Source organism: Manihot esculenta, chromosome 10 (assembly GCF_001659605.2).
Source record: "Manihot esculenta cultivar AM560-2 chromosome 10, M.esculenta_v8, whole genome shotgun sequence".
Taxonomy (NCBI): domain Eukaryota; kingdom Viridiplantae; phylum Streptophyta; class Magnoliopsida; order Malpighiales; family Euphorbiaceae; genus Manihot; species Manihot esculenta.
In genome coordinates, this window is record NC_035170.2 from 8,056,479 (window position 1) to 8,200,657 (window position 144,179).

The 144,179-nt window shown below is 35.1% G+C and overlaps 7 protein-coding genes and 1 long non-coding RNA gene across 13 annotated transcripts; 2 read left to right on the top strand and 6 right to left on the bottom strand.

Annotated features, from left to right (window-relative positions):
• Positions 1–282: 282 nt before the first annotated feature.
• On the bottom strand, positions 283–3,610 carry LOC110623867 (40S ribosomal protein S17-3). Its single transcript, XM_021768876.2, has 3 exons — positions 3,452–3,610; positions 2,001–2,449; positions 283–706 (listed from the first exon to the last, which is right to left on the bottom strand). The coding sequence occupies exon 2, from the start codon at positions 2,428–2,430 to the stop codon at positions 2,002–2,004; it is 429 nt and encodes a 142-aa protein (XP_021624568.1). The 5' UTR covers positions 2,431–2,449; positions 3,452–3,610; the 3' UTR covers positions 283–706; position 2,001.
• Positions 3,611–23,265: 19,655 nt separating this feature from the next.
• Positions 23,266–37,247, top strand: LOC110625311 (3-hydroxyisobutyryl-CoA hydrolase 1). 2 transcript variants are annotated; one of them, XM_021770927.2, is made up of 15 exons: positions 23,266–23,445; positions 24,077–24,157; positions 24,266–24,334; positions 24,517–24,580; positions 25,202–25,281; positions 25,352–25,435; positions 25,728–25,812; positions 26,445–26,530; positions 27,010–27,131; positions 27,643–27,703; positions 27,864–27,962; positions 34,112–34,213; positions 34,631–34,672; positions 34,785–34,964; positions 37,082–37,247. In XM_021770927.2, the coding sequence occupies exons 1-14, from the start codon at positions 23,395–23,397 to the stop codon at positions 34,920–34,922; spliced, it is 1,164 nt and encodes a 387-aa protein (XP_021626619.1). In that variant the 5' UTR covers positions 23,266–23,394; the 3' UTR covers positions 34,923–34,964; positions 37,082–37,247. The 2 variants fall into 2 exon arrangements, with proteins under 2 accessions (XP_021626619.1, XP_021626618.1); XM_021770926.2 differs by lacking the exon at positions 37,082–37,247 and having other exon boundaries at positions 34,785–35,272.
• A 7,750-nt stretch (positions 37,248–44,997) lies between these two features.
• Positions 44,998–51,514, bottom strand: LOC110625312 (7-methylguanosine phosphate-specific 5'-nucleotidase A). 2 transcript variants are annotated; one of them, XM_021770928.2, is made up of 9 exons: positions 51,267–51,513; positions 51,126–51,186; positions 50,901–51,033; positions 50,640–50,763; positions 49,856–49,912; positions 49,639–49,735; positions 46,944–47,151; positions 45,726–45,786; positions 44,998–45,487 (listed from the first exon to the last, which is right to left on the bottom strand). In XM_021770928.2, the coding sequence occupies exons 1-9, from the start codon at positions 51,474–51,476 to the stop codon at positions 45,422–45,424; spliced, it is 1,017 nt and encodes a 338-aa protein (XP_021626620.1). In that variant the 5' UTR covers positions 51,477–51,513; the 3' UTR covers positions 44,998–45,421. The 2 variants fall into 2 exon arrangements, with proteins under 2 accessions (XP_021626620.1, XP_043817173.1); XM_043961238.1 differs by having other exon boundaries at positions 45,376–45,506; positions 51,267–51,514.
• Positions 51,515–57,528: 6,014 nt separating this feature from the next.
• LOC110624572 lies at positions 57,529–61,663 on the bottom strand. Its single transcript, XM_021769770.2, has 4 exons — positions 60,914–61,663; positions 59,607–59,759; positions 58,840–59,511; positions 57,529–58,715 (listed from the first exon to the last, which is right to left on the bottom strand). Exons 1-4 carry the CDS (start codon positions 61,262–61,264, stop codon positions 57,642–57,644), a joined length of 2,250 nt encoding a protein of 749 aa, XP_021625462.1. The 5' UTR covers positions 61,265–61,663; the 3' UTR covers positions 57,529–57,641.
• An 8,290-nt stretch (positions 61,664–69,953) lies between these two features.
• LOC110624038 (mitochondrial acidic protein MAM33) lies at positions 69,954–73,638 on the bottom strand. The gene is made up of 3 exons (XM_021769090.2): positions 73,159–73,638; positions 72,466–72,800; positions 69,954–70,388 (listed from the first exon to the last, which is right to left on the bottom strand). The coding sequence occupies exons 1-3, from the start codon at positions 73,606–73,608 to the stop codon at positions 70,208–70,210; spliced, it is 966 nt and encodes a 321-aa protein (XP_021624782.1). The 5' UTR covers positions 73,609–73,638; the 3' UTR covers positions 69,954–70,207.
• Positions 73,639–93,294: 19,656 nt separating this feature from the next.
• Positions 93,295–93,824, top strand: LOC122724894. Its single transcript, XR_006352288.1, has 2 exons — positions 93,295–93,496; positions 93,626–93,824. It is a non-coding gene; the product is annotated as an uncharacterized LOC122724894 (long non-coding RNA).
• Positions 93,825–98,619: 4,795 nt separating this feature from the next.
• LOC110624036 (nuclear pore complex protein NUP1) lies at positions 98,620–107,912 on the bottom strand. Of its 3 annotated transcripts, none has more exons than XM_043960822.1 (9): positions 107,483–107,912; positions 106,967–107,013; positions 105,965–106,080; positions 105,402–105,585; positions 104,884–105,204; positions 104,711–104,803; positions 103,953–104,621; positions 103,274–103,821; positions 98,620–100,718 (listed from the first exon to the last, which is right to left on the bottom strand). In XM_043960822.1, exons 1-9 carry the CDS (start codon positions 107,766–107,768, stop codon positions 99,065–99,067), a joined length of 3,918 nt encoding a protein of 1,305 aa, XP_043816757.1. In that variant the 5' UTR covers positions 107,769–107,912; the 3' UTR covers positions 98,620–99,064. The 3 variants fall into 3 exon arrangements, with proteins under 3 accessions (XP_043816757.1, XP_043816759.1, XP_043816758.1); XM_043960824.1 differs by having other exon boundaries at positions 104,884–105,186; positions 107,483–107,911; XM_043960823.1 differs by having other exon boundaries at positions 104,884–105,186; positions 105,390–105,585; positions 107,483–107,911.
• Positions 107,913–123,727: 15,815 nt separating this feature from the next.
• LOC110624593 (type I inositol polyphosphate 5-phosphatase 10) lies at positions 123,728–126,166 on the bottom strand. 2 transcript variants are annotated; one of them, XM_021769795.2, is made up of 7 exons: positions 125,923–126,166; positions 125,718–125,822; positions 124,979–125,522; positions 124,695–124,888; positions 124,474–124,582; positions 124,173–124,321; positions 123,728–124,096 (listed from the first exon to the last, which is right to left on the bottom strand). In XM_021769795.2, exons 1-7 carry the CDS (start codon positions 125,946–125,948, stop codon positions 123,895–123,897), a joined length of 1,329 nt encoding a protein of 442 aa, XP_021625487.1. In that variant the 5' UTR covers positions 125,949–126,166; the 3' UTR covers positions 123,728–123,894. The 2 variants fall into 2 exon arrangements, with proteins under 2 accessions (XP_021625487.1, XP_021625488.1); XM_021769796.2 differs by having other exon boundaries at positions 124,979–125,475; positions 125,923–125,943.
• Positions 126,167–144,179: the final 18,013 nt, after the last annotated feature.

Consider the following 144,179-nt stretch of genomic DNA (forward strand, 5'->3'; position numbering starts at 1 on the left):
ATGATACTTTTACTTTATTTTAGTTATGTGTCTAAACCCAATTTCAAACAATTATTTATCTGTACACAAATGGAATTTCTGAATATACATAGTTTTTCTGTTGAGTTTGACACCTTATAAAGAAAAGATCACTAGATTACTAACATGCATTTGGGTTCATTTATAGTCAATTTACCTTAAAATTATTACTATTTAGTCATTTTCACGTCAATGCAATAATCAACCCTTAAACATGCTACCACATCTATAACATATCTAGTTTATTTTTGTATTACCGAGTGATTTTAACTAGCTGATTAAGTCTGATTTCCATCATCTTTAGGTGAGAAAAACAAGTTAATCATTCCAAGAAAAGGGAGGAGAGGAAAACCTAACTATTACACTCATCATACAACTAAAAGACTAGAGAGGGCAAAAAAAAAAAAAAAATTTACAACCCTTTAGAAGTTAATGGAAATAAAATTAACTACCTTAAACTATTACAAGATCCAGAGCCCAAATGCCCTATGCCAAAGGGCCTTAAAATTCGAGCTTTCGGACCACCAAAGGGCTTGGACTAATTCATAGGTTTTATATGCGTCAAGGCTTGGCTCAAATTCTCTCTAAATGAAGCAAAATCAGGTGTACCAAGGCTATCCAATTTGACCAAGGGAAGAGGGAGAGCAATTCGACCATACTTGCCTTGTTTCCTTCTTTGTTGCAATCACTATTCATATAAAATTATTTTAAAAGCAAAAAACATAAAATAGTGAAAATAAATGCATAAAATAAAGAAAATTAGCAGAAAATATGGATCCTAAAAGGGAAATAAGTTAACATAGAAACCCTAATTTAAAAAAGGAAAGAAAATCCCTTCCTTTCTAAAATAGAATTTTAGCCAAACATGAAATAGGAAGCCTAACCGCCGCTTTCAATATGTTAAAACACTAAAACAATAGGTTAATATACTAAAAAAAATCAAAACACAAAAATAAAAAGACATAAACATTAAGAACAATCGTACTGCCACCATTAAGAACAATCAAAACACAAATTACAAGGAACATGGAGAGATGTTCATATGCTATATTTTATTGATTTAAAAGAACTTTACCTTGGTTTGATAAAAGAAAACAAAAAGTATAAGAATAAGAGAAGGAAGAAGCAAGAAGACTTGCTATGAGAGTGGGGGACGAAAAGGGAAAATGTTGGGAGAGTATTTTTCACTACTAAAGAAAGAAAGAGACATGACTAGGGTTGTATGTGAAAGTCGGTGGAAATGGAAAATAAATTAAGAAAAATATAAATTGATTGATTTTTTCTCTGAAAATCCAAGAAAAATAAAGAGGAAGTAAAATAAGTTTTATTTTCCTTCTGATTTGGAGAGTAAATATCAAAGTTAGAGGAATAATGAGCTTTATATCAAAATTCCAAAATTACTCTTTGAAGTTCTTACTTTTTCTTTTTAACATATAGGATAGAATTGTAAACGATATAACCATAAATTAACTATAATTTTCTTTCCTCCTGTTATTTCTCCATCTTCTTAAATAAGGTAAAATAACTCTATTTTTATTCCTTTCTCATTTATTTTCTTTCTATCCAAACAAAACCAAAAAAATAACAAAGAGAATATTTTTATTTTCTACTATTGATTTTCCTTCCCCTCTAAAATTCTTCCCAAACATAGTGTAAAGCAATAAATGGTAACGTATCAATGATCAATCAAATCACCATTTATTGCACACCAACAAACAATATCCATGAGAGTCAGTCGTTAAATATAAGACAGAATGGAGAAAATAATTGGACAATGGCAGGAAAGGCCTTAGGTGTCTGCATCACATCAACCCCAGTGTCATCCTTTAACTTCAATGTCAACTAAAAATATCCAATTTAAACTCTCTAATAATGATCCATTTAGGATAATTTCACAGACAAGCACATTAAAACGCATAAAGAACTACTAACAAAATGACATCTAAGTTCTCATATCTGAACATCCTGTAAAGCTCAATTACCTCAGAACCTCCTAGGTGCACCAGCTGGACCCCTACCAAAGACTTGAGGAGGAACCAATGGCTGAGGCTCAAATTCAACAAGCCCCGGAATATCAGACATACCAAGAGCAGCAAGCATGTCAATTGTCTCCTTATCAACCTTAATCTCATCAATCTTAATGGCAGACTCTTCCGGCACAAAGTCCATGCGACGCTCACGCTCTTCCTCTTGAAGTTTCAAAGAGATACCACGAACAGAACCCTTTTGAATACGCTTCATAAGGTGGGTGGAAAATCCAGCAATCTTATTACGAAGCCGCTTTGAGGGGATGATAGCAACCTCTTCCAAGATTTTCTTGTTGGTGTGGAAGTCCAAGGTCATTTTAGAGTAGTACCTCTCAATGACCTGGCGAGAGGACTTCTTCACAGTCTTGGTGCGAACACGACCCATCTTCAACAGTAAGTTGTTTCTGCAATCAAAGAGAAAGAAGTTATAATCAAACTAACATATTACTACTGAGTTGACTGCTAATTCCACAACTTGAATGTTTGAACAATTAATAAAAGAACAATTTAAGACTACATCTCAACCCAACTACAAGTTAACAAACTCAACTAAGCATTAACCTCAAATAGTTGGGATAGGTATATGTATATGTTTACTATGTTCTACCAGGTTTATGAATATATCATCAAAAAGATACAGGCCCACTAGAAACTAATATATGTGGAGCATGCCTAATTCAGAAATGAGCTTAAGCAGCGAAAGCTTAAAAAGTCAAACTAAAGTAAGCTATATAATTCCATAAAAGCAGGGCATGTTGGTTAATTGAGAAGCAAACTGTTTTACCTTTTCAAATTAACTGGGAAAAACCAAGTGACATGGGAAACTCTGTTCTTCAGATGACAAAAAATAGTAATATCAACTATAACATTTAAATCCTTTCCAGGATAAAGTCAACCACACTTAATCTGAACGCCTTCAAAATTGGGGGGAAAAAAGGGTTTCTCAAATACTTATTTCATTCTTATAATTTCCCAGTCAAACAACAAATCAATTATAACATGAAAATAACTTATCACTTTCGCAATTAAACTAATTCACAGTAAAATGGTGGAAAATAAATAAAAGCATTTCAAATTCATAAATACATTAAAGCTGAAGATCAAAAGAAAATTCAAAACATAGAAATATTTCTTAGAAGCTAAAAACACCAACTATAATACCAAAAAGGAACTCTGAATGAAAGAGAAGAAAAACTTGAAAATAAAAAATCTTTGCTACCTTTTTCCCGCATTTTCTCGGAAAACAAAAGAGGATCATCGAACGTGTCAAACCCAAATCTGGGATTTCATTCATTTCAATTCTTTATATGCTAATCAGATAATCAAATTCTCTAATAGAAAATGTTCAACTATCATATATCGCAACAAAACATAGGTACAAGTGCCCGTCTAGAGAACGAACGCACCTTGAAAAAGCGCAGCGCAAAGCTATGCAATGGAGAGATGACCGCGGAAGCTAGAGCTGAAAGAAGAAGCAAAAAAGCGGCCTGATTAGGTTACCTGAGGAGCTAAGAGAGGATATTATTCAGTGCATAAATAACTGTGGCCAAAAGGTCTAATAAACCCCTTAACTTTTCATTGAAGTTCAAATAAATCAATTTTAAATTTTTAGTTAAATAAATATAATCTTTTTCATTTGAATTCATATTAGTCCTTATATAATAAAATATTATTTATTAATTTTAAAATATGATTTTCTTTAATTTTTAAATATCAAACTTATTTACTGTATTTAATAAAAATAAAAACTGAAAATTAAAAAGAAAAAGAAAAATCAAAAACAAAAAATAACCCATCAAAACCCAAAAATTCAAACCTAAATTGCACCAAAGTTCAAGCACAATTCTCAAATACCAACAATCATTTATAATTGAATTGAGTAAACAAGTATTTTAAGAATTATTTTTTAAAAAAATTAATGAAATAACAACTTGAAATATCAAAACCCTAAAATTCTTGATGTCCCTAACTCTATAATCTCAACCTCTATCTTTTACTCTATCTCCCGCGTTTTGTATTTTTTTTTTCTTAATTTCAGCTAGGGCTGAGCAGTATTCGGTTCAAATCGAAAAAATCGATCGAATCGAATTAATTTCAAAATTCGGTTCGTTAAATTTTTAATTTTAAAAATTTTAGTTATTTTGGTTCGGTTCGATTTTGATTAGAAAAAAATCAAAAAAATCGAACCGAATCGATTAGTGATAATAATATGTTATTTTCAATAGTATTGAGAAATTAAATTATATTAAGATTAAAATATTTTAATTAAATTTTAAAATATTAAAAATAAAGTGTAAAAAATAAAAAAAATATTAAAAATCGAAACTGATCAAACTGAACCGAATCGAACCGAATCAGACCGGTTTGATTCGATTCGGTTTCTGACCAAATTTGGTTCAATTCGATTTTCATAAATACTAAAATTTCAGTTTTCGGTTTATTCAGTTCGGTTCAGTTCAAAACTGAACCGACCGAATGCTCACCCCTAATTTCAGCAATCTACTTCTAATTTTAAATCACTCATCACCGGTCGCCAGTTGCAATTTCTCTCTCCCAACTATTACACCTGTAATGACCCGGAAACTGGACCGCTACCGGCGCTAGGATCCAGATCGGCTTAAGGCCGCCGGGACCCGTAGCAAGCCAAACATTCATCCTGTATACCTGTTTAATCCCATACATGATCAACAATTACATAAGAATTTAAAACTTTCTCAATTAATCATTCATTCATTCATTCTTACTTTCATTCATTCTTTCATATATTCATTCCCTTACCAAGCTTAACCTGTGCATGCACAAATCATAACATAAAACCCCTCATTGGAGTCCTCATCAAATACTCCAATGGGGCAACATACCATACATTAAGCTTGGTTTACAATAATCATCATTAAACATTTAAGATCATGTACTAGAAAGGGATTAACACATGCTATGGTCAAGCACAACTCTAAACTTCCATAAACATCCTTACATTACATTTCTATACTATACTTTTACATTACATCATATTCATATCCACACTTATCTATTACATAAAATATAACTCTACTCCTGCTGACCTCTTGGTCTACCCTGTACCTGCAAACCTGGGGGTTAAGGGAGAGGGGTGAGCTATAAAGCCCAGTGAGCAGAATAGTAAAACATTCAATTTAATGAAATACAACACAGCACAAACAAATTACATCAAGGATGGTTTTGTCACCAATAGTCCTCAACATACCCAATAGTGCCAGGGGCGTAGAATGGGCCTCGACCTGGTCTTTCTCTTAGCATAACATACATGACATAACATTCCTATAATGCCAGGAGCGTAGAATGGGTCTCGACCTGGTCTTTCTCTTAACATAGTGTCAGGGGCGTAGAATGGGCCTCGACCTGGACTTCCATACCATACCATATCATATCACATTATATCATACGAGGACTAAAGGATCATCCAACACCCATCCACATCATCATCATATTATGCAATGCAACATATTCGTGAATTCTAATGCAGGCACTCTAGTATATCTCATGGCATTCATGATGCATGAATCATGCTAAGAACTGATTTATTTACTTTAAAGCATAAAGAGTTATTCCACTCATCTTAGGCTAACTCAAATGACTCTGGAGCAGCTATCTCACTGCTGAGGTCCGCAGTTCCTCGGGTCCGAACCTACACAGGTGGACTCAAATGAGGGACCAAACATCCATGAACATGACTCTAAGATACTCCCCAAAAACCCCCTAAAACACCTTAAAACAATCATAGAAATCATGCAAAGGAGGGCTGAACAGGGCACTTTCGGCGGCAGGTTCGGCGGCCGACAGTCCCTCCAGAGACGAAAGTCATGCACCTTCGGCGGCACTTTCGGCGGCCAAAGGTTTCCTCCAGAGATGAAACTCATGCATGTTCGGCGGCACCTTCGGTGGCCGAAGCTCCCTTCCAGAGCCGAAAGTCCACTTTCGGGGGCAGGGTTCGGCAGCCGATACATGCTACCACAGGCTCTTTCGGCCGCCGAACCTGAGTTCTTCCCAAAGGGCAGAAACTCAGCCTTTCACATGCATAAACGCCTCCCAACTCATTCAATCAAGCATTTTCCTATTCTACAACATGCATACTCAAGCATACAAGCTCCTAGGGGTTTCAAACTATCCTAAACCCCAACTACAACACATCAAACATGCATAACCAACATACATTGCTCATAAACACACCTTTAACCAAAAACTCAACATAAACCTACACATGCATTTCTACCCCATAAATCTTTATAAAGCTTACTTAAAACATGAAATGAACTATGGATCTACTCTTACCTCTTGAAGAACGAGAGGAGAGGCGATCCAACTCGGAGATGGGGAGAAATCCGCTCTTAGGTCTCCAAGTTTCCAAAACTTGCTCTTTTTGTTCAAATATCTTCAAATCAACATAAAGCTTGTTAAAACATGAAAGATCGGAGGAAAATCATCAAAAACGAATCATGGGAGAGCAAGAACTCACCGTGGTCGAAAATGGGAAGAAAACTCGTCCGTTTTGGCCATGGGGTCTTTTTATAGGGGCTGCCAGACCACCTTTCGGCAGCCTAAGGTGCCTCCAAATCTCATGCAAGTTCGGCGGCCGAACATGAGGTTCGGCGGCCGAACCTTTGAAACTTTCGGAAGCCTAACTTGCCCCCTTAAACCATCCAATGTTCGGCGGCCGAACTTGAGGTTCGGCGGCCGAACCTGGAAATGCCTCCATGGTCTTTTCCTTTCAAAACTCATTTTCCTTCTTACTTAAAATCATCAAATACATTAAAACATTTTATAAAAACATGATTTTACCCTTCTAGAGGTTTCCGACATCCGAGATTCCACCGGACGGTAGGAATTCCGATACCGGAGTCTAGCTGGGTATTACATTCTCCCCCCCTTAAGAACATTCGTCCCCGAATGTTCACCAAACAAACATAGCATGGCATAAAACATAAACATTTACATAAAACATATAACACTTACTTTAAAAGAAATGAGGATATTGCTAGAGCATGGACTCCCGTGTCTCCCAGGTACACTCCTCAATGTTGTGGTGATTCCAAAGGACTTTCACCATTGGGATCTCCTTGTTTCTCAACTTTCTGATCTGAGTGTCAAGAATCCGTACTGACTGCTCAACATAAGTGAGATCCTCTTGGATCTCCATATCAGGCTCACTAAGAACCTTACCAGGATCTGACACAAACTTTCGTAGCATAGAAACATGGAAAACCGGATGGATTCTCTCCATTGAAGTAGGTAAATCTAGCTTATACGATACATTCCCGATCTTTTGCAAGATCTCAAAGGGCCCAATGTACCGTGGAGCTAGCTTACCTTTCTTCCTAAACCGAATCACCCCTTTCATTGGAGACACCTTGAGCAATACCAAATCCCCCTCCTGAAACTCCACTAGCCTTCTGCGGACATCTGCATAACTCTTTTGCCTGCTTGCAGCAGTCTTGATCCTTTCTCTGATTATGGGCACCACTCTGCTGGTGATCTTTACAAGCTCAGGCCCTGCCAAGGCCCTTTCCCCAACTTCTTCCCAGCAAACAGGTGACCTGCACTTCCTTCCATACAAAGCTTCATATGGAGCCATCCCTATGCTAGCATGATGGCTGTTATTGTAGGCAAACTCCACCAAGGTAAATGTTGCCTCCAAGAACCGCCAAAATCCAGCACACACATTCTGAGCATATCCTCTATTGTTTGGATGGTCCTCTCTGATTGTCCGTCCGTCTGTGGATGGAAAGCAGTGCTAAAATCCAACCTGATACCCATAGCATTCTGCAGACTCCGCCAAAACCTGGAGGTGAACTGGGGCCCTCTATCAGACACTATTGAAACAGGAACCCCATGCAACCTGACAACCTCATCAACATACACCTGCGCCAACTTGTCCACAGAGTAGTTACTCCTGACAGGAATGAAGTGAGCAGATTTGGTTAGTCTGTCCACAATCACCCATATGAAGTCTAATCTGTTGGACGCTGCCGGTAACCCCACCACAAAATCCATAGCTATGTTCTCCCATTTCCACTCTGGAATAGGTAGTGGGTTAAGCATTCCAGCCGGCTTCTGATGTTCCAGTTTCACCCTCTGACATATTTCGCAGGCCGACACAAACTGTGCCACTTCTCTCTTCATAGCTGGCCACCAATACACTCTCTTCAGATTTTGATACATTTTGGTGGCTCCAGGGTGAACACTGTGTCTAGCATTATGAGCTTCCCTCATAATGTCTCCCTTCAGTCCCACGTCATCTGGTACACACAATCTATTCCCATAGCGGAGGATCCCCTTACTGTCAAATCTGAACTCTTCGTTCTTGCCTGACTGAACAGTCCTGACAATCTTCACCAACTCTGGGTCCTCGTGCTGTTTCTGAGCCACCTGCTCCAGAAACATGGGTGCCACTCTCATCTGGGCTATCAAAGTACTTGTACCAGACAACTCCAACTGTAGACCTTCATTGATGAGCTCGAAGAACTCCCTCACTACTGGCCTCCTCTCTGCTAAAATATGGGACAAACTGCCAAGTGATTTCCGGCTTAAGGCGTCTGCCACTACATTCGCCTTACCCGGATAGTACTGAATCTTGCAATCATAGTCACTGAGCAGTTCTACCCATCTTCTCTGCCTCAAATTCAGCTCTCTCTGACTCAGGATGTACTGCAGGCTTTTATGATCTGTGAAGATCTCACATTTTACCCCATAAAGGTAGTGCCTCCACATCTTGAGTGCAAAGATTACTGCTGCCATCTCTAGGTCATGCGTAGGGTAATTCAACTCGTGCTTCTCCAGTTTTCTAGAAGCATAAGCAATCACCCTTTCATTCTGCATTAGCACACAACCTAGTCCCACATGGGACGCATCACAATACACTGCAAAGTCTTCATTACTCGCTGGCAGAGCTAACACCGGTGCTGAAGTCAACCTCTTCTTTAGCTCCTCAAAGCTCTCCTCACATTGGTCAGTCCACACAAACCTCTGGTTCTTCTTAGTCAATCTGGTCATGGGAGCTGCAATCTTAGAGAAGTCCTGTACGAACCTCCTGTAGTAACCTGCCAAACCCAAGAAGCTCTTAATCTCTGTCACTGTAGTGGGTCTAGGCCAGTTAGCTACAGCTTCTGTAATACCTGGCTAGACTCCGATATCGAAATTCCTACCGTCCGGCGGAATCTCGGATATTGGAGACCTCTAGAAGGGTAAAACCATGTTTTCATAAAATGTTTTGATGTATTTTATGGTTTTAAATGAAAATAAATCCAAGTTTTGAGTGGAGAGGGCTTTGGAGACTTTGCCAGGTTCGGCCGCCGAAAGTCATGTTCGGCCGCCGAACGTGAGGAGGTTTTGGGAGCACTTTAGGCCTCCGAAAGCCTTGTTTGAATCAGCCAAGGTTCGGCCGTCGAACCTCATGTTCGGCTGCCGAACTTGCATGCGCTGTGGGGGCACGTTAGGCCGCCGAAAGGTGGTAAGGACAGCCCTATAAAAGGACCCCATGGCCGAAACGGACAAGCTTTTCTTCCCGTTTTCGGCCAAGGTGAGTTCTCCACCGCCCCTCCTCTGTTTTGAGCTTCTCCCTTCGAGTTTTCATGTTTTTCTTATGAGTTTTCATCTTATTTTGAAGATTTTCGAGTTTAAAGCGAGTTTTGGAGCTTTGAGGTTCAAGAACTCAAATCTCTCCCATCTCCGAGCTAGGGTCGTTTTCCTCTCGATCTACAAGAGGTAAGGGCCGATCTCGAGCTCACTACATGTTTTTAACAAGTTCTAAGTTGATTATTGAAGAAGAAATGCATGAGTAGGATTTTATGAGTTTTTGGATTTATGTTGGATTATGGGCAATGTATGTTGGATTTGTGTTGTTTGATGTGTTGTAGATGGGGTTTAAGATAGTTTGAAGCCCCTAGGAGCTTGTATGCTTGAGTATGTGTGTTGTAGAATAGGATTATGCATGTTTGTAAGGTTTGGGAGGCATTGGAGGTAAGAGGAGCCAAGTTTCTGCCCTTTGGCAGAAACCAGGTTCGGCAGCCGAAGGACTTTCGGCCGCCGAACATGGCTGGGGAGGCAAGCCTTTCGGCTGCCTAAGCCTGCCCCCGAAAAGAGACTTTCGTCTCTGTCTGGGACTTTCGGCCGCCGAAGGTGCCGCCGAACCTGCCCTGTTCAGCCTTCCTTTGCATGTTTTTGCATGATTGTTTTGAGGTGTTTTAGGGGGTTTTTGGGGGATGTTTTTAGAGTTATGTTCTAGTTGTTTGGTCCCTCATTTGAGTCCGCCTGTGTAGGTTCAGACCCGAGGAACCGAGGACCCCAGCAGTGAGTTAGCTGCATCAGTCTTTGTCAGAGCTAGCTGAGGTGAGTAGAATAAACCTTTACGATTTAAAGCAAATAAATTATAAAGTTTTTAGCATGTTCATGCATCATGAATGCCATGTGATGAATTAGGTTGTTTGCATTAGAATTCACGAATATGTTGCATTGCATTTATGATGTTGATGTGGATTGGTTATTGGATGATCCTTTAGTCCTCATATGGTATGATGATGTTACGGCATGATATGGTATGGAAGTCCAGGTTGTACCCATTCTACGTCCCTGGCACTATGTAAGAGAAAGTCTAGGTTGTACCCATTCTACGTCCCTGGCACATTGGAATGTTATGATATGTTATGTTAAGAGAAAGACCAGTTGTACCTATTCTACGTCCCAGCACTTTGGAATGTAGAGGACTATTGGTGACAATACCATCCGAGATGTGATTTATTGTGATGTGTTGCATTACATGATGGCATGAGAATTTAAATGTTGTTTTTCATTATTCTGCTCACTGGGCTCTAGTAGCTCACCCATTTTCCCTAATCCCCCAGGATTGCAGGTACGGGCTAGACAGAGAAGTCAAGAAGAGTAAAGTCATGTGTTTGTAATAGATAGGAAGTGGACATGATAAATTGTAAGATGATGTAAAGTTGAATAGTCATGTTATGTATAATGATATTGAGGATTAGGAGTTGTGCTTGACTCTATGGGTATTGTTATCCCCTTTTATTACATGATCTCCGATGTTTTACGATGTATATGTGAACCAACTCAACGCATGTTATGTCGCCCATTGGGGTTTTGATGAGATCCCACAGAGGGGTCAATGTTTACAGTATGTTTATGTTCAGTGCATGCAGGTTGAGTTTGGTGTATGAGAGAATGTATGAAAGAAAAGTTTTAATTTTTCTATGTATATTGTTGATCATGTATGGGATTAACAGGTTTTCAGGTTATGTCAGGCTTGCTACGGGTCCCGGCGGCCTTAAGCCGATCTGGATCCTAGCGCCGGTAACGGTCCGATTTTCGGGTCGTTACAGAATGGTATCAGAGCCCTAGGTTCATATGGTCGAACCTAGAGTGTCGGGCTCATAAAAGTTATAGAAGGTCAAGCACAATAGGAAGATCATGTCCACTAGGATAGGATGTGGAGTCCTGTCTTGCATGATGATGTGAAATGCCATGATTATATACATGTGCATTAATGCTATGATATGAATGATATGTATGTGATGCGGGTTCATGTGTACCCACATGAACCATATGATGCTAATGTTTATGTGATGTGCATTGTTTTTCAGAAAACAGGATGAGGGGAACTCGTCGATCAGCAAGATTGACTGGAGTACCACCTGAGGATGAGGGCACGAGCGCCCGTCCTCCTGCATTGCCTAGGGCAATGTCTTGTAGATCAAGCAGAGAAAGAGTGTCAAGGGACCCTAGAAGGTCTTTTGATGCTAGTAGAAGGGGGACAGATAGAGGAGGAATTTCTTTAGATGTGAGGGAGGTTATGGAAGAGGATCAGAGGAGGGATGGGAATCTGGATGTCAGCATGTCGGAAGAAGGGACAGGGGAGTCTCAGGGAGGCGCTCAGGCCTCGGGGTATGGTTTTCCACCCCATTATCCACCCTTCTCACAGGGTTCAGGGTATCCGATGGGAGGCACATCGGATTACTCCAGCTTTAACCCCTACCCTACCTACATGCCTTATCCACCTTTCTATCCACCTCACCCCCAGTACCCAGCTTATCCACCCTCACCCTTTTATCCTCACCCGGCAAACCCCACCTCGGGGAATGCTGCACCCCCACCTCCACCACCTACAGAACCAGCAGCCCCAGTTACTCAACCCTCTAGACCTAGCTCAGCCAGTGGGAGTAAGGTCAAGATGACCGATTACATGAAACTGGGTGCTCCTCAGTATGAAAAGGGGGATGACCCATTTGTGTATCTTGAAAGGGTTAAGGTGATCACAGATGAGATTGGGGCTGATGACAGTAGAGCCATTCAGATGGTTGGGTTCACGCTTAAGTGCAAGAAGGCACGAGAGTGGTTCAAGAATTATGTGAACCCGAGAGTAGACAGCATGTCTTGGGAGGAGTTTGCGAACGAGTTTGCAGGATGGGCTTTCCCAGATAGCTCAAGGGAGCTGAAGATGATCGAGTTTGAGCAGTTGAGGCAGACCGATGATATGAGTGTAGAGGAGTTCACAGACAGATTCTTGGAGCTATTGCCATTTGCAGGGCAAAATCTTGACTCAGACCAGAAAAGGTCAAGGAGGTATATCATGAAACTCCACTCCAGATATTCCTCCTTGATCCAGTCAGCAGATAGGGAGAGCTTCCATGCCATAGTGGATATGGCCCGAAAAATGGAGGCCAGTGCCGTCGTTCAGGGAACAGTCAGACAGTCAGTGGCACAGCCTTCTGGTTCCAAGACCCCAGGCTCTTCTTCTCTGAGTGCAGCAGCTTCAGGTAGCAGAAAGTGGAGTAACACCACTAGGAAGCCCAAGAAGAACAAGTTTTGGAACAAGGTCAAATCCAGTCTGGGACTAGGGAGTGGCTCGAGCTCTGGTGCGGATAAGTTTACAGTATGTTTATGTTCAGTGCATGCAGGTTGAGTTTGGTGTATGAGAGAATGTATGAAAGAAAAGTTTTAATTTTTCTATGTATATTGTTGATCATGTATGGGATTAACAGGTTTTCAAGTTATGTCAGGCTTACTACGGGTCCCGGCGGCCTTAAGCCGATCTGGATCCTAGCGCCGGTAGCGGTCTGATTTTCGGGTCGTTACAGCTTCCACTTTCTTGGGGTCTACCTCGATTCCATTTTCTGACACCACATGCCCCAAGAATGAAATGCTCCTCAGCCAGAACTCACATTTGGAGAACTTGGCATACAAGCCATGTTCCCTCAAGGTCTGCAGAACTAACCTCAGATGATGGGCATGCTCCTCTGCATTCCTGGAGTACACTAAGATATCATCTATGAAGACAATAACGAAGTGATCCAGGTATTGACTGAAAACTTTGTTCATGAGATCCATGAATGCTGCAGGGGTATTGTTCAACCCGAACGGCATCACAAGGAACTCATAGTGCCCATATCTGGTCCTGAATGCTGTCTTCGGCACATCCTCTTCTCTTATCCTCAGCTGATGATACCCCGATCTCATATCTATTTTGAAGAAACAACCTGCTCCTGCTAGCTGGTCGAATAGATCGTCGATCCTTGGCAAAGGGTATTTATTCTTGGTAGTGACTTTGTTCAACTGCCTGTAGTCGATACAAAGTCTGAGGAATCCATCCTTCTTTTTCACAAATAACACTAGAGCACCCCAAGGTGAGGTACTCGGTCGGATGAAGCCTCTATCTACCAACTCTTGCAATTGCTTTTTAAGCTCATTCAATTCTGCTGGTGCCATCCTGTAGGGAGGGATAGAGATCGGTCTAGTTCCAGGCATCAACTCAATTTCGAACTCTATCTCCCTAGCAGGTGGTAAGCCTGGCAGCTCGTTTGGAAAAACGTCTAAGAACTCATTGACCACGGGCACTGAGGCGGGCTCTCTAACATGACTATCCAGCTCCCTCACATGAGCTAAAAAACCCTGACAACCCCTCCTGAGCAACCTACGAGCCTGAAGGGCTGATATCAAACCTCTAGGTGTACTCCCCCTGTCTCCTCTGAAGACAACCTCTGACCCATCCTGACATCTGAACTTGACTACCTTGTCTCTGCAGTCCAAGGTAGCACCATGGGTAGATAGCCAATCCATCCCTAGAATGACGTCAAAATCTGTCAAATCTAGAACCACAAGGTCGGCGGATAGGCATCTCCCCTCAACAAAAACTGGACTATACTGGCAGACTGACTCTGCCACAGACGGGTCACACTTGGGTCCACTGACCCATAGGGGACACTCTAACCCAGAGACCATCAATCCCAACCTCTCGACGGCCCTCGGAACAATGAAAGAATGCGATGCACCAGGGTCCATTAAGGCATAAACATCTGAGCAACCAATGATGAGATTACCTGCCACCACGGTGTTCGATGCATTTGCCTCCTGCTGTGTCATTGTGAAGATCCATGCTGGGGCTGATGGACTTTCACCTCTGAAACTCGCTGAAGAAGAGGCTGCCCCTCTCCCTCTGCCACTGCCACTGGCCTGAGTCGCGGCTGGAGCTGCTGGCTGAGCCACACTACCAGAAGCTGTCTGCTGAGACTGTGCCATAAAAGCTACTCTAGGACACTCCCGAGCCATGTGTCCCTCCTGCCCACATCTGAAGCAGGCTGTCGTCCCAACCAGACATACACCCATGTGCGGCTTCCCACACTTCCTACATACTGCATTATCTGCACCTGAGCTCGAGCCACTTCCCAATCCCAGACCTGACTTGATCTTGCTCCAGAACTTGTTCTTCTTAGACTTGGCCTTACCCCACTTTTTACTGCCTGAAGCTGCTGCACTCAGAGAAGATGGGTCTAACCTTCCTCCACCTGGGGTCTTGGAACCAGAAGGCTGTGCTACTGACTGCTTAACTTTCCCTTCGATGATTGCACTAGCCTCCATCCTTCGAGCCATATCCACAATGGCATGGAAACTCTCCCTCTCTGCTGACTGAATCAAGGAGGAATACATGGAATGGAGCCTCATGATATACCTCCTTGACTTCTTCTGATCTGTATCCAGATTTTGCCCAGCAAACGGCAACAGCTCCAAGAACCTTTCTGTATACTCATCTACACTCATCTCATCTGACTGCCTTAACTGCTCAAATTCTATCATCTTCAACTCCCTCGAACTGTCAGGGAAAGCCCATCCTGCAAACTCATTTGCAAACTCCTCCTAAGACAGGCTGTCCAATCTCGGGTTCACATAGTTCTTGAACCACTCACGGGCCTTCTTGCATTTTAGTGTGAACCCAGCCATCTGAATGGCTCTACTGTCATCAGCTCCTATCTCATCTGTAATCGTTTTGACCCTCTCAAGATACACAAACGGGTCATCACCGGTTTCATACTGGAGAGCACCCAGCTTCATGTAGTCGGTCATCTTGACCTTGCTCCCTCCAGATGAGCTAGGTTTAGGCATTTAGGTTTCTGGGACAGTAGGTGCTGCTGGTGGTGGAGGAGGTGCAGCATCCCCTGGGGTAGGGTTTGCTGTACCTGGGTAGAAGGACGGGGGTGGATACATGTATGGTGGGTAGAAAGGTGGGTATGGCATGTGGGAGTGGTAAGGGTTAAAGCTGGGGTAATCCGATGTACCTCCCATCAAATACTCGGGATTCTGAGAAAAGGGTGGGTACTGGGGTGGCTGAACAAATTCCGAGGCCTGAATGCCTCCTTGGGACTCTCCCATACCCTCTTCCGACATACTCACTCCAAGACTGCCATCCCTCCTCTAATCTACATCCATATCATCCCCCATATCCTCTGACATTCCTCCCTGAACTGTTCCCCTTACTGATCTACTTCTGTTCAGATCCAAAGACCTTCTAGGGTCTCTCACTGCTCTTTCCCTGCTAGACCTGCTAGACATTGCCCTTGGCAATGCAGGGGGACGGGCACTCATGCCCTCATCCTCCTGTGGTACTCCAGTCAATCGTGCAGATTGACGAGTTCCTCTCATCCTGTTTACTGAAAAACAGCACACATAGTAACACATTAGCATCAAATGGTTCATGTGAAAACACATGAACCCGCATCACATACATCACATACATAGCATATCATTAATGCACATGCATAATATCATGGCATTTCACATCATTAATCAAGACAGGACTCCACATCCTATCCTAGTGGACATGATCTTCCTATTGTGCTTGACCTTCTATAACCTCTATGAGCCCGACACTTTCTAGGTCCGACCATATGAACCTAGGGCTCTGATACCAATCTGTAACGACCCGGAAATCGGACCGCTACCGGCGCTAGGATCCAAATCGGCTTAAGGCCGCCGGGACCCGTAGCAAGCCAAACATTCATCCTGTATACCTGTTTAATCCCATACATGATCAACAATTACATAAGAATTTAAAACTTTCTCAATTAATCATTCATTCATTCATTCTTACTTTCATTTATTCTTTCACACATTCATTCCCTTACCAAGCTTAACATGTGCATGCACAAACCATAACATAAAACCCCTCATTGGAGTCCTCATCAAATACTCCAATGGGGCAACATACCATACATTAAGCTTGGTTTACAATAATCATCATTAAACATTTAAGATCATGTACTAGAAAGGGATTAACACATGCTATGGTCAAGCACAACTCTAAACTTCCATAAACATCCTTACATTACATTTCTATACTATACTTTTACATTACATCATATTCATGTCCACACTTATCTATTACATAAAACATAACTCTACTCCTGCTGACCTCCTAGTCTACCCTGTACCTGCAAACCTGGGGGTTAAGGGAGAGGGGTGAGCTATAAAGCCCAGTGAGCAGAATAGTAAAACATTCAATTTAAATTTCATGCTTTTATGAAATGCAACACAGCATAAACAAATCACATCAAGGATGATTTTGTCACCAATAGTCCTCAACATACCCAATAGTGCCAGGGGCGTAGAATGGGCCTCGACCTGGTCTTTCTCTTAGCATAACATACATGACATAACATTTCTATAATGGCAGGAGCGTAGAATAGGCCTCGACCTGGTCTTTCTCTTAACATAGTGTCAGGGGCGTAGAATGGGCCTCGACCTGGACTTCCATACCATACCATTTCATATCACATCATATCATACGAGGATTAAAGGATCATCAACACCCATCCACATCATATGCAATGCAACATATTCGTGAATTCTAATGCAGGCACCCTAGTATATCTCATGGCATTCATGATGCATGAATCATGCTAAGAACTGATTTATTTACTTTAAAGCATAAAGAGTTATTCCACTCACCTTAGGCTAACTCAAATGACTCTGGAGCAGCTATCTCACTGCTGAGGTCCGCAGTTCCTCGGGTCCGAACCTACACAGGTGGACTCAAATGAGGGACCAAACATCCATGAACATGACTCTAAGATACTCCCCAAAAACCCCCTAAAACACCTTAAAACAATCATAGAAATCATGCAAAGGAGGGCTGAACAGGGCACTTTCGGCGGTAGGTTCGGCGGCCGAAAGTCCCTCCAGAGACGAAAGTCATGCACCTTCGGCGGCACTTTCGGCGGCCGAAGGTTCCCTCCAGAGACGAAACTCATGCATGTTCGGCGGCACCTTTGGCGGCCGAAACTCCCTTCCAGAGCCGAAAGTCCACTTTCGGGGGCAGGGTTCGGCAGCCGATACATGCTACCACAGGCAGGTTCGGCGGCCGAAAGAGCCTTCGGCTGCCGAACCTGAGTTCTTCCCAAAGGGCAGAAACTCAGCCTTTCACATGCATAAACGCCTCCCAACTCATTCAATCAAGCATTTTCCTATTCTACAACATGCATACTCAAGCATACAAGCTCCTAGGGGTTTCAAACTATCCTAAACCCCAACTACAACACATCAAACATGCATAACCAACATACATTGCTCATAAACACACCTTTAACCAAAAACTCAACATAAACCTACACATGCATTTCTACCCCATAAATCTTCATAAAGCTTACTTAAAACATGAAATGAACTATGGATCTACTCTTACCTCTTGAAGAACGAGAGGAGAGGCGATCCAACTCGGAGATGGGGAGAAATCCGCTCTTAGGTCTCCAAGTTTCCAAAACTTGCTCTTTTTGTTCAAATATCTTCAAATCAACATAAAGCTTGTTAAAACATGAAAGATCGGAGGAAAATCATAAAAAATGAACCATGGGAGAGCAGGAACTCACCGTGGTCGAAAATGGGGAGAAAACTCGCCCGTTTCGGCCATGGGGTCCTTTTATAGGGGCTGCCAGACCACCTTTCGGCAGCCTAAGGTGCCTCCAAATCTCATGCAAGTTTGGCGGCCGAACCTTTGAAACTTTCGGAAGCCTAACTTGCTCCCCTAAACCATCCAATGTTCGGCAGCCGAACTTGAGGTTCGGCGGCCGAACCTGGAAATGCCTCCATGGTCTTTTCCTTTCAAAACTCATTTTCCTTCTTACTTAAAATCATCAAATACATTAAAACATTTTATAAAAACATGATTTTACCCTTCTAGAGGTTTCCGACATCCGAGATTCCACCGGACGGTAGGAATTCCGATACCGGAGTCTAGCCGGGTATTACAACACCAATGAACCCAAACCAGTTTTCCACTTTCGTTAGATCATTCACCCCACTATTATTGCCAAGCTTTGCCTTGTCTTCGAATTCTTAGGTTGCGCCATCGACAAACTCAAAGACTTTGCCTCTTTCCGCATCGAGATCTCCATCGACAGGTATACGGAGGAGATGATAAAAGATTTTTAGACTTTCAAAAGCCTCTGCACACTCTTGTTCTCCATTCAAACTTAACTTTGTCTTCCCTGAAAAATGGGAGAAACGTTTTGGCCCAATATGATATGAATCGACTTAGGGCAGTGACTCGCCCATTTAACCTCTGTACTTTATTAATGGTTTTGGGTGCTTCCAAGTTTTGGATAGCACTGATCTTTTAAAGATTCACCTCTATGTCTCTTTCTGAGATGATATACCCTAGAAACTTCCTAGTCTTTACTCTAAAGATACACTTTTCAAAATTCAGCTTTATACCTGCCTTATCTAAGATGTCAAAGACTTTTCGGCTATCTTTTGAGTGGTCTTCCGATGATCGGCTCTTTACCACTATGTCTTCCACATAAACTTTGATGGTTGATCCCACCATGTCTTTAAAGATTCCTGACACCAACCTTTGGTACGTCGTCTCCGTGTTTTTTAAACCAAAAGGCATTACCTTGTAGCAGTAAACTCCTTTGTCTGTTATGAATGTGGTCTTTTCTACATTCTTGGTATCATCATGATTTGGTGGTATCCTTAAATAGTATCAAGTTTGCTAACCTGTGGAAGAAAACCACTACATGACCCAAGGTCGAGTCTACTAACCTGTCGATGAACGGTAATAGGTAATGATCTTTTGGACATATTTTATTCAGGTCAGTGAAATTCACGCACATCCTCCATTTTTCATTAGCTTTTTTTTACTAGAACTGCATTGGCCAAATATGTGAGATATTGGACTTCTTTTATCAATCCTACACTCAAAAACTTATCAACCTCTTCTTTGATCACCTGTTGCCTCTCTGGTATAAACTTTCTTTTCTTTTATTGGACTGGTTTGACGGTATTGTCAATAAATAACTTATGGGTAATGAGAGTCGGATCTATACCTGTTACATCTTTTTGAGGCAATACGAAAGTGGTTACTCAGTTCTTTAGCAACTCTACTAGACGAGTCTTTATTTCACCGATTAACGCAATACCAAGTCGTACCTTTTGCTTCTTACCTATTTGGATCTCCTCTACCGAGTCTACCAGTTCTAGCTTTACGTGAGATTCCGGCTTCTCCAGCAAGTCTATGGGCATGGTTTCATTCCTGAGACTTTTTGCTAGATGTCCGTAACCTTCTTTGGCCAACCTCGGATTGCTCTAAATCACTGCTACTCCCCATGGAACTGAAAGCTTAAGATACATAGCACCCATGTTAATAATGATACTGTGGTAGTTAAGGACTGGATAGCCGAGTATCACATTGTATACAAATGGGATATCTACTACTGTGAACTCTGCATACAACTCTCGCCTATATTTTTCATCGCCCAGTACTAGGGGGAGGTTAATTGTAACGACCCGAAAATCGGACCGCTACCGGCGCTAGGATCCAGATCGGCTTAAGGCCGCCAGGACCCGTAGCAAGCCTAACATACATCCTGTACAACTGGTATAATCCCAAACATGATCAAACATAAACATAAAAACTGTAAAACATAAAATTTGTAAACTTTTTCTTTCTTTCATACACCAAGCTTAACCCGTGCATGCACAAACTCATAATCATAAACTCCAACACTAGAGTTCTCATCATCAACTCTAATGGGGCAACATAAAAGAAGCTTGGTTTTCCTGTCTCATCAAAGACATACATAAGGACCATATACAAGAGAAAACTCGCCCATTTCCGATCTGAGGGCTCTTTATAGGTGGCCTGTTGAACCACCTTCGGCAGCCTAACGTGCCCCCTAAACTCATGCATGTTCGGCGGCCGAACTTGAGGTTCGGCGACCGAACCTTGGTTCACTCAAACAAGGCTTTCGGAGGCCAAAGGCACTCCCGAAACCTTTCCATGTTCGGCGGCCGAACTTCACTTTCGGCGGCCGAACCTGGCAAATGCCTCCTTGGTCTTTTCTTTTCAAAACTCAAATCTTTTTCATTTAAAACCATGAAATCAGTAAAAATATTTTAGAAAACACCTTTTAACCTACAAGAAGACTCTGGCATCATCAAAATCCCAGATTCCAAAGGAGATTCCGCCGGGAGGTAGGGATTTCGATGCCGGAATCTAGCCGGGTATTACATTAATGATACCCAGCATGCCACGATCTTATCTCTTAATCCTGCTAAATGATAGAAAACTCTGACAAGACTATTTTTATCCAATCCTAACTTGTTAAAAATACTTAAGATGAGAATATTAACAGAACTACCTATATCCACCAATACTCGTCTTACCTCGTACCTGTTCAGGAGGATCTTAATGACTAACGGGTTATTTTGAAAGAATCTAATTGCTTTTGTCAGCAGAACCATACCTTACCTTACCTATTGCTTAGGCCATAGTTCTTAATCAACTGAAAGCATTTCTTCTGCTATGCACTTATTTTTTCCTTCACCTTTATCAAGTCCTCCCGTAATGGCATGTACGATTCTGGTAATTTCAAGAGATAGTAAGGAGAGATTCCTTTTTTAAGGAGAAAAAGAACAAGAGACCGGTTTTAACCCAAATGAACGGAGAGAATCCAATGGATTTTCTAGCAACGGAACAAAATAATGTTGCAAAAATTAGATTGATGACGTGGTCAGAATAGAGTTATGCTGTGATTGGTTAGAACTTACAAGGGAGAGAACCTGAGGTGGTGGTGGGTGCCTACAACAACCACTTTGATGCTCAAGTCAGTATCTTAAATAAGAGAATGAATTTAATAAACTGTTTAGAGTTTTTGTATTAGAGAATAACGTACATTTACCTTTGTGATCCTTCTCCTTTTATACTGTAAGAGGGTGGGAATAAATATGACATTTTTCGATAATCTGGCTGCTTGATATGGGATATCGCCAGCTAACAGGTTGGTAATCTCATAATTACATGTGTAAGAAGGATATGCTGGGTTTGGTTTGACAACGGTAACTTTATGTATAAACTTGCTCTATTGAAGAAAGAGTGGAACTCTAAGGATGAACCGGGCGTTAAAGCGTCTTGATCTTTCTTTTCTCGGAATGGATTGCGTTTCCCACTTATAAGATATACTTGCGGATTGTCTTTATTTTTAATTGATAATTCATGACTTATTTTGCATGATGGTTATATAGCATCATAAAATAAAATTAATATAATTAAATAATGATTTACAATAATATATTATATTTTGTTAAACTTAATAGAGCATAAAAATTAATACTTCAAATTACTAATGAAAATAATAATATAATTTAAATAAAGTCAAATTCTTATACAAATCTAATCATTATTTTTGTATTTTGATTATATTTATTATAAGATCATGAAATATTTAATCAACATAATAATTAATAAATTAAAAAATAAATTATATTTTAATCTCTAAATTTTAACCTAATTAATAGGTTAATTTCTTTATTTTTAAAATAAAAATACTTAAATCTCACCATAATCAGTTCGTACGAATGGGAGGTAATATCATTCATTATTTTGTTAGTCAATAGGTTAAAAAGAGAATAAATATTTCAAATGCCTAAAATATCCTCATAAGCGTTTAAATTCTTGCTAATTTGAATAAAGCATTTTATATTATATAAACTATACTTTAGTTTCTGAGTTTTGATGTAATTAATATATTAGTCCTTATATTTTGAAAATTGAATTATTAAATCCTTTATATTCAGTTCATCCAAAATTACGATACTTTCATCAATTATAAATATTAGTTTAAAATTAGTGGGTAGTCAAACTTTTGAAAGTATAATTTTTTTTCTAAAGTATCTTTTGTAAAAATCTATAATTTATTTAAAAGTTATTCAGTACTATTTAAAAATTACTGAAATTATATGTATTTTTTTGAAAATTTTGAAATTAGAAGTGGCGAAATATTTTAATAAATAAAAATTAAAAATAAAAAGTATTAAAAATTAGTTGATTATGATAATATGAATAAAAATTAATAAGACGTAAGTATTTTTATAAATAAAAAATAAAGAATTTTTAAATCTTAATAGAGCAGGTAAAATGGATGAAATCTTAACTTTTTAATATTTTTAATTTAAAAAGGGATAATAAAAATATTTTCATATTTTTAATTATAAAAAATGAATGAGAAAATTAAAATTTAAACAGACTGATTATAAAAAAATTTAAATATTTTATTTTAAAAATATAGAAATTAATTTATTAATTATATTAAAATTTAAAAATTAATATATAATTTATTTATTTTAAATAATAATAAAAATATTTTTACATTTTCTATTTGGACGAATTGATTATAAATTTATTTAAGTGTTTAATTTTAAAAATATTAAAATTAATTTATTAATTATATTAAAATTTAAGATTAAAATATAATTTATTTTAAATTAAAATATAAATCGATTAATAATAAATTTAAAATATTATTTATGTATTTAAATTAAAATTATTATTAGTAACGTGCTTTTGCACGGACATTTTCTTAGTAGTAATATATTACGCAAACCAAGAACATCCAAAAGTGCTTCTAAAAAAAATAAAAAAATAAAAAAAATAAAAAAGGAACAGCCAGAAGTGCCAAATAGAACTCAAGTCGAGGACGGAAGTCTCTGTTCTTAGTTATATTCTGCTTGCTGCTTGTCTAATAATCAAAGCTAAAAATCAATGGCTTCTCTTACCTCAGCCTCGGCCAAAGTGAAAACACAGCATGAGCTGGTCTGTTCTGCCTCAGCCTTTATTTTCTTTTTCTCTTCGTATTCGATTTTTCGATTATATTTATCCTAATTTGGGAGTTAGTTATGAGAAAACTTTTTCTTTTTGTCTATTACACAGAGAGATAATGGTGAGATTTAATTTAATTTAACTTTTTTGTCATTGGAAATTTCTGTAAAAAATTAATGATGTAATTGAATTTATTGACATTTTGTTATTATATCTATGAATTATTTCTGGGTCCAATGGAATTCATAGATATACTACAAATAGTATTGCACAGTTGATTGCTCGTTGAACCCTGTGAATTGTGTGAAAATGAGATTAAATTTGAGAGTCTTATGAAGCTTCATGAGTGATCAGTACACGAATATCTCATATTTGCGTGCTTTGATTGGGGTTATGTACGTCGCCTTACCCTGTTTTACCGGAAGTCTCATAAAGCATTCTTGATGATAAAAAAAGTGAACGAAATATTGAATTGGGTCCAATAACTTTATTTTTTTCAATTTGAAATCCAATATTTGAATTGATGTTCTTTCAGTTATTCCTATTAATTATTTATTGTTCCTAAAGTTTTCATTTCAATTTGAGTTCCATTGTTCGATTAATTTTTAATTATTTATTCTAACAGGTTCTGGTGGAAGAGAACTTGTCTGCAAGAACTTTAATATTAAACAGACCTAAACAGTTGAATGCCCTGTCATATCAAATGGTATTCAACCAATTTTTGTTCTCTCTTTTTAATGCTTTTTTCCTATGATTTTATGTTCATATAATACAAATGGCAGTGTAGTAACCCATTCATGTTATTGTCTTCTAGATTTCTCGGCTAATGGAGCTTTTCCTTGCCTATGAGGAGGATCCTAATGTTAAGTTGCTTGTTCTCAAGGTCCTGATTTATCACTTCATTTCGGAAGTTGATGATTCATATATTAAAATAAAATAAAATCCAATATCATCGTCTTCCTTGAAATATGCATATTGTTCAACTCTCTTTACATTGCTAAGGTACATTTGCAAATGCTAGTTGTAAGATAAATTTATTGAACATCACTGGTTATTTCCATGTAGGGAAATGGTAGAGCATTTTGCGCAGGTGGTGATGTTTCTGCTGTGGTTCTTGATATCCGCAAAGGTGGCTATACTTTTTCTTTTCTTTTATCTACCGTTGAATCCCACATCGGTTATGGAAAGGGGTAACGTGCCCCTTATATGGGGCATAGACACTCCTCCCCCTTGAGCTAGCTTTTGGGATGAGTTAGGCCTGGCCCAAATTTAACATGGTATCAGAGCTACCCATCCGATGTTGGGCGCTCCATAAATGTGCCACGCACCAGTAAAAATTCTGGGCGTGAGGGGGTGTGTTGAATCCTACATCGGTTATGGAAAGGGGTAACGTGCCCCTTATATGGGCCATAGAAACTCCTCCCCCTTAAGCTAGCTTTTGAGGTGAATTAGGCCTAGCCCAAATTTAACATCTACTATCATTATTAATTATTAATCCTTCAACTTTAGAACACTGATCATCCATAACTTTCCTTTAGATGGAATATGCTTCATATTGCAGGTTATATTTGGATAGAGAGTTCTGAAATCTAAAATTTCTTTAATTTCTTAGTAAAAATTTTGCCATTGCAAAGTTAGATTTATGTGTATTTGAATTACACTTCTTAGTAGGCATTTCAACTTCATGCTTGTACTATTTCAAAATGAACTTTTGAGAATTTGAATAATTCCATTCCATTGCATGCATCAGGTAACTGGAGGTTAGGTGCTCAGTTCTTTGCGAAGGAATTCATTTTAAACTATGTGATAGCAACATACACTAAACCCCAGGTAGTTAATTCTATCATTTATGTTTACACTTTTCATTAACTTCTTAATACATTCTCTAATTCTCTTGAAGGTTTCTATTCTTAATGGAATTGTCATGGGAGGTGGTGCTGGTGCTTCAGTGCATGGAAGATTTCGTGTTGCAACTGAGAATTCGGTAGTTTTCTCTCTTTGGTCCAGAATAGAGAATGTCTCTTACTCCTCTTAGAAGTGAATTTTTGTGACTAACATCTTGATGATCTCAATATTTTCTATGTTGGTGAATTTGCAATGAGTTATTTTCATATTTGTGCTCATTACAACCTGACACCTTTTGTTTATTTAATGATATTAATATCTTGGTGAAGCTGAAAGTTATATGTTGCATGTCTTCCACTGTCTTACTGTTTCTAGTTTCCTTTAGCAACCTTTATTTTCCTTTAGCAACCTTTACATGAGACATTTCGCAGGTCTTTGCAATGCCTGAAACAGCTCTAGGACTCTTTCCTGACATAGGTGCCTCTTATTTCTTGTCAAGACTTCCACGATTCTTTGGTAATACGACTTATATCCTCAATTATTCTTACAGATTCCCCTACTTGATATTTAAAATGAAAATTTTGAATTTTGAATTTCTTGAAAATCAAGATTAAATCCCTTTTCTTCAATTAGTTTGTGGGGTTTGGGTTCAGTCCTTTTTGTGCTTCATGGAAATGTTGAAGCCTGTACTTGCCTGTAACTTGATTCTTAAGATATGGTGTGGTAGTAGAAACAAATAACAACTGAAGTAATATTTGTTTTAGAAAATAATAAAAACTAAAAGTAGTTGCAAATTTTAAACTAAATATTAACTAAGGGAATGCATCATGTATTGAAGGATAATAAGAACCAAGAGAAAATTGAACTTTATCTACAAGAAAGCACCAAATGTTTTTTATAATATTTTCTTTCTTTTCGCATTTTGGCCAATTTCTATGTTTACGTTTTCTTTTGGCATGTTCTATGATGTTCATGTTTTACTTTTTGCTGGATACTGAAAGCCAATAATTTTGTTTTACCTTATTTTTGAGTCAATAACCAATAATAGCTGGCAAAGTGCTGCATTCAGTTTTTCTTGGTTTATTGGAAAATTGTAAAAATTGGAACTCATTTATACATACGATATGATCCTACATTTTCTTTGGCAGGAGAGTATGTTGGACTTACCGGTGCACGGTTGGATGGCGCTGAAATGCTTGCGTGTGGTCTTGCAACTCACTTTGTTCCATCAGCGGTATATCTTTCACATGAGAATTTGAAATTATGTTCACAGGGAAGGTTTAGAAGTTACTACGGTTAAGAAAGTATGTTTTTATTGGCATGTAGGGACTTGCCATCAATGGTCTATATTAATATTATGGTAATGCATTAAGCTGCCTAAGTTTTAGTCTATCTGATGTTCTGACTTTATTTTTCCCCGTGTACTGGAGGAGCTGCTTATGGGAAGTTTATCGATGTAGGTTTAATCTTTATGATAAGTGTGGTTAAAATTTTTGATGTCTAATTATGATGACATGAAACTTCTGATTTTAGAAATAGGCTGAGTTCATTTTAGAAGGTTATATTTAAATGAAATTTAAGATTAAACCTGAGATTTCTTGGATTTATAGGATAAGTTGAAATACATCCGTAGTTGAAATAAGATGGAGCATGGAGGTATTGGTTATTGTTTTTTTTTTCTTTTTCCTTAGATATGTTTTACTTGATTGGCAGAAATTGTCTTTGTTAGAAGAAGCATTACACAAAGTAGATTCAAGTGATCCAGCCAACATTTCATCTATCATTGATGAATACTCTGAGCAACCATATTTGAAAGAACAAAGTGCCTATCAACGGTGAGTTTTGAACTTAACATTCACAATTCTAGCCTGGTCTTTATAAGAAAGACTGAGTCTCTGCTTCAATGTAGTCCATGGACCTTTCTTTTATTTTTCCCTCTTCTTAAGTAGTCAGTAATCTATAGACTTGCATTAGAAGGGCTTGTGCAAGTTTGGTTATCGTTCACAACTTTAAATAGTAGAACTCTGCAGTCCAGCAATTAGCCTTGCTATATTTTGAGATTCTGATCCATAATATTATGCAATCTCTTTTATTGATATCTAAAACCTTAGAATTGCACCAGGTACATGAGTTCGTATCAGTTTTTTCCCTGCAATTATCATACTCTTTCATTTCTCCTAAGAAAATTTCATTCAAATGACACACTGTTCTTTTCTTTTCCTCTTTGCAAGGTCCATCAAATAATTCAAAGCATTCCCATGTGCATGCTCAAAGGAAATTAAACATATTATATTTTCAAAAATGATTCCTCAGCTCTTCATTTTCTGGTGTTTTACTTGGTTTCAGATTGGATATTATTGATAGATGTTTCTCTCGAAGAACAGTGGAAGAGATTTTGTCTGCCCTTGTAAGCTACTGATCTTGATTTGGAGAAAAAAGGGTTTAGAATCAATTATCTTCATAATTCTTCCAATGAATGCTTCTTATGGCATTAGTGGATTGCTTGCTTTTTCCACTTTGGTAAGTTGTGTGGAGTCATAAAAATGATTTACTGTGATATTATGCAGGAGAGAGAGGCCATGAATAAGCCAGATGCTTGGATATCTACCACTATTCAGTCACTGAAGAAGGCTTCTCCAACAAGTCTTAAGATATCTCTTAGATCGGTATTAAAGCATTTTTCTCCTAGTGTTCCTCAAAAAAAGAAAAAATGAAGAAGAAATTAAGAACTTGACAGCTTAATTTATTTTGAATCGTTTGAATAAGACCAGTAGTAGTTTGAATTCCTTAAAACCTCGAAGGCATCTTGCTTTGACTTCAGCACCATATAAGAACCCCAAGGTTACTTTAGTTATTTTTGCAAACCAGGAGTCATCATTTTCATAAACTTGCCCTTCTTTTTAAAATAAAATTGATTATGATGTCCTAAGGATCTTCAACCTTTTCACTTATGCTTCTGAGAGATGAGTTGTAGTTATGTAGTTTGTCAAAGGATAAGAAAGTGATTTTTCTTTTGAAGAAAAGAGTTGTAGTTATTCGATCTATAAAATTAGGGAAAGATGAGAAATAGATAAAGTTTTTCAAGTGCATGTCATTATATATTTACCACACCTGATTACTAATAGTTTTGGGGACATCGAATAAAAATATTTGATTAACTACTTTTCTTTTGTAATTATTATTATTATTATTTAAAATTTTTGTCCATGACAAGATCTAGAGCTCCTGAACTTTGCTTTTTTAAACAATAAGTTCTGAGATTTGAGTCCTCAAGTTTCAAAATAAGAAACTTAATACCTTTTAATTTGGATAAGCCTACTTTGACCTTTGTAAGTTTTATGACTCTGTTGGTGTTAAAGTTGGACTGGGCCGAACTCACCCAAATTCAAAGGGAGGAATGGCTGAGACCCTTATAAGGGGTATATTATCCGTATTCTAAATCGATGTGAGATTCAATACAACCTCACGTCCACATTGGAGCGTGAAATATTTACGGGAAGTCCAACATAGCCTTTGATACCATGTTAAATTTGGATCGGCCCTAATTCACTATAAAAGTTAGCTCAAAGGGAGGAGTGCCTAACACCCTTGTAAAGGGCACGTTACCCCTGTCCCAAATCCAAACCGATGTGGATTCAACAGTTGCTATATATGTATAGGAGGATAAGGAGAAGAATAATCAAGAAGTAGCTTTGGAGAGAAAGTTGGTGACTAGATGGAGTTGTTAGAGCAGCAATTCTGCTCTTATGTAGTTTTTTTAAAGAATTGAGTTAGGTGCAATCATTCAGCTAACTTTCTAAGGAGTTGTCAACTTATTCAAAGATCTCTTAATGAAATAATGCCTCTCTTCCTCTATCCTTCTCTTGTTTTGAGTTTGTCTCTATTTTCTCTCTCTAGCTTCTCTTCTTTCGTGGATTTTCTAATTTTTGCTAGGGTTTTAATGCCTTAACATTTGGTGTCAAATCTTGATTATGTGTGGGATTGAGTTGTTGCTTGGTTTTTGGGAGATGAAATGGCAACTAAATTTATAGTTGCTAGACTAGCAGTTGTGTTGTTATGTAGTTTTTGGAAGAAGTGAGTTAGGTGCAATTGTTCAGTTGACAATTTCTAAGGAGTTGCCAACTCATTCAAAGATCTCTTAATGAAATAATGCCCTCTCTTCCTCTCTTTTCTTCTCTTATTATGAGTTTGTCTCTATTTTCTCTCTCTAGTTTCTCTTCTTCTATAAATCTTCTAATTTTTGCTAGGGTTTCAATTCCTTAATGTTTGGTGTCAAAGCTTGATTATGTGTGGGATTGAGTTATTTCTTGGTTCTTGGAGTCGAAATGGCAACTAGATCTATGGTTATTAGATCTGTGATGGTGAGGGTTGCACAATTGGAAGAACAATTGAGATGACTTCAAGATTGTGGTCAGAAAAATGCTGAGAAATTCAATGAACAGTTGAGTCTTGTGGAGGAAGGTTACAGAAGTCCTCCAAGGAAAATGAGGCACTAAGGGAGGATATGAGAGCCATTATGGGTCTGTTGATAGGTAAAGGGAAAGGAGTTAGTTTTAGTAAAGGTGAATAAGCTGCTAGATTTGGGTATGCAAGCAAGGGAATTGAAAACTGGCGGTTATTGCCTACTCATCCCTTTTCCAGGGATCAAATACTTCTAGTAATTCTTCTAATACTGATACTCCTAATCAAACGCGGCCTAAAGTTGAATTAGTGACTTTTATTGAGAAAGAGCCTAGGACATGTTTAGAAAATGTATCAGATATTTTGAGGTCCATAAGGTGCCTATGGATCACAAAATTTCGATTACAAGCCTGTTTTTGTTAGATAACGGATAGACCAACATTCTTCAATAGAGTATAAATATTGAAGAAGCCTATTTGGTATAGCATTAGCAGATTATATTTTATTAGCGACAAACAAATTGTATTTATCCAATAGTTTCTTATTAGATTTCAATTATGTTATCTTAGTATTTTCATATCTAATGATTGCTTGTTTTCGACTTCCACCTCAATTAGAAATACTATGATTATATACACCTCTACTATATCTTTTCTCTTTATTCAATAGAGGAAGTTGATTAATTACAAACACATTTGAGATTTAACTCTCTTGCATTAATGAGTCTGAGGTGTCAATAGCTTCTTTTCTGTCCGTCGTCTTGTGATACGATCCGTGACCGAGGCCGGGAGCATAATAAATTAGTATTAGAGTCGATCATCATGGTTGATCCAACAAATTTTGAAGAGAATCTAAGTCCTTTCTTGTAACAATTTGAGGCCTGTCTCAATGACTTCGCTTGACAAATTTTTAAGCTAGTTCGAACCTTCAATAAGGGGCGAATCAGAACTAAGAACAAGTAGCATCTAGCAAAATTTTGATCAACAAGCTAATAAATGGAAAAGGATGTGTGGTGCTCTGACATGCCACACTCGACTTTTCCTTATTTGATGGCACAAATGACTTGAGATCTACAAGAGTGGGGGTAGCATATCATGCTTTAAAAGAACATGATTTAGTTCTATGATTTCCAAACTGCTTATTCTACCTTTGCGCTTGAAGACAAGCTCCTTCTCTAAAAAAGAAGTGATGTTATGGATAATGGATAGACCAAAATCCATTCTTCTATAGAGTCTAAATATTAAGAAGTCTATTGGCTATAGCAGATTTTGTTTTATTAGTAACAAACATATTGTATTTATCTAGCAGTTTCTTATTAGATTTATATTATCTTGTCTTAGTAGTTTGTTATCTGATGATTGCTTACATTAGATTTTTATTTTAATTAGAAATACTATGATTTAATGAATCTTTACTATATCTTTCTCTTTATTCAATAAGGTAGACAAATTAATTATAAACACATTCTTCGCTTTATTCAATAAAGCAGACAAATTAATTATAAACACATTTAAGATTTTCATTAACGAGTTTGAGGTGTTAAGAGCTCCTCCAACGAGTTCCTTCCTTGTTTCTTGTCCCGTGACACGATCCATGACCCAGGATTATAACGCCATCATATTAGGCTTTATCTCTAAAGCTTTTGGTCTGTTAAGTTTTAGGAAAAAAGAGGAAAAAGAAAGAGGGGAAGAGAGTAAAGTACATAAAGGCTACAAAGGCTACATCTTCTATTCACTTATGTTTTACATAATATATGATACATGTCATGTTTAGATTGAAAAGTTACAAGATATAGATCCATAAGTTAAGGTATAAAGTAAGGAAAAGACTATTCCAATCATGGAGAAACTATGCTAAATTAAAGAGTAATATTCTCCTTAAATTAAGAAAGCTTCATCAATTCTAACACTCTTCCTGATGAGATCTTTATGAAGTTATGAAATCAAGATCGCATTTCTTTATTATTTTTTTTAATTTTTAAATAAACAACTATTTTAAAGATGGGAGCCATCTTTGGCTACGACATTTTGGCTGTGACCTCGCACCTTCTTAGTGCTCTTGCATAGGTCGGCAGTGAGACTTGAAGCTTCATGAAAAGGTCTGGAATAGCTTTGGGTGGTGTTTTCGTTTTAAACAAAGAGACTAAAAGGTGGAGAGAAGTCTTCTCAGTTCTGTATTTTCAGACTATGGTTTGGTGTTGCTTTGAGGAATATAAGAAAATTGGGAAAGAGAAATTTCAGAGAAGTGACTCACTACCTTGGCTCTAATTTATGAAGAATGGGAATTTGGAAAAGAATAGCTTGGGACTCAAACCCATAGCTTTAGACTTGAGAAATCAAAAGGAGAAAGTAAGCTATAGGACTCAAACCCTCAGCTGAAATGAAGAAGGAAGGGCTGGGAGAAAGATTCTTCAAGCCAGAATGTTTAAATGCCAGAAATATTATAATTAAACACAACACCCAGAAAATTCCCAACAGATTTGCATTAGAAGAAGAAGGAAAGTAAATTGGGACTTCAAAGCCAACTCTAGAACTGTAAAGAAAAAAGGCAGATTTTGTAGTTGGGAAGAAAGAAAAGGAGGCCCCAGAATTTTGAAGTTTGGGTACCATGTTAAGTTTTAGGGAAAAAGAGAATAGGAAGAAAGAGGGGAAGGAAGATCACAAATGCTACAAAGTCTACATCTTTCATTCACTTATTCATTTTACATAAGACACGATACATATTTATACTGAAAAGCTACAGGATATAAATCCATAAGTTAAGGCATAAAATAAGGAGATTACTTAAATATGGAGAGTTGGAGACATCTATTCCTAAATTAAAGAGAATTCTTCTCTTTAAATTAAGAAAATCTCATCAATTCTAATATGACCAAGGAGTCAAAAGTTTATCAGTTTATGAGAAGGAATTGCTGGCAATCTCTGTTGCTGTTTCCAAATGGAGTTGCCATTTGGAGCAAGGTCAGTTTTAATTAAAATTTATCTTGCTTGGGGCAGAGGTTGCATGCTAACTTGCAGCAGAAGAGATTTCTAATCTGCTGGGGCTTGATTGTTGAGTTTTATGTAGGAAAGTAGTGGAAAAACATAGCAGATGTCTTGTCAAGAAGGCCTAACAGAGCAGAAGGTTCTTCATATGCTTTACAGCTTTCCAGTCTTCTATTACCCCAACTTGGGTGAGTAATTGGACTAGCTGGATGAAAAGACTTTGCACTCATATTTCTTTCGTTGGACCAGAATGCTTCACTTGGTTAAAAGTTGAATTTTGTTATGCTATTGTATAAACAGAAGCTTTTTGTGGGATGCACTACTTGTTTGAGACAGAAGTTTTTGGAATTATGTCATTTCTCCATTGGGAAGCCATTCTAGTATCCATGTCACTTATTTGAGGTTAAAACAATCTCTGAGGTTAAAACAACATTTGATTTTGAAAGGTTATGCAGTATATCAATAGTTAAACTTGTGTTAGGTGTAAAGGAGAACACTGTTCCTCTCCTGTGCCATTGTTGCCTTGGCCCATTACTAAGCATGACAGTATGTCTTTATGGATTTTGTAGAGCATTTGCAAATGTCTGCAGGTAAAGGTACTATTTGGTGGTAATATGTAAATTCACCGGGTACAGGAGAAAGAGGTTTAGAAGAAGAATAATTGAGAAGTAGTTTGCAAGGAAAAATTGTGATTGGAGAGGGTTGTTAGAGTTTATGTAGTTTCTGAAGAAGTGAGCTAGTTAGGGGCAGTTATTCAGCTGGCAATGTATAAGGAGTCCAAGACTCTTATGAAATCATTTAAAGATCTCTCAATGAAATAATCTCTCTTCCTCTCTATTCTTCTCCTATTCCTAGTCTCTCTCTATTTTCTCTCTAATTTCTCTTTTCTAAATTTTCTAATTTCTCAGTTACGGTTTCAATACCTTAACCTTTTAAAGAGATAATAAGGTGATGCACAAAAGATTTGATCTAGGGCAGATTTTATATCAGATGGCAAGTCTTAGTATTCTTCTGTGAACTTACGGGATTGTCACCCACTAGACATTCACCGAAATTGAAATTATAGTTAACTTGATATCTCAGTTTCAGAAACTCATTTTTGTTATATCTCCTCTCTTTCAATCCTCACCTTTAATTCTGTGTTCTGTTATTTTTTGCTTGATTTTGCATGTATTTGTTTTGTTTCTTGATCTGGATGGACTGTGCAACAAGGCTTAATAAGTACGAGGTATAAATTATTCCAAAAAAATACCATTTAACTGAAATGAATGTTAAAATTTAAGCTTATATGAAAAAGGCCCATAAATTATTTTCTGATCTTTATGATTAAATACAGAATTGCATATCTTCTCATTGATTTGCTCAACTGGAGCTGCTCCTCTGTTATTTGTTGCAAACTAAAAGTTGATCTCTCTCTTCTCTGGTTCCAGATAAGAGAAGGAAGGCTCCAGGGTGTTGGACAATGCCTTGTTCGTGAGTACAGAATGGTTTGTCATGTTATGCAGGGAAAACTTAGCAAGGATTTCCTTGAGGTTTTCAGATGAGCCAAATCTACTTTTATTTATGGATTAATTACTAAAAAACCTCTTGAGGTCTGACTTAAATAACACTTTGGTCCTGGCTGTTTTAAAATTATCAATTTCATGAAACAATATTTCAGGGGCTGAAGTACAAAAAATTTGTAATCTTTAAAGACTAAACTAAAATATAATTTAAATCAAGCTATAAAGTTTAGTGGACAAGTTCATAATAAGCCTCAGTTTTCTGAAATTACCAGCTTAATCATGAAAAAATCTCAAGGACAAGAATGCTAATTTTTGAAAAAGCATGGACCAAAGTGTATTTTAACCAAACCTCAAGTTATTGTTGTTGTTGTTGTTTGTTTTGTTGTTTGAAAGCAACCCCTTATTTTTGTTAATTATTTTTTAAGCCTCACCTTTCTTATGCAGGGTTGCAGAGCTATACTGATAGACAAGGATAAGAACCCAAAGGTAACGGGAATTTTCTTTCTTTATCCCTACATCTTGTGTAACTAATGGACTACAATAAGATTCCATGATAGACTTCCTTTCCAATTTTCTCTGAATTCCTTTGTTTATTCAGTGGGACCCCCCTAAATTGGAGTTCATCAGCAACAGTATGGTTGAGCAGTACTTTTCCAAAATAGATGACGAGGAATGGGAAGATCTACAGCTTCCTGCTCGTTTCCACCTGCCTGGATATGCTGCTGCGAAGCTTTAAACATCACTTTGCACCGAACCACATTATTTGGAGATTTTAAAGGTAATGCCTACATAGTTGTCCTAACTTCATAAGGAGGGATGAGATAAAATTCTCGTCCTTTCACCCCTTGGTTTAAATTTGTTGAAGATGATTATTATGTCTTGTGGATAAACTTTGAAATAAGTTGAAATCTTATAGCAATTGGGTTTGTTTAATTAATTAATTAAGCATTTTAGTATGTTTAATTAATTAATTAATAAGTTGAAACCTTGTTGCTAAATGAACCATATTATTATGCCAGTTGAGGGGTAGTTATCATTGGTATAGAAGCAATAAATTGGAGAAAGCCATTTGGTGCTCTTGGATCAGGTTTGGTTCAAACCGAATTGAAAAAATAAAAATTTAAATTTTTTAAAATTATAAAAAGTGAACTGAAACGATTAAATGTGGTATTTCAATTTGATTCAGATCAGTTATTTGATTTTTTTTTTCCCCTCCCTAATTGAACAGATCTGAGATGCATATCAGATTTACAAAAATTCTTCCACAATTTTTAAAAAAAATTCATTTAGCAACAAGCAAGCTAAGAATTTGCAAAATCTCAACTTACAAACTAGGAATGCAAGATTTATTATTCTTGTTATAATCCCTTTAAAATCTAGAAAATTACAAAACATAGCTACAAATGAGCTAAAAAAATTACAAACTTAACAACAGTTCATATTTATGAATCACAAAACATTTTAAAAATCTTGATTGTTTGAATATTTCAAGCACTCTTAAAAATAGAGACTCAAAATAAGCGAGAGAGGAGAGTTGAGTGAGCCTTTAAAAATAGATGATCTTGAGACGAGGCTAGTGAGAGGGGATCTTAAGACGAGGCTAGTGAGAGGGGTGAGGATGACTATGAGCGCGAGCGAAAGAGGGATATCGTGACAAATGCCTGTGAAAGAGGGATATCGTGACGAATGCGTGTGAGAATGAGCAACGAAAGAGAGAGTGAAGTTGGTAAGAGTCGATATCGAGAATCGCAATTGGTACGTGTAGATGTGTCGATAGTAATAGGAGAAAAAAGGGGAAGAAAATAAATAGAAGGGGTAGTCAATCGAGAGGAAATGAAGAGAAGAAAGTTAGGGTTTGATGCCTTTGAGTTATAAATTTATAGTATCCTTTTCAAGGATTTGAATCTTCTCAACTAAAATAGGCAGCTAAAATTTAATTATCATCAAATTAAAATTAAAAAAAATATATACATGTGGATCAAACATAGGACCTTCAAAAGTCGTGAATACTGAATTACCATCAGGTTATGAATATTGGATTACCACCGAGTTATATGATTAATAATTACAAAGGTTGTAATTCGATCGGTTATTTTAATTTGAATCGATTTTAAATTGAATTATGCGATTTTAATTTGAACCGTAATAGAAAATGGTAAGTTGATGGATCTTGACTGAGATTTTATTTTGAAACATTGGATAATGGCATTGGAGCATTTATTTAATATATTAGGTATTTGGTATAATATAAGGTTAATTATTATCATCTCCTTGCATTTTGATGCCTATTTTTTAGAAATTCTATTAAAATATCAACGCATTTAGTTAAATTCTTTAATATTTCAATACTTCTATTTAAGAAGACATTAACAAATTTGTTTTAACATTTATTAGAGATATTATAAATAGTATAGATAGTGAAAATTGAAGGGAATAAAAAAATTCAAATGTTTATGAGATTTTATATTTATATTCTAATTTAAAATTTAAAATAATAAAATTAATTTTTTTTATATTTATCTTAATTTTAACTATTTATTTTAATTAATTTTAGTTCACATATCATGCTATATAAAATTATGTTTTAAAAAATTTATTGAGTAAAAAAATTAAAACATTTACATCAATTGATATTTATAGCTAAAATTTTAAATTTTAGATAATAAAATTAAATTTATTTCATTTTGTTTCAATTATAACTAAAATAACTAAATTAAATCTGAAAAATTATTGGCAAATTATAATATAGTCTTTAAAATTTTATTTAATTAATAAAATATTTATTAAAGTATATATTTTTATCTTTTTTATTAATTCTATTATTTACTCACCATTCTCAATTTATTAATACGAGAAATTGTGCTACTTGCCTGTTGCCATATTTCTATGATTTAGGAACTCAATTGAAAGATGGAAGACCAAAACCAAAAGGGGATTCGCACCATCAACTTGAATAAGATCGCAAACTGAAAGCCGAACATTTGGAGCTTAATTTTTACATTTGCTTTTATTTTTCTAATGAACTTGATTAATAAGATGAGCTCTTCTTTTACTTATTTAATAATTGATTTTGATAATAATTGATTTTAATGGACATGTGCATACTATTCATAATCATTTTAAAATATTTTCAATTGACACATTAAATATAAGAAATATTAATATGGGTACGCCAATCCAAAAACAGATAAAACTGATAAATAATTTCACTGTGCAAGAAAAAAGAAAGTTCACACCATTATCAACAAAGTACCAAGAAGTCTTCACCTGTTCTTACAAATATATGCCTGAGATTGACAGAGACATAGTTGAGCATCAAATTCCTACTCGCCCTGAAGATACTAATAGAAAGGACGGAGCCATTATAAGACAATTTACTTTAGCTGGGGGCAACAACATAAAAGATATCATGAGAGGATACTATTGTTGTGCATTATAAAAAAACAAGTTGAGTAGATTATGGAAGAGTTAAATGCTAGAAATTGTGGTCATCACATGAATGGAAGAGTAATTATAGAGAAAATCCTAAGATTGAAGTATTTTTAATATACCATAGAAGCAGATTGTGCCCAGTTTGTCAAAAGATGCCAGTGCCAGATCTTGATAAGCTACACAGTATGTCTTCACCTTGGCCTTTTGCTATGTGGAGAATTGATATTATTGGAAGGATCACTCCAACTGCATCTAATGGCATAAGTTCATTATAGTGGCTATCGATTACTTCTTCAAGTAGGTAGAGACTGAGTCTTACAAGACAGTAGGGGCAAAGCAGATATCTAATTTTATCAAGAAGAATATAATATGTCGATATGGAGTACCATATGAGATAGTCTTTGATAATGGCATGCAACTCAAAGGTGAATTTCAGGATCTGATTAATGAATACTATATTCAGCACCATAATTTCTCTCCTTATAGACCACAGACTAATGGGGTGATCGAAGCAGCCAATAAGAACATCAAGACTATTCTCAAAAAAACAGTGGAAACCTACAAAGATTAGCTAGAATTTAGAGCTCAATTGCATACCCTTTAATCCATCCACATGAATCGATTACGGTAAGATCTATCACTTACGATCAAAATCTTTTATCTTCAAATTTCCCTTAAATTGCCGAAAATATGAGACTAAAATTTTCCTCATAGGCTAGATGAAATGAGTTGAAGAGTTAATAATTAACTCTCACAACAATGGAGAGAAAAATAAATGAGAACAATAAGAAGAGGAAGTAGAAGATGAGTGGAGCTCTCAAATTTTAGTGGAAAGGTAAAAAGAAGAAGTCTACCTTTCTTTCTCACCTCTCTTGTAACATCCCTTATCCATATATTTAATTAGCTAAGCGGGAGATATCATTTTCTATGGTGGTTCTCTTATTTTTTTTAATTAATATAATGTAATTCAGGATATTTTCTTTACTAAAATTTCGACAAAGTCTCTTTTGTAATATAAACTTAATTCCATCCCTGAATAATAAAATTATACTTCAATAAAACTCCAACCTTAACCTCTTTACTTTTTTAAAAATTCTCAATACAATTCAAGCACTTTAAATATCCTTTTCATCAAATCTCAACACAACACCTCATATCAAATAACTATATAGTTACACTAAAATAAAATTCTTCTCATGTAATATTCATTACGATCCGTATATTTATTATAAATATGTTATAACTATACAAAATTTCAAAATATACCCAAAAGTGGCTTAATGTAACTCTTTAATTGATGCAGATCTGTTACACTGCTATCTTTATCTACAACCTGTGCGAGGAAAAAAAAAATTTTACATGCTAAGCATAATACTTAGTGGTGCTTAATTTTTCTTAAATAAAACATTTAAGTAAAATTTAATTGACAATTATAAATTAAATAAATACCAATAAATTATGTAACAAATAATTTGATATAATTTTCGATCATATAATTATTTTAATTGGTCATATTTTAATTCCATAACTAGTTTACACCATAAAAATAGTTTTGTTTTCTCTTAATACCTTTTTTTTATTACATTTTGACCCCTATAAATTTAAATGGAACTATTAAATTAGTTATAAAAACTATATTTGTAGGATATAAAATTTCAAATAACTATATGACTCAAAAGCCGAATCTATAACTGTAGTAGTGTGATATATGAGCCGTACTTGTAGAACACCTTGTTATATCTTTAAAATCAATATAACTGTAATATAGTACTGCTAAATATATATTTGACATGCTACACCCTTAAATTAACTCACAATTCTCACCAAATTCACTAAATTCATATATTAATTATTATTATAATATTGGAATACGAGAATAATTATTCAATATTATGTAGCTTTAAAATATTCAATTTAAATTTTGTTATATTATAATTACAATCCAAAATTTTTATCTCTTCATAATAAAATTTCACAACCTTTGAAATTAACTTTCATTCAATTCCATATTTAAACCAATAATCAAAATATTTCTTATTTATAGATAACTACAAATAATATTCCTTAACAATGTAAGAGTCACTTTAATTTCTTATAATCTTTTCATATCATGTAAATTTATTACTTTAGCACAACTATAAAATTGGAAATTCACTATTTAATTCTTAATTTAAATTAACTAACTTTTCTTATTCATCTAATTCAATATCTTTTCCTTTTTATCATATCCACACCAAACCTCTCTCTCTTTTCTTTTTCTTTCCCATCTTAATTTTACAATTAAACTATTAGCTCCTCCAATATTTTAGTTATGTTCACTCAAGTCCTTGTAAAACTTGTAATATGTGAAATATCTTCTTTAATCTTTATAATTTTCAACAACTTACACTTTCATCCAAATTCTCAATACTAACAATTTAAATTATACAAGCTTATTTTCAATTTAACCCTTAATAAATTAATATTTAATCCAATACAAAATTTCATTTTTAGTCTAAATAGGCTTCCTTTGACCCTAATTTAACTCAATTTACAACATTTAACATGTATGAAGCAATATTTCCTTTTTAGTTCAATCTTAATTTTGAGCAAACTTTATTTCTCTATTCTTCATTTCCTTTTCCTTTAGAATTTCCTCTCTTCTTTTCAACTTCTTCTTCATAAAATATAAGTAAATAAATCATATTGATTCAATATTCTCCAAATATTCATATAAAAATGATAAAAAATATTCTTATATAAAAAACTCTTAAGATACCTTTAAAATCTCTACACTTGGTTACTATTCACACTACTTTCTTCCTTAATTCCCTCTTTAGTTCTCTCATTTTCTTGGATTTGGGGCTAGCAAAAGGGACTTGGGTGGGTGGAGAATTGCTTTTAGGTGAAAAATGGATAAGAGTTGATGTAGAAAGAAGAAGATGGAGAAGAATTTCTCCTCTTGGTTCGGCCATGAATGAAGTTAAAGAAGATAATGGCTTTTTCTTCTTTTTTCTTTTCTAGAATTATTTGCTAATTTGGATAGCCAAGATTTAGCGATGTGCAATTTAATCCAAGGCCATTATTAAATCTTAATAAAAAAAATTTTATTTTACTCTTTTACCCAATATTTCCTCTAATTGGACATTAGCCCCACAATCTTTCCATATTTAGAAAAATTTTCCCACTTCTTCAATCACTTGATTAAGTCCACCCATGCAAATTTTGACCAAAGTCAAACTGTGGTAGATTTCATTTTAATTTCAATCTTTTTCAATAATACCAAATAAGTCCATAGATTGATTTTTCATTTGAGTTTTTCACCATTCTAATGAACTTATTTTTATTCCAGATTAATTATTTGAACGTAATTTGAATAGTATTATTCACAAGTAGAAAAAGTATTGAGCGCTTTTTGGATAGTACTATTCACTTTCCGAGAATTACACTATTCATAATTGAAATTTTTAGGCTATTATATCTCTCCCTTTATGTAGAGATGGGTGATTGGGTGGTAGTTAGGGATTTAATTCCCTAACCCTTAATTCTCTCAAATAATTCTTAAATAATTTTCTATATATCACGTATATGTATTAATTCTTTAATTTAATTAATTAATTAAATTAATTTCTAATTATTCAATCAATTACTTAATCATTTAATCATAATTAATTAAATTCATCTTCATAGTTTTCTATACTTGCTCAAGTATGTTTGTAAACATTGACTAAAGAATGCCATGAAGAATGAATTCTAGATGCCATGAAATGCAAATGTATGAGTGCAAGCTCCAAGTCTTAAACAAAAGTCTTCGATCTTCCATTTTGACTGTCAGGTATCTGTTCCTCTGTTGACATTAAGGATCTATTTTGAAAAAAAAAAAAAGAACTACTTTGCCTCCTGCAAATGCCAATCTTTTCAATGTTTTCTTTTTTCCCTTTATTTTTCTCTTTTTCTTTTCCTCTTTCTTTCTCGTTTCCATACTTTTCTTTTTGGAGATAAGGATCATGCTCACAAAGTAGATACATATAAGAAGATTTTCTAAACTCATTACTTCAATCACTTTGATCAATCTTTCGAACTATATAAATAAGATGAAGTTATTCGACGACTCTCTATACCTTATCCCTTTCTCTTGCAAATTCATATTTATTATTTTTTCTTTAACTTTTTCCTAAGCTGCCCTTTACAAGTTTTTAACTTACTTAGCTCCCCCACTCCCCCTTTTTTTCTTTTTCTTTTCTTGCTTTCTTTTTTTTTTCTTTCTTCTATTTTTGTAGCTTTACTTCTCTCTCTTTTTTTTTTTTTTTTTTTTTTTTTTTTTTTTTTCTGAACTGCCCTTTGTGGGTTTTCAACTCAGCAAGTTTTTGTTTTTTCTTTTCTTTTATTCCTTTTTATTGCAAGAGAAGTGAACAATATTGGTGGTTTCCAACCTAAGTACTTTCTTTGGTCTATGATTTGTGACTTAATATGCTTCAATAAAGAATAGAAAATATAGATCCATTTCTGCTTAGTCATAAGATGTCTCCTTTACGAACAAATACAAACATTAATAACCAAATGAAACGCCACTATTCTCATTAATTTAGATATACCATTATATACTTTTGGATTTCATCTTATTCTAACTTAACTTTCAAAGTCTGATAGAACGCATAACACGTCGAATAACCCTTTTAGGTTTTCTATCTAAATCTTCTCTTACTCTTCTTTTATCTAGACTGCCTTATGTGGGTTTTCGGTCTAGCAAAATTATTTATTTGTTTTCTTATTATTCTTTTTTATCCCTAACTTTTTCCTAGGCCTTAATGGACTATCTCTCCAACATGATACTTTCAATTTACCCAAATGAATTGATTCTTTGAAGCTATCCTCGTCCATGTTCACTATTCTTAAAAATTCTGTTGTGTAGGATCTGTTGCATCCTACGAGGTTTGCCTTTACTATGTTTGGATCTAACGAATTAAGTCCATTTTGACATGTTATTTTGACTCATTGCCATGCACTATAATAGCAAAATCCTCGGGAACGTTGCCCCCAAGCCACAGTGGGCCCATTGGCCATATTCCATCTTGTTTTAGACCTTAGAAGCAGTTATTCTTTATTAGATGTAGACTAAGTCCATCTTAATGAGTAGGATTTTCTTCTTCTTTCTTATCTTTTCTTTTTTTTTTTCATCTTCTTTTTCTTTTCTCAATTGATTTTTTTTAATCTTTTTTTCCCTTTTTTGCCTTTTGGTTTTGCTTTATTGGGAAAGTTTTTTTCTCTTTTTTTTTCTCTCCTTTTTTTTTCGCCTTTTAGACTTTTACATCTATTTTCAAGTTGGACTTTGCTCCTTTACTTGATAGGTAGCATTCTTGGATCTGTAGGCTTTTTGTTGTGGATAGTGACTCCATCCATGTTAAATATATCTTGTTGAGATCAAGAGAATGCTTTGAGTGCCTTAGTATATTCCAATATCATGAGCTTTTCTCTCTCTTTCAAGCTAAAATTTTAACCAAGCTTTATTCCTTAGAGCTCTTTGGTGTACCTAACCAAATAAAGATAGAATTCAATGCGTTAAAAAAATAGAATCAAATGACTATGAATGGTATGCATTTGACCATTAAGATGGAAATCAAATAGGAAAAGAAGATTCTTCCACTAATGGCTGCATCAGATACACTAGACTTATTCAAAGGCAATGCTCCCCAAATTTATTATGCATGTCCATCTTCATCTTCTTAGGACTCAACATCTTTATGTGGGCCTTTGTTTTGGATCATCTAGTTTCTTTGCATCAATCAGGTCTCAGATCTCATGATAAAGGCACCTACACTTGTTAGTGTCCTGACTAGAAATTTAATGGAACTCATAAAATAATTCTTTCTTGAAATTCTTAAGCAATAGATTAGGCAGTGGAGTATCCATCAAAGGTTAAAGCAGCCCTTTGTTTCTCAATCTACAAAGATGGTCACTATAGGTTCACCCAAATCAGAGAATCTCCTTACAACTTGAATATTAAACACTATATTTGTGAAACTTGTCCATAGTGGAAGCTCCTTGTCCATAGTGGAAGCTCCTTTCTGCATAGGTTGGCCTATTAAAGAGTTGCCTTCAGGGGTCTTGTGATTCATCATGTCTTCCGGTTCAACTTCAACATGAAACAAGTCCTCAAAACTGGAGATTGGTAGGTAATATATATTCTCACGGTAAATTGGTAATAAATTCTTGATCAATATTCTAATATGCTCCTTTGTTGGTTGGTGAACTATGAGCACAACTCTCTTCCTCCATCTCATTAGGAATTCAACAAATGACTCATCAAGCCCTTGCTTGGTGGCCTTCAATTATCTTTGGTTGACATTAAACCCAGTATTATATGAATAATACCTAACAAATGCCATAATAAACCGATTCCAATCTTCTCATATTTTCTTTCTAAATTGTAGTACCATGACACAAGAGGTCAATCTAATGATAAAGGTAAAAGGTTAGTGATTTGATCATCCCTAACCCTATTGTCTTCATGATGACTAAATATTATTTCATGTGGATCGTTAGATCTCCAGGCTCATCAAACTTGGACAAAGATGGCATCTTGAACTTACTGCGCAATTGGACTTGCATATGGAACCTCAAAATCATCTATGTCACCCACTCTTGGAAGCTTGGATTGCTTCTTAAGGTCAGGTTTGAACTTCTTCATATTCCCCATGAAGGCATGATAGGCCTCATTTGTTTGGCCTGTCTTATTAGTTACCTTATTCGTTGGATGACTCACTCCACCATTTGATCCTCCTTCCATCCCTAACGATCTCTTGGCTCTTACATCTTCTTCATTGGTTGCTTTTCATATGCTCTTCCTATTCTATTATTGAAGGTGATGCAAACATGGGAGATAAGCATGTGAGAAATATAATGAATGCAAATATCACATTACCTCCTAGACCAATAACAAGGGTACACACAAAGAAAATCAAAACATTACTTTAACACTTAGCGCAACAAGTTGTTTGTAAAGGAATGAACACATGCGAGGAAAAGCCTGTAACGACCCGAAATCGGACCGCTACCGGCGCTAGGATCCAAATCGACTTAAAGTCGCCGGGACCCGTAGCAAGCCTAACATACAACCTGTCATACCTGATAAATCCTTTTAAAAATGTAAAAATATATCCATTAATTATGCTAAAATTTAAATATTTCTAATATATCTAATATAAAATGAAACCAAAAACTGAACTAGAAAGCAAATTAAATCGATTTGGTTTTATTTTTTGGTTAGAACAAATATGTGCTCACCATATATATATATTTCAATGTAATGTTAATTTATGTATGAAAATTAAATTATTTTTTTCATTAATTTTTTTTCCTGTTATTGGATTTTGTCCAGGCCAGAAGTTGAACAAGTTTAATTACAAGTGCATTCAACAATCAACAAGCTAAGTTTCTCCTGTATAATCGTCAAAATTATAACCAAGACCAGTGGAAATCTTTACTTGCCTGCACAGGCTGCACTCTTTATCAAATACAACATCCAAAAACCACTACTGACTGACTATGGAGAAGACAACTAACATATAATTGAATAAATTCCACCTTTAATAAATGTCTATAACATACATTACCATCTATTATAACTATAGATTATCTTGTCCTAGCTATTTCAATAAAACAATGAGTACAATCCACTGGCATTGCTCCACCTTAAGATATATATGTCAATTTTCATGGAATTCACTTCCAGGAGAATGTTCAGGTCATCTGTGCAGTTCATGATCCCACTTTCAGCAAAGCTGGAGACGTGCCGAAAATCTTTAACATTTATTGACAAGGAACTCAAGCAGATGCAGTTGAACATAGCTGAGAAGCAAGCTTGACTACACCCCACATCGGTGCATCATTCTGTTTGAAACAAGTTATCCTGATATCACTAATATGATCATAAATAAGGATACAAGTTCTCATAACAAAATATGTCAAACTTACCCCTTGTCTCTATCAAAACTACGTTATCATGCAAACTCTACCTTATTAGAAGATTTCATCTTGATCAAAATTGACATGTAGATTATCTAACTTTTATGATATTTGAAATTTTTTTCCTCCCTTTTTTCTTTTCCTAGCCTAGCTTGTGACTCACCAGATAAACAACATCAAAGGCTTTACGGTAGCTAGCAAGATTGTTCTCGATATTGTCATTCCTGAAACAGAAACATGTGGTAATTCATCAATTAGCATGTCAACAATGAATCAAAAAGAATGATAACATACAATTTAAGTTTTGAAATATGACAAAACCCACAATTTAATCCCTATTCATATTAAGAAACAAAATAGCTCCCCAGGCATATTTCATTTATTAACAAAATAGTCATCCTCTTAAAATTATTGTTATTGGGTTAAAACTTGAAAGTTTTAGCAGTTTAGTCATTAGATATAGTTTCTTTATAACAGTTAGGTCATTACAAGTCACAACTTGCTCTACAATCATGAAAAGTTTCATCCTCGCTCAACACCCATCACTCCTATGATGTCATTGTAAATGGTCATATTAGATTTCTCTTTCACTGTTAGCCAGCGAATTGATCTCTAATTAAGACCTTTTAATAGGGAGTCTCTAGTTTGACATCTAGCAGCATAAAAGATTAATCAGAGGCAAAAGGCATGAAGCAATAACTATCTTCAGCCTCATGCTTTTCCTGTACTTACCAGGATATATTCTTTCACATGGTCCCATCTCAGCCTAGCTACAAATATTCATTGTTCTTTTTTGCCTCCTTTCAGCATAAAGTTTGAGTGCTTTTTGTATGGAAAATTAGACAATCATTTCAATTAGACAATTCGTGAAAAGACCGTAAATATACATTTCAAGTGATTTTCCCATTTTGCAAAGTACTTTGCAGTCCAAGTATATCAAAGCAATAAAGATCTTCCATTACCAGTCATCTTCAAATCATTGACTACACATAAGAACCCAATGATCAAATCAGTTAAGGGATCAAGAACTACTTCTTCTGCAGAATCAAGAACCAAGGTGGAGGGTTACAACTTTAGGAAATCAACTGCTTATCTATTACAACTTCCAACAGCCCAGTAGAGCTGACCAGACTGGCTATATTTTCCAAAATGAGCATCATCCCTGCCCATTAGCAACCTTCCTTATTTCTTCTCTTCCATACTACAAGGAACTTTGGGAGAGTTTTGAAAACTTAACCAACCTTGTTTAATCACCTCATATTTTGAATACCATAAAAGAATACTACAAAACTAAATCCAACTAAAATGTGAAGCCCAGGGGGGCACAGATATGAGATAGCATATATTAATTATGTATGATTAAGCAAAATTGCCAACTTACAGGAAGCCCACAGAAATTCGAGTCTCGTAATCCAACCCATCAGACATTCCCAAGTCGCCCAGGTGATCACCAAGAAGCAAAACATTGGTTCTCTTCTTCACTGAGGCACTGTCATCGCTTACCCCATCAACATCACCAAGATGTTCATGAACAGGAGCAGCCATATCAAGAGCATGTTCATTTTTATTTAGACTATGAATCAACTTTCCTGTCACAAAATTAGTTCAAAAACCATAATCAGAAAAATCCTAACATATAACACTTGGCATTACTTAGTACAAATGAATTTTATATTAATATTCTCAAAATGTTAAAATATGAAAGAACATTAAAAAAAGAAATGAAGAAAAAAAAAACTAAAAAGTAAAATAAGATTGAGAAGATAATTTCCATTGTCTTTCTACAACCAAAAAGGGGATGGTCAAAAGAAATAATGAAAGAGAGGTATACAACAAACTTGTAAATGATGAAATACAAATTGTAAATCATCATGTCAATATCTGTTCACAAAAATTTCTAATGTACAACCAATAGAACAAACCCAAAAGCAAATAACAAAGCTCACAAAATTTTATTTAATTCTCAATTTTCAAGATCAATATTTATAAGCTCCATTAAAATACCTAGATGAGACTGGTAGTTATAATACAACAACTGGTCCTACTAGGACTAATACTTGGAATCCAAAAATAAGAAAACACTAAATCAACACTAATTAGAAATACAAAACTAACACTAGCTAGCATATTCTAAAAAAACAGGATCCTTAAGTAATTAAAATTACTTCCTCATTAACACTCTGTTTGGGATGTGGTAAAGTAATGTAAGGTTTTCTAAAGTATGAGATAATAAGGTAAGCTTTTTCATAGTTTTTAAATTTTAATAATTTTTTATTGTTTGGAACAACAAAAGATTCTTTAGAGAATTTGGAAGTTTTCAAGAGAAAACTTTCTCAACCCACCAATTTGGTGGTTGGAATTGTAGGTTCTGGGAGATTTTAAAAAACTTCCAAAAACTTTATTTTAAAAATCCCCCACTCTCTCAGACATAGTTTCAAGGTTTTTAATCCTTGGAAAACCTTCTATTACCTTAAAAAACCTCCTCCCAAACAAAGGGTAAGTTTCCTAAATAGTAGAAGCCTAAGCTTCTTAATTTTAAAATGAAAAATTAAATTAAATTAATTCCAAAACTAGTTTTTGTTACCTATATCATTCTCACTTGATTGCAAACTAGATCTTGAGTTTTGCAGTGCTAAATAGTCAAAGAAATGCCAACACTACAGGATGGAGAACATGTTGTTCTTGCTGAATCTATTATGTTTCTCCCCTTCTCCCATTTATGTCTCTCCCCCTCTTTCACTTGTTTCTCTATCTCTTGTTTCTGTCTCTCTCTCAACAGAAAGAGACGAGGTCAAGAGAGAGAGTGAGAGAGAAAGGAGAAAAGAGAGAAACAAGGGGAGAGAGAGAAATAAATGGGTGAGAGACAGAGAGATAGGACAAAAAGACAACAATGAGGAGAAGCGGAGAAGAGATAGAGAGAAGAAAAGAAAAAGTACATGATTGCAAAATCTGTTGGATAAAACTATAAGTAATTGCAATATCAAGTGGTTAAATAGTAATTTATCTTAAATACTAAATTATTAACGGGCAAAATGGACAAAAAGACCTATGTTTGTGAAGGAAGTGTAACTAAACGACTAAATAGCCTATTATTTTGAAATATAGGGACCAGAATGTTAACAATGATAAAAAATAGTGATTTACATGTATATTAACTTTTTCTGGTCCTTGTCGAGTGGCCCAACTTAATGTCACCATTAATCTGGTTGCATTTTCTCTAATGTCATCTTGAGTTTGCAATTGTTTCTGACTAGGAAAGCTTTATTGGTGTCTTTTACTTGCAAAGTGACTGCATTTGAATAGGAAAGTTGATCCTTTGCAAATTGAAAAACATATTAACTAATGGCAGTAAAATCATGGGATTGGGTTCCAAGAAATCAACAAACATTAACCAACTGGATGCACCTGCTAAATGAAAAAAGGCCACAGGGAGAGATTGAAAATCTTGATTGAACCCAATTTGATACCAAATTGATTTAAAACGAATAGAACAAAACAAAAGGAAAATAACGAATCTCTTAAATTTATTTAATTCTTAATTGTCAATATCAATAATAATAAGCTTTACTAGAGTACTTAGATGATATAGGTATTTATAGTGTAATAAATGGTCCTACTAGTACTAGGATCTAGGATTAAGAATCCTAAAATAAGAAATTACAGAACCAGTACTACTGAGGAATATAAACCAACATCCAACAATAACTAGAAATTCTAAACATTTTAATTTTACAATAATTAAAATACTGTTCCTAACTAAATTTCCTAAATAATAGAAACTTAAACTTCTTAGTTTTAAGATGAAATAACTCGAAATAAATCACTTTCTAATCATGGAACTAAGAAAAATAATTCAAATAAATGCTGCAAATTAAATGCCGCTTACTCAATCAAAAAAACCTGCCATTCCTCACAAGTTAGGTGGAAACCATCAATTGGTCACTCAAACCAGGTGTGGAACACCATGGTGCAAAAACTTAAAAAGCCATACATATTAACATATGTACAAAACAACAAATACTAAAAATATAAGTTAAACACCAATCATGTGAGGCAGATATGTTTCAAAATGATACCCTTGAAAGAAATTAGTCGACCATTATCATCAAATACCATTCGGTTAGAGACAATCTTGACATTTCTAAAAGATCTATGAACTTTCTGCCTCAAGACCTGGCACAGCAAAAGCATAGTCACCAATGCAATTAAGGTTGCAAATCAGAGCCAGAAATCCAGGATGAAAAGAAAATAACCTATTGCTGAACTGTTGCAAAGGATATTTCATGAGCTTACCTCCTCTATGATATCTGCAAGCCCTGCTGAAAATATAAGAACTGGAATGTCCCTTTCCTGCAAATTCACAGAGGCAAAAAGCAAGTAATGCTATGGATTTTAATTAAAACTGTGTTCCAAGAGAAACAGTATCTTTTTGAGGATTAATATGCCCAGCTGGATTGGGACCAGACATTATGGATGTTCTTCTTCACATTCTTTAGTGTTCAATTGAATGATGTGACATGTTTGGATTATACAGGAAAAAGAAATTTGAAGTTCTGACTTATTATAGACCATAAACAGGTACTCCACTTTCAGAGGGAGACTGTGGGTCAATATCCTCAAAACTATTAGTGGATAAGTTAATATTTGGGTACTGGATGAATAATTCTTCAAGTAATAGATGAGCTGTTGGCTGGCTTGGAAGGAAATGGTAACTGGTGAAGGGAGGGCTGAAGGGTGAGTGCATCGATGAGGTATCTTGGAAAGCGTTTTTTTTCCTCGCTTAGTATGTATATCTAAAGGGAAAGGATAACTAAGGAGAGAATTTAAGAGGTTTTTAAACCTTCAAAAGAGCTCAAGATGTATATGGTTGAAGGCATTGTTCTGTGATTTTAAAAATATATATAATTTAGAATAGAACTACAACACAATTATTAAAAAAAAGTAACATATCAAACTTGCCCATTGATGTCCTAATATTACCATGGCCACCAAATTTTAAAAGTGTCATTAAGAAATAATAAAAATAGCTCATAAGATTTTCCAGAACACTTGAGTTGTCATTGAAAGAGGAGATTACCTCCAGAAATTGAAAGAGTTCAACAACACCATCCCTAAAAGCAATAGCAGAATTAGCAACAGATTCTCTAATTGCATCACATGTAAGGCCTCCCTCAATGAGAAGATTATGAGTTTTCCCCCACCTGCGTGCAATTTATAAAAGCATAGAAAATCATAACTCCTAAAGCATGTAAAAGAGTAAATTACTATATAAATGTGTTATCATCTAAGATGCTTAAGAGCAAGAATAGCCCCTACACAAAAAGCTATTAGCAAATACCATTCTTTCATGAGCTTTGTTTTCTCTTGGATTGGAATAGTTGGGGAAAATTCTAAAGGATGATAGTATTCGTACAATGCGTGCCTCTTAGCATCATACTCAGGATTCCCCTGCCGCAAAAGGCCATGGCTGCCTAATGCAAGAAAAACAAACAAAATGACTCATAAACAAAAATCTTCTGAATCAAATCATTATTATAAGAAAGCAGAATTTTCAGAAACATACTGTGGCCCCGACGGTCATTCACCATGTACTTGGTTAGTGTTGCATCAAAATCTGCAATTACCTGATAGACAAAATAAACCCAGATGAGTAATAGAGAAAAAAAGTGTCAAAAGAACACAAGGAAAAATATGAAGATTGAACCTGGAGCTTGGAAGGACCCGCCATGCGAATTGCAGCAATTTTCTTTTGAAGCGAGAGAAGATCATCCACCACTGTAACATTGGAGAGTTCATGGCCTTCCGTAGCCATTCGATTCTTGAAACTAACACGACAATGCCAAAACCTGCAAGGGATGATGATGAAGAAACGAGCAGGGAAAGTGATTATGCTCCTTTGGTATCGATAATTCATCTAAAATTTGAGAGTTGCGCAGAGCTTAAGCATTTACTGACTCATCTACTGTACTTTCATTTCAAATGGGCTGAGTTTCCTGGGGCCCAACTGTTTGGATTCGGCTGATTTCCATCAAGCAAATAATTCCAATTTAGGTTTTCCGAGAATTATTTTTTATATTTTCAAAATCGTATTTTATAATTTTTTATATAAATTATGTTTTTTCATAAAAATAAAAAAAATAATAAATAAAAAAATTTTGTCAGAATATTGAAGGACTACATGCACGTTATTACTACATATTTTATTTTTCAATTTATTGTTTTAATTTTAATTTTAATTTAATAATATTTTTTTTAAAAGTAAAACTACTTATTGTATTAATAAAATTCTATTAAATAAAAAGGATATCATCCCAAATAGATGGATGATTATACTTAATAGATTCTCTAATCAAAATATGAGCAGTTAGAGTAATATTACAACAAACCCATCTAACAGAAATATTAGTTCCAGAGTCTAATAAAGATTTATGATCATTCAAAATTAAACCCATACATAAGATAATTTGATAAAAATGCTCCTTAAGTATCTGTCTAAAACCCTATATAAGATAATTTGGCAAAAATGATCCTCTTTCTTTCTCATCTGTCGAGTATAAATTATTAAAGTCTGCCGAACAAAGTTACGGAAGATAGTTTCTACAAGATAAAACTTGAATAAGATTCGAAGACTGACATCATCGTTGCGATTCTGGAAATCCATAATAACTAGTAAATCTTTATTGAACATTATATTTCGAAATAACCAAATCAATAAAATTTGAAAAAAAGCCAACCACAGAAACAGACACATGACTGTTCTACATTAACGAACGGTCTCCTCCCAATTCTTATTTATTGACCAAGAAGCAACCATCAAAGTGTAAAAAATTACAAAAAAGTTTCATACGAGAACTAAGAGCTTTTGTTTTCATAAAAAATAAAATGTATTGGATTGAATCAATCATAAGTGACGATCAGAATATCTCTGGAACTCTTAATAGGGATAACAGCATCTTCTTTTTCATCGATAGTCAATTGACGCAGATCGTCTTCTATGGGAAAGGGAAAAGAAGAAATTAGGTTTAAGGAAGAGGAAAAGGCGAGAGTATCAAGTCACAAAAAACCACAAGGGGAAACCTAATTTATTAATAATTTAAAACTACTTAATTAATTTTAAAATATTTATTCATAAATAAAAATAGTATTAATAATTTAGATTGTGTTTTTATCACTAAATTATATAAAAATAATCATAAATAATTAAAACTAATAAAATAATCATAAAAAATAATAATAGCAATTAAATTTAATTAAAATGAGCTCCCCATGTCAATTTCTTAATAATCTTAGAAAATGTCATATATTATAAGCTTCACATGTCCATTGTTAGTACTATTTTTTAGTACCCTTAGAAAATATCACATGTCAACTTCTTAAAAAAAAATAACTTGCTTTATATATATATATATATATATAGATAGATAGATTTTAAAAGTTGTATCAATTTCAACGTAAATTTACAATTTATAACAATTTTATAGCACAATTACAAATTGCCTAAACATTTTCAAAAATTTTTAATTTTTTAATAAATAAATTACTTTACTTTTAAAAATTTTAATATTAGGAGAAACATCCTCTATTCAAACTCCTAACAAATTGTCAAAGGACATAAGTTTGTCAAAGGACATAAGTTAGTTAAAGTATGGGCAGTAAAATTCTCAACTCCCTTAGTGAAAGACCAAAAATAAGAATGCAAAAAATCAACTGCTTGCAAACGATCCCAAACTACTGCTTTTAGGTCTTATCTATCAACGGTTGACATGTCGCAACTAGATTTTTAATTAAAAAATTCATGAATTTGACATTGTGAGTTTCTTTCTTTAATACTTCATATGCTATCTCATAATTTAATTCTTTCACCTGTATTACCTCAGTATTGAACCGTGAGATAAAACTCTTTAAAGACTTACAAAGTTAGAAAAAATTTTTTTAGGAGATATACAAGTAATAAATCTAAATTTAAATAACGTAGCAAGCTATGTAAAATTTTAAATTAAACCTACACTCATATTTTGATACCGTTTTTAAATCAAACCTGTGAGTATTGATGGAAAATCCCGAAACCAGAGCGAGCTTACCATCTTCCTCCCCAAAAACAGAGCAAAACCCTCTGTTAACTTTTTTTTTTAAAAAAAAATCCTATTTTAAATCCAAATCTACACCCCTCGATCCAATCAATCCATAAACTTCCAAAATCCTCAGCTAGATCCTAATTTAAATCAATATCCTGATCAGAAATTTAATAGTTTCTCCCAGAGGCTCTAATAATTGGATAGGTGAGTTATATCCCTTTTATTCAAATTATTACGATATAATTTATTTTCTCTACCATTAAATAGTGATTTTTGTGATTTGAGAATTAAAAGAGTATATGTTTTAGTTAGACCCATTTATAAGATTCTATATATTTTTGGATTAATGATTTTCATATGTTGATCTAAATAATATTTATAGTTTATCATGTATTTTTGTTGAGTCTGTGTAATTTTGGAAGATCTAGTTATGCCGAAATATTACCGAATTTTTCTTAAATATATATATAAAACTATATTTAAAATTTCGCATTTTACGTTTTATATTTTTATTCTAGAATATTTATTTATTACTTGATATATTATTTTTCTTCTTAATTCTAGGGGAGGACTCATCTTTGAGGATAGATAATAGGGGTGCTCCTACAATCTAGGGTTATTTTGTCTCCAGTACTAGTGAGTGGATAAATATGTAACGTTGATATTTTTTTTAAAAATATATTTATATATGTATATGCTATTTATTTATTTAAAATGTGAAAGGATGAAATGAATTTATATTTCTTGAATGAATGAAAATTGAATTTTAAATACGGCTGAATAAATAGTCAATTACACTCTGTATATGCACCGAACAGATAACACATTGATGACAAGTGATTTATTTTCAGCATAATATATATTTATACTGTCTTTGGGACAACACTTTATATACAGACAATATTTGGGGCGTATGTCAGGTGGGCACCCTTTGAGGGTAGCTCTGCACATGTGTATGACCAGTATTTTATTAGCTCTTGGGCCAAAATTGTCATTGATAAATCTGGTTTTCTTCTTGCTTCATCATATGGTCAGGGGTCTATCGTGGATGCCTCCGGTGAAGATCCTCCGACGTTCAAGTCAGGTTCATAAACTGGTGTAGTATGGATAAACAAGAGTTGCAGAGAAAAATAATGTAAAAAAAATGGAGTCGAGGAAGAAGCAAGAAGAAGAAGAAAGAAAGATCCCCTTTTTTCCTGCCCCTCCTGTTTCTGCTATGGTGCTACCTGTCTATGTCACTCAGGCCCATGCATATGGGCGTGTCAGACCCCCTCTCCACGCTAGGCGGCCATTTAATTCCCTCAGCGCACATGCGAGCAGGGCTGCGAATTGACTGGACCAACTCCTCTCCCTCACATCACATCACCGGGCTGGGCTTCTTCCTGCTGGGTTTGGGCTCGTGGGTAATCCATCTGGCCCGGCACGTCTGGGTCGAGACCTGAGATGCTGAGTTGGTCAGCCTAAGGAGGGCTTGATGGGATTTGGGCCATTGTTCTCCTCTTGGGTCCGGCCTCGCCCAGAGTAGAGGAAGGCCAACGGTCATCAGTCATCATAGAGCCCAAGATGCCAACATTGCTCTCAGGCTGTCATTATTTTATTTTATCACACCTAAGATGCTACTATTATCTACAGGGAACATGTTATGAGTGTATGCAGATTTTATTTTTTACATTTATGATATTTGGATTTATTATCCAGCAGTGAAATCTTAGCAATTTATATTCAGTTTATTTTAGCTAAGTATTTAGTACTATTAAATACCTAAACTTTTTTTTTCCCTTTGTTATTTAATTATCCGCTCACTGAATAGTTTGTACTCACCCTTTATACTTTTAATATTACAGATATCGGTCTATATCTCTTAGTTTTGTCCTTTCTTCCACTTCTTCTGCTCAGAGTCTAGTGGAGGTCGGGTCAATTCTAAATCCTTTATAACTTTTTGTAATTTTGAAAGATAATGTATAAATTGTATATTCAAGTATTGGATGTATTTTGTTTAGTGTAAATATATTATGAATTGACTAGACCATCCATCAGTCTTCTCTTATATGTTTAATATTTTAAAATTATAGCAGGAAATTCTGTCAGTTTTTCGAGTCATATTCATCTCTACAAATTAGAAAATGGGTGTGACAATTTTTGGTATTAGAGCTTAGGTTTATAGATTCTGTAGACTTTTTTTGAGTTAGTATTCTTAATTATATTCAGATAATTCTTTTCGTATTTTCGTTTGTAGGACAATGCCACCCAAAGTAGGTAATAGAAGTCGAGGCCGTGGTGTTCGTATGGTGTGAAGATCAGCTGCTTGATGTGGGACGAGTCCCACATCGGTAAAATTACGGCAAATCGAATTGAATATAATAGTTAGCATGAAATTACTAAATAACTTGGATTAACCATTTTGGGTCAAGTGGAAAGTGGGTCTAAAAGTTATTTGAGTATTTGCTCGTTGTTTAGATTATTGAGATATGCTTTATTGAACATTGGAGGGCATTTTTTTGTCCATTGCCAGAGTTAAAAGAAAAAGGGATAGATCCCCTTTTTTAAGAGAAAGAGAAAGAGAAAGAGAAAGAGAAAGAAAATAGTCATAATCCAAATGAATAGGGAGGATTCAATGGACTTTCCGGCAACAGAACCAAATGATGCTGAAAAACAAAGTTGTGCTATTATTGGCTAGACCTGCAAGAAAGAGAACATGAGGTGGTGGGTGCCCACGGCAGCCACTTCGATGCTCATGTCAATATACCGAAGAATGAGGTAAATGCAATGAATTGCTTAGAACTTGAGTAGTATAATAGAATAACATATATTTACTTCTGCGATTCTTCTCCTTTTATATTATAAAAAGGTAGAAATAAATATAGTATTTCTTAATAATATGGCAATGATGTGACTAGCTGCTTGATAAAGGATATCGCCAACTAATAGGTTAGTAGTCCCGCGATTATAGGCGTAATGGGATACGCTGCCTGTATCTAATAACGATAATTTTGTATCGAGACTCATCCTATCAAGGAGAGGATGAGTTTTGATGATAAATTAGATATTGCGGTGTCCCGATTTTTATTTTCTTGAACGAAATCACATTATTTATTAGATTCTTATTATATGGACCTATTCTACAGTGATAGCTTATAACATATTTTGGGCCATTATTATACAACACAGTAAGTTTAAATTTAACACCAAAATTGTAATTATTTAAGATCTGAATTTTATAATCACCAAAAAATTATAACACTAGTGGACAAGTGAAAATTAATTATCTTTAAAAACATTTATTTTAAATAATTAAGAAAAATTATTTTATTATTCTATTAATAATATGATATGTGATCCCAAAAATATTTTAAAATGACAAATAATAAAAGGATCATTTTAAAATTCTATCCTAATAGTGTGTGCATATATATACCTAACAAATATAAAACTAATAATAAGAGACAATTTTTTATTGTCATCTATTGAATATATTAGGGACAAAATTTACCATTATCTCTGTTTCTATAAAATTTTAAAAAAATAGGAAATAAATTTCTTATTAAAAAAATAGGATTAGTGATCCTCCACTATTCCTTAAGAAAGACAACTTTAGGGATTTAGAAATCCCTAAGGTGTTCTTTCTAAACACTATGCGAAAAGATGGAAGACACGTCGCTACTCTTTGCCATGTGTTGGTCGCTTAGAAGGAGAGAGAGTTAGTAGAACGGATCATTCTCCCAAATTTCTTTTATGTATGCTTTGGACCTCACGTCCTTGAGAGACCAAATGGATCCTTTTGGAAGGTTTATGTCCATATTGAAACCAATTCTGTTTTTTTTTTTTTTTTTTCAGTATAATTATTATATAAAGCAATCAGTCCATGGAATAACTGAAATAAGAATTGAAAAATGCCAAAAAAATTAAAATAATTTCATAAAAACATCATCAATGTTATTGTACAACAACAAAAATGAGGTGAGAGGATTAGAATAATCACAACTATAAGGATTTTTATCACATTATTATATAGGAGATGATGCATCTTTTGATGAGTGTTCAACTGCAGACTTTGTCAGCTGGGTATAGTGGAACTCAATTTGAAGCCTGTGATGAATAGGTGTTGATGGTATTAAACCTTTATTCATATCAGCTTGCAATTCTCTTATGGGAATGGCAGCTAAGAAGCTCTTAATATACTCTTTGCATGACTCCTTCCCTTTGCACAGAATCTCCTCTTCCTTGTCAATCTTTCCAACAACCTCATTCTGGCTCAGTTCCACTTCAGCCCTTCCTGTCTCCTCTGGGGTCAAATGTGGATTCTCTTCAGCTGAACCTTTTTCCAAGGAGTTGCTCGGTTGCACCTTTTCAATCGCAGTCTTTTTTTCTATTGCTTTATTCTTTGTTGGTAGCCGTTGGATTGATGTATCTTTGTTAAATTTTAGGAAATAGGCCTGATTGCATCCCTCATAAAGTCTCTCTCCCAATGTATCGATGATATAGTATGCATCTTGCTCAACCTTGAGCACGAAGAAATGATCATTCCAACTTACTATGTACACCAAAGGGTCACTATTATGAGACAAGTCTGAACTGTCATGGCTAATCTCCTCCCAGATACTGTCAAAGGTCATTGCACCACCAAGGAAATCAAAATCTAGCCCTTCTGGTTTGAAGAATCCGATGAAAGACTTCTCTGCTACAACTGAGATAGGACGAACCTTGGCATGAAGGATTGTTTCGAGATCAAAATGCTTATCAGGAAACTGTTGTCTATAGTCCTCTTTCTCACACAAATTTCTCCACTCTAATGAACCATCTCTGATGAGGCTGTCAAATTCGGACTTGGTTGGCATTTCATATTGATTAGATTGCAGCCAATCAGCAATGATAGCAACGAGGGCTGTGCAAGCACTCTCTCCTGCTGCACGCTCGCTTCTTTGATCAATTGAACCAAAAAAGACCTGCGTTTGAAGCTTCATGTGTCCATCGCGGCTTATTACTTCTTTCTGCTCCCAGCTGCCTACAGCAAAATGGTCATCTCCAAATTCAGAGAATGATGATCGACTAGTAGTAGAACTTTCTTCTGATTTATTCCACTGACAGAACAATTATCACAATTTTAGATAAAATTGAACTAGCCCAATAACAATAAGAAGACATAAAAAGTACACTCAAATGCAGATGTAAAATGAAGGATGTGGTAAAAAGATTCATATGTACCCCAAAACTCGACTCATCAGATGAGCTAAGTTGTCTACGATCAAAATCTATGTCATCACCTCCATCTTCTCTATAATCTTTCTTCAGAAGCGGCTCCCCTTTAACTTTAGGTTTAGAAGTTCTAAAGTTCAGTTTCCCATTCCTCCAAGGTAAGATTCGGTGCTTTGAACTCTGCCTCAATGACTGTTTATAGTCTGATGCACTTGAATGTCCAAAGAAAGAAGATGTCATGTCTGGTTCACCATTGTTATAGTATATCCAACTCTCATCTTTGGAATCAAATATTGTACTCGAGAAGAATGATCTTCCAGTGAAGTTTGCATGTGCCAGTGTTTCATAGTTGAATGACAACCGAGAACTAGAATTGACATCATTTCCCTCTACTTCAGCCTCAGCATCATCATCGAGCGAATATGTATCAAATGCATAGTTATTTTCATCTTCACTTTTGACACAGCTCTTACCCTCGTTGCCCTCTTCTTCATGACAAGCTCTCTTTGTCCTTCTGAAGATTCTCACTTTTCTCAGACCTGCTTTAAGACCAGCAGACTCATATTTTTGTTGTGATGGATCATCTTCAGGATAGGGTAATGGTGAAACAGGTCGTATTGATCTGGGAACTACCTTAAGAGGTTCTTTATTTGGTCCCAGTTCCATAAACCTGAGAGCTAACTACATTATATTTGAACTAGTATCAGAATCATATATTTTTTTTTTTGTGAAAATGCTAAATGCAAAACAGATTGAAAGACATTGAATGGACTTACAAAAAGCAATGGAGTACTCTCACTGGTCCTGCTGGAAACCGTTAAAGGAACATTGATTTTAAGCTCTTTACCAGTAGCTGTTGAAGCATATTCTGCAAGATTCAATGTAGCAGTTCCAACAAAGACTCCATTCCTTGGTTCCTGGTTTAAGCTCTAATGGCCCAAAAGAGAGAAGGGGAAAAAAAGATTCTATAATCAGACCAGCAACCTAAATATTAAAACTAAAAATGGTAAAAGAAATATATATATATATATATATATGATTAAGGAGAAATTTTATAATACAACCATTATATATACAATGGTCATGTTATAGTCATTGATTATAGTAGGTCCTATAAAAGTACCACCATAATCAAAGAGTTAACATGCAACCATTGTGCATATAATAATTGCATAGAATATTTTTTTCTGATTTAGGTATTGAATAAAATATTGCAGTTTTTGTTGATGGTGAAAAAATGAAAGTGCCTAACCAAATATTTAGATATCAATAAAAGGGTCCCCATAGATCAAACAGAACAAATAAGAAAAAAAAGGTTTTCAGGTCAAGGAATATGCCATGCTTGCCACCTATGAGTGAATGAGCAAGTGACAGGATCTAACTTGATAGCAACTTTCACTATGTGTGAAGCCTAACACTTCAAAATTAGCACCACAAAAACCTAATTTTGGCAGGCTAAGATCGGGGAGGAAAAAAAAAGAATATTGAATCCAAAGGATAAATCATGACGCCTAAGTGACCATAGCCATTGATACCCATAATCATATTCCTAATCATATTCTTAATACATGCCATTGATTAGAATTCCTACCCAACAAATAGACATAAGAGATGCTTGTCACATGGAATAAAAATTCAATACACAACTAGAAAGCAAGGCACTACTTCCAACCAAAACTGGCAAATAATCCTTACAAACTCTTTATCTTTTTTCTTTTAATAATATAAAATAATAAAAGAAGAAACAGTGAAGAAAATGGGTAGCCTAATGCAATTGAAGCTCAATATCAGTAGAAAAGATTCAAATGAGGAAATCCAAAAGATTTTTAGTATTGTCAAACCAGTAAAAGCACAGTTGTCTGAGAAATGGTCCCTCCCCACCCTTAAGCCCAGAATTACAGACCCTGCTTGTTTCCAAGAATATGGAATTTCCAAGAAAATGAAAGAGAAGAGGAAGCAGCATAGGCAAGCAAAATTAAAATCACCTCCATTTAGAAATTACAAATAATAAGAACCCATTCCAATATCATCAAAATTTAACGATCAATCAAACATAAAAGGAACAGAACAAAACAGAACTTACACCGAAAACAGTAAACTGAACCTCCCAAGGAAGAAACAAACCCTCCTTGTTTCCAGAAAAATTACAGACGGTTTTAAACTCCTCGTTCCATTGAAACACCCCATCGCCAAGAAAAACACCTTGCTCTGTAAAATTCCTCTGCACAGGGCGCCTCAATGGTCCCAAAACAATTCTCTTTTGACCCTTCCACTTTATCTCAACTACCACTTTCCTCTTCTTGCTCACATCATCATTTTCTGTATCAAATTGTACCATATTGAGGCCTTGCAGTTTCTGAATTGCTGCTTTGACCTCAAATTTTCTTGATGATACAGGAGGCCGAGGTGGCCACCACATCATCTTCACCACCATTTTCTTGTGTAGTGCAGTAACCTTTCTGATTCCCAAAGCTGAAATGGGCTTAAAGCAATTCAGAATCAAGACTGCAATTGTCACATATGGTGACAAAACCAGAAAAAAATGGAAGGGAAATAACTCAAATGGGCATCAAGAGGACTACACAAACTAAAGAGTAAACAAGATTTTCATCTTTTATTTAATCAAAAGTAGGAATTGAGAGAAAAGTAAAAATTGGGTATTACATAGCTTGGATTCTTGAAGATTTTCTCACGAGATTTCGAAAGAAAATTTAGTGCCGATAAGGGTTGGAAAATCTAAAAATAGGTAAGCTAGTAAGAGATTGATAGGGAAGAGGACAGGTCAAGTTTACAACATTACAGAGTGGAGTATGCCGTTGGTTTTTAGGGGGAAAGGGGCCGGCAATATATGAATTATAATAATAATAATAATAAGCGCTTATTAAACGTCTTCTGTTCCATTCCGTTCTTGCACAAGAGGTCCTCCCGTTTGTGGTTTATTAGTTTTGCCTCCCGATATCTTCACCTAATTTAATATTAGCCCCTCGTAGACTTTGTGCATATATGTAATATATATATATATATATTCTTTACTAGAATTTTAAAATTTGAAAACTTTAATTTAATCAATTGAATAATATCTGAAATATTAATTAAAATATTCACTAAAATTTTGATGATGGGTTATTATTTGGTTGATTCGATTTTAAATTAAATAAATTAAAAATTAAAAGTTTAATATTTTTAAAATCAAATCAAATCGATTTTAGATAAAAATTAATTTGAATTGAACCGATCTAATTTAATTTAATTTGATTTAGTTTGATTAATTAGATTTTTTTAATAATTTTTTTTATTTTTTAAGTTTTATTTTAAAATTTAATTAAAATATTTTAACTTTAATTATAGTTTAATTTTTCTATGTTATAAAAAATAATAAATTATTATCACTAATCGATTTGATTTTTTTATTTTTTTATTAAAATTAAATCGTATCGAAATAATAAAAAATTTTAAAATTAAAAATCAAATCGAACCAAAATAATAAAAAATTAAATTAAATTTTTTTTGAAATAATTCTTAAAATCAGTATAAAAATTTTGTTAAATTGTAATATTATTAATAATTATATTATATAATATAAATCCAAGAGATGTGCAGAAATTCTTCAATTTTTTAATTCATGAGGTGCATAATGGAAAATATAGAGTTATTAGGTAGGGTTTTGTTTATTGTTATTCCTTGCAAATCATATATATGGAATTCCTCTCTTTTATTATACCTAATTTCCATCATCTTTCAACTGTTGTTTGACTTTTTCTTTAATATTATTTGAGGCTATAAAAAACTTAAAAGGAAAATAATTTATTTTGTTAATTTATAAATGAATAAAGCTATTTTAATTAGGAGCCAGTAGTATTTGGTTCAAATCAAAAAAATTGATCGAATCAAATTAATTTAAAAATTTAGTTTGATTTTTTATCTATTTCGGTTCAATTTGATTTTTAATTTTAAAAATTTTGATTATTTCAGTTCGATTTGATTTTGATGAAAAAAAAAATAAAAAAGTCAAATCAAACTGATTAATGATAATAATATATTATTTTTAATAATATAGATAGATTATATTATATTAAAGTTAAAATATTTTAATTAAATTTTAAAATATAAAAAATAAAGTATAAAAAATAAAAAATTTATTTAAAATTTAAATCAATAAAATCGAATTGAACTGAATTAGACCGGTTCGATTCGATTTGATTTTTAATTAAAATCAATTCGATTCGATTTTCATAAATACTAAAATTTTAATTTTTAATTTATTCGACTCAATTCAGTTCAATTTTAAATCGAACCGATAGAATGTTCACTCCTAATATTAACTATAAAACAAATTATATGATTATTTCATTTTTAATCAAACAATTTCTAATTTTATTTTATAAATATGATAATTAAAAAGTCAAATATTTTAAGTTTTATTCAAATATTTTAATTTTAGTAAATTAATTTGAAATTAAAAATTTTACAATATTTTTTAATTTTGAATTAAATTATCAAAATTAAAATATACAGATAAAATTGTACGTAAATTATTATTAAAGAAATCAGTAATATATCCATAAAATATAAGAATTACCTGTATTTTTGCACGTGATTATTATTAATTTTTTAATTTATTATTTTATATAAAATATAAATAATATTTTAGACTTATTGTTTATTACTTTATATAAATTTTTATTACTTTTCTACAGACTAAACTTTTTATATTATAATTTTTAATGAAATTTTTATAATATCATGAAATGAAAGAAAATATTATTATAAAAAAATAAAATATAGAAATTAATAAAAATACAAATTAAAAATATAAAATAATTTCATATTGGTTCAAAAATCAATCTTTTTATATATTATTAGTATATTAAAAAAATTAAACATTATTTTACTAATACTAATATTACTATAGTTTAAAAGAATTCAAAATTACATTGAGACTCCATTTATTTCAGAAAGATATTTTTTAAAAAATATTTTTTAATATTAAAAAATTAATAAAAATATTTTTTTAATTAAAAAATTTAATTATTTTAAAAAAATGAGTTTTTCTTTTAAAAAAATTATTTTTACACTTTAAAAATTATTTTTTTAATAATAATTAGGATTTTAACATTTAGTAAAACATAATAAAAACTTTTACGAAATGAATAAAATAATTAATTATAAATATATACATAGGCTTAAGGGAAAGAAAAAAAAATATATATAGTACTTATATCTATGATAAAAATTAATATAACAATACCTCAAATTGAATCATAGAGGTTTTGAATTTTGGCAATCCATAGTTAAAAGAAAACAATAATTTTCTCTAGAAAATCAGTTGTTTGGGTAATTTTTCTAACAGTAAGGAGTAATATTCGGTTTAAATTTGAATTAATTTAAAATTTTTATTTAGTTTTTTTATTTATATTTGTTCGATTCAATTTTTAATTTTAAAAATTTTAATTATTTTGATTCAATTCGATTTTGATTAGAAAAAATTAAAAAAATCGAACCGATTAGTAATAATAGTATATTATTTTTTATAATAGAGAGATTAGACCATAATTAAAGTTAAAATATTTTAATTAAATTTTATAATACTAAAAATAAGGTATAGAAAATAAAAAGTTTATTAAAAAATCCAACTGATTAAATCGAACTAAATTGAATCGAATCAAATCAGTATAATTCGATTCAATTTTATCGAAAATTGATTCAGTTTAATTTTTATAAATACTAAAATTTTGTAACGAGTCGAGAACACAATTCCTATGATACTATTAATGTTCAATATAGTATAAATTCCTCTGATCCAAATAATTCTTTGAACTCAAATAGTCCTTCAAACAACTTCAATCGCCACATCTACTCTTATGAATACCATACCTCTGATAAGCACTACTCTTGTTACTTCTGTCATTTGCTCCCCGATCAATGAGAAGCGTTGATGATCATCAATCTAGACATCTATTCACAACTCACATCATCTAACTTGGATCGAATTCAAAATGAGTATTGCATTCATGTAGATTTGTTCATTTTCAAAGCTATTGAAATAAGGAATAAGTATCGAGATAGAAGGAAAGAAAATTACTTTTCACTTTGTATCTCTAGGGGTGAGCAGTATTCGGTTCAAACTGAAAAAACTGACCGAACCGAATCGATTTGAAAATTTAGTTCGGTTTTTTATACATTTCGGTTCGGTTCGATTTTTAATTTCAGAAATTTTGGTTATTTCGATTCGGTTCGATTTTGATCAGAAAAAAACCAAAAAAACTGAACCGAACCGATTAGTAATAATAATATATTTTTTCAATAATATAGAGAAATTAAATTATATTAAAATTAAAATATTTTAATTAAATTTTAAAATATTAAAAATAAAGTGTAAAAAATAAAAAATTATTAAAAATCGAAATCGATCAATTCGAACCGAATCAGACAGGTTCGGTTCGATTCGGTTTCTGACCAAAATCGATTCGGTTCGATTTTCATAAACACTAAAATTTTGATTTTCAGTTTATTCGGTTCGGTTCGGTTTTGAATCGAACCGACCAAATGCTCACCCCTATGTATCTCAATTAAAAAAAAAAAAGAGATAGATATGCTTAAAAGTCAGATACAAAATAAAAGCAAGTTATCAACTCCTTAAAGTAGGAAGTGTCCCACAAAATCATAGTAAAAAAAAATTAATGATTCAAAAATTTAGTAAATAATGAAGATAATTCAGGAAGAGATGCTTAATAACATTATGCTGAAAGTCTCAATGCTTTTTGAAAAAGAAGAGGCATATAGTTAATTTACCATATCAACCTTATTTTAATGAGAAAAAATAATTCCTACAAAAGCAAAACCAAAAAGACTTAGAAATATGTAAATAGGATATTACAGACTTACAAATTAAAGGGCTTAAAAAGAAAAGCAAAAACCCATGAAGTTACACTGCGCTTTACGTCGAAAACACTACTAAATTGGGAAGAGGAGCTCCTAGATTAGTGATTAATTATAAGCCTATATATAAGGCATTAAGATGGATTAGATATCTTTTACCAAAGAAAAGAGATCTATTAAATAGATTTTATGAAACAACTATTTTCTCAAAGTTTGATATGAAATCTAGATATTAGTAAATCTATATTGCAAAACAAGGTAAGTATAAGACAACATTCACAGTTCCATTCAGACATTACGAATGAAATATAATGTCTTTTAGGCTGAAAAACTGTCCCATCAGAATTCTAAAATGATATGAATGATATTTTTAATGATTATTCAACTTTACTATAGTCTACATTGATTATATCTTAGTATTTTCTAAGATAATCGATCAATACCTTAAACATTTAAATATGTATATTAAATTATTAAAAACAATAGATTAGAGGTCTATGCCTATAAAATAATTTTTTTTAAAAAAATAAACTTTTATGTCACAATATATAAAGGGACGATTATTCCTATAAACAGAGCAATAGAATTTGTTAACAAATTTCTTGACGAAATAAAAAACCCACGGTTGAGATTTTTAGAAGTCTTAACTATGTATCAGACATCCGTAAACGTCTAGCTTGATTTGAATGCAAAATTTTTATTTCGAAGGTTAAAAAAAATCCTTCAAATTGGTCTAAGGAACATACTTTAGCAGTTAGAAAGATTAATGACATAATAAAATCTCTTCCCTATTTAAAATTGTAGAAATCGATGCTTTAAAAAAATAGATATAGAATAATTCTTAAGCAAATGATTAATAATAAAGAGTCATTAATAACATTAACTAGTGGTATCTGGACAAGTCCTAGAGTTACTACTCTACTATAAAAAAAAAAAAAAAGAAGAAATAGTCTTATGTGTACAAAAATTTGAGTCAAATCTTTTAAACTAGAAACTCCTTGTAAGGATAAAAATACTCTTAAAAAATATTAAGAATATTACATCAATAGAAGATTTTACTAGATGGCAAGCCATCGTATCTGTATTTATTTTTGACATTGAGTTTATCAAAGAAGAAATTAATTCGTTGTTTGATTTCTTAACTCAACTGATAAGAGATAGAGTTTAAAAGCTCTCGCAACTCTATTAAAGAAATCACATGAAATCTCTTAAACTCCACTTAAGAGTATGGACAAGCTAAGAGAATATGCTTGTAAAATATGCATTGTGGCCGCAAATAATAAAGTGGTAAACTACTTGTAAATACCTATCCGTTGTTGCTTCTTAACTACTATTGACAAGAAATATGAAGGCTTAAAGCCTTATGAAATTGCTAATTTCTACATGACGTATCATTCTACTAATTTTTTTATCTATTCAAGGTTTTTTATTATTATCAAGCCATTTTAGTATAAATAAAATTTTAATTTTCTCTTCCATTGAAGAAGCAATACATGAACGAGTTTTTAGTAAAGTCATAATTAAAAAGATAATATCTTACGATGAACGGAGAGAATTTCTTTTCAAACAAAGATAATAGAGTTACGAAAAGTCTAGATGTTACTGTTTTTATTACATTCAAGTATGGACAAGAGCATTATTATATGAAAACAAGCAATAAAAATTTAGTTGGTCCTGCAATTTCAGGTAAAAACAAAAAATTGAAAATTTTCCGCTTTCTTTCATAAATGATTTTTAATTGAGGACTATTTTCTATTACTTTACCTAATACATTTTGTTGAAGCAAATAGAATCTCAAAGGAACTAAGACTATTCAAAATCCTTTACAAAATTCCATGGATAGTTAAGTGAGACTATATAATACAACCAAAAAACAAGAAAAATCAATGAATTATTATTATAAAATGGTGGGATAAAGATGAATCTTTTAAAGCTCCATCAATATATAGTAGTAAAGGATTAATTTATATGACTAAAAAGTTAAATTCATCAGGCTTTTTCCAATCTCCTAATAATCTATTTGAGGTTTTCAAGGACTTTTTACAGTATATGCCTAAGGAAGAATTGAATAAACAATTATTTACCACACTAGATATTTAGAGGAATCTGTCAAATCAAAAGCAAAGACAGAGTGCTCAAAATCATGCTTTGTCATAGCAAAAGTGGAAAATTATTTCGAAGAAGACAGTAAAGTATCAAAGTAATTATTTATGGACAGTCAAGTCCCTTATTAATTATAAAAGATGCAAAAGATTTTGTGAGCTCTCCAATTATTGAGTGGCCTCAAGAGAATGGACAAAGAGACAACACAACAGTCCATAGGGTGAGAAAAAAAAATCATACACCAAGAAAGAGAGGAAAGGGAGCATGAAAAACTAAAATTAGGATTCATTTTAATGGATATTCATCAATTTAGAAGTGAGTAGACTTGGGAGAGAATTTTTACATTGGAGAAGGAAATGATTGATTGCATAAGTGTAGAAACCTTACCCATGATTTACATAATGGAAAGACAGAAAGAAGGTGTTAGAGAGTACATTTAGAATTTATTAATATTGTATTTGGCATTGGTTATACCTTCTGAAAGGGACCAGTATTCATTTTAAATCGAAAAAATTGAACGAATTAAATTAATTTGAAAATTTAGTTTAATTTTTTATTTATTTTGATTCGTTTTAATTTTTAATTTCAAAAATTTTGATTACTTTGATTCGGTTTGATTTTGATAAAAAAAAATAAAAAAAACCAAACTGAATCGATTAATGATAATAGTATATTATTTTCAATAATACAGAGAGATTAGATCATATTAAGATTAAAATATTCTAATTAAATTTTAAAATACTAAAAATAAAATGTAAAAAATAAAAAATTTAATAAAAATTCAAATCGATCAAATCGAATTGAATCAAACCGATTCAGTTCGATTTAATTTCTGATCAAAATCGATTCGATTCAATTTTCATAAATACTAAAATTTCGATTTTCAATTTATTCAGTTCAGTTCGATTTTGAACCGAACCAACCGAATGAGCACCCAGTATGTATATATATATATATATATACTTGGCAGCCAAAAATTAGAGAAAAAACAATGTCCATTTAAATGAGATTGAGATACAAATATTTTTCAAATAGTAAATACCTTTTAAAAATCAAAGATAATCAATAGTTAGTTGAGTTAGAATTGTGACAGATTAAAATTTATAATTTATTTTTAGTAATTGAATAGCATTATATATTTTTAAATTTCTTACTGCTGTGGTTGGTATTTATTATTTTATGTGGGATGCTTAATAACTGTGCTCTTTTTTTTTTTTTTAAAATAGGGATGGGGAGTCGAACCTTTGACCTCACAAGGCTACAAGCTACAAGGATGCACTTTCCACCAGGCTAAGCCTCGGAGTGCTAATAACTGTGCTTTTAACTCTCATAAAATAACTAAAAAATAATTAATTTGATAGGTGTGAAAACCTAATCATTTTATTTTTATTTTTATTTTAGTTAAGGATTACAATATGGCAACTTAATTAATTAGAAAAAAAAATTATTATTATATTGAAAAAAGAATAATTTAATGAAATAAAAAACCACAGCATTGGCCCATTATCCGCTAGTAATATTGATTTGTCACAACTAATCTTTAGTTTGCATACTTACTATTTTCTATTCAACTGAAGCTGCCTATTTCACTGCAAGATTTCACACCCACTGCTACATTAGCCAAAATCTAATTCAACCGAGTATAGGTTCAAGCAACCCTGTGAAAGCACACAGCATTAAGATACAATGTATCACAAAATATGGAGGGGAAAAACAAATAGAGTCAAGGGATCTGTTGATGTAAGGGCTTGGAAGCTGTTCATTGACATGAAAATCAGATCTATTCTTTCTGGGTTTTCAAGATGTCTGGCAAATAAAGAGTCCAATCTCCTAACCTCTTGTTGGCTATAGATATTGATGTCATTGTAAACTCATTTACGCCAACCATCAACCAGTACTTATGTAAACATAATGCATAGGTATGATCATGCAAAATAAAATGTAGATTTGAGGGGTTGCGTCTATTTAGAATACTGCATTTCATTTCATTGTTCAAGGAGATAAAGGGTGAACTCAATTTTAGATGAAAGCGAATTTGGCAGACTAAAGCATTTGCTAATCTTACATAAACACCTCACAAAAATATTAAACATAATAGAGGAGAAGGAACATCATTGCGCCAATATAAAGAAAAAGTACACTTGGCTAAATATAGTAAGATTTTTTTGTTATTAAAAAGAAATATAAAACAGCACAAAAATTTGAACCAGGTATTTAAAACGTTACTAATTCATAACTGGAAAACAGCAATTGGAAAGCAAACCTGCCTAGACTTGGTGAAACTGTAATGCTATATAAATTAAACCATGACTTCACTGCTCACCAGGTTGTCAAATGGGAGGTAGACCACCAACTTGGAGGCAGTAAATCCTATTACATATCCACTTTAACACACTTACACACTTTTAGTTGATTTATTTTTATTAATGAACCCTCCCACTGTTTTAAACCAACGCATAAGGTTCCGATGCTCCTTCACATAGAGCCATGCTTGGAGAAAATTAAAGAGGCTCTCATTCACCCCTCTTTCTTCAATGAAACTATGGAGTGCATCTCTCATCTTTTCGTCAAGTTCCCTGTCAATTATTCATCAGAATTTATCAATAAACCAAACACAGTTTACCCTTTTAAAGTTCTACACAATAATAATAAAAGAATAAAAATAAGTTTTCTAGCTGCACACCAGAACAAATTAACAAGTATCATGGATCCAAAATATCCATTTCCGATTAGAGAGTAAATGCATGAATAGGTAAAATCTAAACAAGATAAGACCACTAGACAAAAATCACCCACAAGCAGAGACTAAAATTTTGAAACTGCACTTCTTCCCAAAAATCATTAACAATGTTAGATAGAATGGATAAGCAGGGACTAAAATATTTTGACACCATGCTTCATAAAAAATTATTGACATTCTTAAATAAAATTGACAAATAGTACAGCACATGAAGCAATCACCTTGTTATCAACAGCAATGTAAATTCAAAAAGACATAAATTTGCCTTCAACTATAAATATATTCACAACATAGTCCCTAACTTTTAAACTTTAAAACATCAAGTGGAGGAAGTTAAGAAATCTGAAAGATAAAAAATTAAAAACTCTTTTTAAATTTGCTTTAAATGCAGAAACGATTATAAGCTGAGAGCCAAAAAGAGTTCAGTCTCAACAGGTCATAGAAGGCTGAAAAAATTAAAATTAAAAAAATAATATAAAAAATTTATGGTGTGTGGCTCTACTCATTTATCTCAGCAGGACCCACTAATATCTCATATGGGATATAGGAATGGTTATTAAAGGTTACAATCAGGTTTCCTGTCATAACAGCTTTTGCCACATAATGAATTTAAGAGCAGGGAGTGTGGAGTGGGATAAAAATGGAAAGGTTTTAAATCCATGCCATAAGCAAAACAACTAAGGTTAAACATAGAACAAACTAATGGAGAATATCCGTAAATAAGATTCTCCAATTACTGAAGAAATTAAAATAACAGAACATCAGCAATTACAATCTTTTAAACCTCAAAGAAAAAGAAGGAACAAATTCAAACTCTTAAATTTTCACTCAAATTTCTGTATAACAACTTGTGAACTAAAAAGTCCAAGACAATAACAAGATCAAACAGCAAAGAACCTTGCATCACTAGGTACATCTCGATAAAATTGCATCAATATGGGAAATTACAATTTATCTATTTATGTATTTGGTTTATAATGAGGTTATGAAGCAGCAAAATGGAATTGGCTACAAAATGGAAGGTAGCCCACAGCCCTTCCTTCTCATAACCCTCACCAGTGTGGCGAAAACTTCCGGCATATTAGTGGGTTGGGAGGCTCAAACTAGGAAAACCAATTCAAACACTTCTTAAATCGTACAAGTAGACCAAGTTAAGCCAGATTGACATGTGTACAATAACGCATCCCTTCCTAAAAATAGATAAATAATGAAAGCTTTTGCAACAAAATAGCATCACGTTTCAAAAACTGGGCTGAAGAGTCAGTGTCAAATAAATGCAATAAATAAAAATATATATCCCTGAAGGAAATGCACTATCTAAGACCAAGTTGTAATGGTGCAGTTATCTCAAATCACAGTAAAACTTTATTTCTTTTCCTCCCCATGCATGAGAAACTGATAACAGAACATAACATAATAGGAACATGTGTCAAAAAGATATGTGCAGAAGATTCATAGACAATGTGAAATAAAATGAAAACGGATGGAAATAGATTCCCTGAAAGAAAATAAGGAACTTATAACCAAGCTGTTACTTAACAGTTATCTCTCATATCTTACTAAAACATAATTTCTTTTCCTCCCCATGCATGAGAATTGGAACACAAGATTATGATGAGTCTATGTCATACTTCGTCTCCTCTATTCTTTTAAAACTTTCATTCCATAGTGAGTTGTGACCATTTAGCATAGCAGCAAGCTTACACTCTAAATTTGATACACAAATTCGGGATCCTGAATCAGTGTCACTTGACTAGAAGTTTCTCTTGATTTGTTGTACTGTTCACACTTAAAAGAGTTAAATTCCTTTTCAACAATCACAGACATCACACCTTCCAATAAATCATAAGAATTACTAACCAAACAATATTTAATTATCAACCAGTAAAAGAGAAACAAGAACCGCAACTCACCCAAAATGAGGGCCATTATATCCATATGGATCTTCAAGAAGCCTAGAATCATCAATCTTTGTTCTTAATGAAACAGAGTGAATTCCTAATGCATCTGGATACAGACCACAAAGAAAATGCAAAGATTTTTCCTGCCCAGGCTTTGACACATCCACATGAAGGAATAACTGATTTATGTCATCCTCATCATCCTCCCCTCCACCTCCAGGTATTATATTGGCCAAGCGCATTACAGAGATATTAATTTCCTCATTTCCATAGGTTCTATTGAGAACCGGGCCATTCCCATCGAGAGCTCCTTTCACTATGGTATAGGCTGATGGTGGGCTCACTTTCTACCAAGCATAAAAACAAATTAATATTTTGCTTTAAAACACATGTATACATATAAACATACTTCGAACATACAGAATCCCATCTAAATTAAACCAACAAAAATGCATACATCCATATGGACATGTATATGCTCTTCCTTAAGAAGCCTATACAATTCTTTTTTTTCTTTGGCATAATTGTCACCAGGATTCGAACTAGGATCTTACAAGCTCGTTGGTCATAGAATTCTTAAAATCAATGAACCGAGAAAATCCCACATATTAAATTCCACTTAAAGACGTACATGATTAATCCATACGGGCCACCATTAAGTATAAAATATGTGTTAAAATGGAAGAGTAAGCTGGATAAACGTACCGGAGGAGGATTCATTTTGGAAATTTCCAGATAGTGTTCTTTGAGAGAGCGGAGCAACATGGAGTCGACGGCATTGGAGATGTTGGTAGTAGAGCGACGATTTGCTATCATGCGCCAGAATGGCTGCCGCACAGCGCCTTCCGTTAACAATTTCCTCAACATGGCACTCTTTCTCGATTCCTCTATGTGCCTTTTGTTGGGGTTTTCAGGGCGATAATTAACCGGTACAAAGCCACTAATGTCGACGGGCGGCCGTTTATGACAGGGAGACAGAGAACAGCGAGAGAGTGCTGGATGGAGGCGCAGTGCAGCGCAGCATATAAGCGGAAGCGTTGTCGCCAAGGGGCTATAGCGGCGTGGTGCAGGAGTGCAAGTCTTTTCAGCAAATGAACGGAGACGACATACCGGGAATCCACAGATAGGTATCAGGGACTGGCGTATTCGTTTCATTCGAATAAAACGACCGAGTTTTAACGCCTATTTATTTTGATGCTTTAAAGTACTAGCGTCTTTTTTTACAGAAATTTCAAAAATATATATATATATATATGTAATTTAACTGTTTTCACTTTAGAATTTAAATTTAAATTTGTATTAAAGTAATATCATAGATTATTTCACCATTAGTCAAAGACTATAAATAGTAGACTGTTTGAATTTGATAATATTGGCATTTTAAAAATGTAATACCCGGTTAGAGTCCGACATCGGAATTCTACTCTCCGGTGTAATTTAGGATGTCGGAACCCTCTAGAAGGGTAAGATTTATATTTTTCTAAAGTCCTTGAGCATATTTTACTGTTTTAAGTATAAAAGGTAATGAGTTTTGAAAAGAAAAGCACCAAGGAAGAAATGTCAGGTTCGGCCGCCGAAGGTGAAGTTCGGCCGCCGAACATACATGAGTTTGGAATCACGTTAAGCCGCCGAAGGTGATCTGGCCAGCCACCTATAAAAGGCCCTAGATCGGTGAATGGATAAGATTTTCTTTCCATCCACAGACAGAGGTGAGACTATGATCTTTCTTGGGTGATCTTCATGTTTTCTTTACATCTTTCAAAGTTTTGATGAGTTTTCTTGATTGTTTAAAGGTTTTGAGCTAAAAAACCAAAGTTTTGAAGTGTGGAGACTTTGAGGGAGAGTTTCTTCATATCTCAACGTTGGAATTGTTTATCCTCTCGTTTTCAAGAGGTAAGTAAAGATCCTGAACTTCTTTTCATGATTTATGCAAGTTTTATGGAGTTTTATGGGTAGAGATGCATGTTTAGGTTTATTTGAGGTTTTGGTTGCTTTGTGGTCAAAGCATGTATATGTGTTGTGTTGTGAGGTTTGTTGGGGTTTTAAGTTAGTTTTGGACCCCTTTGTGCCTATACTTGAGTATATGCAGGTTGTGGAATTGTGATTTGCAGTGAAGTTTGGGTAAGGTTTGCATGAAGCAGAGCAGGGTTCTGCCTTACTGGCCAACCCAGTTTCGGCCGCCGAAGGAAGGTTCGGCCGCCGAACATGCTAAGGAGGTGGTTTCGGCTGCCTAAGCTTGCCCCTGAAAGTTTGGACTTTCGGCTCTGGAGGAGGGTTTCGGCCGCCGAAGGTTAGGGACTTTCGTCTCTAGAGAGGACTTTCGGCAGCCGAAGTGCTGCCGAAAGTGCTTGAGGTTCGGCTCTGGAAGGGACTTTCGGCCGCCGAACCTGCCGTCGAAAGTGCCCTATCTAGCCTTCTTTTGCATGTTTTTCTTGATTCTTTTAGGATGTTTGAGGGGGGTTATGGAGAGTTTTATAGCGTTGTTCTCGAGTTAGTTTGGTCCCTCATGTAGAGTCCACATGTGTAGGAACGGACCAGAGGAACTGAAGAGAGCAGCAGTGAGCACTGCTTCAGAGTCAGTTCAGAGTCAGCCAGAGGTGAGTGGAACTAAACTTAAATTTAGAACTTATTGTATTGTAAATCCCTTTTGTATACATGGTTTGTTTTATGTACATATTTTTTGAGTATGTGTTCACCAGGCTTAACATTGTATGAGTTTAACCCGTCTAGAGCAAGCTCTAGTAAGGGGTTCTATAGTACAGAGATAGTGCATGTACAGGTTGAACCTTGGTACAGAGAAAAGTTTTATGTTTTTAAAGCAAATGTTTGATCATGTATGGGGGGATGTTACAGGTACACAGAGAGTATAGCAGGCTTACTACGGGTCCCGGCAACCTTAAGTCGACCTGGATCCTAGCGCCGGTAGCGGTCCGATTTTCGGGTTGTTACAAAAAATAATTTAAAATTATTATTTATTAATTTAAAATAAATTAAATTAAATTAAAAAAAATAAAAAATATCGTGGTATTTTTACCACGAGCCAAGAAAAATGAGAGAGACAAAACTCAACCCTTACACTTCTCTAAGTAACAAATTGTTAAGTTTTTTCTTTACTCCAAATTCAAAACTGCATTTGATTGTAGGTTTGGGAGTGTCATTCATATGGACAATAGAGCAAAGTCAAAATATTAGGCAAGTTGAAAAAAATAATCCATTTTCATGTATTATAAAGTATGTAAAATTACTATTGTAACCCTTTATAATCAATCTTAATTTGCCACTGACATTGCTGATAGTTTACCGTTGTGCATTTGTGAAGTTATTGTTAAATCGTCGAAGGATATTGATAATTTTTTTTCTTACTGTGAAGTTACTCATTTATTATTATTTGTTTATTCTTACTGTGAAATTACTCATTTATTATTGTTTGTTTTGTTTGATTAATTGTAAATGCATGTTTTAAAAAAGTTGGCTTCAAGGATCCTGCTCTATGTAAAGGCATGAAATTTACCAATGGACATATATTTAAAAAAGTTTTAAGGGAGTGGGCTGTTAGGAGAGGATATAGCTATGTGCTTGTAAAAAATAATAAATTGATTATTATTGTAATTTGTAAGAATAAGCGTGGCTTTAGGATTCATGTAAGTAAGCTGAGGGACTGTGACACATTTCAAATCAAGACTTTTAAGGCAGAATATCATTACGTAAGAGAGTTTTACAATCATATAGTTAGTCCTAATTACTTGGCTGCAAAATACTTGGAAGATTTCAGGGAAAATCCTAATTGAAATGTTAAGACAATGTAAAAAATGATACAAAGAGAATTAGAGACAAAAACTTGTGTCTAAATGTTATAGTGACAAAAACATAGCTAAAGCAATTATAGATGGTGATATGAAGGAGCAATTTTTGGGATGGTATTGGCAAGATCTGAGCTTATTTCGCCAAGATTTTGGTTGAACTAGCGATGTTTAATTAGTGGTTGTAGGAGCGCTGCTTCTATTTTTCTTCACTTTGGTTGTTGGAGATTTAGAGGATTCGTAGTAGAGGCGTAGCTGAAGTTGCAAGTCAATCCCCCACGGCTATTAGAGATTGGGATGTTCTCTCCGGTGACCTGGATTGGAGGCGAGGTTTTCAGTTGCTTGAGGTTTGTGTTTTATGGAACCTAGTCCTTGTTCTAGCCGTGGCGATGTGGGAGATCCGAGTTTCTTCTTTCCAATAGCTGAAGACTTATCTTCTTGAAGAGTCCATGTTTGGTGCATGCATATATGTTTTTAGGTTTCTTAGTACCTGTATTTGTTTGGGTAAAGAACCCAATCTTTCTGAAGAATTATCTTATGTCTGCATGTACCTATAAGCCTTTTGCTCTGAGTTTGCCCACATTTGGTGGTGCAAGTTTGGATGCCTAGTAGGGTTTGGGGCTATTCAAGTTGTATTATTATTGAGCTTTGTTTTAATTGATTTAGTTTCTTTGGGCCATGATGAGCCAGTTTGTATCTTTATTATAGGCTTTTTAATGCAAATGCTTGTATTAAAAAAAAAAGAATGTGGTGATATATTTATTTTTATATTTTACCCTAATTAATAAGAAAGAAATACAACTAAGTAGGGTGCTTTGAATTTTTTTAATAAAAAAATTTTGTTTATAAATTATTTTTTTATAAAACCATTTTGTTGAAAATTCATTCATAATATTAGAAAAAAATTGGAAATAGCAAAGAATTGAACACATAAATATTGAATTCATTCAAAAAACAAAACATCTCAACTAAATATCTAATATCCCAACAAATCTTATAACTTACTTAAATAATTAAAATCTAGAAAATAATAAAAAAATAATAATGAATATCAAATCTAATTTTGAAATATTGAATTCAACTCCATTATTCTTCCCAATTCAAATTTTCTATAAAATATATAATATCCCAACAAATCCTATAACTTACTTAAATAATTAAAATCTAGAAAATAATAAAAAATATAATAATGAATATCAAATCTAATTTTGAAATATTGAATTCAACTCCAATATTCTTCCCAATTCAAATTTCTATAAAATTCAAATTTTATGTAGTGCTTCTCTCCAAATCGCAAATTTGTGAAGCATTTCTCTCCACTACTACTTCTCATCATCTTTCCATTATTAAGTATTTTTCTCAAGGAAAACCTATTAGCCTCACCAATTAATTTAGACTAGAGTTTCTTCTTCAACTACTTGAACTAAATTTACATTTTTTTTATTTTTAAATTTGTAATTTTTTTTAATAAATAGCCAAATTTTTTACGCTTGAAAAAACTCTAATACCATGTTGAAAATTTGATTCATGGTATTAGGAAATTCATAGAGAACTGAATGCATAAATATTGAATTCAAATGCCTCCAAATAGACTTTACATAGCAGATTCAAAAAACTAAAAATCTCAATCAAATATTCAATATCTCAATAATTCCTATAACTTATTTAAATGATTAAATCTACACAAAAAATATATATATAATTGATGTTATATAACAATTTTTCAAAGTAAGTCGTGAGTTGTCACCACAAAATAGGTCCACGTGGCAAGAATTTAGTAAATGGAAAACGCAGTCCATCTCGAGGAAGGAAAATTCAGACACTATAACACCTGGTGCATTATTAAGACTCGCCCTTCTCTCGAACGAGCGAATCTTGGCACAAAGTTATCGTTAAACAGGCACAGTCCAACGTATCTCCATTACATCTATAATCACGGGATTGCTAACTTATTAGCTGGTGATATCCCTTATCAAGCTAACAGCCACATCACTGTCGGATAATAAAAAAATGGTATATTTATCTCCACGTTCTTACAGTATAAAAGAAGAAGAATTATAGAGGCAAAAGTATGTTATTCTCTAATACTACTCAAGTTCTACGCGATTCATTGCATTCCTTCCGTTCCTCAGTTTACTGACTTGAATGTCGAATTGGCTATCGTGGACACCCACCACCACCTCACATTCTCTTTCTTGTAGGTTCTAACTAATCGCAACGCAACTCCATTTCAGCCACGTCATCAATTTAATCTCTGCAATATCATTTGGTTCCGTTACCGAGAAATTCTTTGAATCCTCACTATTCATTTAGATTATGTCCAATCTCCTATATATTTCCTCTAAGAGAAACCTCTCTCTCCTCCCACTCTCTAAATGGCCGATAGTTTGCGAGCTACTGCTAATATTGCTATCAACAAGGGTTTCATCGTTTTCTCTACTCTTAACAATAGAGAAAACACGCCTCTAGTATTCAATGAAGTAGACCTTAATAATTTAAACAACAAACAGGTACTCCACCCTCGGACAATATAACACTCAGAAAGAGGTATCAAACATGGCCCTCAGAAGAAGGGAGGAAGCTTTCGTAGACACCCCAAAGGCTCGAATAAAAGCAATCAAAATGCAGCCTAAAGGAAAGGCCGAGTCCGAAGATGAATTAGACGAAGCTCCAAAAGGCATTGATTGTATGGGCCGTGCAAAGGTACCAAAAGGAACAAGAGAAAGATTTCAGCTTAGATAGAGCCTCGCCTCTATCGAAAGAAATTATGGCAGAAACTTTTCTAACCTACCTAGCTTAGACAAGTATGACAGAATAGCAGGTCCCAAGAGTCACCTGGCAATCTTTAGGATGACTATGCAGCTTCAGAATGTCAAAGACTTTGTATTGTGCCGAGTGTTTTCCTTAACACCCATAGTTTTGGCTCAGAAATGGTATCAACATCTTAGCCCAGGTTTAATTCAAAACTTTACACAATTCTCTGCGTTATTTAAATCTAGAAATTACTTATATACCTCCTAAAAAGACTTCTTCTGACTTGCGAAGGATCCGCCAAGGAGAGAATGAGTCTTTAAGGAGTTTTATCTCACGTTTCAATGCTGAAGCCATACAGATAGAAGAGTTAAATCATGAGATGGCGTGTGAAGCATTGAAGAAAGGAACCTGCAATATTAAATTCATGGATTCCCTAATTAAAAATTTAGCCACAACGTATCAACAATTGATAGACAAAGTCCAGAAATATATCAGGCTGGATGACAAAGTCCAGGCATTAAAAGAGGATAAGAGAGTGAGTCAAAAGCAAAGCCAAAGTCCGAGAGGCGAGGACATGAAGGAGATCACAAGAGTTACCCATCTCTCGAAGGAGGGATGAGCAAAGTAAGTACAAGAATTATACTACATTAAATGACTCACAGACTCATATTTTGATGTGGATCAGGAAAAATGATAAACAAATCAGGTGGTCACTCAATCTCAATCCTGAGAAAGCAGAGAAACGAGACAGGACAAAGTATTGTCGCTTCTAGGAATACTATGGTCATACGATAGAAGAATGTCGGCAACTAAAGGATAAGATCGAGAGACTGATAAGGGACAACACTCTTTGGAATTTCATAAGGAAGGAAAGGGAAGAGAGGAGACCTGAGCCCGAGGAATCGACTCCCGAAACGAGCCCTGATCAAAAACCTGTAGGGGTCATACATGTAATAATGGAAGGAACTAGGGATGGTCAAGGAAAGTAAGTAGAGTGCAAATATAATTACCGGACTATTAAGAAACCTTTTAAGTCTCAGAGGCCATTCACCCAGAAGTTTTACAAGCTAGTCAGTTTGGGGAGCCGAATGGTCCCCCACTCTCGATATATTTGTAACATGAGGATATTCTTTTAATAATAAAGTTCACGATGTATTTTTATATGTTGTGCTCTTCAGTGATAAGGAACAATAAGATTGTCTTCCTCAAAAAGGAAAAAGGATTAAGGAGACAAGAAAAGGGCACAAGGCAGGTTCCGCTAAGCCAGGTCACAAGGTAGGTTCCACCAGACCACGGGCATTGGTCCCACTAAATAAGGCTAGAAAACGGGTTCCACCAAGGCCAGGTCACAAGGTGAATTCCGCCAGACCATCCGAGCGTTGGTCCCACTAACCAAGGCCATAAGGTGGTGGAGTTTATCCCACTAAACAAGGCCACAAGGCGGTTTCCGCTAGGCTAGGTCATAAGGCGGGTTTTGCTAGACCATCCACCATTGGTCTCATTGAACAAGGCTAAAAGGTAGGTTCTGCCATGCTAGATCGCAAGGTGGGTTTCGCCAGATCATCTGAGCATTGGTTCCACTAAACAAGGCCATAAGGCGGGTTCCGCCGAGCTAGGTCGCAAGGTAGATTCTGCCAAACCATCTGGGAATTGGTGTCTTTAATCCAAAGTGACTACAAAAGGCCATAGTGCGAGTCCCGACCAGTTTTAATTTCCTACAAATCCTAAGGCATGCCCAAGGCTATAGGTGTAACGACCCGGAAACCGGACCGCTACCGGCGGTAGGATCCAGATCGACTTAAGGTCACTGGGACCCGTAGCAAGCCTACTATACATCCTGTACATCTGATACAATCCCATACATGATCATACATTTTCATAAAAACTTTAAACTTTCACATATACCAAGCTTGACCTGTATGCACTATACTGTAAACATAAAACCCCTTACTGGAGCCCTCATCAAATGCTCCAGTTGAGTCAACATCTCATACATAAAGTTTGGTTCAACATACCATAACATTAAAACATTTACATCAAGATTATGTACAACAGGGATTAACCATAAACATTAGGGCCAAGCACAATACTAATCACCATTACAATACTTTACATTACATCATTTTACAATACTTTACATTACATGTCTTTTCATCATGTCCACTACTATTCTATTACATAGACAACTCTTTTACTCTTGACAACCTCCCGATCTATCCTGAACCTGCAAACCTTGGGGTTAGGGGAAAGGGGTGAGCTACTAGAGCCCAGTGAGCAGAACAGTAAAAACAATTTATAAAGATATGTCATCATGAAATGCGTCACATCACAAACAATTCACATCAATGATGGACTTGTCACCAATAGCCCTCCACACATTCCAATGGTGCCAGGGGGCGTAGAATGGGCCTCATTGGTCTTTTTCTTAAATATAAATAACATAGCATATCCAATATGCCAGGGGGCATAGAATGGGCCCCACTGATCTTTCTCTTACATAGTGACAGGGGCGTAGAATGGGCCTCACTGGACTTCATACCGTATCATCGTCATCATATCATATCGAGGGCTTATGGGTCATCCAACATCCATCCACATCAACATCATAATATGCAATGCAACATGTTTGTGAATTCTAATGCAAACAACCTAGTATATATATATCATGGCAATCGTGATGCATTAACATGCTCAAAATTTATTTGCTTTGAAGCATAAAGATCCATTCTACTCACCTCTGGCTGACGCTTTACTGACTCTGTAGCAGCTAGCTCACTACAGACCTCTTCGGTCTCTCAGGTCCGATCTTACATAGGTGGACTCAAATGAAGGACCAAACATACTCTAACATAACTCTAAACATCTCCCGAAAAACCCCCTAAAACATCACAAAACATCCATAGAAAGCATGCAAAGGAAGGTTGGACAGGGCACTTTCGGCGGCAGGTTCGGCGGCCGAAAGTCCCTCCAAAGCCGAAACTCAGGCACCTTCGGCGGCACCTTCAGTGGCCGAAAGTCCCTTCCAAATCTGAAACTCATGCACTTTCGGCGGCAGGTTCGGCGGCCGAAACTCTCCTCCAGAGCTGAAAGTCCAACTTTCGGGGGCAAGTTTAGGCGGCCAAAACATGCCACCACAGGCAGGTTCGACGGCCGAACATGGCTTCGGCTGCCGAACCTGAGTTCTTCCAGAATGGGAGAAAGCCTCACATGCACATTTGCCTCCCAAACCCTCCAAACTCATACACAACACTCCCAAGCATGCATAAACATACAAAATCACATTCTCAAGCATTTAGGGGCTTAAAACTAGCCTAAACCTCAACAAACATCACATTAAACATGCATTTACTCTAAAGGGTACGTAAACCCTAACACTTTAAATCTACTCTAAACATGCATCATATACCCTTAAAACCCCTCAAAACTTACTTAAAACATAAGAGAGGGTCAGGATCTACTCTTACCTCTTGAAGATCGAGAGGAGAAGCGATCCAAACTTGGAGATGTAGAGAAACAAGCTCCTAAGGTCTCCAAGCTTCTAAAACCTTGATCTTAGCTTTAAAATCTTCAAAACATGGTAAAAACTCATAAAAACTCTAGAAGATTTGAAGGAAAACATAAAATCAACCATGGAGGGTCAAGAACTCACCTTTGCCCAAAAATGGAGAGAGAAAACTCGCCCATTTTCGGACATGGGGCCTTTTATAGGTGGCTGGCCAGACCACCTTCGGAGGCCAAAGGTGCTTCCACAACTCCACCACGTTCGGCGGCCGAACTTGACATTTGGCGGCAGCAAAAGGGAGCCACTTTCGGCGGCCGAACTTGGCATTTCCCTTCAAAACTTTCTTTTCTTTCAAAACTCAATTTTCTTTCTTAATCAAACCATAAAACATGTAAAAACATTTTGGAAAACATCTATTTTACCCTTCTAGAAGATTCCGACATCCGGGAAATTCTGGATTCCAATGGAGATTCCGCCGGAAGGTAGGAATTCCGGTGCCAGGGTCTAGCCAGGTATTACAATAGGGAAGGTATAAATCAGGCAAAAAAAGCGGCCGAAGGCCCCACCAACTGATGGCTTTGTGCTAGGCCACGAGATGAGTTTTGCTAAATTCAATTACCAGGAGATAGCCCCGTGTGAGACTTTTGAGACATTCGAGGCCCAAGCTATGAAACGAGCATTCATGGGCAAGTACTAGCCTTAAGATCAGGCCCAAAGCAAGTATATGCCAGGCCATATGTCTAGGTGTTCTCCCCATTGTTCAAGGATTTTTAAGTTATTTTTTACTATGATGGACGGGTGTTAACCCTTGGCAATCCTTTGAAAGGAAGAAATTTGTTTAAGTCTTGAAAAAAGGCTGTAAACGAGCACAGAGTATATAGACACTCAGTAAAAATAATGACAAAATATATTTTCATTAATCACAAAAGGATTACATATGAAGAGGGATATCCTTACATTTCCCCATCTGAGTCTCCATTATATTGGTATTTTCTACATCCATTATATTATCCATAAAGACTCGGTCGCTGGGAGTGTCCTCAACACGCCCCTCCTCCTCTTCAGGAAAAATGTCGTCTATCCAAGAAAAATTTTCGAAAGAAAACTGTTTTATCAGCTCCTTCCTTATTGAATCCTGGCCTTGAATGAATATCTCCCCACCCTAGGCTACTGTCTCCTGCAGCTTTGCCTCTAGCTCAGCCACTCTGGTTGAAGTAGCTTGAGCTCCTTCAGCTTGAGCTTGTAACACTAGGACTTAGCGATGCAATAAGGCCACCTGATCCTTAGCAGATTTTGCCTGATTCTCAAGGCCCAATTTGGAAGTATTGTCCTCATCCAGATCAGCCTGGAGCTTATCCACCGACTCTAGGGTTTCCTTCATAGTACCCTCAACTTCATTGACCTGAGCCTTTAACCTTAAACATTCCTCGATTAGGAGCCTCTATCCATCTTGTTTGCACCAAACTCTTGCCACAAGGCTTTTTGTCGCTCTTTGGCCACATAAGTGCAAAGGGCACTCACTAATGCAGAGTGTATGACATTATCAAAAAGCTCGTCCATCTCGACCTCATTCAGGTGATGGTGATCTGCAGGCCTCAGGTCACTTTTGATTAGCAGAAGACCTAGAGTAGGATCATCAAAGAGTGAGGGTACCTAGTTTAGTGCCAAGGCTAGGCACTGAATCCTTGATGGCCAGAAAGATTCGACCCCCACGCTCGCAGGTGCAAAGGGGGAGGGGACATCAACAGGAAGTTCAGAAGCTGGTGCAGAAGCAGAAGCGCCCAGGGTAGAAGAGTCGGACTGAAGGTGAGCCAACTCTTCTGCCTTAGGTGGGGGCGGGGGAGGAGGAAGCATGATCACCTCTTCCGTGTTGCGAGAGTGCTTGGCAGGGGGACTAGTAGCCTCAGCAATAACCTTGCCTTTGCCTTTGCAAGCAGCATGTGCTGCTTCAGCAAATTTGCTTCAAGACCATGCCATATTTGCATAAAAGGTAAAAGTAAGTAAGCAAGACAATTCGAAATATAAAAAAGGTAGAAAGAAAAGTACCCTAATCTCAAGCCAGGGAAGGGTCATCCCTAAGGCTGTAGGCTTGGCAGGTGAGGACCTCGAGTCTGGCTTTCTTGTAGATGACTCTGCCAAGATAAAATGGGGTTCCTCACCGCTAGGGTGATGTCCATTTTCTTTGGGGCTTTAGCAATTGTTAAGAGAAAGACTAAAACCTCGCCCTCCTCCCTCCTCGAGCGGATCCCATCCTTCTTCAATTCCATCCAGTAATGCTAGTTTATTTGGAGGCGCCCAAAACCTCCTGACGTCCGGTGACGGCTCATAAAAAAATTATTTTTCCACCACTTTAGGGAGGAAGGTATCTGGTCAAACATGGTTAAGTGCTTTCAATCGCCAAAGTACCAAAACTCTTTGTTTTTATGGGTACCCAGTTGGTATAACTGGAAAAAAAAAAGTGCTACATTCGGCTTGATATGATTATTGAGGCAGACGAACCAAAAAGCCACTAGAATTCTCCAGCTATTAGGGTGAACATGGGCAACTGAAAACTTATGGAACTGAAGGATGTCCACAAAAAATGGATCCATAGGAAATCGGAGACCCGCCTTCAATTGCTCCTCAAAGACAATGATAGTATCTTCAGCACGAACTAAGTCATTCACGCAGACGTGTGGAGAAGGAGCAAAGATATGGAAAGCCTCCCAAGGAATTTGATAAACATCATAGAGACAGTCTACATCACGCTTCAAGAGGACAAATGGGGTCTCACTAAGCAAGCCGCCTTCATTTCCTGGAGCCTCCCTTAACGGAACAATAAGGGTCAATGCTCGGATGGGGCCATCAAAGGAAGAGTTAGAGAAAGAATCCTGCTAAGGAAAGAAGAAGGATTCCTATTTATATTGAAAAAAAGAACGAGAAATGGAAATTACCGTAAGGAGTATAAATCCGTAAGGAGTAAAAACGGAGAAGAAGTTACAAACAGATTTCTCTAAAACAAAGGATCACAAGAGATAGCAAAAATGGTGCTTGAGAAAAAATAAGGGCTCTTATAAGACAGGTTTTTATGGTAGACTTTAAAAGCGGCACGATATGCAAGTGCAGTCATCATTGAGGGGCTAGATAGGTAAAATGGCATGAGCAAGAAAAAAAATCATTCTCAGCAAGCCACGTGCCCGGGTGCTTGAGAACAATGATCTCCTTCGAATTTGAAGAATCGAAGACCAGCGGGGGACCTCTAATGTTACATAATGTAACGACCCGAAAATCGGACCGCTACCAGCGCTAGGATCTAGATCGGCTTAAGGCCGCCGGGACCCATAGCAAGCCTAACATACATCCTGTATACCTGTTTAATCCCATACATGATCAACAATTACATAAAAATTTAAAACTTTCTCATTTATTCATTCATTCATTCATTCGCCAAGCTTAACTTGTGCATGCACAACTAATGATCATAATCATCAATCCCACATTGGAGTCCTCATCAATGCTCCAATGGGGTAACATAATATCATGAAAGTTTGGTTAAATTTAAACATCATAAAACATTTCATTAAAAGATCATATAACCAAAAAGGGATTAACCACATACTAGGGTCAAGCACAATTCTAAACCTCAATACTCATCATTACATTACATAACTCTTTAATGCTTTACAATATATCGTGTCCACATCTAACTATTACATAGACATAACTTTACTCTTCTTGACCTCCTGGCCTATCCCGAACCTGCATACCTGGGGGATTAGGGAAATGGGGTGAGCTACTAGAGCCTAGTGAGCAGAATAATAAAACATTTAAAATACATGCTATCATGGAATGCATCACATTACAGATAAATCACATCAAGGATGAACTTGTCACCAATAGCCCTCTACATATTCCATAGTGCCAGAACGTAGAATGGGTCCTGGTCTTTCTCTTACATAACATATCATAACATTCCAAGGTGCTAGGGACGTAGAATGGGTCTTCCTGGACTTCCATACCATATCATCATCATATCATGACATAGCATACGAGGGCTAATGGATCACTCAACATTCATCCACATCAACCACATAATATGCAATGCAACATATTCGTGAATACTAATGCAAACACCCTAACATATCACATGGTATTCATGATGCGTGAATCATGCTGAACTATTCATTATTTACTTTAAAACGTAAAGAGTTATTCTACTCACCTTAGGCTAGCTCTGACAAGACTCTGAAGCAGCTGACTCACTGCTGGGGTCCTCGGTTCCTCGGGTCCGAACCTACACAGGTGGACTCAGATGAGGGACCAAACATACAAGAACATGACTCTAAAATACTCCCCAAAAACCCCCTAAAACATCTCAAAAAAATCACAGAAAACATGCAAAGGAGGGCTGCACAGGACACTTTCGGCGGCAGGTTCGGCGGCCAAAAGGCCCTCTAGAGCCGAAAGTCATGCACCTTCGGCGGACGAAGGTTCCCTCCAGAGACGAAACTCATGCATGTTCGGCGGCACCTTCGGCGGCCGAATCTCCCCTCCAGAGCCGAAAGTCCACTTTCGGAGGCAGGGTTCGGCAGCCAAAGGCTGGCCTCCACAGGCAGGTTCGGCGGCCGAAAGAGCCTTCGGCTGCCGAACCTGAGTTCTTCCCAAGGGTAGAACTCACCCTCTTACATGCATAAAAACCTCCCAATCCATTCACACATGCATTTACTTATTCTACAACAAGCAAACTCAAGCCAACAAGCATATAGGGGTCTCAAACTATCCTAAACCCCAAATACAACACATCAAACATGCATAAACAACCCACATTGTCCATAAACACAATATAAACCTAGTCATGCATTTCTACCCCATAGATCTTCCTAAAACTTGTTTAAAACAAACAAGGAAGATCGGATCTAAGCTTACCTCTTGAAGATCGAGAGGAAAGACGATCCTAGCTTGGAGATGGGGAGAAATCAACTCTTTGGTCTCCAAGCTTCAAAACTTGCTCTTTTGCTCAAATATCTTCAAATCAAGTGAAAACTCATAAGAAAATCATGAAGATTCGAAGGAAGAAGCTCAAAATCAACAAGGGACGGCGGAGAGCTCACCTTGGCCGAAAATGGGGAGAAAAGCTTGCCCGTTTCGGACAAGAGACCCCTTTATAGGTGGCTGGCTAGGCCACTTTCGGGGGCCTAACGTGCCTCCGCATGGATGCCATGTTCGGCGGTCGAACTTGAGGTTCGGCTGCCGAACCTGGACTTCCCTCACTTATGCCTTTGGGGGCCTAAAGCGCTCCTGAAGCGCATGCATGTTCGGCAGCCGAACTTGAGGTTCGGCGGCCGAACCTGAGTCTTCCTCTCAAGACTATTTTCATTCAAAACTTAATTTCTTTCTTGCTTAAAACCATAAAATACATTAAAACATTTTATAAAAACATGATTTTACCCTTCTAGAGGTTTCCGACGTTCGAGATCCCACCGGACGGTAGGAATTCCGATACCGGAGTCTAGCCGGGTATTACATTCTTCCCCCCTTAAGAACATTCATCCCCGAATGTTCACCAACAAACATGGCATAGCATAAAATATGAACATACAAAGTATAAAATATAAACATACACAAACACTACAACATATTACATCTCTAGTTGCGATACGTAGCTACAAAAAAAATTATTGTGGCTAATATATTTATTTTATTACGGCTAAAAACCTATTGTGGCTAATTTAAACTATTTAGTAACAAAAATGCAACAATTATAACTAATATGTATTTTTTGTTTTATTTTATATATAATGTAACTATTTGTTGACTATTTGCCACAATTAATTTTAGCTACAAAGTAATATCATAGCTAATAGATATAATAGCTATAAATTTAATTTTTTTGTAACAATTACTACCATTGTAGTCACAACACATTAATATTATAGGTAATAATTTTAATAGCCACAAAGCTAATATGATTGTAGTAATAATTATTTTATTAGCTACAGTTTATTAGTCATTAAAAAAAATTTATGGCAGAAACATAAAAATATTAGTCATGTAACTATGTTTGTCATAACTATTACTAAATCATTAGGCACAACATCGTAGCTAAATGAATTGTATGAGTACTATGATATTTTAGTTATAATTATCAAAGAGTCATGGAATTAGCTATCAAATTAGCCACAATTATATAACTACGATAGAATACTATAACTAATAAAATAATTTGGAGAATTACTCTGAGGTCCTCTAGGTATTATATATTGGTTTATCAAGTTCAAAAAATATGCTTAGAGTCCGCTAATCTAACCTTATTACTATTAGTAATATATTTTACTTAAGATATTCAATATATATAATAGAATAATTAAACTTCATTTTGTAGAAAATATGTTTCATTTTTTATGAAATATAATATTTTGACTATATAATAATAATAATAATAATAATAAAGCTAACTTTATTAAATACTAATTAAAAATTAAAAGCTTTCATCGAATTTCATTAGGTGGCTGGAAAATTAGTCTCCATTGAAGCCAATATTGTAGCCATATTCTCTCTATTGTGCTTTAATGCTATCAATTCCATATGAGCTTCAACGACGCTAGATAACCATTATTACAAATAAAAATCAGACAAAATTTGAAAAATGAAAAAGAAAAAGAAAAAGAAAAACAAAACTAAAAATGCTAGAAGAAAATCGAAAGCAAGTAATTTCACACATCATTAACGAAAGTTAGTCTTAATTCTATAGAATTATTGTATTTTTTTCAGACTTGAATATAGTCGGTTTTTTCAGACTTCAATACTAGTTCTTATATGATTCTCGATTTTAAATCGGTTCTTCATGAACCTTACTCTGTCAAATAATTATATCTTAGAAAATTTATCTCTTAATTGAAACCATATATAGAATTATATTTTCTAGTTCCGATTCTTCTCTTAGAGCTGAGATCAGAATTAAAACCTAAACTTGAACCATGAAAATATAATTGGAACCAATACTAGAACTAGGAAAAAAATTGGTATCAATTTCTTAATTTCCAGGAATCGTTTTTTTTTTATCTAGTACCGCTTTCTTCTAGGAATCAGTTTCAGAACTGGTACTACACACCCTTAGTAACATGAACTTTACACTGCCATATGCTTAAAGGTGAGCATTTTATAACCATTACCGTGACCAATTAGCAAATTTGGAAATTATGGTAATTGAAAATTTCTTACAGAATTACTAATTACTGAACATAATTACTAATCGGTAACAAAAAAACCAAAATTCTTTATCCACAATATATAAATTAAATTTATACCAAAATTATTCCAAATTTTTAACCAACGATTTAATACCTTTGGGGTCTTATTCCATCAAAAAACACAATTATGCCAAATTTGGCACCCTTAAAATTTTTTTTTTATATACTTGATTTTTTTTACCTACATATTTGTATTTTGCGTATAAATTAATTTTGAAGTTTTCTTTTTGAAAATAAATTTATTTTGATGTTAAAAATACAGCTCTACAAAGGCGTGGTCATGATTTTTTTTCTTTTAAAAAAAAATTCATAGCGTTGATTTTGAATCTGCTTAAACAAATTAAAATTATTTTATTTTGCTTATTTAATTAAAAATATAAAATATTTTAATTACAAAAAAGTAAAAATAAATAATATTATATTAATTAATAAATGGAACCCTATCAATTAGTGGCGGCAATATAATGATAAGCTTGCTAATATATATATTTTTGGCTTGGGAGAATGAAAACCTTAAAATTAAAAATTCTCTCCCTACAGCCGTTACTGCTACCGCTACGAATTCTATATAAATTTTCATTCTCACTCATGATTCATTCAGTTTTCAATTTCTGTCCACTATCAAAAGGAGAAGCTCCCACTATCAAATCCAATCAGATACGTTTAAAATTACAAAAGTCTTAAAATTAATTTTTCATTGTAATTGTTCTAGGTTAAATACGTGAAAGGCATCTGATATTTACTTTTCATTCATTTTTCATCTGTTAAAAAGCTTTAATTCACTATTTTTATATTAATTTATCCTCTATGTGTAATATTCAATTTTTTCCATGAAGCAGAAGCAAACATCATGGCTCAACGATGCAAGTTGCGGAAAGAGAATTCCATCAATATTAACTTGGAAAATGAGACTGAAAATAATGTTAACCAGAACTTTCAAGAAACTCAAGAGTTACACCAAAATCAAGCTTCAAATTTTCAAGGTAAATAATATTTATGTGATTTATAAATTTTAAGTTGTTTTCGTAAATAATTAGATGGCTAACTTCAATTTTTTTTTTTTAGGGAATACTAGTCAGAAGACAATGAGGTATTATTATGAAGGCCATTTTATATTTTCACCAAATAGAATATATGAAAATGGTAGGTTCATGGAGAAACCTAATTTTGATGTTGATTTCATCTCATTTTTGATATATTGGATGACTTGAAAAAGGATTGTGGATTTAATGTTATAAAAGGAGATAAATTTTATTACTTGAAGGCTGATAAAGCTCTTAGTAATCTTGATGCATTGATAGAGGTTAAAGATGATACAGATGTGAAAAATATGATGGATAGTTATAAGTTCCCTTCGAAACCCATTGATATAGACACTCTATTTCAAGATTATGATATTTTACCAAATGGACTTGGTGACGAGCTACCCGCAGTTACCGTTGATCACACTTCTAATCAACTTCAAAATCCAAATGCAATTGCAGCAACAGGTTTACTTATTTAATTTTATTTAAACAATTGATTATGTTTACTTGTTCTATGTACAGAAATTCTTGTTATTATATGATTATTGTTTTACTTTTGTTTTGAAATAGGTTCCAATACAATTAAAAGAAAAACTAGAGGACCAACACGATGCTTGAAAATCACACAATTGGAGAATGGGCAAAATTTGCCAGTAGAATTTGATGAAGATGATCAAGCTATTGGTGATAATGCTACTGCATTTGTTTGGTTTTTAGGACAAACTATTAGAAGTGTGTCGTGTTATCCATTGCAAGTGAAACAATGGAATAAGGTTACCGATGATAAGCTCGACCACATGTGGTATACCATATTGGTACGAAAATTTATATTAAATTACATCCATTATAAAATGATTATAATTTTTTTAGTTCTATTAAGTATCATAATCTTTGTTTCTTACTTCTTTGCTAAAAGGAAAAGTTAACTTTTGAGTATTCTGATGTAAGAAAGGGAGCAATTTTCGGTCATATGAATGCATTATATAGGTATTATAGGCATATGTTGAAGAAGAAGTACTTTGATTCAAAGGCAACTTATTCACTTCGTCTCCGAAACAAGCCTAAGGATATGGATGTAAAAGATTGGAAGTATTTGGTTAATCTTTGGACATAAAATATATTTCAGGTATTAAAAATTCGTGTAAAATTTAATAATTTATTTTATATGAATTCAGTTTCTGTTAGCTAACATAAATTCTGAAATTTTTCATTGTTTTTCTTTAGGAGAGAAGCAACAAAAATAAGACAAATAGATGCAAGCGTTCTATGCCGCCATACACGGGGACAAAAAGCTTTGTTGGGCTGAGAGATCATATGGTATGAGTTTGTTTTTATTTTATTAGTATTATAGTGTTTTTTATTAATTAAATGATACATAAATAATCCTTTTTTACTGCTGTCGTTTTGTGGACTATGGCTAGAAAGAAACAAAATAGTATTTGATAATTCTAGTTTAGAGCTTGAGAAAGTTTATGATTTGATCTTTTATGGATCTTTTGTTTGGTTTAAGATGTGCCTAGCTTTCCTTATTCCTTAATCCAAATTCTTTTTAGTAGCTCAACAATCAAGAACTGGTCAACCTGTAATGGTATAAGCTAGCTGCTTGTTGTTATTCTTTGTATTCTGCTATAACTCTCAAAGTTCTAATAAAAGCTATTTTTATCAAAAAAAATAATAATAATACCTTTTGAAGTTCATATGATTGTTAGAACATTTTGATATGCCATTTACTATTTTTTCTATAAATGCCTAATTAGACTCAGACTGCCGTTATTAACCTTCATTTCCCACATCAAAATAAATCCCCTTTTTCTTTATGCTCATTAAAGTTAAACATGGCAATTTTTTAGTAGTATTAGATTAGACAGCAAACACCATTAATAACTCACTCATTTAATGGTGGAATTTGACCATGTTTAATATTCTAAATATAGGAATGAATTATGATTGGTCAACCCTATGAGCATCCAAACTTGTAGAGTAAATAATAATCAACAGTATTATGAATTTTAACGCTTGAATTGATATCATTAGCTGTAAAAATGTTAGCTCTTTTATACAAGTTTTGTTTATCTGCAGCATATTTGTAGTTAAGTCAATTGACTCTTTTACGGAAAGTTTGGTTTTGCTTGAACTCAAATTTTTATTGATATAGATCTATGATAAACTAATACTAATTGTTATATTTATTTGAACAGAAGAAAAAAAATAGAAAAACACCTTCTCGCTTAATTAGAGCTTTTTCTTGAATCCAGAAAGAGAAAGCAAGGCAAAGAAATTGATCCAATATCACAAGAAGCCATTGTAATACTTTTTACATATGTTTTATTTATTTGTTATGTATTTTATGCTACATTTTGATTTTTTTAATATCAATAAATATAAATATCTCTATAGGAAAAGTTTGAGCAACTAAAGAAACAACGAGAAGAAGATGATGATGCTATGTTTGCTGATGTACTTGGGCAAAAAAAAAATGGTTATGTACGTGCTTATGGTCCTGGAAAAAATGTCACGAAATATTTTGGTGCTAGACTTACAAAGATAGAACTACTTAGACAACTTGATACTTCAAGAAGAGAAGCAAACGAGCGTGTCCAACAAATTCAAAAAGAAGCAAGCGAACAAGTAAATGATGTTAAGAAGCAAATGGATGAGAAACTTGCAGAGATGAATAGAATATGGGAGCAGAAATTCAATATGCTTTTGGAGAAAAACAATAATATTGCATCAGTAAGTGATTAAAAACCAAGTCTCATTTTTTTTCTAATATAAGAATTTTTGTAAGCTATATAACTAGTATGAACCTTATCTATTTTATATAATTTTGTTATTAATATTTTCAAATAAAATTTTATACAGCCTATGGAGGATTCCCAAGATGATGAAATTGGAGGATGATTTGCAGTATATTTGAAGTTTTGGATTTTGAAGCAGCCAGCAGCCTTATAATACTACTTTTATAAAATTTAGATATTAATATTAGTGTTAGTATAGTATTATAATTTCAAGTATTTTTAGTGTGATTGCTTTATGATTTAAATTAGTTTATTTTGGATATTAGTTATTTTGGATTAAATTTATTGTTATTTTATAATTGTCATTCTGATTGAGTCTTAATATTAATATATAATTATTTTATAAATTTAAATTTTAGCTAAATTTTTTATATAAATTTTATATTCTATTATAAATTTTACCAAAATTATTAATAGATAAATACCATATGTAATAGTAAATTATAATATAATCCCATTAAATAATAATAAATTAAATAAATATTACATTTTAGCTACAAATAATTAATAGTAGCCGTGTGTACTATATTTAGAATAGCTTCTAATTTAATAATTTTGTGGCTTTATTCAATAGTTATAAAATAAAATTAAGTGTAACAATTATATTAGAACTTGTCATTTTCTTATTTTTGTGGCTATAAATTTTATTCTTGCCTTATAATTATTTAAATGTGGCTAATAGTAAATATTTTTTATCATACAATTAAGTTTATGGCTAAATTTAGATATGTTAGCCATAAAATTAAATTTGTAACTATACATAAGTTTAAATTGCCACATTATTATTTTTGTAACATAATCATAGCAAAATCACTTATAAGAAAAAAGTTGCTGTGGCAAAAAGAAAATGTGGTTACAAATATTCCATTCTCGTGGCTAATAACTAGCCACAATATTTATTTTTAATGGCAATATTTTTGCTTCATTTAAATAAAAAGTGTGACTATAAATATTTATTTTAGCCACAACACAGGTAAATCCTGTAACTAAACTTTAGTTACGCCACTTCTAGCTACGGCATGTCACGGGAAAAATATGTTGTGGCAAAAGCATCTAGCCACCAAAATTCTATTTTTATCTACAATTTATTTTGTGACAAGATATGGATAATGTTGTAGTGAAAACACATAACACTCACCTTAGAAGAGATGAGGATATTGCTGGAGCATGGACTCCCGTGTCTCCCAGGTACATTCTTCAATGTTGTGGTGATTCCAAAGGACTTTCACCATCGGGATTTCCTTGTTTCTCAACTTTCTGATCTGGGTGTCTAAGATCCGTACTGGCACATACATAGCATATCATTAATGCACATGCATATAATCAAGACATTTCACATCATCATTCAAGATAGGACTCTACATCCTATCCTAGTGGACATGATTTTCCTATTATGCTTGACCTTCTAGAACATCTATGAGCCCGACACTCTAGGTCCGACCATATGAACCTAAGGCTCTGATACCAATCTGTAACGACCCGAAAATCGGACCGCTACCGGCGCTAGGATCCAGATCGGCTTAAGGCTGCCGGGACCCGTAGCAAGCCTAACATACATCCTGTATACCTGTTTAATCCCATACATGATCAACAATTACATAAAAATTTAAAACTTTCTCATTTATTCATTCATTCATTCATTCGCCAAGCTTAACCTGTGCATGCACAACTAATGATCATAATCATCAACCCCACATTGGAGTCCTCATCAATGCTCCAATGGAGTAACATAATATCATGAAAGTTTGGTTAAACTTAAACATCATAAAACATATCATTAAAAGATCATATAACCAAAAAGGGATTAACCACATACTAGGGTCAAGCACAATTCTAAACCTCAATACTCATCATTACATTACATAACTGTTTAATGCTTTACAATATATCATGTCCACATCTAACTATTACATAGACATAACTTTACTCTTATTGACCTCCTGGCCTATCCAGAACCTGCATACCTGGGGGATTAGGGAAATGGGGTGAGCTACTAGAGCCCAGTGAGCAGAATAATAAAATATTTAAAATACATGCTATCATGGAATGTATCACATCACAAATAAATCACATCAAGGATGAACTTGTCACCAATAGCCCTCTACATATTCCATATTGCCAGAACGTAGAATGGGTCCTGGTCTTTCTCTTACATAACATATCATAACATTCCAAGGTGCCAGGGACGTAGAATGGGTCTTCCTGGACTTTCTCTTACATAGTGCCAGGGACGTAGAATGGGCCTTCCTGGACTTCCATACCATATCATCATCATATCATGACATAACATACGAGGGCTAATGGATCACTCAACATTCATCCACATCAACCACATAATATGCAATGCAACATATTCGTGAATACTAATGCAAACACCCTAACATATCACATGGTATCCATGATGCGTGAATCATGCTGAACTATTCATTATTTACTTTAAAACGTAAAGAGTTATTCTACTCACCTTAGGCTAGCTCTGACAAGACTCTGAAGCAGCTGACTCACTGCTGGGGTCCTCGGTTCCTCGGGTCCGAACCTACATAGGTGGACTCAGATGAGGGACCAAACATACAAGAACATGACTCTAAAATACTCCCCAAAAACCCCCTAAAACACCTCAAAAAAATCATAGAAAACATGCAAAGGAGGGCTGCACAGGGCACTTTCGGCGGCAGGTTCGGCGGCCGAAAGGCCCTCCAGAGCCGAAAGTCATACACCTTCGGCGGCACTTTCGGCGGCCAAAGGTTTCCTCCAGAGACGAAACTCATGCATGTTCGGCGGCACCTTCGGCGGCCGAATCTCCCCTCCAAAGCCGAAAGTCCACTTTCGGGGGCAGGGTTCGGCAGCCAAAGGCTGGCCTCCACAGGCAGGTTCGGCGGCCAAAAGAGCCTTCGGCTGCCGAACCTGAGTTCTTCCCAAGGGCAGAACTCACCCTCTTACATGCATAAAAACCTCCCAATCTATTCACACATGCATTTACTTATTCTACAACAAGCAAACTCAAGCCAACAAGCATATAGGGGTCTCAAACTATCCTAAACCCCAAATACAATACATCAAACATGCATAAACAACCCACATTGTCTATAAACACAATATAAACCTAGTCATGCATTTCTACCCCATAGATCTTCCTAAAACTTGTTTAAAATATACAAGGAAGGTCGGATCTAAGCTTACCTCTTGAAGATCGAGAGGAAAGACGATCCTAGCTTGGAGATAGGGAGAAATCAACTCTTTGGTCTCCAAGCTTCAAAACTTGCTCTTTTGCTCAAATATCTTCAAATCAAGTGAAAACTCATAAGAAAATCATGAAGATTCGAAGGAAGAAGCTCAAAATCAACAAGGGACGGCAGAGAGCTCACCTTGGTCGAAAATGGAGAGAAAAGCTCCCCCGTTTCAGACAAGGGACCCCTTTATAGGTGGCTGGCCAGGCCACTTTCGGGGGCCTAACGTGCCTCCGCATGCATGCCATGTTCGGCGGCCGAACCTGGACTTCCCTCACTTATGCCTTCGGGGGCCTAAAGCGCTCCCGAAGCGCATGCATGTTCGGCAGCCGAACTTGAGGTTCAGCGGCCGAACCTGAGTCTTCCTCTCAAGACTATTTTCATTCAAAACTTAATTTCTTTCTTGCTTAAAACCATAAAATACATTAAAACATTTTATAAAAACATGATTTTACCCTTCTAGAGGTTTCCGACGTTCGAGATCCCACCGGACGGTAGGAATTCCGATACCGGAGTCTAGCCGGGTATTACACATAACAACCGTCCAAAATAAGCCGTGAGCTGTCACGAGATAGGTCCACGTGGCAAGGATCTGATAAATGGAAAATATAGTCCATCTCGAGGGAAAGAAGATCCGAACACCGTAAGACCCACTTTATCATCAAGACTCGTCTTTCCCTCGAACGGACGAGTCTCGGTACGAAGTTACCGTTAAACAGGCACAGCCCAACGTATTCCTATTATACCTATAATCGCGGGATTGCCAACTTATTAGCTGGCAATATCGCTTATCAAACTGTCAGCCACATCACCGCTGGATAATCGAGAAATGCTATATTTATCTGTACCTTCTTACAGTATAAAAGGAGAAGAATTATAGAAGAAAAAGTACACTATTCTCTAATACTACTCAAGTTATAAGTGATTTATTGTATTTCTTCTATTTCTCAATTTATTGACTTGAGGGTCGAAATAGTTGCCGTAGATATCCACCATCACTTCACATTCTCTTCCTTATAGATTTTAACCAATCACAGTTCTATTTCGACCACGTCATCAATTTAATCTCTCTATTTTATAATTTTTTTAAAAAAATCAAGTGTATTTTATTTTTTATTTTAAATATTAAAAATAAATAAATATTAGAGATGAAAGAGGAATTAATTTAATAAATATCACAATTAATAAATCAACCTAAAAATAGCAGGTAAAATAAACTTTTATATTAATTAAATAGAAGACGAAGAAATTTTATGTTAAAAAATCAAATTTATCCATTTTATTGTTATAACCCTAACTTGGTATACCATTTATGTAAATTACTGTCATAGCACAATTTCAGTTGACAACTTGTTGTGAAGACTATTTGTTGTCCTTTCCTTGAGCATAATTTCAATTGATGACATGTTACCAAAAACTCGAAATCAATTCTTGTTTTAATACACTGCATTATCTTTTAGAATACTTTATAGTTACGTTTTAAACACTTTTTTAAAAGAAAGGAAAAAACGATTCTTTATTTACATTTTACTAATGTTTTAGAATCCTTATATTTAATTTTGTAAAATTCTAATGAGCAAAATTAAATTCTCCAACAAAAAAATAAAGGATCTCAAGGATTTGAAAGGTTTGGTTTATTGATTTGAAACATGACAATAAAATCATTAATTAGCGTATAAAAATTGAATTTTTTATCCAATTGGCTAACATTCATATAAAGAAAAAAAAATTGAAGATTAGCACCAAAAGAAAACACAGCAGATGAAAACCCACAACACATCGATTCTGTAATATTGGCCTAAGATTTGCGAAGCAGCGGACAAATTAAACATGAGAACAAAAGCCGTACAAATTTTCATAAGCAAATTCACATCAATTTCTCTTTATGTTACATTACATATGACAAGTACATTGAAAATAGTAAGTAGCAAATGAAATTGCCCAGCCATATTCTGTGAACTACATCTAATACAACCACAAATATTCTTAGATTTGCTAAGAAAAACTGGTACAAAATTGTGACGACCTATGTCTGCCTGTTTGCAACCATCATCAGTTTGCCCTGAAGCCAAAAATTAGACACCATACAGAATCAGCACATTTCCAGAGCCTGAGGATGGTTTTGCCTGCCATTTGAATAATCTGGTTGATCAACAGCATCATCACATTTATGCTGTTTAGCTCTCATCATTATAATTATTTGTCCATCAATTGCAACTATCCAATTCCAGGTGCTGTAACGAGAAAAAAAGCAACCAAGCACGGATATTTGATTTTCACTTCTTCCGCTGTGTTTTTCTAACTCTGACAAATTTTCTGCCAGACTTGTCACTACCACCAGTGCCCAGTGAGAAGCTACCTCTTGCATTAAACTCGAGACTACCAGAAGCCTGGAATGGAGATTGGTTCTGTGATACTGCCAGATTTGACTGGCTTCCAAATTGAAAAGGATTTGCCCCTGAGGGAGCTGTTGAGCCAAATTGATTCCCTCCTGATGGAGCAGCAGAGCCAAATTGATTTGCCGTTGATGGAGCCGTACATCCAAAAACAAAGCTAGAAGATGGAGGTGCAACCGGTTGTTGACCAAACACAGGAACTGCAGATGTTGTGGTCTGAACTGTGTCCTCAGCCATGCTGTCCTCCATGTTCATTTGATCACTATTACCAGATGGAGATGACCCAAATGTAAAGGCAGGATTTGTGTTACCAAACACAGGCTGTGGAGGAGTAGATGCAGCAGGTGAGCTGAAGGAAAACACAGAATCAGAGGAAGCATTAGTAGATGATCCAAACATCACAGATGTGGTGCTACTGGCACTAGAAGATGAGGATGCTCCAAACGCAAACCCAGTAGAGGATGATGCAGAATTGAAAATGGGAGATTTAGGTGTTTGCCAGGTAGAACCAAATCCTGTTGACATAGAGCTAGTAGTGGAGCCAACAGTGTTGGCATCAGAAGAGGTTGAAGTCAGTCCAAAAGTAGCACCAGAACTGAACAATTTATTCATATTATTTGGAGAACTAAATAAGGAACTTCCAGAAGAAAAGGTTGGACTTGCAGTCAACCCAAAAGGAAATGATGTAGATGAGCTAAATTGAATGGGCATGCTCTGAGTTGTAGCAGCAAGTAAAGATCCAGCTCCAGATGCCGGAGCAGTACCAGCACTAAAGGGATTAAAACCCTGAGTTGCACTTGCAGCTGCAGTTGAAGTATTTGATCCAGCATTAAAACTAAAAATACTACTGCCAGTGATTGTAACAGAAGTGGATGTGCCACAAAAACTGCTACTTCCAGAGCTCACAACTGCAGATGATGTACCATCTAAAATATTACTCCCTGTGCTTGTCATTGCAGTGGATGTACCTCCAAAAAGACTGCCCCCAGTGCTTGTAGTTACAGAGGATGTACTAGAAAAAGGAGCACTCACTAGATTGACAAAGTTGGTTTCCTTCTTGATTTCTGTCAATCCTACACCAGTAGTTGCTGATATCGATGAGGTGGAAGTGGATGAGGAACCAAATTTGAAAGCAGATCCAGACTCCAAGGAAGGTGCTGAAGCAGATGCAGAAATTTTGCTAATATTGGTGGCATTTGAACTTGCAGCAATCATAGCAGGGGTAATACCACTGCTGTTATAACTGATGGATGAATTTTGGACAGAAATGTTATCAGGAACTACAGTTGGAGGGGAAGAAAATGAACGTGTAGAATCTGCAAGGGACCCATTCCCGTTGACGATTGAAGGATTGCTACCCACACCAAAAGAGATTATGCCTTGTTTTGCAAGTGATGAAGTTGAAACAGTGGAAGACAAGGTTTCATTTGAACTGAAGAAGACACCAGCCTTCAAACTGTTACAACTATCAGTTTTGTCTGATTCAGGCTCTTTTAACCCAGGCTTTGTTGCATCAACAGCATTAAAAGCAAAGCTGCAAAATAAACAAGGAAAAAAATCTAATAAGATTCCCTAGCAGAGATAATCACAATACCATAGCTTGAACAGTTATTGAAGTGAAGCATAAAGAATACGAAGAAGGAAAGGGAGAATAAACTGGTCAAGGACTCAAGGTCACAACAAGGTAACAAGAGCAATCAATTTCTTAACAGATGTGCTTACATCATTCATGGACTTCTAACACATCTATCAAATATGATTTCATACAAAATCTCAATAAGAAACATCACTTTCAGAACTGCTGTACTTGATTGGAGAGCAATATATATTTGATTCATCAAGAACAATAGCCAAATGCATGATATTGACAATCAATTTCTTAACAGATGTGCTTACATCATTCATGGACTTCTAACACATCTATCAAATATGATTTCATACAAAATCTCAATAAGAAACATCACTTTCGGAACTGCTGTACTTGATTGGAGAGCAATATATATTTGATTCATCAAGAACAATAGCCCAATGCATGATATTGACAATGCTACCATTCTAAAGGGAAAGTACAAAAACAAAAAAGTACATTGTTTTTTTATTTCAGGATATGTGGTTTACTTCAAGGTTTGTAATTCAATTTTATGTCATAATAGTACCTTGTGATATGAGTTTCATATTAATTTGGGGTTTAGAAATTATCACTGTTTGTAAATAACACGTACTACTTTGATACAAAGTAGAACCACATACCCTGAAATGAAAAAACGATGAAACCACAGAGTACCTTTTTGTACTTTTCCCTATTCTAAATGTAGTAACTGAACATCTTTTCATTGAAGTGTAACAACTCTCGTGACACCAGATTATTAAGATGCTGATTACAGTTGCTGATCCTTATACCAACTAATGTACTGATAGGGAAGTCAGTATTGAAACTACAAGGGAAAAAAGATGAAGAGTACACATTGGATACTGTGGATCGTATTACAAGGATTATGGCCAGATTTCCTCCACGGAAGTCTCCCTTAACCAAATAGATTGGAGGAAAAGGTGCCATTTAGATAAACAATTCCACATGTTGATTGAGCTGTAACTACAAGTACATGTTTTTTTCCAGTTACAATTAATGTTTGCAAACAGCAGAAACAAGAAATAAGTGCATCTATACTCTGCAACACTGTGCCTTTCACTTCTCTAAGCATTACTCATGTTGACATAAGAAATATTTTCTCAACCAACTGCATCAGATGGCTCTACACATTAAAAAGAGCAATAGCTTCTGCCCAAAAACCTCAAACAAAATAGTTATTTAATATAATGTAGAATAGCCAAAAAGCAGTGCCAGTCATTATCATCTTCTGAATCTACTTGTTTTAAAGAGTTAAAGAAACGGTATTTAGATTTTGTCTTAGAAAAGGATTCACAATGTTAGCTCATGGTGAAATATTGATAAATATTTACCAAATGGAATATTATCATATCTATTTTGGACAATTAATTGTTATCCAAGTTTGTTTGCTTACCTCTTGAAACCAAGAAAGGACAATTAGAAGGAAAATTGTACTTCAAACTCCATATGCACATATCATCCTTGTCCTACTGAAGTATAAAGATACTAATAAGACTATGTATTAGTATCTTCAAACTTCATGTGCACATATCATCCTTGTCCTACTGAAGTATAAAGATACTAAAATTGCCTTTTCTGGGATTTTATATTCTTATAAATTTGTTTTGCTGAACAATATATAGCGAGAAGTATCAAAGCAAGGTCCCACTTGAATCTGTAAAAAGTACAAGTGAAGACAAACAAAGCATATGCACAAATACCAACTGAATTATTTGATAAAATCGAGTACTGACCACTGCAAAATGATTGGGTATGTTTTGTGAGTACAAGTATGAAATTTTATGATCCAGTTTACACAATCAAATGCTTGTTTACTTTGATTGCTATCTTATTCACAGATAGAAACTCTGAGAAACTTAAATATCTTATATATATACACATACACGTATATATACATACATACATATATATATATATATATATATATATATAGAGAGAGAGAGAGAGAGAGAGGCCAAATATATTAAAATTAAGATCTAGTTTCCTTATTGTTAAAAGTTTTTTCTCACGAAAAATATATACAATTCTATTTTGAAGATTGTCCACCTAAATTTGCTCAAGCATCGCCCCGTGTCCAGGGTCCAAACTTTTTTAGCAGTTACTACTTTTCAAAAACTAAATGGTTAGCAATTTTGTCTGAATTTCAAAAACATTCTGGTTAAGGACCACTCAATTGATAAAATTTTATTAAAATTGCGCCAAAAGAACTTTTTAGAGCATAAAGCAACGAACCAAAAAGACAGGGTTCAAATACCTAAAGCCAAATATACATTATTATGCCACATTGTCCATAAGGATATTCAAATATCAATATGGATTCCATAATTATCATCTTTACTGGATAAGCACTAATGATACTAGTAAACCCATTTTAAGAGTGTGGAAATAACAGCAACAGGCACTCTCAAAAGACAATGAAAAACATGAAAAGTCACAAGAGCTAGAAAATGCTGGCTCACCTGCTTGGGCTTTCTGATCTAGGGTTTGATGTATCAAACTTTAGGCCTGTAGTCTCACTTGCAACTTGTGAATTGGAAGCAAATGTCATCTGTGGCACAACACTCCCGGTTCCAGAACTGAAATTGGATTTAGGTGGGACACCATTAGGTTCTTTCTGAGAGACAACTTTGTCCCCGAAGTTAAATATAGGAAGTGCAGCACTTGATTCATTTGGTGATGAAGCTTTATCGGATGTTACAGTTGCCTGCTTGTCTACAACAGCCTGCTGGACAGTTGCGTTGGGCAAAGGTGCAGCAGCAGGGACAGAAAATCCACTGTTCTTTTCAGTACCTGCAGAGCCACCAGAAGCTACTGGAGGATTTTGGTTGAATATGGCACTTGCTTGAGATTTAAATTGCAAAAAAGCTGCAGGCTTCTCTGATGTAATGGCCTCAGCAGAGCTGGCCTTACTTTCAGGTAAAGCGGTATCCAGCTTCTGCTTCTCTTCCGCCAACATAGCAGATGTACTCCTATCAAAATTCTCATCATCATCAAGCTCCAGATCATCCTATAAAAGCAAGCCATCACATTAATGTGATATTATGAGAAACAATGAAGAAACTAAAGTAAAAGCAAAATGCACACTTTCCCTAAAGATACCAAATCAACCACTCCTCTGTGACTCTTGCATTAGTATACCTCATGTGCACTCATCTGGAAAGCCCATTTCTTCTGTGTAGGGGGCTGAGCAACAGAATTCACCATAGGAAAAGATACAGTTTTTTGATCAGACACATTATTCACCAAATTTGCAGGATTTGTACCATTTACTGCAGAAGCTGACTTTTCATAAGACACAGCAAGCTTTTTATGACCATTTTCCTCAACCCTATCTTGCTTTTGAGACAGAGAGTCTCTCACATCAGGTTGTGAGGTTTCATATTTAACATCTGTCTTATTATTATCTTGAACAGTCTCCAGAAATTTCGACGAATCTACATTCTCCAGGCTTCTAAGAGCTGGTCCACGTAACATGGATGGTGACAACTTAGTAGGTGATTTCTCCCTTGATGAGACTAACATATCCAGTTGCTGCAATATCTTTGAAGCCATCTCACTGGACTTGGAGGGAACATGTGCAAAACTTGAACCATGAATACCAGTATCACCATTTTCTACTGATCCTTCACTTGCAATAGCTAGCTTCTGGGATGATGACAGGAGCTGAGCAGAATCAGAACCAAGGCTACTTCCACGGATAGAGAGACTGCTCGAAGAAGGCAGGAGGTTAGATTTCTGACGAATTCGACGTATAGGACCTACGGATCCTATATCATTTTCCAAAACAGAACTCCTCCGCTTTAAAGCCTGCAAAAGAAAAATAAAGTAAAAGATTTACCATCTAAAATAGGTTGAGAAATCTATCAACAATATGCATTTGATTTTTGCACTTGTACCCTCTGTTTAGATCCAGAAAATCTACTGTTCTCCCAGATGCTTGGAGATGAAAATGATGGCAGACCAAGAACATTAGTTTCACTCCCAGCACCCTAGAAATAAGCAAATTTATGTAAATAGTCGAATCAAAAAACACCATTTGGAACACAGTTGCATTTTCCAGCACATCAACCTGAAGGGTAGAGCTTGAATGAACTCTGGAATATGGTGTTCGAGCCATGCTGTAAATAGCAGAACGGCCATGAGATCTTGGTGTCACAAAACCATTTTCAGCAGATGTAACACGACCTGAAGACCTTGGCACAACTGACATGATTGTGGACTTTGAAGGGACTGGTCGATCAATCTGCACGATTGAATGCTCCCCAACTGCTCGACTACTCAAACCCAGCACTGATGGGGATATTTTTGAAGGCCTGCTACCCATGTAAGCTTTTGCAAGCTCTGCAGGTGAAGCAACATCCTCATCAAGGACCTGAAGACAATTTAGCCACTAAATGTGAAACAACCACCATAGGTTATCATTTCCATGTTTTCAGTATCCATGGCTGCATGTTCATGGAAAAATTCACAATGAAATATGCACATATACATATTTTCCATGAAACAAGCAATCATAGAAAGCATCAAAAAGCGGGCAAAGCAGAATGGAGATAAAGTGCAGATAAGTTTTCATACACTTGAACTAACATTTGGAGTGGAGATGGGGTGGCTCTCAAGTCCATTGTCCTTAATTGGGGTATGTGGAAACTCCTTCCTATCTAAGGACAAAAAACCTTCTGAAGGAATCACTTCAGACTTCTTTTCCTGATTCCCTAGATCAGCATCAACAGTTCTTGATTGCAGCAAAGCTGTCAATCTATCAATCTCAGACCTGTGCAGTAATCAACACATGTTATACTTGGCATACACATATGCTAAGAACACATTATTCAAAATAAACAAATTGATGTAACTGCTACATTAACATGCTTGAATTAAACAAAAATAAATAAATAAAGATTTTATGATGTTTGAAGACTTAAACTATGTAACCAGGGGCCCAGTTCTCAGCAACAGTTACAGGATTTGGCCAGTCTTAAACCACCAATAATTAGAAGCAAAAACATCAGGCAAAAACAGATAACTCTGAATGTATGGTATCAAAAAGAAATATACAAAAAGCAGTGAGTTCTGATTATGCAAGATTGCAGTAAGTTGAAATGCATGAATAATATCAATTTGAAACCAATTATGTATCTATGATGACTTGCCTTGTAAATGTCTTCTGCTTCAGAATTAGCTCTAGTTTAGTAAGCCCACCCTTGTCAAAACTGTTATCTGGATTATCAATTTCATTGGTAGCTGATCCACGTATTCCAGGTGGATCCTTTAAAAACAAATATGCAAACAGCACAAACATCTCAGTTAAATTCATGCAGCATAACAATTAAGTAAATTCACAAGACAACAAATTCAAAGGTAAGAAACAACTAGAAAATTCTATAGAAGTAAAAAGATAGAAGAAGGATGCAAGTTGTAACAGTGAAGAGAAAGGTCAAGTGCACCACAAGGACTTGAAAAATACAATAAAAGTATTTCTATCAGTCAAAACGAGAGTATTGTTAGACTTGGGATATAAAAGCTTACATTCAGTGCCAATTTTCATATCAAAACACAAAGACAGGTTCAACGACTACAGTTTTCACTTGAGATTGCCAAAAAGGATTTAACCTTGTATGTCAGATTACTTTTTAGCTGCCCAAGACAACATAATGCTTTGCATTATCAAACCAAATAATAGAGCAGATAAATTTTCATAAACTAGGTCCATAGGAAATCATCTCAAGTCATTTAATCCATGAAAAGAGAAATTCAATTCTGAATATTAAACCTCTAAAAATGATAATCAAGAGAGTCATTTTCATCAGTTCAAAGACAAATTAAAAATAGCACAGCATTCTGCAGTAGGTCCCCAAAGTCATTACTAAGAACTTATGTGCATAGGAAACAAAAATTAACTATTCCTAAAAGGAGAAGCTAATGCCTGCGCCATGGTGTATGGGCTCACCCATATGCCAAAGCCAACCATCCTTCAATTCCACCAAAGAAATGTGTCAACTTTTTCCTCAGCTAACCTTTCTTCTTAACCATAATTTAATCAATCCATCACAATGAACAATAAAGCAATTAATTAATAATACCACATTCTAAATTGTCATGCATGACAGAAGCTAGATTAAGATAAGAGGAAACACAAAACTGTTCATACTTACTTTAGGAATTGTTTCCTTCTGCTCATCAGGGGCTCCCCCATGTGCCTCTATTCAAAAAACAGGTATATGCGTCATCTAATAAAGAAGATTACTTTTACTAAAATTGACTACCTTCTTCAATTTATACAAACAATAAAAGCAAGCACTCAGCATAATCAAGCCGGAGGGGGGGGGGGGGGGAATACCACAGCAAACATTAAACACAACAACATTAAAAAAAAAAAGCCATTTCTCAAGAACAAAAGCAAAAACAAGAAATACCTACATTAAGAAACTCTTATTCGCAATTAAAAATCCAATTGCTAAACTTTATTAAATCGACAGCTCAGTTATCTCAATTCCACTAATTACAAAAAAGCAAAAGAACTAAACCCTAAGGAAAGCAATTTCACAATGAAGTCCCCAAATGAACAAATAAGTAAACGGTTTCAAATAAAAAAATTTAAAAACTAAAAACCAAAAAAAAAAAAAAAAGGAACGACATTAAAGTTATCAGAAAGTAGTTAAAAGATGAACCTGGCTCCGGTGGCTGAGGCGGAGGAGGGGGAGGTAGCCGTTTTCGAAACATGGAAGCAAAAAACCTGTGAGCGCTGGAAGTAATGAGCCTCTGTGCCGGATCCACCAGCTTTGATAACCAACCATTATTGTTGTTGGTATTGCTGGCATGGCTCGGGTTTCGAATTGCAGTCGGCGGTCGATCGTACGGCGTCGCTTGGACCCTTCGAAACGGCCGCTTTCGAAACTTGCCGAAACCCCCTCCGTCTTCGTATGAATTGTCGTTGCGTTCACGAGCCGCCGCCATGGAAAAGCAAATTAGGGTTACGGCAGATAGAGAGAGAAAACTTTTTAGAGAGAGAGAATGGGGATTGGTAATTAGGGTTTCTTTATTTATTGCACAGAGAAAGAAAACAAAAAATTAAAAATAGCCAATTGGGGAAACAATAGAGAGACAAAAGCGTTGCATAAATTGCCACCTAAACTTCAATATTAGGCAGCGGGTGGGTGAAAAAGGTTTAAATATTTAAGCTAATTCATATTGGATTTTGTTGGGTTGATTTAAAATTAAATTAAATGAAATAAATTATAAATTAAAATTTTATTTTTTATAAAAATTAAACAGAATTAATTTTAATTTAAAATTAAATCAATTTAATTTAATTAGATTCAATTCAATTTGATTAATTTAAATTTTTAATAATTTTTTATTTTTTATATTTTATTTTTAATATTTTAAAATTTAATTAAAATATTTAATCATGTCTCTATATTATTAAAAATAATATATTATTATCACTATAGATTAAATTCGATTTTTTCCAATTAAAATCAAATCAAACTCAAATAATTGAAATTTTTAAAATTAAAAATCGAATCGAACCGAAAAAAATAAAAAATCAAATCAAATTTTTAAATTAATTCAATTCGATTAATTTTTTTTAATTTTTTTTATTAAACGGAATACTACTCACTCCTATTCATAATCAACATTTTAAAAATTTTATAAAAAAAATAAAATTTTAAATTTATTGCAATAATATTTTTTAAACTTGTGGAAATAATAATAAAAAGATAAAATTTAATTTTAAAAAAATAATTATAATTTATTTCTTAAGATATATGGTCTATTAATTTTAAGTTTTATTATTTAAAAATAGGATTTTATTTTGTTATCATTTTAACTTTTATTAATTTTTAGTGTATATATATATAAAGAGTGAATGAGAACAACTAACGAAATTGATAAAAGTTATATTATTGAAATTAAAATATTTAATTTAAAAATGATTTCATTAATCAAACAAAATCCTATATTAAAATTTTCTGTTAATGTTTTAAATTTTAATTTAATTTTTTTAGCTTGTAATCAATTGAAAATTTTTAATTTTATTATTCAAGATTAATTTAATACAAATTTTGTCTTATAACCTGAATATTAAATGCTATTCTGAATTATTATTATTATTTATTTATTTTATCATTTCATAAAAATAAGTTTATAGTTATTCTCATACAATTTTCAAAGATATTTTTCCTGAACAAACTATTTTATTTTAAATTAATTTTGACATTAATAAATTTTATTTTTTTAATTAAATAATATAATAGAGATATATTAAGAAATTAATAAATAAGTTATTATCAAAATAATCTAATTTTTATAAAAAAATATTTTTTAAATACAAGTTATTTACTGTAAATAAATAAAAATTAATATTTTTTATAATTAGATAAATTACAATTTATTTACTATAAATATTGATGCCATAAATATTGATATCATTATAATTTTTATTTTTTTACCATATACCTTAGTTTATTTTCAAAGATATTTTTCCTGAACAAACTATTTTATTTTAAATTAATTTTGACATTAATAAATTTTATTTTTTTAATTAAATAATATAATAGAGATATATTAAGAAATTAATAAATAAGTTATTATCAAAATAATCTAATTTTTATAAAAAAATATTTTTTAAATACAAGTTATTTACTGTAAATAAATAAAAATTAATATTTTTTATAATTAGATAAATTACAATTTATTTACTATAAATATTGATGCCATAAATATTGATATCATTATAATTTTTATTTTTTTACCATATACCTTAGTTTATCGCTTAATTTTTAAAATAAATTAACCATAAAAAAAATGTTAAAATCTTTTTTTTATGAAATAAAGACTGAAAATTAAAAAAATAGAATCTGAAACCTCTCAAATTTATTCATATACACTTAATATCTAAATCCGTACCACCTCTATTTTTTTATCCATCGTTTTAAGAGTTTTTTTTATTTCTAAATAAATATTATTTTATAATTTTAATAATTCATTAAATATATTTATCTGATTTACCATTTAATAAATTGGGTATTTATAAAACATTAATTAAATTCATTTTTATTTATATAGACATTTGAATTGAAGAATAATATAATTTTTTTTTTATTTTTGTTAAAATTTAATATATTTATTATTCTGCTTAATGTTAAACGATAATAAAAAAACAAAGAAATTAATTAACATTAAAATCTATACAATATTCTCAATCATTAATTAATTAATTGATACTTCTTCCGAAGACTAAAAAAATGATTGTTTTATTTTATTTTTATAAATTTTAATTGTAAATTTATTTCAATACCCTTAATATTAATTAATAATGAATTTATACTTTTTATAAATTATTGGTAAAATTTAATATTAATAAGAGTAAAATAGTAATAAAAAAATACATTGGCTTTGAAATTTTAAAATATTTTAAATTTAAATGAAATAATTTTTTTAAAAAATTTAAAATTAAATAGAACGGTGAAAATAATAATAATAATAATTCATTTAATATAAAAAAAAATATTTTCCAACTCCACAATCACACATTTAATGAAGTCCTGTAGTTTAGGACGTTTGTTTTCTTATTAAAATAAATTCAAGTGGCAAAACTAGAGCTTTATACTGTATCACGACACAAGTTAGCATTCGGTTTAAAATTAAATTGAATTAAATAAATTAAAAATTAAAATTTTAATATTTAAAAAATTAAATTAAATTGATTTTATTAAAAAATTAAATTGAATCAAACTAATCTGATTTAATTTAATTCAATTTGATTTGTTCGATTTAAATTTTTAATAAATTTTTTTATTTTTTACATTTTATTTTTAATATTTTAAAATTTAATTGAAATATTTTAACTTTAATATGATTTAATCTTTCAATATTATTATTATTATTAATCGATTTAATTTGATTTTTTTTAATTTTTTTTATGAAAACCAAACCTAAATAATCAAAATTTATAAAATTAAAAATCAAATCGAACTGATTTTGATTAGAAATCAAATCGAATTGAACCGATCTGATTCAGTTTAATTGATCGGTTTAAATTTATAATAAATTTTTTATTTTTTACACTTTATTTTTAGTATTTTAAAATTTAATTGAAATATTTTAACTTTAATATGATCTAATCTCTCACTGTTATTGAAAATAATATACTATTATTACTAATCAATTCGTTTGATTTTTTTAATTTTTTCTTATCAAAATTGAAACGAACCGAAATAATCGAAATTTTTAAAATTAAAAACTAAATCAAACTGTAATAAATAAAAAATCAATTTAAATTTTTAAATTAATTCGGTTCGATCGACTTTTTCTATTTAAATCAAATACTGTCTACCCCTAAATATTACGGTCATAAAAACAGTAATTTTAAAGGTCTTCTCTCGCCTTCGTTATCAAATTTCTTCCAATCGTATTTTATGTCAGTTTAAAAATTTTAAAAATGTAATCAATAAATTTTATTTTAAAAATTTATTTTTATAAAATTAGCAGTTGCATAAATTAAGCGATTTAATAGTTGTATTACAGTCATATAATACAATTTTATATCATTTTATACATTTAATATTCTTTATTTTAACAGTACACTTTTAAGCTGTGAGACATTTAATAGCTTTCTTCGAAATCTTCTTCTTGAAATCCTGAAGAATTAAAGAAGAAAAACATATGTAAACAAAATGAGCTTTTAATAAGAAAACATTACCATTTTGTTTGGAATGCTTTTTTTACCAAAAACAAATTTCTCAATAAAATTTAATTTATTTTTATTTATAAAAATAAATTCTTTATTTGAAATAAATTTTAAAATAATAAAAATTTAAATAAATTCTTTTATTTTAAATAAATTAATAATAAATCAAATTAATTTAATTTCTTTATCATTTTTATTATTTTAAACCAAATATAAATACATATTCTTTTTAATAATAATTTCTTTTTTTAAAATAGAGGTTGGGAGAGTCAAACCTTAGACCTCTCAAGACTACAAAAATGCAAGCCTCGGAGTGCTTTTAATAATAACTATAATATTTTAGAGCATTCAAAAACCCTTTACTGGATAAACTTTTGAGACTAAAAGAGGTCTCTAGAGCGGCGCGTGGTTCAGGTTCTATGCACGTGAGGTGGTCTAGGCTATCATGCGCTGGGCCATTCGCGCCGGGTCACTAGCCCAAGCACGAGTGCTCTAGACAATAGTCCTAGACACTTGTGCTATGGCCACATGCTTAAGCGTCTACACCCTTAGACCACAAGTCCAAGCATGCAACCTAAAGCCTCTGTGACCAGGGCTGTGCAATCGGTCGGTTCGGTTCGGAACCGAACCGAACCGAAAAAACTGAAAATCGAAGTATAAAAATATTAAAAACCGAAAAAATCTATTATAAAAATATAACCGAACCGAACCGATCGGTTCGGTTCAATTCGATTCGATTCAAACCGAAATTTGTAATTTTTTTTAATTTTCTACTTTTAATTTTAGTAGAATAATTTAACAAATATTTTACATAAATTTATCAATAAATATTGTTTGAATACATAATAATAATACTTAAAAAATCCATAAAAATCCATATAAAATTTAAAAATATATATAAAATCAGTATTTCTATGTATAAAATCGGTTTTTCGGTTTTTCGGTTATTTAACACGTTTAAACCGAACCGAACCGAACTGAAAACTGAATAAATTGAAAAATATTAATCGAACCGAACCGAACCATTAAACCGAAATTGATCAGTTCAGTTCGGTTTTTGTGTTACTAATTTATTTTTTTACATTTATTTTGTTGTATGTATGCAGAAAAATAGTATTATCATTCAGACTCTTCTTAAAATTATTACTACCGAGCAAAAAGTTAGAGTGAATGAGATAATTAATGAGTTGATTTTTTTAGAAATGGATCTTAAATATACTTAAATTGAATTAAATCGTCTAATTCATTTTATCATAAAAATAAATAGAAAGATGCAAGTTATTATTTGGGAAGGTTGTCTCTTATTAACGTTGAGAGATATAAAATTTTCAAAATAGTCTTACCCACTCCCAACATGAAAAAAATTTTGGATTTAACCTAGGAAAAGAGCAATAAGTCCTACAAATGCCTTAAAATTTATTAGTTAATATACCAAATGGGTTACAAATAAGACGTCATGTTAGTTAGTAAGTATCTCAAGACTTAATAGTAGATTTATTTTTAAGCCGAAATTTTCTAGATTTGACCGTGATTTGAATAATATAGAAGATACTATACCCGATACTTGAAACTTCTATTATGGGAAAGAAGATCTATATCAGCTGTTGGGGTCTTAGATAATTTTTTTAGGGAAATTTACAATTTAATCTCTGAGTATTGCTATTATTAACAAGTCAGTCCCTGTATTTTTAGAAACCTATTAAAACGTCCTTATCTTTTCTCACTGTCAACAAAATAGTCCTTCCGTCTATTTTTACCGTTAAAAATATAGTAAAAGACTAAATTACCCCCCATTATTTTCCTCATCCTCCTCCTCATCCTTCTCCTCCTCCTTCCTTTTCTTCTTCATCAATTCTTCCTCCTTCTGCTTCTTCTTTTGCTTCTTCTTCTCCTTCTGCTTCTCTTCTTCTTCTTCTTCTTCTTCTTCTTCTTCTTCTTCTTCTTCTTCTTCTTCTTCTTCTTCTTCTTCTTCTTCTTCTTCTTCTTCTTCTTCTTCTTCTTTTGCTTCTTCTTCTTTTTCTTCTTTTTCTTCTTTCTCTTCTTCTTCTTCTCCTTCTTCTCCTTCTTCTTCTTCTTCTTTTTCTTCTTTTTTTTCTTCTTTTTCTTCCTCATCTTCTCCTTCTTCTCCTTCTTCTCCTTCTTCTCCTTCTTCTTCTTTTTCTTCTTTTTCTTCTTTCTCTTCTTCTTCTCCTTCTTCTTCTTCTCCTTCTTCTTCTTTTTCTTCTTTTTCGAAGGAGGAGGAGGAGGAGGAGGAGAAAAGAAAAGATAGGGACTATTTCGTTGACAAAAAGAAACAATAAGGACATTTTAATAGATGTGAGAAAAGATAGGGACTATTTTGTTGACAAATAGAAACGATATGGACGTTTTAATACATTTCTAAAAATATAGGGAGGGACGATTTCGTTGACGAAAAGAAACGATGATGAATGATTATTTCGTTGATGGAAAGAAACGATAAGGACGTTTTAATAGATATGAGAAAAGATAGGGACTATTTTATTGACGAAAAGAAATGATAAAGATGTTTTAATAGATATTGAAAAAGATAAAAACATTTTAATAGATTTTTGAAAATGTAAGGACTAACTTGTTAATAATAACAATATCCAAGGACTAAATAAATGATTTTATTTGAGGGTAAATTTTGATTTTAAAAATTTTCTCTCTCCTCCTTTATCTAATTTTAACAGAAAAGAGGACGGAAAGACTATTTCGTTGACGGAAAGAAAATATAAGGATATTTTAATAAGTTTCTAAAAATACAGGGACTGACTAGTTAATAATGGCAATACTCAGGGACTAAATTGTAAATCTCCTTTTTTTTTATATAGTTTTAAGTTTGATTTTATCTTTTTATCATAGGAGGATTTAAGTTTTTTTTATTGACAGAAAAATAATGAATAATATTTTGTGATATTTTATGAATGTAAATAATATATTATTTTATTTTATAATTTATTTATCATTATTCTATAAACAGTTGATATCATGGGTTAATATTTTGTATGGATGGTATGTGTTACATATCATTATTAAATAATTTTTAAATTATACGTAATTTAAAGTATAAATCTTAGTATAATTAATTGTGTTAATTTTTTTCCAATACATTAAGATTTTAGACGATAATTAATTAAGAATATAGTGAATTTTCGATCCTAAATCTAATTTAGGATAATGATTAACATAATTAATTGCTATTAAGGTTAAGGTATATATGAACAAAACATTAACTAATGTGCATAAATTTTCTTAATCAAAATAAGAATTACATCTACATTTAAAAGCATTGTATCTAAACTTAATAAAGGAGAGAAGATGAATGGAAATAACTATGATATTTAAAAAAATCCAATATGTGCAAGAGGAAGAAAAGGTTCTAAAAACTCTTAACCTAGTCCTAGAAACACCAGAAGAATGTAACACGATCTAATATACGAGGGATTGTGAAGCTTATGATGCTTGGAAGAAAAAATAATTCAACTGTTTGCATTACCTTTCTTAGTAGTATGGATGATGGCGTGATGTGTGGGTTTAGAAAATATAAATTAGCTAAGAATATGTGGTAAGCACTAAAAGAGAAATTGGAGGACATATCAGTTGCCAAATTAAGAATTCTCACCATTAACTTTGATACTTACAAGAAATGTTATGATCATGATATGAGGAAATACCTTAACATTATCAATATGGTGAACGAGTTGAAGGATACTGGTCATATTTTAATTAATGAATAAAAGTCTAAGTTGTTATACTCTCTTTACCTAATTTTGAGAATACATAAAAATATACCTGACCCACAATATTCATATTAAGATTATAGAAGATGTTAAATGCCATATAGAGTTAGAAGAGAGCCATCTACAATTTAGTCAAATGAGTATATAAGTCTACAAGGCAAACTCTAGTTTCTAATATGGAAAAGGAACAAAGTGCAAGCATCAAGGTGGAAAAAAAGTAAAAGAGATACCAAAGTCTAACAAGAAATAATAAAAAACAAGAGAGAAGGACAAGAGTCATTTCAAGAAGAAAAAAAAAACATTGCAAATGTCAAATGTTTTAATCATGGTAATTATTGTGAGGATTTTAACGGTCGAGAAATACAATTCTCACTAAGATAGAGAAGTAAGGAGTTGCTTCCCTAATTTTGAGGTAACTTAGATAAAACTATTTTATTTTAAAAAATTAAAAAATACTATCGTCTCAAAATAGAGTAAATAGATTTAAAGTTGTACTATGATAAATTAATTATTAATAATTTCGAATGAAGTTTACATTATGATATTGCTTTCTTGTATTTGATTAGAAAAATTAAAATATTTTTTAGGAACACATTAGTCTCACCAATTAGAGATGAATTAAATACAAGTCTAAATAATTTGTCCCTTGAGTAAATTTAGACTATATTTATTTATTGTATTTTTATTTTAAAAACTCATTTAAAAAAGATAAAATTATTATTATTTAATTATTATTATAAAAAAGAGATGAGTCTAGTATTTTCCTTATCGGCATCAATTTAGGTATCGACAACACTTTAATTTCAAACTCTATTTACTTATCAGGCCGTAAAATTAGCAGATCGTCTGAAAAATATTAAGAAACTCTCTAACCACACGGGCATTGAATTTTAAGGCTGTGCAATAGTCAGTTCGGTTTCGAATTGAACCAAATTAAAAAAATTAAAAAATCGAAAAGAGAAATTTTAAAGACCGAAACCAAATTAAATATAGATGGAATCGAGTTAAAACGAACCGATTTTTTTTTGTTTGGTCCATCAGTTTACTCCAAATTTTAGAGAATGTTGCAATACCATTACTTTTCAGAGTAAAAGATGCCCAATATCAATCAATAATTCATTTCCCAAATCACCCAACACAGTTCACAAATCATCCATAGCAAAATTTTATTTCATATATTCGGTAAATACCCAAATCATATTACAAACTCAAATAAATAATTACCATTACAGGAGATCAATAACAAATTAACAACCAAAATTTTAAGAACAACATATAAAAGTAAAAATCCCGTAAATTTACAAAGAAATATGAAGTTTTTGAATCTACTAAATTCTGAATCAAACCATTCAAAATTTGCTTGCAAATCTAGAAGCTTGAAGAACAAAAGAAGAAGCAGCACGAGAAAGTGAGGATCTGTGTGTAGAAGAACTGAAGCAGAAGCGTCGTTCACTTTCTTGAGGTCTGAGGGTCTTATTTACAGGAAGAAGTAACAACATTGTTCCCTTCGTTTATGGAAAGAAGGCACAAATAATGGTGAGCAACCATCCCCTTGCAAATGGAACTGATGGAAAGAGGGAAAGCAGAGTACGAGAAGAAGCTTGGGTAAGGATGGATAAGGATGGGTCTCTTGTGTCGTTCAGAGAAAGAGAGGGAGAGTGTCGTTCAAAGAAAGAGAGGGAGAGCAGAGTATGAGAAGAAGTTGGGTTTCTGTCGTTCAGAGAGAGAGAGGGAGAGAATAGGAGAGGAAGGGGCGGCTACACAAATTGAGGGGGTTTAGGGTTTCTTTAAGATGGATATATATACCCATACGGTCGGTTTGGTTCTTTCCTTTGATTTCGGTTAATTAACGGAACTAAACTAAAAATTGAAAAATTTTAAAAATAATAACTGAATCAAACTGAATGAACCAAATAACCGAACTGAATGTTTTGATTTGATTCGGTTTGATTTGATTTTCAGTTAAAACCGAAAAGTGAACACCCCTACCTAATTTGTCCCCTCGAAAAACTACATCTTATCCATCTTGTCCTCTAAACCTAACTACCTTATCTCTGCAGTCCAAGGTAGCACCATGAGTAAAGAGCCAATCCATCTCTAGTGTGACATCAAAATCAGTCAAATATAGAACCACAATGTAACGACCCGGAAATCGGACCGCTACCGGCGCTAGGATTCAGATTGACTTAAGGTCGCCGGAACCCATAGCAAGCCTAACATACATCCTGTTATACCTGATAAATCCCATACATGATCATACATTTTCATAAAAACTTTAAACTTTTCATTTACCAAGCTTGACCTGTACATGCACCATACTATATACATAAGAACCCCATACTAAAGCGCTCATCAAATGCTCTAGTTGGGTCAACATTACATACATCAAGCTTGGTTCAACATATATCATCAATAAAACATTTCATAAAGATCATGTACAATAGGGATTAACCATACATTAGGGCCAAGCACAATACTAAACCATGAAACATTTCTCTACATTACATTACATTTTACCATTTCACATTACATGTCCACTACTAATCTATTACACTTAACACAATTTTCAACCTTGACGACTTCCTGGTCTATCCTGAACCTGCAAACCTGGGGGTTAGGGGAAATGGGTGAGCTACTAAAGCCCAGTGAGCAGAACAATAAAACAATTTTAATAACATATACCTTCATGAAATGCATCACATCACAAACAATTCATATCAAGGATAGATTTGTCGTCACTAACTCTCTACATATCCAATTGTGCCAGGGGCGTAGAATGGGCCTCACTGGTCTTTCTCTCACATCGTGCCAGGGGCATAGAATGGGCCTCACTGGACTTCCATACCGTATCATAACATATCATATCGAGGGCTAGTGGGTCACCCAAAATCCATCCACATCAACAATAAATAATGCAATGCGTCATATTCGTGAATTCTAATACAACAACCTATAAACATGGCAATTGTGATGCATGAACATGCTTAAGAATTTAGTTGCTTTGAAATAAAATAGAGTTGTGTTTTACTCACCTTTGGTTGATACTCAACTGACTCTGGAGCAGCTAACTCACTGCTGATCACCTCGGTTCCTCAGGTCCGATCCTACATAGGTGGACTCAAATGAGGGACCAAACATACTTTATAAGGACTCTAAACACCTCCCCAAAAATCCCCTAAAACATCATAAATATGCATGAAAAAACATGCAAAGGAAGGCTGGACATGGGACTTTCGACGACAGGTTCGGCGGCCGAAGGTCCCTACAGATCCGAAAGTCAGGCACTTTCGGAGGCAAGGTTCGGAGGCCGAAAGTCACAACCTTCGGGGGCAGGTTCGGCGACTGAAACTTCCCTCCAGAGCCGAAAGTCCAAACTTTTGGGGGCGAGTTTAGGCAGCCTAAACTGCCTCCTCTGGTAGGTTCGGCGGCCGAACCTTGCTTCGGCGGCCGAACCTGGATCCTTCTGGGTGGCAGAACCCGATTCTGCCATCACCATCTTGCCTCCCAAAACCCTCCAAACTCAAACTCAACACTCGAAAGCATGCATAAACACATTTTCAAGCATAAAGGGGCTTAAAACTAGCCTAAACCCCAACAAACATCAACATTTATCATTTAACTAACATAAATCCTAACATTTTATTACTAGCCTAAACATGCATCAAAACCCTTAACCCCTTCTTAAAACTTACTTAAAACATCATAAAGACGTGGATCTACACTTACCTTTTGAAGATCGAGAGGAGATGCGATCCCAAACTCGGAGATATGGAGGAACGAGCTCCGGGGGTCTCCAAGCTTCAAAACTTTGATCTTTAGCTCAAAAATCTTCAAAACAAAGTAAAACTCATAAAAAACTTGAAGGGATTGAAGGAAAACATGAAATCAACCATGGGAGGGCGAAATCTCATCTATGCCCGAAAATAGAGAGAGAAAACTCACCGATTTTCGGACATGGGGCCTTTTATAGGTGGCTGGCCAGACCACCTTCGGGGGCCAAAGGTGCTTCCACAAGAGCCCAATGTTCGGCGGCCGAACCTGGGTTTTTCCTCCATGGATTTTTCTTTCAAAACTCAATTTCTTTCTTCATTAAAACCATAAAAACATATACAAACATTTTAGAAAACTTTTATTTTACCCTTCTAGAAGGCTCCGACATCCGAGAATTCCGGATTCCAACGGAGATTTCGCCGGAAGGTAGGAATTGCGATGCCGGGGTTTAACCGGGTATTACACACAAGGTCTGTTGGAAGGCATCTGTTCTCAACTACAACTGGATTGAACCAACAGACTGACTTAGTCAAAGACGGATCACACTTGGATCCACTAACCTAAAGAGGACACTCGAGCCTATAAGATATCAAACCCAATCTGTATACGACCCTTGGAGAAATAAAAGAATGAGAGGAATCATGGTATGTAAGAGAATACATATCAAAACATCCAATAGTGAATTTATCTAACACCACAATGTTTGATGTGTTAGCCTCTTACTGTGTCAATATTTCTGGTTTATCTCCTTTTGATGTTTCAAATTCGAGGATGAATCTTTTGAGGAGGGAGGAGATGATGCAAATATGGGAGATAAGCACCTAAGCAATGGAGCAAACATGAATATCACATTACCTCCTGGACCCATAACAAGAGCACGTGCAAATAAAATCAAAGCATCGCTTTAACCCCTAGTACAACAAGTTGTTCACGAAGGAATGAACGCATGCGAGGAAAAACCGAAGTTCGTGACACATGAAAATCCATAAAATAAAGCGTTCATGAACATGATTAAAGCAAATGAGTAATGCAGCTAAAAAAAGAAGCCACATAGGCTAGTTGCAGCACACTTGTGGCTACATAGCATGTTGGATCCGAATTGCGCTTAAGTTCATTTTGTTATTTTAGTATTTTAGTATTTTATTAGACTTATTTTAAAATGATTTTTGCCATTTTCAGAAGCAAATTCGTGCAGCCTTTTTAGGAATAAGATTTTTCCAAGACAATCTAAGAAAATAATCTTTAATATAATCTATGTTTGATTATTTGACTAAATATTCTTCTTACATTAGAATTAAGCTTTTCTACACTAGAATTAGGATTTAGAGGCTATAAAAAATGTCACATTCCAAAACCCAGGGATAAAAACAAAGGAAGTATTATACTTAAATTGTACTATTCTAGAGTTAGGGTGATTAGCCTCAGTGGAGGTGTTAGCTTAACCCCAATCTAATTAAGGGAGGTGCTAGCTTATAGTTGCTTGACACACAATTCACCTATAGGTTAGAGGTCAAACTTGCATTTCATATAGAGTTATACATGCAAAAATAGAGATAAAATAAGAATGACTAGTGATAATATTTTAATATCTTTAAGATAAAATAAGAATGACTAGTGATAATATTTTAATATCTTTAACCTCTAATAACTGAATTATAAAAATTCCAAATAAGAAAACTGACATATCTTAAAATAAAGCAGATAGTGTGATAAGTAAGTCAGAATCAAGTCACTTACGGGAGGTGCTTAAGGATTTCTCGACGTACTAGTTTGAGGTACTTGTTAAATCCAACATGCTTACCTAAATGAAATGGACTTCTAAATATTAAATGTGTAACTTTAGTAGGTTAATTTATGAATATTAAAATTCTAAAAACTAAATTAAAACATGGTAAAAAGTTTAGTAGGTTAAAATGTGAATATGAAAAGTTTAAAAGCAAATTTCAATTTTGGTCCTCTATTTTTCAATCTATTCACCTAAACCCTCCATGTGTCACCTAGCTATGCATAAAAGAAATGATAAAGCGTAAAACAAAAGGTAGTCTTCATCTTTCTTCATGATTCAAGCAAATGAGTAATGGAAATGAAAAAAAGAAGGCACATGGGTTGGTTGCAATATACTTATGGCCATATAGTATATTGAGTTCGAATTACACTTAGATCTATTTTGTTATTTTAGTATTTTAGTATTTTATTAGACTTATTTTGAATTATTTTTGTTCACTTTTAAAAGCAAATTCGTGCAGTCCATTTAGAAAGAAAATTTCTCCAAGACAATCTAGGAAAAGAATTTTTAATGTAATATAAATTTGACTATTTGACTACATATTCTTCCTACATTGAAATTAAATATTTCTATACTAGAATTAGGGTTTGGAGGCTATAGAAACACTCTTAAGATGATAGCCACAAATTTAAGATAATTGTGAATAATATTATTTTTCTTGGTTAATAAAATTCTAGTAAGAACTTTATTTAACTTTGTGTTGCATCAAGAATTAGCATCTTATCAAGGTTAGTAATTTTATGGCAATTCTATTCTTTTTTTTTATTCGATTATATTTAAGGGTGTAGTAGAATTTTTAGGAATTAATCTTGGCGCTGTGACTTGATATTATTTTGTTTTTCATTCTTCAACACTATCTACAACTCTACAAGTAGTTTAATGGCTAGTATGATTTCTAGTACAATTGGGTGCATGCAATTGAGCTATTAAACTAGTGGTGGCCTATTGGTGATGGGCAGCTACAACAATTGATATTAAAGATCCCAGATACTATGGAAAAATAACATATTGATGATAAAAATAATTTTAAAAGAGAAATAGTTATAAATATAGAAGTGAACATAAAGCGAATATCTATGAATGATCTTATTGTAAAATTTTTTACAAATGATTGTTTATAATAGACATGCAAAGTTATTGGATTTGTATAGATATTCATATAAATTATATTATTAAAGATAATATTATTTATGCATAAATTATTTTATGAATTCATAAGTATTTTTGTATATATATTTTAGAACATATTTTAAGATTTAAGAAGTATGTTGAACAGATAAAAGATTGACATTTTTACATAAGCAATCTCCTTCGTTATCTAAGTGACTAATGAAGATAAGACAATCATAGACTCATTGTTCTCAATAGTAATAATATAGTGAGCTCAAAGTTTACAATATTAATTAGGGCTATTTGTATGAAAAATCCAAAACTTTATGTTATTTTGTAATTTAATCCAAAACTTTAAAAATTGGTAAAATTTTTCAAAATTACAAACTTTGTTGCAATTATATCCAAACTTAAAATTTGAATTGGGAAAAGAGTGTCTTGCTGATATGGCAAGATGATGTGAATTATTTTATAATATTCATATATCATGTCGATAAATGTTATTGAGAAAAAAATTCAAAACTTTTAACTATTTTGTAATTTAATCTAAAACTTTAAAAATTAATGTAATTCAACTCAAAATCTTTAAATTTATTTGTCTTCATCCCCATCTGGGCTGATGTAAAAAATCATAACTTTAACTTCTTTCTATTGCCGCTAGTTCCAATAAAAATTACAATAAGTCTTATATTTATTGGTTTCTTATTTATTAAATACCTTGTTAGGTGTCCATAATAATAAAATTCACTGTATTTATAAGAAAAAACCATATTAATATAATAAAAAATAGAATTATAGTCTTACTGTTAACAGTTGTGCTATTAGTCTTCTGTTACAGCTTAATAGTATAAGCTAGTGCTTAGAGACACAAGCAGTGAAGTATAATAATAGAATCCTATAGATTCAGTAGCGAAAGAGGATAAATTTATGGATTTTGAGTTGAATTATATTAATTTTTAAAGTTTTGGATTAAAATGCAAAATAAGTAAAATTTTTGAATTTTTTGTATCAATAGCATTTAACCACGTGATATATAAGTATAGTAAAATAGTCCATATCTTCTTGCCATGTCAGCAAGACACGCTCTCCCTAATTCAAATTTTAAGTTTGGATATAAATGCAACAAAGTTTGTAATTTTGAACAATTTTATCAGATTTGGATTAAATTATAAAATAACGTAAAGTTTTGAATTTTTCATGTAAATAGTCCTATTAATTATTGCTCTCATAAATAAATTTAATCATATGTGATTAAATTAAATAATATGTCTTACATGCCAAATATGAGTTCTGTTACACATAATTTAGAGTAAATATATGAACTCAAAGTTAGATATGAATTGTCCGAACTATCATCTGTATTGTATTAAATAATATAAAGATATATACTCCATAGGAAAAGAAGTTAATATTATAGCACGTGAATAAGGGTAATACAAGTTTAATATCTACTTGATATTGTGTGAAACTTTAAAGGTTATAAGTATTTCTCATCTTAATTTAATTTTCATTGTTTTAGATTATTAACAAAGGATTATGAATAGTTCAATCTGAAGGGATATTTTTAAAAATTAAATTAAATTAAAGTTAAGAGAATCATAAGACGAGAAAGATCATTGTGTACTATCACATTAAATTTTTTTCATTAAATGGTCAATTATATTTATTTTTTCGATAAAAATATAATTATAAATACGAAAATATTAAAAGAGATTGTGAAAATTGAATGTAATAATCAAGATTCTATATTATCCTAATAGATATATAACAATTGACCTTCCTAAATATGCACTGATCATACAATCTATTTGTTAAATATGAAATTTATATAATTTGAAATAAGAATTAACTTACTATGTAAACGAGAGATATTGAAAATTGAAATGGGTCACCTATGGGCTCCAGAATTCACTATATGCTATATGTGTAACAACAATAATCATGAAATTTGCCGATGAATCTACACACCGCTTGCCTTTATTTTCTTGTTAGAGGTATGTGCTCTTCGCTTTCAATTTTCATTCTAAAGCTTGATGATCCCTTCTTGGATCCTTCCTCGGTAACATGTACATCCACCATAAATGTTGCAAGTACAGGTCGGTGGTCGGAAAACTGAGATTCCCATCGTACATAAGAAAGTTGCTGTATCCCACTGCCACGCCACAGTATCCTGTCACACCTGCACAATTTAACTCTGTTCAAAATTTATGTGTTCATTAATTGTTTTTGACATCATGATTTGGTTTCACACATACCAAGCTGGAGTTCTTCTTTTGTTTTTTGTTTCTGTTGTCTCCCCAGCATAATTGTCTGAGTTGTAGGAGTATTTGTAAGTAGGTGCGAAGTAGATTTTTCCCTCTTTCCAATCCCTGAAGACACGCCCAGCTTCTCTCTCAATTTTTAACTGTCAAATCGAGTAGAAATTCTTTAAGCAATGCCTACAGCTTTACAAGCAAGAAAATCCTGCGTTGCTCCAAACGAGGGGTAGAATTCTAGCATGAAAATTGCAGCTTACTGGTTTGAATGATTGAGTGTAAGGCGAGAGTATAATTCTACCTGATCATTGTCAAATAGAGCACGCCAGTCACAACGCTCCAGAAGCTTACGGGTTTCAGAGTAGCCCAAAGATATTCTGTAATTCAAGTCCCCTAACCATATGACACGGCTGGGGCCATTTTGCCAGGAAGAAATCAAATTTCAATACATGGATATCAGAGTACCAACAAATAATAAAGAAAGACAGTATTCCACTCCTCAAGGATTTTAATGATGCTCACTCATGTTCTATAATTTTCTCAGGCACCCGACTATAAGGTGATCTGCAAATCCTCTGAAATTGTGTATTTTTAAGTATCTCTATCACATCAGAATTTCTCCTGAGTTCATCTCCCTCTTTCTCTCCTGATGCCAAGTGACTGCACACAAAACAGAAACTTGTCTGATGGAGATACATGCTTACAGATATACATCCCTGCGACCAGAAAACCAACCTTTAAAATTACTGATAAAATGGCAGTTCTAAATTTTGAAACATGACTCGACTCCATATAGACAATTTCACCTTGTTTCCAAGGCAGCCCATGATCCCACGACCAATGCAAGAGATCCTCAAGTGGCTAACATATTGAGCAAGCTCTTTTCTTACCCAGATCGTAACAAAAATTCCAACCATTTGTTTACCCACTACAAGGCTGTACTTCATCTGGTTGACAGTAATGGGAGTGGAAATCTCTGAAGATGATAATACATAGTTTCCAAGTCCATCATCTTCTTCAATCTCTAAGGAAAATTCATCCTCGCTTGTATTATTTGGTTGGCACCATAAACAGAAATCCTTGCTATATTTCCTTTCCAATGCATGACTGCAATTGCAAGTCTTCATCCTTCTTCCACTCTCAGTCCTTAAATTCTTACAGATTCTTTTAAGAGAAGGCTTTTGAAACAGAAGTGAACTGCCAAGTGGGGACAAGGATTTTGGTGCTCTTGAAGCCATGCTACATGATTTGTTCAGTGATTGATCAATTAAAGCTAGCCATCTTGCAGCTGGTTCATTGTCTTCTACAACAAGCACATTTCCAGCATTTAATGGCACAATTTCCTGGAAACTGATTTAAGAAAACACCAGTTGGATAAAGAATGCATTTGATATACAGGATTTTATGCTTGGAATTTTGAAACAGATGTCCAAAAAATGGTTTCCAGGAAAATATTTCTGAATAACAAGAAAAATAAATTACTAATAGAACATATGAATTCAAAGTTTTGGCTGCAAATTGCAGAGAAAGAAGGAAGCTACACACCCTAAGACATATATATCTGATGGATTGTTGATTTGAAGAAATCCATCCAAGTTGAGCCCACTGTGAGGAGATTTTCCTCCCACATTCCAGGTTGCCACAAAAACTCTTAAGAATGAAGGGAAAAAAAAAAGAATAAATGTGAGAAACAAGTCATCACAAGATAAATTAATGAAGCAAGTTTCACATATATGATTTTTTTTTTTACCTGAATGACTGAGTTTTACTACTCATTTGGAGTGCTTAAGTAGCTGGAAAGAGAGTCTGAATTTCCAAACTTGAGGGTTATTGCTCCAAGGATTTCTCCCCACAAGAATTCTCATAAGAAATTTAGGTGCAATTTCAAGCCTGAAAAGAGAATTTGCTTTAAAAAGATGCAGCTGAGAGTGAAGAAACCAAAGCGTTTGTTTTATCTACTGATTTATTATTATTTTTTCTTACAATAAATGCTTGTAGTAAGACAAACTTAATAGGAATTTTTGCTTCCTTTCTTGCAAGAGATCAAACATGAATATATTCTAAACTTTGGAGCCAATTGCCAATATGCTCTATCCTTATTCTTTCACTATTTCAACTATGACTTTGACCCTTCATATTTGGATCAATTATTAGGTTCTTTATTACTTAGTGTATAAGAAACTGCAATAGTTTCATCAATCACTATGGCCCAAAATGGCCAGCCATGAATAGCAACTGCAATTACAAATTTTAAAAATTATTGAAAAGAGTAAAACAAGAACAAGAATCAATGAAAATTCAAGCGCACGACAATGAAAATAGAATAAAAAACTAACAGAATATTAGAAAGTAAATCAAAGCATCAACATAAGAGGCATGATGAAAACAATATGAGAGACAAAAGAAGCATAAATAAAGAAAGTATAATAAGTAACAGAAATGGAAAAGCTAAGGCTGAGCAACAAGAAGCACTACCAAGAGAATTCCATTAATGAGATTCCAGATAAAAGTCAATACATGTCATTTCCTTTTTATATAACTATCATGCAGGTAATTGTTGAATCCCACATCCGTTCTGTAAAAGGGTAATATGTCCCTTATATGGGCCACAATACTCCTCCCTTGAGCTAGTTTTGGGGTGAGTTAGGCCTGACTCAAATTTAACATGGTATCAGAGCCTCCCATCCGATGTTAGGCCTCTCATAAATATGTCAGGCACCAGTAAAAATTCTGGACTTGATGATGCATTGTTCTGGAAAGGGTAACATGCCCCTTATATGGGTCACAGACACTCCTCCCCTTGAGTTAGCTCATGGGGTGAGTTAAGACTGAACTCAAATTTAACAGTAATCGGAATGGATTACTTATTCTATTTCATGAAAAGACATGTCTTTAGGCTAGCTATAAACATTAAGGATTACATCTTTTCGACGTAATCCTTGAAGGAGAAAATGAAACTTGAGACGTGCAAAGAAAAGGACTGCTCTCAAAGAATTTATCCACAACAGTAGTGAAATTCCCCTAGGGTATAACAAGGTTTATTGAGAGCACAACAATAAGAAATGCTACTAAATTTTTCTAACTTAGCAGAAGCTAGAAGAGAAATTTTATTCATGGACATAAAGTGAAAAAGGCAAGCAACCATTTATAGTTCAGATAAAGTGATATTAAACAGAATCTCTTTTACAATCAAAATGAGAATATGCACATTGTTAACAACTAATAAATCAAAAGATTTTGGATAACTAACAAGTGTCAATTTTGGTACCAAACAAAGTGAACATATGGAAAAGAATTTGTTGATAAATTATGACTATAATCATGCATAAAGAATAGGCCAAAACAAGTCTTCAACAGGAAGATTTTTATAATAAAAGTGATGTTCTTTCTCTCGGTCTATGCATTAATTTACGTGCTTTCTACCATGAGGAAGAAGAATCGTAGGTTCCCAAGTAATCTCCATCATATAGTGGCAAGGAATCAATTGCTGAATAAAGTTCTTGAGGAAATACTAGTGAAGAATGAGGAAAATCAAGAATCTAAGGAAGTGAATAAGGATGAAATTGAGCAGCCAGAGGGGGGTTAAAAAGATGTGGAATTCAGTGTGAAAAGGGTCCTAATTGAGACGGAGTTGAAGGGTGACTTCCCTTAAAAGATAGTACTAGAGGATGAGTCAGAAGAACAATTTTGTGAAGAAGTAGTGTATGAATGGAGACCTTTGAGATGTCATAGTTGTGGTTCTTATGGGCATGCTAAAGAATTATGTAAGGGAAGTAATCAGATTAAGCAAGTTTGGCAACAAAGTATGTAATAGAAGATAAGAATGTGTGTCCTAGACAACAGATAAAGGTAGGTAATGCGAGTCAGAGTGCTCAAGGTACTGATGTAGGAATATGTAGAAGGAAAGAATCAATTGCTTATGGTGCAAAGGGGTAAGGGAAAAATACAAGAGGCCAAGGAAATGGAAGAGTGTACAATTTAGGAAGTGGGGGGAAGAGTTGCTAAACCCCCTGATATGAGGAAATGATTGCTTCTTGGACTAAATTAGCAATGATAAAGAAGGTAAGGCTTAATGATGGACTGTGGTTTATGGAAGCAATGATAAAGAAGAGAGAAGTAGGTCATTGACTAACTTAGCATATATTGCAAATGATACCGGAGGTCATTGGTTTGTGCATGGAGACTTAAGCCTTGCTAGATAGTAGTGAGAGTTGTGAGGGTGCTAGAATAGCTGAGATCTCTACACAAGAGTTCAGGGAATATGTTGTCCAAACAGCTGGTTGACTTAAGAGTTAGAGGGTTGTTTTATACTTAAACAATCAAGATGAAAATTGTAGGAGATGGAGAAGATTGGATAAGACACTGATTGATGTGGTAAAAGAGAGGAGGAAGTTATAACGTGACTTAAATATCAATTGCGATAATACGAGAGGTCCCTGGTTTGTACAAGGAGGACTTTACTACCTTGTTGGATAGTGGTGAGAGTTATGGAGTTGTTGGAATAGATGAGATCTCTATACTGGTCACATGTATAATTATCAAGTATGAAAATTTTAGTGTATATGATAATATGCTTTATTATGTGTCAGTGGAGATGAAGGAAACTGACTGCTCATGATTAAGACGAAAGATAAAAAGCCTGAAAAGATAAGATTTAATACCTTATTTGAAAAAACCATTTAAGTTTTTTATTACAAAAGGAATAAAAAAATTAAAAAAAATAATTATGAACAGTTGCATAGCATCCATCTACTGAGTTAAGGGGTGGTGGGCAGCATATATATATATATATATATATATATATATATATATATATATATATCTTTTTATTTACTTGTTTTTTCTTTGTTCTTGAATTGATTTTGGATAAAACCAACAAAATTTTTATATTGAGTAGTTAAGATCATGATTTGAAGGAAATCTGATTTGAATGGGAACTTTTGGAAAAGAAATAAAATTTCTATCCGGAAATAGACAGTTTCGGTGTATTCTATGTTTGCGTGAAAATAGGCAGTTAATTAACAATGTAATGGGCAAAGCTAAGTTTATTACAGATCGTGGGCCATGAACCACATAGGATCAAATAATCGTCATAAGAAGGGCTGGGCCAAGTCCAACCCCTTTGTAAATCCTTGGAAAAGGCTCCTGTGAGCTCGGGAATCCAACCTGATTTCACTGACATGCAAAATCATTCAAGGACTGACTGTCCAAAATAATAGGTGTCTTATTCTAAAAAGGCCAAACGAAAATTAAATAGTTACCTCACACGAATCAAAACCTTGTATCTACGAACATGTCATCCGCGTAAAAATGGTAGTTAGGACAGAGCTTAGGATAATGGGGCACGCTCGAAAAAGGCAAAAAGAGAAGAGATAAAAGCAAAAAGATCAATCAAAGTAAGACTAAGTGTATCAAAAAACACCTTAACCCAAACTCATATTTGGATCTCAAGCATTAATTGGTGTCGTTTGTGGGAACGAAGGGATATTAACATCATCGATGTTTTGATTCAAACCACTTAGATCCACATGACGGAAAGCCACACAATACTCACTCAAAATGACCCAACAAGCCCTCCGACCCGTAATCCTGCTAGCATGAACAATCCGAGCTTAACTCAAGACAATCCACTAACCCCATCACCTACATTACCGAATCACTTGCCAAACTCAATAATAGCAACACCTCATACCCCATTGTCTAACCAAGAGCTTCAAAGTATGGCTTTGCAACTTCAGAACAACGCTAACTGGTTAGGCCAAATTCTACAACAAAGAGGCCTTAATATCTTGAGTCAGTAGAGCACGCTGGCAAGGGCTTAATGATAGTAAACCTCAACCCACACTCAACTAGCTGATCCTACAAAAGAGTAGCTGAAGGGCTAGAGAGGAGGATGAAGAGGCAAGAAGAGAAAAAGAACTAGTGGACGATCTCGGAGTAGAGTGGTGTGAGACCTCATAGTCAATGATATTAAGGAAAGCTTTTCATTTGAGCCTGAAGAAGAAGTGGGAGACGAGGAGTACGGAAGAAATCGATACCGCAAGGAGAAGAAGCCTAGAAATAATGATAGGGAGGTTGATCAGAAGCTAGAAAGACTGAAGGAGCAACTGCTTGTAGAACTCAGAGCTAGAGATAGTGCCAGTCTGATGTTGCCAACATCATCACCATTCATTAGGAGAATCCAGCTCGAGACCATACTAAAGAAATTCATGATGCCAATGTTAGCCGCATATGACAAAACCAGAAATCTGCGAGATCATGTGCTGAACTACAAGATTTTCATGGAGTTGCAAATGCGATCCAATGCTTTGTTATGCAAAGCTTTTCCCACAACCCTGATAGGATCGGCTCAAACATGGTTCAACAGCCTGGAACTTGGAAGTGTGAAAATATTTTTTGATCTGGATAACTTATTCATTGGTAGGTTGATAGCCAACATCCTACTAGAAGAAAGATGAGTTACTTAGAGACGATTAAACAAAGGCATAATGAGTCTCTAATAGAATATATGGCCAGATCTAATTTAGAAGCCTTACAGATACCCGACCTAGATGAAACAAGGGCGGTAGAAGCCATGCAGCAAGGGAAGACCTCTCTAGAATTCTTTGAATCCCTATAGAAAGCCACTGAGCCCCCTGTCACAGCTAATGAAGAGGGCTGAGAAATACATAAGGTAAGACAATGCTCTGACCACTAGAAGATTTGAATAGGAGGACAAGGAGAGAGGAAGAGGAATTGATGATAGAAGGAAAAATATCATGGAGAGAAGATTTGACAGGGGTCTAGAAGCACTGAACAAACATAGGTGGGAGAGAAAAGATCAACAGCCATATCAAGCTCGCATCCCGATGGAGGTTACCTTCTGAATGCATCGCAAGCTGAAGTGCTTATGGCAATGCAAGACAAAGACTATGTGTAGTGGCCCAAACCCCTAAAAACTGATCCAAAAAGAAGAGATCCAGACAAGTACTGTCAGTTCCACAAAACTCATGGTCACGACACGAACGATTACTACTAGTTGATACATGAGAATGGGAGATTGATTGAAAGGGGCCATCTTTGAAACTCTATAAAAAAAAAGGAAAAGAGAAGAGGATACATCCCAGAGGAGCTAAGGAGGTGATAAGAAAGCAAGTCAGAGTCCTAATGAATGATGGCTCTAGTGGCATGATCAATATGATAGTGGGAGGAATTGGTAGTAGAATGAATCAGAGAGGAAAGAAGAGAGGAAGGCACAGGAAGGAGAATGAGGCGGAGGTTATGCAAGTCTCAAAGGATACCCTGATGACCATCTTTTCTACCCAAAAGATGCTCAGGGGATATAGATGCCACATGAAGATGCCTCAGTGATTGAAGCAATTATTCATAACTTCTGAATGCGGAAAGCATTGGTAGACAATGGTAGCAAAGTGAACCTGCTCCCCTACTGGGTCTTCCAACAGATGAGGGTACCTAAAGAACAATTTATCAGGCTCCAATCAAAGGAATCAGAGGCACCCCAGTGGCAGTTGAAGGGAAGGTAAAGGTAGCCCTCCCTTTGGGAGAACCCCCTCTATCTCGAACTCATTATGCCATCTTCTTGGTGGTAAAGATGCCGTTAAACTACAATGCTATTTTAGGAAGGTCGATGCTATACGAATTTGAGGCTGTGATGAGCATCGATACTTGGCTATGAAGTTTTCGACTAGGAAAGGGGTTGGTATTGTTCAAGGATGCTAAGAAGAGGCCAGGGAAGTTTATTTAGCCACAGTAAAAGAGTGGATGACCAGAGAAGAGGAGGTCAATCCCGAAGTCTTGGAGGTTTAAGATGAAGAAAAGGAAGTCAGGATTGAACCCGTGGATGAGTTGGAGGCCTTTCCACTGTTAGAGCTGGAAAAGGATAAAGTTTTTAGTACAAATTCAGGCTTGATGCAGAATCAAAAGATAGCGGAAATGACCTTAATCCGAAGGCATGCTTCGAGCTTCACCTGGAAGCCTTCTGATATGTTGAGGATCAGTCCAGAAGTAATAACCCACAAGCTCAATGTTTTCCCTAACGCAAAACTAGTAAGGCAAAAGAAGAGAGTCTTTGGCTGAGAAAAGCAAGAAGCCATGAAAGATGAAGTTGAGAAGTTAAGGGAAGCAAGATTTATTAGAAAAGTTATGTATCCACAGTAGTTAGCCAATCCTGTGTTAGTTAGGAAGGCCAATGGGAAATATAGAATGTGTATAGATTTCACTAATCTAAACCAGGCTTATCCCAAATATTGTTATCCACTCTCCAATATCAATAAATTGGTCAATTCGACGATCGAATTTGATTATTTATCTTCTTTGGATGCCATGTCTGGATACCATCAAATTCCTATGGATAAAAATGATATGGAGAAAACTTCCTTTATTACCAAAGACGAAACATATTGTTACAGAACCATGCCTTTTGGATTGAAAAATGAAGGGGCAACTTCAACGCCTAATGCATAAGATCTTTAGGGAACATATAGGAAGAAGTGTGGAAGTGTACGTTAACGACATGATAGTCAAAAGCAAAACCTTTGAATAAAATTTAATTGACCTGGAAGAAGTATTTTTGGTGTTGTAACAGTACCAAAAGAGGTTGAACTCAGCTAATTGTGCCTATTTCATTCAAGGTTGAAAGTTCCTAGGCTACATAGTAAGTAGAAAGGGTATAGAGCCGAATCCAGAAAAGCTGGAGGCCATTCTAAACATTTCAAAACTTACTTGCGTGAGAGATGTGCAAAGGCTTACATGACGAGTTGTGGCACTTAACCGATTCATGTCGAAATCGGCAGAAAGGTGTTTGCTCTTCTTTTAAAAATTAAGGAAGGTACCCAACTTTGAATGGATAAAAGATTATCGAGAAGCTTTTGATGATCTCAAAAAATACCTTAGCTCCACACATGTACTCAACAATCCTTTGGCCATAGAAGAACTCCTGATTTATTTAATTGAATCAAAACAAGCCATGAGCGTCATGCTGATAAGGGAAAAAGAAAGAGTTCAGAAACCAATCTTTTACATTAGTAAGATACTCAAAAATGCAGAAACCAGGTACATGGACATAGAAAAGTTAGTTGTAACTCTAATTTTGGCAGTAAGGAAGTTTAAAATGTATTTGGACGATGAGTAGTAATGACAGACTAACCCTTGAAAAAGATCCTACACAGACTTGAAATTTCAAGATGGATGCTGGCTTGGTCTATAGAAATAAGTCTGTATTGTCTCATTTATCGACCTAGAACAACAATTAAAATGTAGGCTTTAACGGACTTTATAGTCGAGTGTTCATTTGACTGTAAAAGAACAAGTCAAGGTGTTTCCCTTATTGGAGGAAGGAGAGATAGTGTGCAGACCGGAGCCAAAATTTTCTTGGAATTTGTTTGTGGATGAGTGTCGGCTTTAGTCGGGAGTGGAGTAGGAGTCCTCTTAAAAGGACCTAGTGGATTCAAGATATGTTATGCCTTAGGATTTGACTTTTCGACATCCAACAACATGGCCAAATATGAGGCCCTAATAAATGGCATGCAAATTGTAACGACCCGGAAATCGGACCGCTACCGGCGCTAGGATCCAGATCGGCATAAGGCCGCCGGGACCCATAGCAAGCCAAACATACATCCTGTATACCTGTTAAATCCCATACATGATCAAACATATACAAAAAAAATTTAAACTTTTTCCTTTCATTCGCCAAGCTTAACCTGTGCGTGCACAACTCATAATCATAAACATTAAACCCCACACTGGAGCCCTCATCAAATGCTCCAATGGGGTAACATATCCTACATTAAGCTTGGTTTACATAAACATCAATAAAACATTTTACAGATCATGTGCAAAAAGGGATTAACCAACATACTAGGGTCAAGCACGACTCTAACCCTCAATAAACATCATTACATTACATTACTATACTATACTTTACATTACATTGTCTTTCTCATGTCCACAACTAGCTATTACATTAAACATAACTTTACTCTTGTTGACTTCCTGATCTATCCCGTACCTGCAAACCTGGGGGGATTAAGAAAATGGGGTGAGTTACTAGAGTCCAGTGAGCAGAATAGTAAAAACATTATATTAAAGTTCATACTTTCATGAAATGCATCACATCACAGACAATTCACATTAAGGATGAACTTGTCACCAATAGCCCTCTACATAGCATTCCAATGTGCCAGGGACATAGAATGGGCCTCACTGGTCTTTCTCTTACCGTAACATACATAACATTCCTATATGCCAGGGGCGTAGAATGGGCCTCACTGGTCTTTCTCTTACATAGTGCTAGGGGCGTAGAATGGGCCTCACTGGTCTTCTCATACCGTATCATCACCATATCATATCATATCATATCATAGGGAGGGCTAAAGGATCATCCAACATTCATCCACATCATCATCATATTATGCAATGCAACATATTCGTGAATTCTAATGCAAACAACCTAATATATTACATGGCATGAGTGATGCATGAACATGCTCAAATTTATTTATTTGCTTTGAAAATAAAGGTCCATTCTACTCACCTCGGACTAGCTCTGACAAGACACTGAAGCAGCTATCTCACTGCTGGTGTCCTCGGTTCCTCGGGTCCGAACCTACACAGGTGGACTCAAATGAGGGACCAAACATACATGAACATGACTCTAAACATCTCCCCAAAAACCCCCTAAAATATCATAAACATGCATAGAAAATCATGCAAAGGAAGGCTGAACAGGGCACTTTCGGCGGCAGGTTCGGCGGCCGAAAGTCCCTCTAGAGCCGAAAGTCAAGCACCTTCGGCGGCACTTTCGGCGGCCGAAGGTTCCTTCCAGATCCGAAACTCATGCATGTTCGGCGGCACCTTCGGCGGCCGAAACTCCCTTCCAGAGCCGAAAGTCCACTTTCGGGGGCAGGGTTCGGCAGCCAAAGGCTTGCCTCCACAGGCAGGTTCGGCGGCCGAAAGTCCCTTCAGCTGCCGAACCTGAGTTCTTCCAGAAGTGGCAGAACTCAGCCCTCATGCACATTTGCCTCCCAAAACCATTCAAACATGCATTTAGCTATTCTACAACATGCATACACATACCACCAAGCATTTAGGGGTCTCAAACTATCCTAAACCCTAACACAAACACATAAAGCAACACAAACAACATACATTACCCATAAACTCAACATTTACCCTAACAACAAACAACTAACTTACACATGCATTTCTACCCCATAAACTTCATAAAACTTGTTTAAAATATGAAATGAACTAAGGATCTACTCTTACCTCTTGAAGATCGAGAGGGGAGGCGATCTAAACTTGGAGATGGGAGAAATCTAGTTCCTTGGGTCTCCAAGCTCCAAAACTTGATTTTAGCTCCAAAACTCTTCAAAACCAAGTTAGAACTCGTTAAAACTTGAAAGATTTGAGGAAAATCATCAAAACCAATCATGGGAGAGCATGGACTCATCGTTGGCCGAAAATAGGGGAGAAAGCTCGCCCGTTTTCGGCCATGGGGCCTTTTATAGGGGCTAGCCAGGCCACCTTCGGAAGCCGAAGGCGACTCCAAAACGCATGCATGTTCGGCGGCCGAACATGAGGTTCGGCAGCCAAACATGAGCCACATTCGGAAGCCTAACGTGCACCCCCTAAACTATCCCACGTTCGGCGGCCGAACTTGAGGTTCGGCGGCCGAACCTGGAAATGCCTCCATGGTCTTTTTCATTTAAAACCGAATTCATTTCTTACTCAAAACCATGAAATACATGAAAACATTTTATAAAAACATGTTTTTACCCTTCTAGAGGTTTTTGACATCCGAGATTCCACCGGACGGTAGGAATTCCGATATCGGAGTTTAGCCGGGTATTACACAAATAGCCATAGAAGTGGGAGTGACCGATGATCAAGCCAAAATTAGTCCCATTTTTCATGATGTTATTAATGTTAAATTACACATTTTCTACCTAATTTTGTGATCTTACTCTTATTTTGCAGAAAATGGTGTAAAAGGATGATTTGATAAAAAATAGCCTTAAAACTGTCCAAAGAGAATAGAAGTGATCAAGCCTGGTTTGCCCAAGTCCGTTTGCCCAAACCAAGTTGTAGCTGAAATGGGAGAAGGATGTGAATAGCGCAGACTTGCTGTTTGACCAGATTGTTTGCCCAAGCAACCCGGGCAAACAGACCCCGCAGAACAGAAGTAGAGTGACAAACAACACCAAAACAGACTATTTGACCAGATTGTTTGCCTAAGCAAACTGGGCAAACAGACCTTGCGATAGCAGACAGCAGAAACGTGGAAAACTTAAAATTCAAACCTTCAAGAAGTCTATCCTTCCCCAAACATGTGAAGACAACTCAACAACTCTTCAAGACAGCTCAGCACCCTATCCCGCCTATCAAGGAAGCCAAATCTCAAGAAGATTAATTGTCTTCAAAGAATCCAACTCCAAATAGGAAACGAACTCCATCAAATCAAGGAAACTTAGGGCTGCGTATTCACATATAAATAGGGAGCCAAACCAGCAACAAAAATCATCATCATCTTCGGAAATCACACAGCAGCCGTGCGAACACCTTCAGCCGGCCGATTGGCCATTCTTGCTTTCTTTCTTTTATTTTTATGTTAGTTTCAGCCATGAGTGACTGAAACCTTTTTTCTAGTTGAAGATTAGGTGAAACTTCAGTTTTGTAACGCCCCGGAAACCGGATCGCTACCGGCGCTAGGATTCGGGTCGGCTTAAGGCCGCCAGAACCCGTAGCAAGCCAAACATACATCCTGTGAACCTGTTTAATCCCATACATGATCGACATCATACAGAAAAATTAAAACTTTTCTTTCCAAGCCTAACCTGTGCATACATAAACATCATAAAAACATTTTTGGATCATATACACAAGGGATTAAAACAACCTCCAGTCAAGCACATTCTAAACTTTCATTACATTACATAACATACTATTACATTACAAATAAACCATGTCCACCACTAGGCTATTACATAAGCTTCTCTTACTCTTGCTGACTTCTCTATCTACTCTACACCTGCAAGACTGGGGTTAGGGGAGAGGGGGTGAGCTATAAAGCCCAGCGAGCAGAACGATAAAAACATGTGATTTAGTTTCACCCTTTTTATGTTTATTATTATTCATTTTATTATTAAGAACATTTGTTTTAGTTCCTCCATTTTTAGGTTTATTATTATTCATTTTATTATTATATATTTTTTTTTTCTTTCTTTCTTTTTCTTATTCATGCTTTCATGAAATGCATCACATCACAGCTAATCACATAAATGATGGTATTGTCACCATTAGTCCTCAACATCTCCAAATGCCAGGGGCGTAGAATGGGCCTCACTAGTCTTTCTCTTACATACATAACATAACATTCCAAGTGCCAGGGGCGTAGAATGGGCCTCGCTGGTCTTTCTCTTACATAGTGCCAGGGGCGTAGAATGGGCCTCGCTGGTATTCCATAACATATCACCATATCATAACATCAGAGGACTATGGATCACCCAACAACCATCCACATCAACATCAAATTTATGCAATGCAGCATATTCGTGAATTCTAATGCAAACATCCTGAAATATTGCATGGCAAAATGATGCATGGGCAATGCTTTATGATTCATTCATTTATTCATTTACTTTACTTTAAAACTTAAGGAGTTGTTCCACTCACTTGGTGACTGAAGCTTAACAACGAACTCTGAACGACTATCTCACAACCGGGGGTCTCGGTTCCTCGGGTCCGAACCTACACAGGTGGACTCAAATGAGGCACCAAACAACAAGAACATAACTCTAAACATACCCCCAAAAACCTCCTAAAAACACCTCAAAACATCCCTAGAAAACATGCAAGAAAAGGCTGGGAAGGGCACTTTCGGCGGCACCTTCGGCGGCCGGAAGTCCCTCCAGAGCCGAAAGTCAGGCAAGTTCGGCGGCACCTTCGGCGGCCGAAACTCCCAGACAGAGGCGAAACTCATGCATGTTCGGCGGCACCTTCGGCGGCCGAAAGTCTCGGACAGAGCCGAAACTCCAACTTTCGGGGGCAAACTTCGGCAGCCTAAAGCTGCCTCACAAGCCATGTTCGGCGGCCGAAACTCCCTTCGGCTGCCGAACCTGGTTTCTGCCAAGGGCAGAAACTTGGCTCCTCTTGCCTCCAAGTTTCCCAAAACTTCCTAATCATGCATAAAACTCTTCTACAACACTCATACACAAGCATACCAGCTCCTAGGGGCCTCAAACTAACTTAAACCCCAACTACAACGCACAAGCAAACCACATTGTTCACAAATCACATAAAACCTAACATTTTCTTAAAAACTCATACAACCCTATACATGCCATTCTACCCCATAAAACAACTTAAAACTTACTTAAAACACATAAGGAGCTTAAGATCGGCTCTTACCTCTTGAAGATCGAGAGGGAGACGACCTAAACTTGGAGATCCACGAAAATGAGCTCCTGGGTTCCCAAAGCTCCAAAACTTGTTTCAAAAGTTCAAAACCTTCAATGCAAGCTTAAAACTCAAGAAAAATGGTGGGGATTTGAAGGAAGAACACTAGATTGGGAAGAGGGAGGTCGGAAGCTAGCTGTGGCCGAAAATGGGAGAAAGCTCGCCCATTTCGGCTAAGTGACCCTTTTATAGTGGCTGGCCAGACCACGTTCGGGGGCCGAACTTGCCTCCGCATACATGCCATGTTCGGCGGCCGCACTTGACTTTCGGCGGCCAAACCTGGGCTTCCCTTGCTCATGCTTTCGGGGGCCTAACGTGCCTCCAAAACGCATGTATGTTCGGCGGCCGAACTTGACTTTCGGCGGCCGAACCTGGGTTTTCCTCCAAAGACTTTTCATGCAAAAACTCATTTAATTTTCATACTTAAAACCATGAAATGCTTTAAAACATTTTATGAAAACATGTTTCTACCCTACTAGAGGCTTCCGACATCCGAGATTCCACCGGACGGTAGGAATTCCGATATCGGTGTCTAGCCGGGTATTACATTCTCCCCCCCTTAAGAACATTCGTCCCCGAATGTTCACCAAACATAACATACAAACTAAGCACATAAAACACTTCACACTTACCTCAAAAGAGATGAGGATATTGCTGGAGCATGGACTCCCGTGTCTCCCAAGTGCACTCTTCCAAGTTGTGGTGGTTCCACCGGACTTTCACCATCGGGATTTCCTTGTTTCTTAACTTTCTGATCTGGGTGTCTATGATCCGTACTGGCTGTTCAACATAGGTGAGATCCTCTTGGACCTCCACATCAGGCTCACTAAGAACCTTGCTCGGATCTGACACAAACTTCCTCAACATCGAAACATGGAAAACCGGATGGATTCTTGCCATTGAAGCGGGTAAATCCAGCTTGTACGACACATTCCCAATCTTTTGCAAGATTTCAAAGGGTCCGATGTATCGTGGGGCTAGTTTACCTTTCTTCCCGAAGCGAACCACTCCCTTCATTGGAGACACCTTGAGCAATACCAGATCCCCCTCCTGAAACTCTAACTGTCTCCTGCGGACGTCTGCATAACTCTTCTGTCTGCTTGTAGCAGTCTTAATTCTCTCTCTGATTATGGGTACCACCCTGCTGGTAATTTCTACTAGCTCAGGCCCTGCCAAGGCCTTCTCTCCAACTTCCTCCCAGCAAACAGGTGACCTGCACTTCCTTCCGTACAAAGCTTCATATGGAGCCATCCCGATGCTAGCATGATGGCTGTTGTTGTAGGCAAACTCCACCAAAGGTAGATGCTGCCTCCAAGAACCGCCAAAGTCTAGCACACACATCCTGAGCATATCCTCTATAGTCTGGATGGTCCTTTCTGACTGTCCATCAGTCTGGGGGTGGAAGGCAGTACTGAAATCCAACCTAGTACCCATGGCATTCTGCAGACTCCGCCAAAACCTGGAGGTGAAATGGGGCCCTCTATCTGACACTATAGAAACAGGGACCCCATGCAGCCTGACAACCTCATCCACATACACCTGCGCCAACTTGTCCACAGAGTAGCCACTCCTGACAGGGATGAAGTGAGCAGATTTGGTGAGTCTGTCTACAATCACCCATATGGAGTCTAATCTGTTGGACGTCGCCGGTAACCCTACTACGAAGTCCATAGCTATATTTTCCCATTTCCATTCTGGGATCGGTAGCAGGTTAAGCATTCCAGCTGGCTTCTGATGTTCCAGCTTCACCCTCTGACACACTTCGCAGGCTGACACGAACTGTGCCACTTCTTTCTTCATTGCTGGCCACCAATAAACTTTCTTCAAATCTTGATACATCTTGGTGGCTCCGGGGTGAATGCTGTATCTTGCATTATGAGCCTCTCTCATAATGTCTCCTTTTAGCCCTATGTCATCTGGTACACATAATCGACTCCCATAGCGGAGGATCCCCTTACTGTCGAATCTGAACTCACTATCATTGCCTGACTGAACAGTCCTGGCAATCTTCACTAACTCGGGGTCCTCATGCTGTTTCTGAGCAACTTGCTCAAGGAACACGGGTGTCACTTTCATCTGAGCCAACAAGGCGCCTGTACCTGACAACTCTAACTGTAGCCCTTCTTCGATGAGCTTGTAGAACTCCTTCACCACTGGCCTCCTCTCTGCCGATATGTGGGATAAACTGCCTAGTGACTTCCGGCTTAGGGCGTCTGCCACGACATTCGCCTTACCCGGATGATACTGAATCTTGCAATCATAGTCACTCAGCAGCTCCACCCATCTTCTCTGTCTCAAATTCAAATCTCTCTGACTCAGGATGTACTGCAGGCTCTTATGATCTGTAAAGATCTCACATTTTACCCCATAGAGGTAGTGCCTCCACATCTTGAGTGCAAAGATCACTGCTGCCATCTCCAGGTCGTGTGTGGGGTAATTCAACTCATGTTTCTTCAGCTGCCTAGAAGCATAAGCAATCACCCTCTCATTCTGCATCAGTACACAACCCAGTCCCACACGAGACGCATCACAAAAGACTGTAAAGTCCTCATCACTAGATGGCAGAGCTAAAACTGGTGCTGAAGTCAACCTCTTCTTAAGCTCTTCAAAACTCTCTTCGCACAGGTCGGTCCACAGAAATTTCTGATTCTTCCTGGTTAACCTGGTCAGAGGAGCTGCTATCTTTGAGAAGTCCTGAACGAACCTCCTGTAGTAACCAGCCAAACCCAAGAAACTTCTAATCTCTGTCACTGAAGTGGGTCTAGGCCAGTTAGCCACAGTTTCTGTCTTCTTGGGGTCCACCTCAATACCATTCTCTGACACTACATGCCCCAAGAACGAAATGCTCCTTAGCCAGAACTCACATTTAGAGAACTTGGCATACAAGCCATGTTCCCTCAAAGTCTGCAAGACCAACCGCAGATGATGGGCATGCTCTTCTGCATTCCTGGAATACACTAAGATATCATCTATGAAGACAATAACGAAGTGATCCAGGTATTGGCTAAATACTCTGTTCATGAGATCCATGAATGCTGCAGGGGCGTTTGTTAACCCGAACGGCATCACTAGGAACTCAAAATGCCCATATCTGGTCCTGAATGCTGTCTTTGGCACATCTTCATCTCTGATCCTCAGCTGATGATACCCAGATCTCAGATCTATTTTGGAGAAACAACCTGCTCCTGCTAGCTGGTCGAATAGATCATCGATCCTAGGCAACGGGTACTTGTTCTTGGTAGTGACCTTGTTCAACTGTCTGTAGTCGATACAAAGTCTGAGGGATCCATCATTCTTTTTCACAAACAACACTGGAGCACCCCAGGGTGAGGTACTCGGTCGGATGAAACCCTTGTCTACCAGCTCTTGCAACTGTTCTTTAAGCTCTTTCAGCTCTGCTGGCGCCATCCTGTAGGGAGGGATAGAGATCGGTCTGGTTCCTGGCATCAATTCTATCTCGAACTCTATCTCCCTAGGAGGCGGTAAACCTGGCAGCTCGTCTGGGAAAACATCTAAGAACTCTCTAACCACAGGCATTGAGGCGGGCTCTCTGACATCTCTGTCTAGCTCTCTCACATGAGCTAGATAACCCTGACAACCCCTCCTGAGCAGCCTACGAGCCTGTAGGGCTGATATCAAACCTCTAGGTGCACTCCCCCTGTCTCCTCTAAAGACAACCTCTGACCCATCCTGACATTTGAACTTAACTACCTTGTCTTTGCAATCCAAGGTAGCACCATGGGTAGATAGCCAATCCATCCCTAGAATGACGTCAAAATCTGTCAAGTCTAGAACCACTAGGTCGGCGGATAGGCATCTTCCCTCTATGAAAACTGGACTGTACTGGCAGACTGACTCTGCCACTGACGGGTCACATTTGGGTCCGCTGACCCATAGGGGACACTCTAACCCAGAGACCATCAAACCCAACCTCTCGACCGCTCTCGGAGAAACAAAAGAATGGGATGCACCCGGGTCCATTAAGGCATAAGCATCTGAACAACCAATGATGATATTACCTGACACCACGGTGTTGGATGCGTTTGCCTCCTGCTGCGTCATTGTGAAGATCCGTGCTGGAGCTGACGGACCTTCCCCTCTGTAAACTGATGAAGAAGAGGCTGACCCTCTCCCTCGGCCTCTGCCACTAGCCTGTGTTGCGGCTGAAGCTGCTGGCTGTGCTACGCTACCCGAAGTTGTCTGCTGGGGCTGTGCCGTAGGAATTGCTCTCGGACACTCCCAAGACATGTGTCCCTCCTGCCCACACCTGTAGCAGGCTGTCGTCCCAAACCGGCATACCCCTCTGTGTAGCTTACCACACCTTGCACACACTGCATTATCAGCACCAGAGCTTGAGCCTCCTCCTAATCCCAGACCTGATTTGATTTTGCTCCAGAACTTATTCTTCTTTGGTTTCTTAGTGGTACTGCCCCACTTCTTACTAGCTGAACTCAAGGATGAAGGGTCTATTCTTCCCCCACCTGGGGTCTTAGAACCAGAAGGTTGTGCCACTGACTGCTTGACTTTTCCCTCTATTATGGCACTAGCCTCCATTCTCCTGGCCATGTCTATAATGGCATGGAAACTTTCTCTATCAGCTGACTGAATCAAAGAGGAATACCTGGAATTAAGCCTCATGATATACCTCCTCGACTTCTTCGGATCTGTGTCCAGATGTTGCCCAGCAAACGGCAACAACTCTAAGAATCTATCGGTGTACTCATCGACACCCATCTCGTCTGTCTGCTTCAGCTGTTCAAACTCAATCACCTTCAGCTCCCTGGAACTGTCAGGGAAAGCCCATCCTGCGAACTCATTCGCAAACTCCTCCCATGAAAGACTGTCCACCCTTGGTTTCACATAGCCCTTGAACCACTCACGGGCCTTTTTGCATTTCAGGGTGAAACCAGCCATCTGAATGGCTCTGCTGTCATCAGCACCTATCTCATCTGTAATTGTTTTGACCTTCTCCAGGTACACAAACGGATCATCACCGGTATCAAACTGGGGAGCACCCAACTTCATATAGTCGGTCATCTTGACCTTGCTCCCTCCAGATGAGCTAGGTTGAGGTCTTAGGGTTTCTGGAACTGTGGGTTCTGCTGGTGGTGGTGGTGCAACATCCCCTGGGATAGGGTTTGCTGTGCCTGGATGGAAGGATGGTGGTGGGTACATAGGGTACTGTGGATACTGTGGGTGGAAAGGTGGGTATGGCATGTGAGAAGGGTAAGGATTAAAACTGGGGTAATCCGATGTACTTCCCATCGAATACCCGGGGTATGGTGAGAAAGGTGGGTACTGGGGTGGTGGAACAAACCCCGAGGCCTGAGTGCCTCCCTGAGACTCACCCATGCCCTCTTCTGGCATGCTCACACCAAGACTACCATCCCTCCTCTGGTCCACATCCATCTCTTCTCCCACATCCGCTGACCTTCTTTCCTGAACTGTACCCCTTACTGATCCGCTTCTACCCAGATCCAAAGACCTTCTAGGGTCCCTCACTGCTCTGTCCCTGTTGGACCTGCTTGACATTGCCCTTGGCAATGCTGG

Coding starts and splice junctions, on each gene's coding strand:
- LOC110625312 (XM_021770928.2), bottom strand. CDS start 51,476: ATGAATTATCGATACCAAAGGAGCATAATCACTTTCCCTGCTCGTTTC. Junction 49,913..50,639: donor AACTCTTTCAATTTCTGGAG/GTAATCTCCTCT, acceptor GTGAATTTGCAG/GAAAGGGACATTCCAGTTCT. Junction 45,787..46,943: donor CGAATTTCTGTGGGCTTCCT/GTAAGTTGGCAA, acceptor TTTCTGTTTCAG/GAATGACAATATCGAGAACA.
- LOC110624036 (XM_043960822.1), bottom strand. CDS start 107,768: ATGGCGGCGGCTCGTGAACGCAACGACAATTCATACGAAGACGGAGGG. Junction 104,804..104,883: donor ATTCAAGCTCTACCCTTCAG/GTTGATGTGCTG, acceptor GCTTATTTCTAG/GGTGCTGGGAGTGAAACTAA. Junction 104,622..104,710: donor TTTCTGGATCTAAACAGAGG/GTACAAGTGCAA, acceptor TTTCTTTTGCAG/GCTTTAAAGCGGAGGAGTTC.
- LOC110623867 (XM_021768876.2), bottom strand. CDS start 2,430: ATGGGTCGTGTTCGCACCAAGACTGTGAAGAAGTCCTCTCGCCAGGTC.
- LOC110624572 (XM_021769770.2), bottom strand. CDS start 61,264: ATGGTGGTGAAGATGATGTGGTGGCCACCTCGGCCTCCTGTATCATCA. Junction 59,760..60,913: donor TTCAGTTTACTGTTTTCGGT/GTAAGTTCTGTT, acceptor TTGGGCCATTAG/AGCTTAAACCAGGAACCAAG. Junction 59,512..59,606: donor AGAGTACTCCATTGCTTTTT/GTAAGTCCATTC, acceptor AATATAATGTAG/TTAGCTCTCAGGTTTATGGA.
- LOC110625311 (XM_021770927.2), top strand. CDS start 23,395: ATGGCTTCTCTTACCTCAGCCTCGGCCAAAGTGAAAACACAGCATGAG. Junction 24,581..25,201: donor GGTTCTTGATATCCGCAAAG/GTGGCTATACTT, acceptor TGCATGCATCAG/GTAACTGGAGGTTAGGTGCT. Junction 25,282..25,351: donor CAACATACACTAAACCCCAG/GTAGTTAATTCT, acceptor ATTCTCTTGAAG/GTTTCTATTCTTAATGGAAT.
- LOC110624038 (XM_021769090.2), bottom strand. CDS start 73,608: ATGAAACGAATACGCCAGTCCCTGATACCTATCTGTGGATTCCCGGTA. Junction 72,801..73,158: donor CCAAAATGAATCCTCCTCCG/GTACGTTTATCC, acceptor TATGCTTGGTAG/AAAGTGAGCCCACCATCAGC. Junction 70,389..72,465: donor TATAATGGCCCTCATTTTGG/GTGAGTTGCGGT, acceptor AATAATTGACAG/GGAACTTGACGAAAAGATGA.
- LOC110624593 (XM_021769795.2), bottom strand. CDS start 125,948: ATGAGTAGTAAAACTCAGTCATTCAG. Junction 124,889..124,978: donor TGGGCTGCCTTGGAAACAAG/GTGAAATTGTCT, acceptor TTCTGGTCGCAG/GGATGTATATCTGTAAGCAT. Junction 124,583..124,694: donor GAGAAAATTATAGAACATGA/GTGAGCATCATT, acceptor AAATGGCCCCAG/CCGTGTCATATGGTTAGGGG.